This window comes from Bos javanicus, chromosome 4 (genome assembly GCF_032452875.1).
Source record: "Bos javanicus breed banteng chromosome 4, ARS-OSU_banteng_1.0, whole genome shotgun sequence".
NCBI lineage: Eukaryota > Metazoa > Chordata > Mammalia > Artiodactyla > Bovidae > Bos > Bos javanicus.
In genome coordinates this window covers 54,104,538-54,243,000 of record NC_083871.1, presented here as the reverse complement: position 1 = coordinate 54,243,000, position 138,463 = coordinate 54,104,538, and the positions used below count along the sequence as shown (strand labels likewise).

General features: G+C 38.1%; 1 protein-coding gene across 2 annotated transcripts; it reads left to right on the top strand.

Moving 5' to 3' along the window:
• The first annotated feature begins 37,794 nt into the window (after positions 1-37,794).
• Positions 37,795-136,316, top strand: MDFIC (MyoD family inhibitor domain containing). 2 transcript variants are annotated; one of them, XM_061414059.1, is made up of 5 exons: positions 37,795-38,260; positions 38,547-38,735; positions 59,460-59,582; positions 100,349-100,621; positions 133,591-136,316. In XM_061414059.1, exons 2-5 carry the CDS (start codon positions 38,651-38,653, stop codon positions 133,836-133,838), a joined length of 729 nt encoding a protein of 242 aa, XP_061270043.1. In that variant the 5' UTR covers positions 37,795-38,260; positions 38,547-38,650; the 3' UTR covers positions 133,839-136,316. The 2 variants fall into 2 exon arrangements, with proteins under 2 accessions (XP_061270043.1, XP_061270044.1); XM_061414060.1 differs by lacking the exon at positions 37,795-38,260 and adding an exon at positions 38,293-38,401.
• Positions 136,317-138,463: the final 2,147 nt, after the last annotated feature.

Below are 138,463 nucleotides of genomic sequence, written 5' to 3'. Positions count from 1 at the left end.
CAGAATCCATTAAGGTTAACATTAAATTTTAACATTATAACTTGGCATGAAAAAGAGAGTCTAGGAAAAATACTTCACAGATTTGTTGTTTTGGCTCATGGATAAGAAGCAAGAAAACAAAGCAAATAAGTTTGAATTTGAGAAGCAATTAACTTTGCCTAAACTTTGACTGCTTTTCTTTTCATTTCCTATTCCTTGAAAATGAAATTACTGTTTGGGAAGCTAACAGTTTCCATCTACAGTTAACACAGCATATTAGAAAGTACCATCCTGAGCTAGTAGTAGTGTTAAAATCAGCATGACAGATGAACTTTCTCTATGCCTATGCAGAAACTTTACTGGCAGTTTCATTTGTCAATTTCCTTAATTAATATAGCCTAACCTACTGCAATAGAATTTTAAACTCCTGAGGAAGAAACTATGTATTATTTCTTAATATCCTTTCTTCCCTTTTTCTATGGTGATACAATTTGTGATTTTTAACTGAACAGATGCTATCCGGAAACTAAAAATTACATTTTCCCGCTTCTGTTATCTAGGAGTGATCTGGTACATTTAGGTTCTGACAGATGGAATGAAAGGAAAAGTGGTGTGTCAAATTTCTAAGATATTTGCTTGTTGAGAGAAGGCATGCTTTTCTTCCTTTTCTACCTTCTGGCTGGTGGGAATGTGGACATGACGGGCATAGCTGGCATAGTCACCCTAGACATGAGATGATCTGGGTGATGTAGGTCATGGTAAAGCAACCACATAGAAGGAACCTGGGGCTCTGGAAGTAACATACTGAATCTGGGTCACCCATCTCTGAACTTACTTGTATCTGACTCTTATTGATAATGAAGAAGCATAAATTATTGCTTTATGATACCTATTGCAAGCAATACAATTGCTCCTCAGTAGCTTAGCCTATACTAATGAATAATGATTATAAAATTTTTATGGCATATCATATTACAGTCATGTGCATAATACAGTATTAGAAACGTTATTACTTTCTTTTAAAAAACATCTATGATGAGAGGCTGATAGGCAATTTTGCTATCAGAGGTATACTGTATTATAATGTAATTCTTTGCAAGCAAAGTTATAAAATGATAAAACAACTAACACATTTTTGTAAAATATCACGCACCTTATGCCTGTATATGGATAGGCATACACGTCTGGCACACACTGTCCTACGTCATGAATCCTTGGGTGACAATGATGATGACATAAATACATCTCATTTCAGTTTTTGCTGTACCATTTTTACTTTCCTCATGAAGACACTCACACACGTGCACAATAGATAAGTCTATTAACGGTAAGGCATGATGACTATTTATTGTTCATTAAGTAGAAAGGATCATCAAAGTTCCTCCTCATCTTCACATTGACTAGGCTGAGGAAGAAGTAGAAGCGGGACTGGTGTCGCTGTCTCGGGGGTGAGAGAGGTAGAAGTGGAGGCAGGAGAGGTAGGCGCGCTCAGTGTTACTTTATGGAAATGTGTCACAATTTGTCTGACTGTACTGATTTTTAATTTCTCTAAAAATGCTTCTATGTAATACCAATCCTTCCACCCCTAGCTTTAATTTCAGCACCAGTATCATAAAGGGGTCCATGTCATAACAGAAGTCAAAAGCAAGTCTTGTGCAATAGGAGACCTTCTACCAGATTGTCGAGCATTGGTTTGTTTGCTGGCCCTGCTTTTTCCATCTTCCTCATAATGGTTCATCTTTTTTCATCTTCTGCATCTGAACCTCAGCACTGGTTCAGAAGCACTCATTCTAATCCAGTTGTCATGTGTTAATTCCTCTGGTGTGGTGTTTATTTGCACTTTAATTTTTCTAAGATCCACATCTTTTGGGCCATATCCACCATTGCTTTTGTGGTTTCTTTGATTGGTTCTGTTCTAAATCCTTTGAAGTCTGGCACAATGTCTGGAGACAGTTTTCTCCAGCAGGAATTTACTGTTTTGGACTTGATGGTTTTCATGGCTTTTTCTATAACAATGATGACACCTTCAAGGATTACCAATTGTGTAATCCTTCCAGACCTTCATGATTTTCTCTTTATCTGGGCTCTTTTCTGTAGTATTGGCAATACTTTCCATAGTGTATCATGTGTAATGAACCTTAAAGACCCTCATGACCCCCTGATCTAGGGACTAAGTTAGACATGTTGTGTTTGAGGAAGAGTAGACCACTTCAGTATTTCAGTGTTACATAGTTCTAGGTGGCCAGGGACATTGTCTAATACAACAACAACGAATGTTAAAAGGCAGCCCCTTACTGGCAAGGTACTTCCTGACTTTAGGGACAAAGCAGTGGTGGAACCAATCCAGAAAAACGGTTCTCATCCAGAATTTTTTGTCACGCAAGCAAAAGACTGGCAGCTGGTGGTGTGTTGTATTTTTTTTTTCCCCCATCAAGGCTCAGGGCTTAGAGGCTTTATAGGTAAGGGCAGTTCTGATCACAAACCTACTATATTTACCCAAAACTGTCATTTAGCCTATCCCTCCCTGCCTTAAATCCTGGTGTTCACCTCTCTTCCTTACTAATAAATCTATTTTGTAGCATTTTTCCCCAGAATAGGGCACTTCAGGCTACATTAAAAACTTGTTCAGGCAGATATCCTTTCTCTTCAATGACTGTCTTAACAGCATCTGAGAACTCATCTCTGATGTCTTGATTAGTAGAAGCTGCTTCTCCTGTTATATTGACATTTTAAAGCCAAATAAATCTCTTTTTAGAATTATCAAGCCATCCTTTCCTGGCATTAAGTTCTTTAGCTTGAGATTTTTTAAATTTTTGACTTGTTATTGTATACTGACTTTGATTTTTCTTAAATCGTGTTAGAGTCTTATTGGTATGACTTTCTTTTGGCAATCTTGTACCCATATAAAAGCTTCATTTTCAACATGAGAAAAAAAAATATATTTCACCAAAAGTGCAAGGATTTTGCATCTGCTGGTGCAGCTGCAGTGATGGCTTCATGAATTTCCTCTTCTTTTTTTATGATGGTCCTTATCATGAAATAAATGTGGGCAGCTGTAGCTGCAGACCTCAATCTATGGCATATATCAAGCAATCCAAATTTTCTTGTCATGCCATGACTTTTCTCTGTTCCTTAGGAAAACTGGCAGCATTACTAGTGGGACTCTGTATGGTTTTCATGATGCTATTCAAGGTTTACATTTCTCACTATGAAAAACATGTGAGAACCAGGAGAGATCACTTTTTACTGTGACATACAATTTACTGAAGAGAAAACTTGTCACATGGAGATGATTAGCATCACATGGCATTTATAAGCAGACACTTGCAATAACAGAAGGTGGCTGTGAAACTTTTACAGTAAGTACAGTATAACTATAGTTAAATTTATGCAGTTATGACTTAATACTGCACGTTTAAGTTTGTTTACATTTCTCTGAACTGAGGATGGTGCCATGTATGGTTTATAAGAGTGGTGTGCATAAGTTCTAATAAATCTTAAATTATTATAGTGTATTTGTATGTTTCATGGTAGTAAATGATAAAATAGACTAGTATCTATATATATCTTGTGTATTCATGACATACTAACTTTTTCTTAATTTTTTTGATATTTCTGAGATGCACAGTTCGTCAGCTTTTTCAAATTGTCTCAAATTTCCAAAAAATATTTGAATATATTTATGGGAAAAATCCATGTACAAGTGGACGCATGCAGTTCAAAGCTGTGTTGTTCAAGGGCTGCTGCTGCTACTGCTGCTAAGTCGCTTCAGTCGTGTCCGACTGTATGACCCCATAGACGGCGGGCCACCAGGCTCCCCCATCCCTGAGATTCTCCAGGCAAGAACACTGGAGTGGGTTGCCATTTCCTTCTCCAATGCATGAAAGTGAAAAGTGAAAGAGAAGTTGTTCAGTCGTGTCCGACTCTTAGCGACCCCATGGACTGCAGCCTACCAGGCTCCTCCGTCCATGGGATTTTCCAGGCAAGAGTACTGGAGTGGGGTGCCATTGCCTTCTCCATTCAAGGGCTAACTGTGTACATATAATATATATCTTATATATATGAGATATTTATGTGTATATAATACAGGTATCAAATCATATTTTCTTTATCCATTGATGGACTAGTTTTGGCTGTTGTCAGTAGCGCTGTTATCAATATGGGTGGTGGACATTTTTTTGAGTTACGGTTTCTGTTTCCTTCAAATAAATACTCAAAAGTGAAATTTCTGGATCTATGATAGTTCTATTTTTATTTTATGAGGACCCTCCATACTATTTTGCATAGTTCAGTTCAGTCACTCAGTTGTGTCCAGCTCTTTGTGACCCCATGAATCGCAGCACGCGAGGCCTCCCTGTCCATCACCAACTCCCGGAGTCTACCCAAACCCATGTCCATTGAGTCGGTGATGCCATCCAACCATCATCCTCTGTCGTCCCCTTCTCCTCCTGCCTTCAGTCTTTCCCAGCATCATGGTCTTTTCAAGTGAGGCAGTTCTTCACATCAAGTGGCCACAGTATTGGAGTTTCAGCTTCAGTGTCCAGTGAATATTCAGGACTCATTTCCTTTAGGATGGACTGGTTGGATCTCCTTGGAGTCCAAGGGACTCTTGAGAGTCTTCTGTAACACCACAGTTCAAAAGCATAAATTCTTCACTGCTCAGCTTTCTTTGGAATCCAACTCTCACATCCATACATGACTATTGGAACAACCATAGCTTTGACTAGACAGACCTTTGGTGGCAATGTCTCTGCTTTTTGATATGCTGTCTAGGTTGGTCATAGCTTTTCTTCCAAAGGGCAAGCGTCTTAATTTCATGGCTTCAGTCACCATCTACAGTGAATTTGGAGCCCCCCAAAATAAAGCTTCTTTGTTTCCCCATCTATTTGCCATGAAGTAAATGGGACTGGATCCCATGATCTTGGTTTTCTGAAAACTGAATTTTAAGCCAACTTTTTCACTCTTTTCTTTCACTTTCATCAAGAAGCTCTTTAGTTCTTCACTTTCCGCCATAAGGATGGTGTCATCTGCATATCTGAGATTATTGATATTTCACCTGGCAATCTTGATTCCATTTTTTCCTGGTGACTGTGCCAATTTACTTTCCTCCCAACAGTGCATAAGGATTCCCTTTTCTCCACAATATCACAAAAACTTGTTATTTCTTTTGTTTTGATAATAGCCATTTTAACAAGTATGAGGTGATAGTGTATGGTTTTTATTTGCATTTCCCTGATAGGTAATGATTTTGAGTTCCTTTATGTGTACCTGTTGGCCATCTGTATGTCTTCTTTGGAAAAATCTCTTCACATCTTCTGCCTGCTTTTTAGTTAGGTTGTTTGTTTTTCTGCTGTTGAATTATATATGAGTTCTTTGTGTATTTTGGATATTAACCCACTATTTGATATGTTATTTACAAATATTTTCTCCCATTTTGTAGGTTGCCTTTTCATTTTGTTTACAAATTCATTTTTAGATGTTACTTATTCTAGTGCTAGTAGCTAACTACAGTACATGAAATGGGACAATGTTATTTTTTTCTAATTGTTTGGGAATGATTTCAATTTAGCAGATCGTATTTATACGGACTGTTATAAAATGAAAAAATACTTTTTAAAGATATAGATAATTCTTGCATAATATCAAGAAATACTCAGTCATTTCTCCCATGGCCTCTTCAGTATTTAAAATTATTCTCAATAACACTTTCTTAAACATCCTACTCTAAATTTTTGTGAAAGATAATCATGCATTTTCTCAGGTTCATGAATTATGTTCTAAAGGTTCCTATGGTCAATCATTCTAAAACTTCTTTCAGCCACATGTGAAGAAGCAGTTGGAATTCTATCCCTTCCATTTAATTTGTTAAGCTTTTTAGATATATAAATTTGACTAACATCATAATTGAATCTTCAAATAAGCATAGTTTTCAGGGTTTTTCATTAATATATCCCAACCTCTGTAAATATTATTTATTGCAAATTTGTTACACTGTTCTATTTTTGAGTTAGAAATGTACTCTATGTTGTTCAGTCACTAAGTCATTTCTAACTCTTTGCAACCCCATGGACTCAGCACAACAGAATTCCCTGTCCTTCACCACCTCCCAGAGAGTTTGCCCAGACTCATGTCCATTGAGTTGGTGGGGCCATCCAACCATCTCATCCTCTGTAGCCCCCTTCTCCTCTTGCCCTTGATCTTCCCCAGAATCAGTGTCTTTTCCAGTGGTTGGCTGATTGCATTAGGTGGCCAAAGTATTGGAGCTTCAGCTTCAGCATCAGTTCTTGCAATAAATATTCAGGGTTAATTTCCTTTAGGACTGACTGGTTTGATCTCCTTGCAGTCCAAGGGACTCTCAAGAGTCTTCTCCAGCACCATAGTTCGAAAGCATCAGTTCTTCAGCACTCAGCCTTCTTCATGGTCCAACTCTCATATCCATACGTGACTGCTGGAAAAACCATAGCTTTGACTAGATGGACCATTGTTGGCAAAATGATGTCTCAAAGCTTTTTAATATGCTGTCTCGGTTTGGTTCATTCGCTCAGTCGTGTCCGACTCTTTGTGACCCCATGAATCACAGCACGCCAGGCCTCCCTGTCCATCACCAACTCCCAGAATTCACTCAGACTCACGTCCATCGAGTCAGTGATGCCATCCAGCCATCTCACCCTCTGTCGTCCCCTTCTCCTCCTGCCCCCAATCCCTCCCAGCATCAGAGTCTTTTCCAATGAGTCAGCTCTTCGCATGAGGTGGCCAAAGTACTGGAGTTTCAGCTTCAGCATCATTCCCTCCAAAGAGATCCCAGGGCTGATCTTCTTCAGAATGGACTGGTTGGATCTCCTTGCAGTCCAAGGGACTCTCAAGAGTCTTCTCCAGCACCACAGTTCAAAAGCATCAATTCTTTGGCACTCAGCCTTCTTCACAGTCCAGCTCTCACATCCATACATGACCACTGGAAAAACCATAGCCTTGACTAGACGGACCTTTGTTGGCAAAGTAATGTCTCTGCTTTTGAATATGCTGTCTAGGTTTGTCATAACTTTTCTTCCATCTTTTACTTTCATGGACACAGTCACTGTTCACAGTGATTTTTAAGCCCAAGAAAATCTATCACTGTTTCCACCTTTTCACCTTCTATTTGCCATGAAGTGGTGGGATCAGATGCCATGATATTAGTTTTTTTGAATGTTCAGTTTTAAGCCAGTAATCTTGAGAGTCCCTTGGACTGCAGGGAAATCAAATCAGTCAATACTAAAGGAAATCAACCCTGAATATGCATTGGAAGGATTGATGCTGAAGCTGAAACTCCAGGACTTAGGCCACTTGAGAGCCAACTTCTTGGGAAAGACCCTGTTGCTGGGAAAGACTGAGGAAGAGAGGAGAAGAGCATGCAGAGGATGAGGTGGTTAGCTGGCATCACCAACTCAATGGACATGAATTTGAGCAAGCTCCAGGAGATAATGAAGAACAAGGAAGCCTGGTGTGCTGTAGTCCATAGGGTCACAAAGAGACACACAGGACTTACTGACCAAACAAAAATATGTTAAGTATATTATTTATATACATTACCATTTTGAATAATCAAATGACTTAGAATTTAAAAAATGGTAAAAAAAAAAATGATGCACTTAAACTTTTAAAAAGAAAAAATGAAAAGAAAATTGAATTGCAGTGTTAGTATGACTATGTAAGGAAAGATCTGTGCTTGAGTGGAAAAAGACTAGAAGGATATACCAAAATATTAATAGAATAAAAGGTCAGTAAAATAGTATATAGTGAAGAGTTTTAGGCAGTGGTTACCAAATGTGTTCTTTGACTAGAATTACTAAAGATTTTTAAGAGAGAGAATTGCCTGGACTCCATCTCATATCTATTGAATTAAAATCCTTGTGGATAGTGTTTGGTAATCTGTATTTTTAGAAAATTTTCCAATGGACTTTTAGCCCATGGTATTGTGTTTGTGACCTACCAGTCTAAAGAGTAAAGTATCTGTTTCTTTAGAATATTTTTATTTGTAGGATTTCCTTATTAGAGACAAAATGTAACATAGCCTTCACTTTTATTGATAATGGTTTTAAGAAATGGCAACTTACAGAGCATTTCTGAATGTTTTGCAAATTAGTATTAAGGAGAGGATCAGTTGATATATACATTAGGCATCTGTTTCAGTAATAGATAAAAAAATAAGTGTGTAACTCAAGTTTGATATTGGCTAAAAATTACAATTGTTCAAGTCATAACATTCAATGTGAAAAAGTTTTAATATAATGTAAAATAACAAGAAAAACTTCCTCTTTTATCCCTAATTCCCTATTTCTAGTCATTTCCAATGAAATGACCAAAGAAACAGTTAACAGTTTGTGAGTATATCATCCATTATACTTTCTATGCATTTATGTTAGTACAGAATAGATTTATCCAAATTTTTTGTTGTTGTTCAGTCACTCGGTCATGTCTCTTTGCAACTCCATGGACTTTAGCATGCCAGGCTAAATTATTTTGCACTAGATATTTGTTTGATTTAAGCTATTTTCACATTTTGAACACTCATTATGAACAATGTTTTATTTTTTAAGCCATTTTCCATTATTTAATCATATTTTACCTTATTTCAAGGTGCTAAGATGACCTCGTTTTTCTTTTTGAAAATATTTAGCTCTTAAGATGATTGATATAAAATTTTCTTTATCTGTATTTATGTGTAAGGTATATATTCTACCAAGTAACACTATATGTCTTTTTTTTTAATTAAAGTGAATAATGGATTCTGTTATTATTATGAGATAGCAGAGTCCACCTTTCCCACAGGGGCAGTTTTCTTTCTTCTGGTGTAACTTTACCACTGTGTCTTGTGCTGTTTGCAAATTGAATATTTCTAGGCAGGGGTTAAAACATAATGTAGTCATCCAATGATCACTGACATATTTACTGGTAGCAGGAAAGATGCCCAGGAATAATTATTAGAAAGGAAAATTCAGGGGATTATGGTGTCTAGTTCTTTCCTCTCACTTTATTTGGATGAACCAATGTCCAGTCTAACCAGATGTTGTCTTAACAGAAAGTTAAGCATTTAGAATTTAGACAGCGTATGTCTTTAAATATATGCTTTCACTACCCAGGAACCTTCTTTCATAAGTACAGCAAAAAGAACATACATTACATTGCTATAATTTGTGTTCAGATCAGAAGACCTGATCAAAATTTATAATTTCTTAAAGTGTGTAACAAACCTAACAAAGAATGAGAATCATGCTCTCTGGCTCTGAAATAGAGTTTCTAATGCTGAAAGTGCATAATCTGGGTGCTAATTGTCAGAATAAAAATATACCAAACTATAATATTCCAAGAGGCGACTCATCATAGAAACAAAAGGGAAGGGCATGATTAACTCTCATTTGTACAACGCAAGCATAATGTGTCCACTAATCTAGATTTAGATCCAGGCTAGAAAGTATTTTATGTAAAGAAATTATTAAATTTGCACATTAGCCTACTTTTGAGTTATAATAAATTTCTTGAGCAAAAATGTCCTAAGAGTAAGAAAGGGATTCCTGCTTTGCCCCAGAGAGCAATGCTGCGATTAATTCTACCACCTGGAGCAAAAGAACTCGGAGCAGAAGTTCTGCCTTCAATACAGCAATCCCTACTGAGAAAAATAATTCCTTAAATGTTCTCTAATATATTTTTGTTTCTCATAATATGTAAGGCTTCAAATCTCTGTACTGTTGAAGCTTACATTCTGTATGAATTATCTTTTATATTTAGGATACTTTGCAAATCTTAATATTTCAAATGGAGCCATTCATCTCTCTATGTATTTAATTCACAATCATGCTGTCTATTAGAAAGGGTAGTTTATAATGATGTTGTGGGTTCTAAGAATGTACATTTCCCATATATAAGCTTTATGGTAAGCACCTTACTTCTGAAGTAAATATTTCTGACTTTAAAACATATATTTCCTAGTCAGTGAACTGAACACTTTGAGCAAAAGTAAAAATATTTTGTGTGATTCATAGTTTAATGTCTTAATTTTAAATTAGATAGATTATAATACTGGGACTTGAGTATTTGAACAAAAACTATCTAGAAATTCTGTTGAGTGTGAGTGGATGGAGGTGGGGTGGTTGTATGAGGGACCAAGAAAAAGTTTCAAATAATTATGCTAGTTTTAAGTGGTTTTTAATAAATTACTTGAAAACTAGCTTTTGCCCCCAAGTAGTATAATAAAATTGTATTCCCAGAGATGACTGATAAAGATTAACAGTCAAAAGCAGAGACTGTTTTTCTGTCTGCAGTCTCTTGACTTTATTGTAGCATATGTAATGCCTCTGCCAACTGTTTCCTAGATTAACCACAGTATTTGGTCACAAGTGACAAAAAAAAAAAAAGCCTACTCAAACTTGCTTTTGCAAAAAGAGAATATATTGGCTGATGGAAATAGGAAGAAAGGGGCTGTGTCTGTCCTCAGTCACACTGAACCTGTAGACTACTAGAGTTCTTGTCATCCCTCCATCTCCTCTGCCAGCTGCTTTCCATGTGTCACTCTTTCCTGATTTGAAGGGATGCTACCCATTTGGTAGAGAATATGACTACTCGCAGATTGAGTCATATTCTTACATTAGTGAATCATGGGGAAAGAAAACTTCTCTTCTCTAGTAACTGTAAATCTCCAGGAAGGGCTCTCCTTGGCCCAAAGTTCACATCCATCCCCGTGACTGTGCCACAGTGTCTGGCAATTGTAAGCCCCAACAGACCCTTGTAGAGTTGGAAAGGGGGATGTCAGTCTGCAAAGGGTTCAGGGAGGGAAGGTTAAGGGTCTCAGGAAACATTACTTTGCTCCTAATTCCCCTTTGAAATCTGTTTCTTTTTCCTGACTACTGCATTGTCTTCTCATCTTCTTACTCCCTGCCTCTCATTTAGACTTAACATTCTGCTCTTTAAAAAATCTGTTCTCTTCCACAAATAGCTCATCTTAACACAGTTTCAACTAGTATCAATGCAGAAGCACTTTGAGTTTCTATCTGCACATATCATTATATTCACCTACTTGTCACACAAGAGCATGGGTGTGTTGTACAAGTTTACCCATCCTCCAGAAGCTTATAAGCTAAAGAAGAAATAACAAATAGGCAACATCCATGATAAGGTTAATTTTTCACTGATTGCTTAAATTTTAACAGAAAACTTTATGGACCACATTTTACTCTTTCCCAGCACTGCTGAGACTTAAATGTGGAGTTGGCATTCTTATGAACAGTTAAGTAAGAACTGTGACGAATTGGACTGTTTTTCACGTATCAGAAACATTAAATGCATTTACCATTCAAAAAAACATCTGAGGAAACTCATTCTCTGAAGAAGAAACCTTTGCAATATAACCTACACTATGATACTGTTTATAGAGTTTTCTCGTTCCAGCACTCTACTAAATTTAGTGAAGCCTTTTCACTATTATACAGTGGTCATATTCTTAGCTCATTCCTTCATAAAATAGAAGCAGTCAAAACACCCCTTTTAATATATCATGGCAAAACACAACTTTGAGAAACCAACCTAATTGTTCCATTCCAGGTACTGCTCACCCCAGTGTTTGCACAACAGTGGACCTCCATGGGGGAAAGAAGACTACAGTCGTTTGATTTACGGTGGTCAACTTGACATAGCTGTGTATCATCAGTCATAGGACAGCGAGAGGCAAAATATGGCAAATGCCAAAAGAAAGAAAGCACATATTACAGGAGTTGACAGGGAGGAGAGGTTACTATTTGAAGGGGCAGAATAGGTGGAAAAACAGATTAAGAAGATGTATAAGTTTGACATTGAACATTTTCAATTTTAAGTTTGAGAAATATTCATCTGGAAATTGAAAATTAGAGTTTAGGTTTCAGGACAGATTTCTGCTGGAGTTTGAAATATGGGAACCATTTAATTAATAAAATTCTACAACGTATACCCATGTGAACTGAATGAGCAAATAATTTCTCAGCCTCCCAGTTTCCCTATCTTCAAAATGGAGGAAATAACGTAATGATTAAGATTTCTGTGAAGATTATGAATTTATGTAGGAAAGTGTCTTTGCGCCGTTTTTATTAACTAGTACGCCATTGTTGTCAGTATCCCTCTTGCCATTAACAGTGTGCTTGGCTCTGTCATGGGGATGGGAGTGAATAAAATTGTTAAGAAATGAATCTAATAGAAAAGACCACCACATTTGACTCTTCCTGTGACTGTATTCGCTGGGTATTTGTCACTTTGTCCTGACCCTCTTGCTTCATTTCCTAGGACCTTTGTTATTTCTGATTCATTCCTTCACTTTTTTTGCTAATGTATTTTTATCATTTTATTTATTACTTTTTTGTTTTATTTATTTTATTTTATATTGGAGGATAGTGGATGAACAATGTGTTCAAGTGTACAGCAAATGGATTCATTTATACATATGCATGTATCTATTCTTTTTCAAAATATTTTCCCATTTAGGTTATTATAGAATATTGAGCAGAGTTCCCTGTGCTGTATAGTAGGTCCTTGTTGGTTATCTATTTTAAATATAGCAGTTTATACGTCAATCCCAAACCCACAATCCAGCCATTCCCTCTGCCTTCACCAACCATGACCATAAGTTCATTCTCTAAATGTTGAGGCTGCTTCTGTTTCATAAATAAGTGAATTTGTATCATTTTTTTAAGATTCTGCATGTAAGTGATATGATATTTGTCTTTCTCTGGCTGACTTATTTCACTTAGTGTGATAATCTCCGGGTCATCATGCTGCTGCAAATGGCATTATTTCATTCTTTTTAATGGCTAATATTCTATTATATATACATATGTATGTTTGTGTGTGTGTGTGTGTGTGTGTGTGTGTATATATGTACCACATCTTCTTTATCCATTCTTCTGTTGTGGCATTTAAGTTGCTTCTTTGTCTTGGCTATTGTGAACAGTGCTGCAGTGAACATTGGGATGCATATATCTTTAAAACCCTGTTTTTTTCTGGATATATGCCCAGGAGTGGGATTTTTTGGATCATAAGATGGCTCTGTTTTCAGATTTTTAAGGAACCTACATACTGCTCTCCATAGTGGCTATACCAGTTTACAGTCCTACCAACAGTATAGGAGGGTTCCCTTTCCTCCATACCCTCTCCAGCATTTGTTTTCAATTTTTTTCTGTTGATGGTCATTCTCACCCATGTGAGGTGATATCTCATTATAGTTTTGATTTGCTGCTGCTAAGTCACTTCAGTAGTGTTCGACTCTGTGCAACCCCATAGACGGCGGCCCACCAGGCTCCGCCGTCCCTGGGATTCTCCAGGCAAGAACACCGGAGTGGGTTGCCATTTCCCTCTCCAATGCATGAAAGTGAAAAGTGAAAGTGAAGTCGCTCAGTTGTGTCTGACTCCTAGTGACGCCATGGACCATAGCCTACCAGGTTCCTCCATCCATGGGATTTTCCAGGCAAGAGTACTGGAGTGGGTTGCCATTGCCTTCTCCAAGTTTTGATTTGCACTTCTCTAATAATTTGCTAATTACTGAGCATTCTTTCATGTGCCTGTTAGCCATCTGCATGTCGTCTTTGGAGAAATGTCTGTTTGGATCTTTTGCCCATTTTATGATTTTTTTTTTTTTTTTTAACATGGAGCTGCATGTACCATTTGTAAATTTTGGAGACTAATCCCTTGTCAGATGCATCATTTGAAAATATTTTCTCCCATTCTCTGTGTTGTCTTTTTGTTTTATTTATGGTTTCCTTTGCTGTGTAACAGCTTTTGAGTTTCAGTAGGTCCCATTTGTTTATTTTTGGTTTTATTTCTATTACTCTAGGAGATGACTGTAAAAAGATATTACTGTGATTTATGTCAAGAGTGTTCTGCCTATGTTTTCCTCAAAAGTTTCATAGTATCTGATCTTACATTTAGGTCTTTAATCCATTTTGAGTTTATTTTTGTATTTGATGTTCAAGACTTTTCTTTCTTTCTTTTTTTTTTTTTTTTAATGTTCAGTTAAGTTCAGTCGCTCAGTCATTTCCGACTCTTTGCGACCTCATGAATTGCAACACGCCAGGCCTCCCTGTCCATCACCAACTCCCGGAGTTCACTCAGACTCACGTCCATCGAGTCAGTGATGCCATCCAGCCATCTCATCCTCTGCCATCCCCTTCTTCTCCTGCCCCCAATCCCTCCCAGCATCAGAGTCTTTTCCAATGAGTCAACTCTTCACATGAGGTGGCCAAAGTACTGGAGTTTCAGCTTTAGCATCAGTCCTTACAATGAACACCCAGGACTGATCTCCTTCAGAATGGACTGGTTGGATCTCCTTGCAGTCCAAGGGACTCTCAAGAGTCTTCTCCAACAGTCCAGTTTCCCAGTACCATTATTAAACAGACTGTCTTTTAGCTTTTCAGCATGGAGTATTATATTAGCTGTAGATTTGTTATATATGGCATTCATTATGTTCAGGTATGTTCCCTTTGTGCCCACTTTCTGGAGAGCTTTTATCATAAGTGGGTAAATTTTGTTGAAAGCTTTTTCTACATCTATTAAGATGGTCATATAGTTTTTATTTAGATCATATAGTTTTAAATAGAATTTGCCTGTGAATCCATCTGGTCCTGGACTTTTGTTGGGAGACTTTTAATCACAGTTTCAATTTCTGTGCTTGTGATGGGCCTGTTCATATTTTCTATTTCTTCCTGCTTCAGTCTTGGGAGTGTACCTTTCTAAGAATTTGTCCATTTCTTCCAGATTGTCCATCTTATTGGCATATAGTTGCTAGCAGTCGTCTCATGTTTCTTTGTATTTCTGTCGTGTCTATTGTAACTTCTCCTTTTTAATTTCTAATTTTATTGATTTGAGCCCTCTCCCTTTTTTTCTTTGAGTCTGGCTGAAGGCTTATCAATTTAGTTTTGTTCTCAAAGAACCAGCTTTTGGTTTCATTGATCTTTGCTGTTGTTTTCTTTGTCTCTATTTCATGTATTTCTGCTCTGATCTTTATGATTTCTTTCCTTCTGCTAACTTTAGGGTACCAGAAGAAAGAGAATATTTACTTGAGAAAATATTTGAAGAGATTATAGTCAAAAATTTCCCTAATATGGGAAAGGAAATAGTCAACCAAGTCCAGGAAGCACCGAGAGTCCCATAAAGGATAAACCCAAGAAGGAACACACTGAGACACATATTAATCAAACTAACAAAAATTGAATACAAATAAAAAAATGTTTGTTAAAATGTTAAAAAAATGTTAAATGTTTGTTCTTATTTCTTTAGCTGCTCTAGGTGTAAGGTTAAATTGTTTATTTCTGATATTTCTTGTTTCCTGAGGTAAGATTATATTGCTATAAACTTCCCTCTTAGAACTGCTTTTGCTGTATCCCACAGGTTTTGGATTGTCATGTGTCTGTTATCATTTGTCTCTAGATATTTTTAAATTTCTTCTGTGATCCATTGGTTATCTCATAATACATTGTTTAGCCTCCATGTGTTTGTACCTTTTACAGTTTCTTTTCCTATAATTGATTTCTAATCTCATAGTATTGTGGCCAGAAAAGATACTTGATATGATTTCAATTTTCTTATCAAGGCTTGATTTCTTTTGCAAGATGTGATCTACACTGGAGAATGTTCTGTTTGCACTTGAGAAGGAAGTGTATTTGCTGTTTTTGGATGGAATGTCCTAGAAATATCAATTAACTCCATCTGCTGTTAATATATGATTTAAAAAAATTGTCTATACCGCATGGCATATGGCACTCTAATTCTTGATGGTAGGTTTTTGCCTTTTATCACTTTAAATATATCACGCCACTCTCTTCTGGCCTGCATAATTTCTGTGAAAAATCAGCTGATAACCTTATGAGGGATTCCTTTGTATGTTATTTGTTGCTTTTCTCCTGTTCCTTTTAACATTTTTTATTTGTATTTAATTTTTGTTAGTTTGATTAATATGTGTCTCAGTGTGTTCCTTCTTGCGTTTATCCTTTATGGGACTCTCGGTGCTTCCTGGACTTGGTTGATATTTCCTTTCCCATATTAGGGAAATTTTTGACTATAATCTCTTCAAATATTTTCTCAAGCCCTTTCTCTTTTTTCTCTTTCTTCTGGTACCCCTATAATTCGAATTTTGGTGCATTTTATGTTGTTCCAGAATCTCTGAGACTGTCCTCATTTCTTTTCATTCTTTTTTCTTTATTCTGTTCCATGGCAGAGATTTCCTACCATTCTGTCTCCAGGTCACCTACTCATTCTTCTGCCTCAGGTACTCTGCTATTGGTTCCTTCCAGTATATTTTTCATTTCAGTTATTATTCATCTCTGTTTGTTCTTTAGTTCTTGGCTAAACATTTCTTGTATCTTCTTGATCCATGCCTCCAATCTTTTTCTGAGATCTTGGATCATCTTTACTATCGTTACTTAGAATTATTTTTTCAGGTAGATCGTCTATCTCCTCTTCGTTTAGTTATTCTTGCAGGTTTTTGTCTTGCTCCTTCATCTGAAAGCTTTCTTTGTCTTCTCATTTCAGCAGACTTACTGCGTTTGTGGTCCCCTTTGTGCAGGCTGCAGGATTGTAGTTCCTTCTGCTTCTGACGTCTGCCCCCTGGTGGGTGAAGCTGGTCCAGAGGCTTGTGCCCTGGTGTGACCAGAGCCTGCCCTGGATATTGAGCGGAGCCTCCCCTTTGCTTTGTTATTGTCACTGCCCTGTTAGGGGTGGGGTCTACTCCGTAGTGTTGGAGCAGAGGTCCCCAGATCTGTTTTTAGCTATGTTTCTGACTTAGCTTAGTGAGTGTGAGATAGGTGGGATTGGAGGACTCCCGCTGGAGAGAAGCTGCTGTGTATTCCACCTCTAGAGATGCTCATCTCTGAACGTGCTCTGTTGTATCCCCTTTTGCCTCACAGAGTGAGGACTCACAGAGTGCACTGTTGTTGGCACTGCTCTCGATCCCACCTTAACTGTGGTGTGCCGGCAGTTGGACCCGGTGATTCAGAGGCATTGTCTTCACCTGCCACCAGCAGAAGGTATATGAAGGTGAAAATTAACATCAAGTGAGATTTAATCTCAACAACAGCCATGTTGTTGCACATGCCAGGATTTCCTTCTTTCTCATGGCTCAGTAATATTCTTGTGTGTGTGTGTGTGTGTGTGCGCGCGCGCGCGTGTGTGTGTATCTTATTCATATGTTGATCAGCACACTTAGGTGTTTTACATCTTGGCTATTGTGAATAATGCTACAGTGAACATGGGAATGCAGATACCACTTTGATAATCCTCTTTTCATTTCCTTTGGGTATGTACCCAGAAGTGGGATTGTTGGATCACATGGTAGTTCTATTCTTAAAATTTTTTACATATAATTCTATTCTTAATCAAGACCACCTTGAGCCTATTTTATAGATTTTTTCCAAAGATTTATCACTGGATTTATCATTTCTATCTTTTTAAAAAGTATTAGTTTTTATTTAAGTCTATCTAATAGTTTAAAATATAATTTGTTTTCTTTGCTGCTGCTGCTAAGTCATATCAGTCATATCCGACCCTGTGTGACCCCATAGACGGCAGCCCAGCAGGCTCCTCTGTCCCTGGGATTCTCCAGGCAAGAATACTGGAGTGGGTTGCCATTTCCTTCTTCATTGTTTTCTTTAAACTTCCTTAAAATGAATACTGTTCTATTGTGTATCTTTTAATTTTGTTAATAAAGGCATTTGAGGCTCTACATTGCTGAGTACAGTTTTTCCTGTATTTTCTAGGTTTAGATTCAAAATGTTCTTAATTTCTTTGTATTCTCACTTTTTTTATTTAATTATTTTCAGAAGTATGTTTCTTAATTTTAAAGTAGTTTGGAAAACTTTGATTATTATTACATTTTTTTAGTAGGTAAAAATCAATTACTTATCTATATAATACTCATGAATAATGAGAAATTGAAATTTTAAAATTCCATTTAAAATAGCATCAAGATTGTTGGGAGACAATTCTTTATTCGTTTCTCTCATTTCTGCATGTCTCATCAGTGCAGACACTGCCTGTCTTTGTTCTGAGCCATGTTTTCAAGTATGCTTGTGTCATAAAAAACACTGAAAGGCAGAGAGAGTGCCTCCCTACGGAGCAAAGGGTAGGCTTGCTGTTGCTTACTGTAAAATGTTTCAATCTCTAAGATTGTGCAGTTATCATGAGAACTTTTTTGAATCTTCCCATAGGAATTGGGGTTTGGAGAAGTTATACAAATGCTGATACCCTGGCTAGTACTATCACTGTTGAATAATGAACTGTCTTTTGTCTCTGATCCAGAACTCACCTGTCTTCTGCCATGTGACTGTGACAGGCTAACTTGTTAGCTTGCAAGTAGGGTAAACTTTCAGAAACATCATGGTTTTTCACAAAAATACTTAGAAATAAATCTAAGAAAACATGTCTAAAACCTTTATATTCAAACTATAAACATCACTGATATTAAGGAAAAAAGCAAGATGGAGAGAGAGAACATTATTATTGATTGAGAATCTCAATATTATTATGTTGTTATTTTTCCTGTGTTTAGTATATAGATTCAAGGAAATCTTTTCAAAAATTTCTGAAGGCTATTTTCAAGATATGACAGATTATTCTAAAATGTATAGAGTGAATTTAAAATCAAACCAATTTCTGGGGGTCTGGCCCCCAGAGGAGGCGAAGAAGCAGGCGGAGCCAGTTTAAGGGCAGGGGCGGGTGCGGACGGCCAAAAAAATAGAATAAAATAAAATAAAATCAAACCAATTTCTAAAAGCAGTGTTGGAAGACTTGTACCATATAATTTCTAGACTGAAGATAAACTACAGCTCTAGTGTAGTATCCAGGTCACACCAGGAAAACAAGTTGACGGAACAGAATAGAGAGCCCAGAAAGAGACCGAAAGACGTATGGTCATTTGATTTTTAATGAGACTGGCAAATTAGTCAAACATGAAAAGGAGAGTATTTTCAGCAAATTGCACTGGAACAACTGGATACCAGTACAAAAAAAGTGAAACAAGGTCCCTCTCTCACTCCATACACAGAACAGTTTGAGATAAATCATAAACCTAAATTTAAAACTCAGAGCCATAAAACTTCTTAAAATTTAGAAATCCTCCTTTGTAACCTCAAAGTAGGCAAAGATTTCTTGAACAGGTCACAATAAACACAAACCATAAGACTTGAAAAATAAATTGAACATTATTAAGATTTAACATTTTGGCTCTATCAAAAGACTCCATTAAGAATATGAATGGGGCTTCCCTGGTGGCTGAGTGGTAAATAATCTCCATGCCAATGCAGGAGACATGGGTTCAATCCCTGAACCAGGGAGAACCCACATGCTGGGGAGCAACTAAGTCCAAGCACCCCAACTATTGAACCTGTGCTCTAGAGCCTAGGAGCTGCAGCTGCTGAGCCCATGTGCCACAACTCCTGAAGTCCACACACGCTAGAGCTTGTCTACAGAAAGAAAAGTCACCAAAATTAGAATCGCCGGAGCTCTACAAGCAGAGAGTAGCCCCTACTCTCTGCAAGGAGAGAGAGGTTGCACACCAGCAAAGATACAGCACAACCAAAAATAAGTACATAAAATTATTTTTTAAAAAGGAGTATGAATAGACAACTTAGTGTCTGGGGGAAAATAATTACAGCAAATATATCTAACAGGAGATTCATACCCAGAATACAAGTACACAGACATACATACACAATTAACAAAAATTCATGCAACTCAGTATAAAAATGGGCAAGATATATAAATGGTTAATAAATGTTTGAAAAATTTCAACCTCATTAGTGAACAGAGAAATTCAAATTAATATCACAATGCAATAACATTTTTACCTACTTACAGCAGTCAAAATTAAAATACAACATGAGATATTAGCAAGCATGTTGAGCAACTGGAATGCTTCTGTATTGCTTATGGGATTGTTCAATGATATAAGTTCTTTGAAATACTCTTTGGCAGTTTTTCCTAAAGTTAGTTATATGCTTATCCAGAAATCTCACTCCCTTATATTACCCGATAAATATATGTACACATAAACTTGTATTCAAATGTTGATAGTAGATTTATTAATAACAAGCAAAGCTTCAAATAACCCACATGTCCATCAGTGGGTAAGTGGACACATAAGCATACTAGACCTACATAAATGAAATAATGCACAGTAATTATAAGGAAGAAACCATTGACACATGCGACAATGCAGATGGCTATTAAAAGTATAGTATTAAGCTAAGATATCCCAGACAAAACAGAATAGACAGCATTTGAATCCATCATGATGAAATCTAGACTAAGGCAAAACTAATTCATGTCAATAGAAATTAGATAGTTGGTGAGTGGGGTAGCAATCTGTGAAGAGGAATAATAAATAGAAAAAGGTTAGAAGTCTTAGATGATTGAAAATTTTATAGCTTGTTTTGGGTGATAGTTACATATATATATACATGTATCAAACTAAACATGTATAATCTGTGCACTTATTACATAATAATGTGTATTAATCTAAAATATGAAAATATCTGATGCTTTAGGGAGATGGAATAATTCACTTACTTACCCATAGATATGATAGAAAAAATTCAGACATTAACAGATTAGGCACACATTTACCCTTTGGCTGAAGAACAACTCTTGTGTTTATTTGGGCTGAGAAGCAACCAAACAATTATCCTGAAACATCAGTTTAAGTGCTGGGCGCTCAGGCAGTTGCCAAGGCATGAACTCTTTTTTTTTTGCCTACATTATATTTTATTTTATTTATGATTTTTAAATTATATTTATTTATATTTAATTGATGATTGCCTTACAGTATTGGCTTGATTTCTGTTATAAATCAACATGAATTAATCATAGGTGTATGTATGTCCCTTCCCTCTTGAACCTTCCTTCTACCACCCACCCTTTCCCACCCCTGTAGGTTATTACAAGCCCCAATCTGAGTTCCCTGAGTCATACAGCAAATTTCCACTCCTATCTATTTTACATATATTACTGAATATGCTTCCATGCATCTCACTCTCTCCTTCCTCTCCCCTACCCTTGTCTGTAAGTCTGTTCTTTATGTCTGGGACTCCATTGCTGTCCAGCATATATATTCATCAGTACCATCTTTCTAGATTCCATATATATGCATTAATATATAATATTTGTTTTTCTGACTTTGTATAATTGGCTCTAGGTTCATACACCTCATTGCTGCTGCTGCTGCTAAATCGCTTCAGTCGTGTCCGACTCTGTGCGACCCCATAGACAGCAGCCCACCAGGCTCCCCGTCCCTGGAATTCTCCAGGCAAGAACACTGGAGTGGATTGCCATTTCCTTCTCCAATGCATGAAAGTGAAAAGTGAAAGTGAAGTCCCTCAGTCGTGTCCGACTCCTAGCAACCCCATGGACTGAAGCCTACCAGGCTCCTCCGTCCATGGGATTTTCAAGGCAAGAGTACTGGAGTGGGATGCCATTGCCTTCTCCATACACCTCATTAGAACTAACTCAAATGCATTCCTTTTCATGTCTGAGCAGAATTCCATTGTATGTATGTACCCCAGTTTCTTTATCCATTCATCTGTTAAAGGACATATAGATTGCTTCCAGGTCCTATGCATGCTTGCTAAGTCACTTCAGTCATATCCAACTCTTTGTGACCCTATAGACTGTAGCCTGGATAAGGCAATGGCACCCCACTCCAGTACTCTTGCCTGGAAAATCCCATGGACGGAGGAGCCTGGTAGGCTGCGGTCCATGGAGTCGCTAAGAGTTGGACACGACTGAGCGACTTCACTTTCACTTTTCACTTTCATGCATTGGAGAAGGAAATGGCAACCCACTCCAGTGTTCTTGCCTGGAGAATCCCAGGGATGGTGGAGCCTGATGGGCTGCTGTCTATGGGGTTGCATGGAGTCGGACACGACTGAAACGACTTAGCAGCAGCAGCAGCAGCAGATTGTAGCCTGCCAGGCTCCTTTGTCCATGGGATTCTCCAGGCAAGAATACTGGAGAGGATTGCCATGCCCTCCTCCAGGGAATCTTCCGGACCCAGGGAGAAGACCCAGGTCTCATGTTTCCTGCATTGGCAGGTGGGTTCTTTACCACTAGCCCCACCTAAGAAGCCCTAGCTATTGTAAATAGTGCTGCAATGAACACTGAGGTACATGTGTCTTTTTCAGCTTTGGTTTCCTCAGGGTATATGCCTAGATGTGGTATTGCTGGGTCATATGGTAAGCTCTTTCTTTATAGTTCTGAATAGCGTTCTTTTGTACTCTGCAGGTTTAGGGGAAAAAACAAACATGTTAAATGATTGTGTTCTCTACTGCTTCATTACAAATTACCCCAAAACTTATTGGCTTAAAACAACATCCATTTATTATCTCATGGTTTGTGTGGGAAATGAATCTAGGCAAGGCTTAGCTGGGTTCCCTGCTTCAGAGTCTCTCACTGGGTGAAATCACAGTATCAGTTTGGGCTATAGGTGCATCTGAAGGCTTAGCAGGGGGCAGAATACTTGTAAGGTCACTCATCATTTTTTACAGAATTCAGATGTTCAAGGGCTGCTGGCTAGAGACCACTTTCAGTTTCTTGTCATAGTAGGGAGAGAAAAATACTGAGAAAGAAAGAGGGAGAAATTCTAGCAAGATGGAATTTTCAGGCTTTGCAACCTAATCATGGAAGGGATATAGCATCACTTTTACCTTATTCTGCTGATTGCAAGCAAATCACTAGGTCCAGGCCACATTCAAGGAAAGGGACTACATAGGAGGTGAGGATCACTGAAGGTCATCTTAGATTGCTGCCTGCCAAGATATTTACTAATGTATTTAGTAGAGGAGGTACTAAGTGTAAGGTACTATTTTATAGAAAGTTGTATTTTCTATTTTATAGAAAGTTGTATTTTCTATTTTATAGAAAGTTGTATTTTCAGTATGCATGTAATATTATTTAATCATATTGAGAAATTCATGTGATGTTAAACATAAAATAAAACAATCTGTAAATATACTTTCATAATATATAGACTCTTAGTGACCCCATGGACTACAGCCTACCAGGCTCCTCCATCCATGGTATTTTCCAGGCAAGGGTACTGGAGTGGGGTACCATTGCCTTCTCCAATAGTTTTAAAGGCATATATAAACATTGACAAATAATGAAGTAAGCTTTCAAAGTTATAAATTATTAAATTTTTATTATACTTTGTAAACTATTAAATGGAATATGGTTTAAATAATTATTTTGATTTAATTTCCTAGTCAGCTGATCATTTTCAGAAATATGAATTTGGGCCTGGTATAATACTTTTTATAATATGGTAACTATAATGTATTGTTTCAACAATTGATTACTTATTGGCTTGATATTTTAATGATAGAACTCATCTTAAACTATCAAAAATAATTATTAGACTTTAAAGTGGCTTTCTAAAATAATGATGTTTTAAAATGTATTAAGCATACCACTATTATCATTCACTAAAATAGCTAGGGAAACAAAATTATTTGAAAATATTTCTAGTATCAGAAAAAATATCTTTAATTCAGTATTTTGAAATTACCATTGATCTATTACTAAATATACTAAACTAAATGCACAAGATATATAAAAAATTTTATTGATATATTTGAATCAAACATGTATCATACATAATTCTGGCAGCAAGATTCTTATTGAGGTTATCACTTTTAGGAGAAATTTTAACAAACCAAAAGAATGAAGTTAAGCATTCCATCTTCCTTAAAATATGCATTTTTTAATTTATCTGTTGCCCTGGGTCAAAGGCCACTAGGGAAATATTTCAAACTGCTGATTGTTTTACTTTAGTTTTCCTCTTTCTCTTGGATTATGGTTTCAAATTCTCTAATCAAAAGTCTCTTTCCTCCTTGTCCTCTTGTCTATCCTGATTAGGGTGAGGGATGGGGAACAGAGGTGACTTCCTGACTTAAGGACCTTTCAGTCATGGAAAGCATGACTTTAGAAGGGTCAAAGAAGGGAGTGACTTAGTTTCTTTATGCTGAACTAAACATCAGAATTATAATCTGAAGAAATTCTAGAAAAACATCTATTTCTGCTTCATAGAGTACACTAAAAGCCTTTGACTGTGTGGATCACAACAAACTGTGGAAAATTCTTAGAGATGGGAATACCAGACCACCATACCTGTCTCCTGAGAAACCTTTATGCAGGTCAAGAAACAACAGTTAGAAGTGGACATGAAACAATGGGCTGGTTCAAAACTGGGAAAGGAATATGTGAAACTGTATGATGTCACCCTGCTTATTTAACTTATGTGCAAAGTACATCATGCAAAATGCCAGGCTGGATGAATCACAAGCTGTAATAAAGATTGCCAGGAGAAATATCAACAGCCTCAGATATGCAAATGATACCACTCTGCTGGCAGAAAGCAAGGGGAACTAAAGAGCCTCTTGATGAGGGTGAAAGAGGAAAGTGAAAAAGCTGGCTTAAAACTCAACATTCAAAAAACTAAGATCATGGTATTTGGTCCCATCACTTCATGGCAAATAGATGGGGAAAAAGTGGAAACAGTGACAGACTTTATTTTCTTGGGCTCCAAAATCACTGCAGATGGTGATTGCAGCCATGAAATTAAAAAACACTTGCTCCTTGGAAGAAAAGCTATGACAAACCTAGACAGTGTATTAAAAAGTAGAGACATCACTTTGCTGACAAAGGTTCATATAGTCAAAGTTATGGTTTTTCCAGCAGTCATGTATGGATGTGAGAGTTGGACAGTGAAGAAGGCTGAGCACCAAAGAATTGATGCTTTCAAACTGTGTTGCTGAAGAAGACTCTTTGAAAATCCCTTGGGCAGCTAGGAGATCAAACCAGTCAATCCTAAAGGAAATTAATCCTGAATATTCATTGGAAGGATTGATGCTGAATCTGAAGCTCCAGTACTTTGGCTAGGTGATGTGAAAAGCCAAGTCACTGGAAAAGACCCTGATGCTGGGAAAGATTGATGGAAGGAGAAGACGGGGGCAATAGAGAATGAGATAGTTGGATGGCATCACTGACAGCAATGGATGTGAGTTTGAGCAAACTCCAGGAGATAGTGAGGGACAGGGAAGCCTCGTGTGCGCAGTCCATGGGGTCACAAAGAGTTGAACATGACTGAGCAACTGAACAGATCGGAAAAGATCAGTTTTCATTCCAATCCCAAAGAAAGGCAATGCCAAAGAATGCTCAAACTACCACACAATTGCACTCATCTCACACACTAGTAAAGTAATGCTCAAAATTCTCAAAGCCAGACTTCAGCAATACATGAACCATGGACTTCCAGATGTTCAAGCTGGTTTCAGAAAAGGCAGAGGACCAAATTGCCAACATCCGCTGGATCATGGAAAAAGCAAGAGAGTTCCAGAAAAACATCTATTTCTGCTTTATTGACTATGCCAAAGCCTTTGACTGTGTGGATCACGATAAACGGTGGAAAATTCTGAAAGAGATGGGAATACCAGACCACCTGACCTGCCTCTTGAAAAATCTGTATGCAGGTCAGGAAGCAACAGTTAGAACTGGACATGGAACAACAGACTGGTTCCAGATAGGAAAAGGAGTGTGAGGGCTGTATATTGTCACCCTGCTTATTTAACTTATATGCAGGGTACATCATGAGAAACGCTGGGCTGGAAGAAGCACAAGCTGGAATCAAGATTGTTGGGAGAAATATCAATAACCTCAGATATGCAGATGACACCACCCTTATGGCAGAAAGTGAAGAAGAACTAAAGAGCATCTTGATGAAAGTGAAAGAGGAGAGTGAAAAAGTTGGCTTAAAGCTCAACATTCAGAACACTATGATCATGGCATCTAGTTCCATCACCTAATGGAAAATAGATGGGGAAACAGTGTCAGACTTTATTTTTTTGGGCTCCAAAATCACTGCAGATGGTGACTGCAGCCATGAAATTAAAAGACGCTTACTCCTTGGAAGGAAAGTTATGACCAACCTAGATAGCATATTCAAAAGCAGAGACATTACTTTGCCAACAAAGGTCTGTCTAATCTAGGCTATGGTTTTTCCAGTGGTCATGTATGGATGTAAGAGTTGGACTGTGAAGAAAGCTGAGCACCAAAGAATTGATGCTTTTGAACTGTGATGTTGGAGAAGACTCTTGAGAGTCCCTTGGACTGCAAGAAGATCCAACCAGTCCATTCTGAAGGAGATCAGCCCTGGGATTTCTTTGGAAGGAATGATGCTAAAGCTGAAACTCCAGTACTTTGGCCACCTCATGCGAAGAGTTAATTCATTGGAAAAGACCCTGATGCTGCGAGGGATTAGGGGCAGGAGGAGAAGGGGACGACAGAGGATGAGATGGGTGGATGGCATCACTGACTTAACGGACATGAGTTTGAGTGAACTCCGGGAGTTGGTGATGGACAGGGAGGCCTGGCGTGCTGAAATTCATGGGGTCGCAAAGAGTTGGACACGACTGAGCGACTAAACTGAACTGAGAAACTGAACAATTCAAAAAATAAAATAACTCTTATAGCTTAGTTGTTTTTTTTTTTTTTTTTAAGGTAGTTTTGCTTACTTTGGGAATTATGCTTAGTTTTTTTTTGTTGTTTTGTTTAATTTTTTTATTTTTAATGGTTCTTAAATAGTGATGCTGAGAAAATACTAGAGTCTTTTCAAGGATTTATTTATAAGCAAAGGAAAAAATGGTCCTAAGAAGTTGCTTCTTCCTAGTTGAAGATATTCACATCCTTGTATGACAAAAGCTTAGTGTCTATAATGCTAAATGATCACAATGTCCATCAACTAATATCTAAGGAAAGAGCACTCTGGGACTCAACGCAGGCTAAATGAAATATTGTAATGTTATTCCAGCAATTTTAAGTGTCAATATTTCCATTTGTGATGGCTTTTTTCAGTCTCATCTTTCTTTTCTTGGCCTTGATTATGTTTTATATGATTCAGAGATTTCCTTTTATTTTGAAACAATTTTTTAATCATATCTTTTATAAATACCATTTTTTTGTTATTGTTGTTTAAAAAGGTAGCTTAATGGGATTTCCAAGTACCACTTTCTTGATTATGGAGAGACCCAAGAGATAACTCTCCAGAGTCTAAGAAGTAAAGACTCTAAGATAAAAAGAGACAGATGACACCAGCGATCTTCATTCAGTGTCATGTCCCAGTAACATTATGGGGCAATATTTTGCTACTATTGGTGGCATTGGCAGTGCAGTTTTTGGTGTAAATAAAAGTGAGACTTCTAAGCATATTCTTTTGTGTGTGTGGCTGTCAGGTGTATTTTTTTTTTAATTTATTAGGATATAGTTGATTTATATGTTGTGTTTCAGGTATGCAGCAGTGTGAATCAATTATACATATATTGACTCTTTTTTAGATTTTTTTTCTGATGTAGGCTATTATATAGTGTTGAGTGGAGCTCCCTGTGCTGTACATGTTAGGTGAGTTTCTGCCAGCACCACACAGCCAATAGCATGTGGCTTCAATATATTTAAAATGGGTTTTTGTTTGATCACCTAGGAAAATTTAATAAAGTGTCATTGTTAGAGAGGAGAACACTTAGTCTAGAAACCCTCTAACAGAATTCTGAGATGAATTAAAAGTTTCTGGAATGTATAAATGAGATCCTATTTTTTTTTATAGACATACATGTTATAAGAAATACAATAGAACAGATATAAGGGTTTGGAGTTCTCTGAATGTCCACTTCACCTTTTCCTGTATCTCTGCGCTTGCTACTTCCTTTCTCTTTTCTCCCCACTTTTCTATCTGTGGTTAAGTCCTTCTCATCAAGACTGTTCTCCAAACCCACTTCATTTTTCAAACTCTTAGGATTGGGTTTGGTTCTGCCTCATGTGTCCTGTCATAGGGCCCAATTCCCACGTCATAGTATGAATCCAATTATAATTTAATCTTCTCTTTACTTGGTTCTTTCCCTTACTCTGTTTTTAAATTCTTCTAGAGCAGGGGCAAAGGTCTTTAATTCTATGCCCTTCTTACATACTCATAGCATTCTGTTGTTCTTCACTAACCATTATTTGTACTTAGATACTTATATGTGTGTTCGTTTGACTAACGTCTCCCGGTCCCTAGACTAAAACTTGTGAAGACTAGGACACATGTGTTTTACTTTCATTTTATTTCAATGTTTAGTAGAATATTTGACATTTATAGTTGATCCAACAAGAAATGCTGCCAGGACCTAACTGGAGACCTGGGGTTGAGTTTATATTCAATACTTATCTGATGAATAATTACATGTAGATTTCAATTATAGCCTGAGCTCTTCAACTTACTATTGATACTTAATCATTCTTCATTGAACTGCTAACAGTGTTTCCTTATTTTTATAGAGTAGTGATTATAATATAATCAATACATACTATACAGGGTATCCCTAGGATAAAATTGATAGATGGATGGTAAAGAATGTATGAATTTTGAAGGACTTGGTATATGATAGTCATTATAATTAATACTAAGAGATGGGCTATACCTGTAGAGGTATTGAAGTGGACATACGTCAACCTGGAAAAGGTTTTTGATAACAGGGCTGATTCCCTTCGATAGTGAGAGAACGGCAAACATCAGATAATTAGTAGTACACTGGGCCAAAAGAGCTTCAATTTCACTTTTCCTGAAGACAAGTTTACTAGTTTCCTGTGGCTTCTGTAACAAAACATCCCAGATTTGGTGACTTAAAACAATAAACATTTATTCTCATAGTTTCAGAGTCCAGTAATCTGAAACCAAGGTGTTAGCAGGGCTGCACTTCTGGAGGCTCAGGGTGAGCATCTGAGCCATGACTCTTTCAGTATCTGGTAATTTCCAGCTTTCTTAGCTTGTGTCCACCTTCCTCCTATCCCTGCACCCATCTTCGTAGTGCCTTCTCTTACCTGTGCATCTAAGGACACTTGCTGTATTAGATAGAAGTCTCCTAAAAAAAAAAAGCAGAACCAATAGGAGATATATATGACTTATTGCAAAGTACTGGATGGAGGCTGAGCAGTCCCAGGATCTACCATCTGCATGATGGAGAACCAGGAAAGCATGCGGTGTATTTTGAAGGCTTGAGAGCCAGAGAGCCAAGGGCACAGATTCTAGTTTGAGACGGAAATCTTGAGAACTTGGAGTGCTGAGTGTGACAGAAGACTGATGGTCTAACTCAAACAGTTGGGCAGGGTGCAAATCCAACCTGCCTCTGCCTTTTTGTTCTATTTAGGCCCTGAAAGGATCATTTAGGCCCTGAAAGGATCAGATGGTGACTGTCCACACTGGGGAAGCTCATCCACTTTAATCAGTCCACTAATTCAAATGCTCATCTCTTTCAGAAACACTATCACAGACATGTGTGTGCGTCTGTGTCCAACTTCTTTGTGACTTCAGTCGTGTCTGACTCTTTGTGACCCTGTAGACTGTAGCCCACCAGGCTCCTCTGTCCATGGGATTTCCCAGCCAAAAATACTGGAATGTGTTGCCATGCCCTCCTCCAGGGAATCTTCCTGACCCAGGGATCAAACACACATCTCTTAGGTCTCCTGCATTGGCAGGTGGGTTCTTTACCAGTACTGCCACCTGGGTAAGCCCAAGTAATGTAGGCATCCTTTGACTTAGTCAAGTTGACACCTAAAAGTGAGTATCACATTTGCTGTTGACATGAGGGCCAACATTGATGATCCAGGATGATCTCTTAATTGCAGAATACTTAATTGTATCTGCAAAGACCCTTTAACCAAATGATGTATCATGCACAGGCTCTGGGAATTAGAATGTAGACATATCTTTTTAGGGGCCAGTACTAGCAGACTACAACAGTCTGTACGAGAATGAGTAAGAAAACATGGCTTCATATAAATGGGCTGTTATAACCAAAGTGTTCTGGTGTTGCTGACTTTTAACACAGATAAATTAGGTAATTGTCTCTGTAGTGATTTTAGTGATATATCTAAGACACCTCTTTCAATATATACCCTAGAACATGGTTATTTCTTGTTATTTTATTACATTGCCTGATAATGAGACTTGCTTGAGTTTTTATTTAGTATATTATTATTACTGCTATTTATTTATAATTCATTCATTAATTATTGGCAGTAATAGTTGTCATGGGTTTGGACCTCTAGAGCAAGGAGTTGAGTTTGTCAGCACCTTAGCGTATGGCACATTATCATGGCCTGTGCAAGTCCCCTTTCTTGTGTGTGCACTTGTCTGTTTGTATTTATGTGTTCTTTCTGATTCCTAGTCTTCACTCCTTTCCTTCCCCTCGTTACCATTCTAAGATGTTTATGGAAATCTTTATTCTTGGATGTATTGTTATAAACTGTGCTCTATTGTTTTGTGTGTGCATGCTCAGTTGCTAAGTTGTGTCTAGTGTTCCGCAGCCCCATGGACTAGCCCATAAGGCTCCTCTGTCCATGGGATTCTCCAGGCAAGAATACTGGAGTGGGTTGCCATGCCCTCCTCCAGGGAATATTCCCGACCCAGGGATCAAACCCAGATCTCCTGCATTGCAGGCATATTCTTTACCACTGAGCCACTGGGGAAGCCCCTGTTTTGTGTATACATACTTTTAATTATTAATTGGTGCCACACTAAAATTACCTTCTTACTTTTTTTGCTAAATACGATGTCTTAAAGATCCATTTAGTTGCTAACATGTGCGTATATACCTGTTTCTTCTAATAACTCATGTTCTGCATCCACTCTGTAAACTTCCTGTTCTCCTAGGGATGACTGCCCAGGGGGACTCCAACTCTTTGCCACCTAAATAACATGGCCACAAATAACCCAGTTCCCCTTGTGGGCCTGGATACATTTCAGAGGGATTGAAAACATGGAAACAGGCTTGCTGCTCCTAAATTAGGATGACCATGAGTTATTATTATCTTTGTGTTTAAGGCTGGAAACCTGGGGTAACAAGAGAATCCAAGTGCTTGAGGAGGAGGGACTGTTCAAACTGGGAGAGAAAACAATAATCGGAGGTGCAAGAATATTCAGCAAAACTTTTCCTTTTTCCCAAAGTGAATTAAAGGTCTGAGGATTGAATGGAAAATATAATTGATCTGCAATCCTGCATTTTTTATTTAGTGTCTATTTCTTAATAGAAAATTGGAGAAATATAGGCATTGATTTAAATCCCAGAGTCAAAAGTTCCTCTCTTTACCTGAGGCTATAAATGAATTTAGGGGCCGTGGTGACAAAAAGAAATACTCATCTTCTCCATTATTTCACATATCTTTGTCAGAGTCATCATGCTAAAGTTATCCCTAATTGCAGTCCTAGCATATCTGTCATCATTTTCGAGGGCCTCTTGTGTTTACTACTTTTCCACAATATCTGGTATATCCAGGTTCACTGTCTATGTACCTTATTGTCTGCTGCATATGATAAAAAACACATCTTCATTTCTGCTTTCACTCCACTTGTTCTTATCTGACATGTGTTACTGTCTCCCTTAACCTCTCGGTCCAGTCCTTCACAATGCAAGCTGGAAAGTACCCTGACAGCAAGGAAATACCCGAAGGCTAATGCCCCAGGCCAGAGGAGTCAGATAACTGAAAGGGACACTAACTGAGAGCTCAGAGGGAAGGACAAGTCAAGCTAATTCAGCAACAGGAGATTCTGTGCCACATCCTTTGGTCACACATTTACTGCAGAAAACCTTTGGAACTCCTGAATAGAGGATCAGATATGCCCTAGCTTCGCCATCACTTAGAAGTGATGGATTCATTTACACAACTTATCCAGATAATCAATCAGAACAAGAAGCCTGGGTGTTTAGAAGCTGAGTCATTTTTAACTTCTCTGGGGCTTTCACATTTCTGTGCCTTGTGGGCGTTATCTCTTTAGTCTGGAATTCCCTAAGCTGTTTGACAGGCAGACTTTTACTCATCAGCAGTACTCAGCTTGGTATCATGTTTCTGAAAGGACCCCTGGCTCTCCCCACCTACGCCCAAGAAGTTAGGTGCTGCTACCTCGTGTTCCTGCTGCGCAGTGAATTACTGATTTACTGCCTCTCCCACTCTGCTCCCTGCCCCTGTCTCTTCCCTTACACATTCTGAGCTTTGGGTCTTTCCTCTGTCTTTGAAATTCTGATGCCCAGCATATGATTTGACATATAGTAAACTCTCAGTATATGTTTGTTGAACTTAATGAACTTTATGTCTTCTTTTTTTTTTCTTTCTATTCTTTGGCATGCGGGATCTTAGTTCCCTAACCAGGAAATTGAACCTGTGCCTACGTTGAAAACACCATGTGTTAACCACTGGACTACCAGGGAAATCCTGAACTTTATGTCTTTATATTTCTTTATATGTTAAATGAAGGAGTTGGGCCTGTGGGTAGTTTTCAGATGTTCAAATGTTTCAAATGTGGGTAGTTTTAAAGTGGAAGAACCAGTTTTCTCAGTTAAAAATTTAAGGGAAGAACCCATGTGTTCTGGGGGAGTGGCAAGGGGAAAGAAAGTACTCTATTTGAAGTAAGGATGGGATTCCAGAAACCTGTCCACTTGACCTCTCCTCTTCAAACAGCACCAGGAGATGGAGAAATACAGTTACAACAAATTGGCCTAGAATCAGGATTGCTCATTTCCCTGGCAGCTTTAAAAAAATGTAATTCTGTGAAAGTTATTCTTTCAAGTAGCAACATTTTTTTTTTTTTATGTGAAATTTTTTTTTCGGTGGAATTTTTCCTAAAACGTAAAAATACTGACCTGCCTCCTTAAAAAACAGAATGCAGCACTAACGTAACCGAACCTTTCCTTAATGACTCAGGCCCTCATTAGGAGCCGTCCCTGTTTCAGTGAGCTGAATTCACAAAGGCGTTGTTATGACGTATTTATTTCCCTGTATCTTCCCTGTCTGTCAGCTGTCATTTCGTCTGCTGTCACTTTTTCTGACCTAATAGCTCCCTGAGCTAAGCTCTTTTTCTCAAAGCCCCTGTGCTCTAAATTTTCTGTGAGGTAAAACAATAGAAAACAAAGTTTGTTGAAAAGTATGTGTGCACCAAAAAAAAAAAAATTAATAGAATTTGAGAAAGTCAGTGGCCGTTGTGTTGGCACTATGTGAACGACATGGGGTTTACTTGAGGTACTAAGAGACTCGGGATTAATTTCTGGTTTCTCTGTCCTGGGTTTGGGGATTACTGAAGTCATGCTTCCACCTAAATGAGGTAGTTATATATGTTTTCTAGAGAAAATTAACCTTGGTACAATTTGAGTGAATGTACTGTTGAATGTACAAATCATTTTTAAATCAAGTAAAAATGTGGTGCAGTGGTAAAGAATCTGCCTGCCAAGCAGCCAAGCAGGAGACCAGGGTTCAACTCCTGGTTTGGGAAGATGCCCTGGAGTAGGCTATGGCAACCTGCTCCAGTATTCTTACCTGTAACTTCCCACGGACAGAGGAGCCTGGCAGGCAACAGTCCTTGGGGTAACAAAGAGTTGGACACAACTAAACAAGTTGGAGAAGGCAATGGTAACCCACTCCAGTACTCTTGCCTGGAAAATCCCATGGATGGAGGAACCTGGTGGGTTGCAGTCTATGGGGTCGCTAAGAGTTGGACACGACTGAGCAACTTCACTTTCACTTTTCACTTTCATGCATTGGAGAAGGAAATGGCAACCCACTCCAGTGTTCTTGCCTGGAGAATCCCAGGGGCGGGGGAACCTGGTGGGCTGCCGTCCATGGGGTCGCACAGAGTCGGACACGACTGAAGCGACTTAGCAGCAGCAGCAGCAAACAAGTAGGCACACACACAATAAAATACTTTTAAGCATAAACCCCTAATTTGTATTTATTTATAAATTATACATACTTCTGTTCTAATACATATATAAGCTTTAAAACATACTTGAGAATTGAAGTTACAAATGATGACATAAGAGCAAATATGAATTCTCATTCTACTGTTTCCTCCTCATATTCCAGAGAATTGTCTTGTGTACCCCCCGGGAAGCACAATTGCACATCCAGTTGTAGACCTTTGGCTAAGGTAGCTATGCAAAAGCATTGACTTTGCTAGGCAGATAGGCCTCTAGCCAGCTGAAAAGTAATTTAAGTAATAAAGCTTTTCAAGACATTAAGTAACATTTTAAAAAAATCTCCAGAACCTAACTTGTTGCCTGGAATATAATAGTTGCACAAGAAATGTCTGAATGTTGACTGGGCGATGAAGCTCAGGCAGTCCATTAGAATGCTTTATAAACTCTTTTAAGTAGTTCATTTCATTCACTTAGCTCATGTCGGATATCTTTCACAATGTGTTTACATATCATCACATCATCATGAGTGTGTACATCACTAGACAGGAGTGGTTGTAAGGCACCATTGGAATGCACAATGGTTGTAAGGCACTTTGGGATTTCAGTGGCTTTGAGTCAGGGCTAGGGTATTTAATTCCAGTGGAAGGCCAGTCCCCAGGGAACCAGGATGTATCAGGATGACTATAGTGTGTGTGCACGTGTGTGCTAAGTTGCTTCAGCCATGTCTGACACTGTGTGACCTTCTGGACTGTAGCCCACCAGGCTCTTCTGTCCATGGGACTCTCCAGGCAAGAATACTGGAGTGAATTGCCATGCCCTTCTCCAGGGGATCTTCCCAACCCAAGGGTCGAACCCATGTCTCTTAAATCTCCTGCGTTGGCAGGCAGGTTCTTTACCACTAGCACCACCTGGGAAGCCCATGACCATAGTATGAGACATGATAAAATCTGTTTAATAAAGACATTATGTGATACTCCCTGAGGCATTTGGGCTGGTGGAGGGGCACAGGCAGTAATAGTACTAAATAAAGTGATGATTCTCAAAGCTCATCAGGTAACAGTCTTGTGGCATTGGGAAGAGGGTGGAAAATGGGGGAGGGGTTAGTAAGGACCCATGTGGATTGAGTTTCAGGGCTTAGCTGTGGTGTGGGCCTTCTGTTCTTACAGCATGCTTACCTTGGGTGCTTATGACCTTCTTGCTGGTAAAGTACCATCTGTGTGCTTGTATTCCAGACACCTATCCAGCAACCTACTGCATGGTTCCAATTAGCCATTTCACAGGTTTCTCAGACACTACATCATCTACATGACTAATTTAGCAGCTTTTCCTCCAAACATGCTTCTCCTGAATGTTTCCATCTCTGTAGGTAATATTGTCCCCCATCCACCAAGATGCAGAAGACTGCCAAGTTACTCTTGATTCCTTTAGTTTCTGTATCCTTTATCTCAGCCTTTTTGGGTTCCATTCCTACTGCTATCATCATCCCTCATATCTTACTTGGACTTCTGAGCCACAATCTCAGTGCCTCCAAATCATTTTACTTATTCCAGAGTGGCTTTTATAAGTAGGAATTTGGAAAGCATGTCCTCCTTTTTCAAAGTTGATTAAGACCTCTGCTCTTCCTTCAGCTCCATGCCCCATTTCTCTCCCTTGCGTTGGGTTATCCTCTTCCATTGAACTTCTTTCAGGTTTTCAGTGATGCTAGGCTGTCCTCAGACCTCTGCATGTCCATACACACTGCATGGAGCAATCGTTTCTCTTGTTGGTTTCTTCTGGTAGCAGCAGAGACATAGCTTTTCCAGAATCATTTTCCTGATCCTAGACTAGACTGTATTTCCCTGCAAAGAAGTACTATCATGGTATTCCAGAACTTCCTTGTTGTCCCAATCGGCAGCTGTTATTAAGTGGTTGTATATCCATATTTCCTTCTAGACTGTGAGCTTCATTGAAGGCAGTGGCCGCATTGATTATCTTCACCCATGACATGACAGTGCCCCCCTGCCCCCAGTACACATTACTGAATAAAAGAATGAGAGGATACGGGCACTGTAGTGCTCATTAGGAACTAAGCTAAGTATTGAGACAGATGACTGAACAAATAGAGCAAGGGACTGGGTAAACGGACAGTCTGATGAACACTGAGGAGTCCACACTCAATTCCTGGGTGTCAAATACAAGGCTTATGGAGGAATACCTGAGGTTACCTAAAGACACGAGATAGACTTTCAGTTAGACTTGAACTGTAAATCCTAGCAGTGTAAGCCTGGCAAGGTACTGAAAGGGCTGATGTAAGAAGTCTTTGAGATAGTTTGTGTATAGACTGCACATGCATACCAGGCATGGTTACCTGTTATTTTGATGTGGCCCTTGTGACATCATTATGCCAAGTTCAACATTACTCATTAACGTGCTTCTGCTAATAATAATAGCTAATATTTTGAGTATTTTCCTCATATCTGATAATCTCCCGAAAATTATCTTATTTAGTCCTTATGGGACCTATGAAGAGGTACTCTTATCATTCTCATTTATGAGGCAACCAAGACATAGAGAGGTTGACTGACTTACTCAAAGTCTTACTGAGCAAGATACAGTATTTGACTGTTTTGGTGATTCTACCACACAGAGTCTCCTTTGTTCCTAATATTTTTATTTGAATTTCTTTCCCATTAAAGAGTAAGGTGTTTAAATTTAATTCAAGGAGTTTTTATTGAAACACCTACCGTGTGTGTGACATTAAGTATTGTGTGAAATTAAATTAACAAATATTTATCACTGACTATGACTTTCTAGAAGAGTGCTATAATTTCGTAAGTATTCACGGAGTTTAATACCTTAATGAGGATATTTTTTTAAAGGCAGAGAAATATATAAAATAGGGATAGAATAGAATCTAGATACCAAGTTTCCTCAGTGTTTGCTCTCCAATGGTAATGCAGTTGTCCTCAGAATTTATCTGTTTTCATCAAGTAGATTTCAAGCAGTCCAGGCCCCCAGACAAATTTTCAGAGAGTTAAGGCACTTTTACACACACCATTCCTAAAATCTCTAAACTTAAAAATAAAAAAAAGCATTTATTAGTCATAGGTTATTGGACAGAATGTCATCTGCCTTTTGGGGCAGAATATGGTCTCAATAACTGTCATCAGAAATTTCAAAGACAGTTTTTCAGGTTTAATTGAAAGTAAGTTTGGCTATCCAGATTGTTTATAGGCAAGAAAGACGTCTTCTTAATCAATTGGAACTAATTCCAGTTGGTTTCTTGAAGAGATGAAATTCCTGGGATATTATTGCTACCCCTAGAAGGAATATGCATCCAATGTACATCTTCTCCAATTTTGATAACATTAATGTGAATTACTCTTGTCCTGAAGAGTCAGGGAATGAGTTTATTCTAGCTTTCTACAAATTTTGCATTTCACTCTCAATGAATAAAGAGCAAAAGTTATCTGAAGTACACTGTATCTTCAAATTATTTTATAGATGTTATTCTTGGTTCATCAGATTAAACTGCAATCAGAACATCTCCTTTATAAATGGAGAGTTGTCAGCTTTTTACTTCTGACCACAAGGTTATCTCCCCACAGAAGCCATCTGTGGAGATATTTGCCCTGATATAGCTGGGGCTTGAGACCAGGGCCAGAGCATCCTCAAGGGTGTCACCCTTTTCCTGGATGCCTCTTGAGTCTTCAAGCAGCTGCAACAGGTTTTTCCTGTCTGGGATCCTGTTTGACCAACATAAACAAAGAACTGGAAAACAGATAAAGACTTCTTCAGAGCCAGAGATGAAGAGATTAACCGCTCAGCTAGGGGTCAGGGTTTCAAAAATGCTCTTTCTGTATTCTATCGGAAAGTGGTACTTTTTCATTTTGCATTGTCCACCCTGAAGGCTTCTACTTCTTTCGAGGCATTCCCATAATGTCAGTGGGTCTGGGGCAGGAGTGGGAGAGGGATGGGGTGACTCTCTGAGTGGGGGGCACTCTTGGGCAGCCAGGGAATAGCCAGCTCCCTCCTTCCCCTGGGAGGACACTCCCACCCCACCCCGCCCAGCATCAACCCTGTAGGGCTTTGGCCTCCTGACCCAGACAGAGCCAGGCGAGGCACCCGGAGGCCGAGCCGGGTCGCACCGCCCCCAGCCTCGGGGCAGAGAGCCAAGAGTTCGAGGCCTCTCTGATCCGGATATGATGAAAAGGCGCCACAGAGCGAGAAGTGTTTCTGGAGTGCGGGAGTGGTGGAAGGGGGAAAGAGAGGCACAGGGGCAAGAGTCCCCTCGGAGGGGAACCAGCCGGGCTGAGCTGACTGGAAAGAGGGGGCGGAGAGCACGGAGTCAGAGGAGCGGCTGCTGCCATTGCCGCCACTGAGGTGTCTGCTGAGCGGGACGGAGAGGCTGGGAGGGACACCCAGAGGCGGCTGCCTGCCGCCGTCAAGCCACCGCGACCTGCGGCCCCTGCCGGAGCCTCGCTAACTTTCCGAGGCGGAAGAGGAGGAGGAGGAGGAAAGGGCTTTGAGTGTGTTGGGGGGATGCCGAGGTAGGTGGTGGTGCTCTTGGCGGGAGGAGGAGGGGTCTGATCCCCTCCCCGAGCTGCTCCCAAATCCGATCTCCCTTCCAGCGCCTCCCCCTTGAGTGCCCCTCTTCTATCTGCTAGGACTTACTGCTGTCAACTTGCTGGGTAACAGTTTTCCTCCCGGGTTTCAAATCAAAACTTCCCCGGGGTGGGGTTTGGGGAAGGGAAGCAGAGGGGGAGGGAATGTCCCGCAGGGGTGGTGTGCTCTTCTCTCAAAACACTTTTTTTTTTTTTTTCCAATCCTCGCCAGAAGCATTCAGTTCCCTGCACCCAACACCTCCCAGCCCCTGGTGCATCGACCCCGAAGGGCGGCGAGCTAGGCGGAGGCGCGGCGAGGGCTCAGTGGAGCGGCCCATGTCCGGCGCGGGCGAAGCCCTGGCTCCCGGGCCCCAGCGTGGGGCTGAGGCTGGCGGTGGCCGGCTGGGCGCCCCAGCCCAGGGTGAGTGCCGCTTGCAAGTTGCAAGTTCCTTTGTCACTGTTGCATTTTAAAATGTGTTCGCACATTTACTGCTTGGAATCTGTGTATGGGGAATTGGTGCAAGGACTGAGCCTACCTCGTCGTAGTGAACTTTTGCATAGTTAGCATTATTCAATCAAGTTCTCCAGGATCACAGCCTCAGATCAACAACCGGATAAGAGGGCGGGATCCACTGATCTCTCCACTCCCCCTTCCTTTGGCTGCCGAGAAACTGGATGTGTACAGGATCACTTCTTTCTTAAACATATGCATTTCAGGGCCTAAGACCCAACAGTGTGGGCTCCTAAGCGCTTCCCCACCACTTAAGTTCTGTGTCTTCAGCAGATCCAGGACTGCCGCTGCTTTTTGAGAAACCTGCACTCTCCCTTCTTCATCTTTCTATTTCTTGTGGGCTCCTCTGCAGCTTTGATAATTCAGGTTTCTGTGACCAATTGCTTTGGAATGGCTCAGGCATATGCTTTCAATAACTGTTTTTGTTTTGAAATAAACAGGCTTCAAAAGAAATGTTTTCCAAGAATGAATTAGCTCTTTGTGTTCATCCAAGTTGTAAACAAATACAGTCTGTGAAAAAAAAAAAAAAAAAGTACTCCTGTTCCTGGGAAACTTCCATAAGAAGCTTATACACACACAAGTCAGACAGGATCTTCTCTTGAAGGTAACATACTTCAGGTTGGTGACAGAAAGGATCTTAATCTGATGTATCTTCCTCTTAGTGTGACTCTGCTTTAAAGGGTTCTGACTCATTTAAACTAAATAATTTTCCAGGGTTCAGAAACCTATTTTTAAATCTTGATTTCAAGCCTGATATCCTCCCAGCCCCCCAGCCTTAAGAATAATGTCATGAGCTTCTTGGGATTCTTTTTGTTAAAGCAGTAAAAAGGGGAAGAAAAGTTAATGTTGAACCCACAGTAGGTAAAAGCAGAAAACATCCATGGCTAAATTAAAATGTTCTGGCATTCAAAGGCTGTTAAATTGAATTATGTTTATCGTTGTTTTTTTGCTTCTAAACAGTGAGTCATTTTTTCTAAATAGAGAAAATCAGAACTAGAATGATAAACACGTTTTCCCAGAAGCAGTGCATGTTCTGCACATTATATTGCCAAGGCAGTTGTTTTCTTGTCATGAGGCATGTCCTCAGTAGTCATATGGGCTCCTTGATGGGTTGTTCAGGTTCACACTTGAGCTGTTAATCACTAGTGTTAACAAATGCTTATGTCAAAAATCAAGCTCAAACACACTAGAAAAACAGTTGACTTAGAACTAACAATATCTGCAATGTCCAACTTTAAAAATATACGTTTTAAAGTGAGTAGGAGTTGCAGTGATACCTAATCCATCTGTGCAGATGTAATGATTTAAGGTATCGCATGATATGTTTTTAGGAAGCCAACCTCTAGAATGTTCTGAAGAAAACTGTGGACTGCATGTAACACATTATCAGTGTGGAAACTCTTGGGTTATGTTTTACCTGAAAATTGACTCAGTCTCAGCAGCATTTTTGTTTGTTTGGTTTTTTAAATTAGTCTACTTTGACTTGCTGCATCCTTTAAATAGGCATCAATTTAATTGTGAATGTAATATAAAGTTAAGTTTTTTACAAAAGAAAATCTTCAGAATCTTGTTAAAAGTTTGTATCTCAAACAAGCAGATCTCATAAGTTGAAGGAAAAAAGTTTTGAATCAAGTGGGCAGGGAGAAAATTGGATGTAGCTGCCATGGTTAGGGTGGTTTTGTTGGTAAAGATGCTAGTGAAGAAACTTCGCCTGCAGGCCACACTTCTCTAAACTCTTTCTCGAGTTCTTTCATCCTCGTCCTTCTGTCCTTGGATTCTTGATCGTCTTTTCAGAAGAAAAATTGAATAATACTTTGGTAAGATATGGCTGCTTACTTAATAGAAACCTAATTTTAAAGCTTTATATATTAAAATCTGTGAGAAAAATGGAATATTATATGAAAGTTAGTAGAAAATGTCTTTTCACGAAGGAGAAGGATAAAATCAAGTCTTCCCCTGCAAACAAAATTAAATATATATGTGTGTTAATAGCATATATATGTGTGTTAATATGCATATGCATATATATGTGTATGTATGTAAAGACATATAACCTGTTCATGTATTACTGTGTTGTGAGGAGCTATGTGTACTACTAACTCAAGGCATAAAAAGCTAAAGTTGAAAGTAAATTTGGGTGGTCTCTAGTCTGAACTTCCCATCAAATCTAGGATTTCTTTCTGCATTTTTTCGGGTGGTTAAATGCCTACAGTGTAGCACATTCTGCTTATCAGCATTCATATTGATAGTTATGCAAGTTTTTCATGTTGAGAGCAAGGTCTCTTTCTTTGCAACTTCTCCCCTTTGGCTGTGATTCTTCTCCAAGCACAGTTCTGTTGCTCTGAAAGCATTAAAAATCTTATTTGTGCATTTTGAAAATTGTTACGGACAAGGATATAAGCGCATATGCCCCATGCTGGCAGAAGGAACCAGTATGGGTGTGGGAAGATGGGGAGCAGTGGGGACTGAGGGCCCCTGGAGAGCTCTGGGCCCAGGAGGCAGTGCTTCTCAGTCCAGCTCACTGTTGCCACTTGGGTTTAATATCTTCCAGTATTTCAAGAGATACTGGAAATATGGATTTTTATGTATCATCACTCCCTTTTAAAAGTTGGCAGCTAATTAAATCCAATTTTTATCCAGGCCAAATAAAACAACCACACCTGCAGGCTGGAAATGGCTCCAAAGAAGCTGATTTGTGATTTCTGTTATAGAAACTAGAAAGTAAATGTGTGATTTAAAACTATTTCCCTATTTATGGTGAACTTCTGAAAGACTGACTTGATTGACCTTCTCATGCGTGAAGGGTAGTTTGGGCCAAACTTCTTTTTGTTTTAAAAAAGACTGGATCTTGTATGCATGGTTCATCTAATTGTCATTTTTTTCTTTTTTGGGTCAAGCATCTTAAAATTCATTGTGCTATCAACCTTGATAGGCATTTGCTTTTTTGTGCACAGTTATTAGAATCCATATGGTTAAAGGGAAGTCGTTCAGTCGTGTCCGACTCTTTGCGACCCCATGGACTGTAGCCCACCAGGCTCCTCCATTCATGGAATTCTCCAGGCAAGAGTACTGGAGTGGGTTGCCGTTTCCTTCTCCGTGGTTAAAAGAGCCTTTTAATTAAATGCTTCCCTGTTTGCTACTTATAACTAGAAGGATCTTTAGAAATAACTTAGTCCAGTTGACTCACTTTCTAGAAGGGATGTCCAGAGAACTTAAGTGACTTGTCCAGGGTTTCATACATAGTCAGTAGAATCCAGTACAGAAGCACAAATTGTAAAATATATGTCATTGTGATAAATGTGGGTTAAAGTAGACAATCAGTAGAACTGTTTTTCCTACAGATGGGTGAATTGAGAACAATCAGCTTTGGATACTGTGAATCACTTTGCCTGTTCTGGTCCTTGCATCCCCCCTCCCTCCCCCATTGCATTTGCCAAGATTTAGACTATTGGACTGTGTGCTGGAATATTCTTTAATGTGATAATGTGTGATTTAATGCACTCTTCTCTCTTGGGAGAGTCCTCTGAGACTATTAGGCGGACTTTTCATAGCAGGATGCAAAATGCCAGTAAAGTTAATTAAAAATAATTTAAAATAGAAGCTAGGGAGAAAATCTTCAAGTTGAAATTACATAAGAAGAGCTTTGACTTAGAAGCTTAGCTGACTTGTCAGGAATTTATAGTGGCTAATCAGATTTCCTTTATGGGAAGCCTGTTTATTTCAATTTATACCACGTATGCTCGTAATATCCATATTCTTTGACTTTTACCATATCGTTTTATCCTTTAAGAATGGCATTTCTCAAGAGTGTGTCATCTTTGGGCACCTTCTGTCTCTGGTCCTCAATCAGGGATGATGTGCCTTGCAAGAGACATTTGGTAACTTCTGGAAACATGTTTGGTATGGTGGGGTGGGTGCTCCTGGGATGCAGTGGGTAGAGGCCAGGGAGAACACTATACACATCTTACCATGCACATAATACAGTAGCCCCTCAGAACAAAGGATTATCTGGCCTGGAATAACAGTGGTGTTGAGATGCTATTCTACTCTCTCAAGGCTACCGACATCTTTGGCTCCACTCTAGACTTACAGAATCAGAATCTGGAGAGTAAGACTCAAGAATCTGCACTTTTGACAATCTCCAGGTACTCTTTGGGCTTCCCCGGTAGCTCAGACGGTAAAGCGTCTGCCTACAATGTGAGAGACCCAGGTTTGATCCCTGGGTCGGGGAGATCCCCTGGAGAAGAAAATGGCAACCCACTCCAGTACTCTTGCCTGGAAAATTCCATGGGCAGAGGAGCCAGGTAGGCTGCAGTCCATGGGGTCGCAAAGAGTTGGACGTGACTGAGCAACTTCATTTCATACTTCATACTTCACTTAGGTGCTCTTTAATCTCTAGTTGAGAATCATTGTTTCTACAGGCTTTTGATTTTTAAAAAGTCTTTTTTTTTTTTCTAGAAAGCCTTAAAAAAAATCTTGAGAAACGTCTCCTTTTCAAGTTCCAAACTTTAAATCATATCAGTCCATGTGTACTGTCTCTTAGAGCTCGCCAGCATTTTTATCCCATATCCCAGTTAGTGAACTGAACTGAAATGAGGCCTGAGTCTTCATCCTCAAAAAAGTTTCCTGTCAAGATTATGTATACTATTGTACAAATATATATGAATATTAGATAATAAATACATAAATACACATTGAAAAGAATGAGATAAAAATAAGCCAATAAATAGATCTTTTAATACTTTGTTCTACTGCCTCAGTAGATATTTTTGTCCCGTCATCCTGGACTTCTCTCTAGGGATCTCAGCATTTTTATGGAATAATAAGGAAAGAAGTCCCTAATTTTCACATGATCTGTATTCACTTATAAGTTGGATTTTTGAAATCTGGATTATCCTTTCTCATAGAAACAGAATGATAAATTATGTTTAGCTCAATAATCTCAAAAAGATGGTTGAAAATTTTATTAAATGTTATAGAGAACATACTCTTAATGATACTGGCAACCACATACAGGTAATTAAGAAAAAGGTAAGTGAAACATTTTCAATACAGGTGCTTTAGAGAATAGGCTTAACTGGAAAACTATAAGAAACTTTGTCTAGATTTGGAAGAGGACTTGGGGGCATTTCAAGCACTGTAGACCTTATGCTCCAAATCCTTTTTCGCTTAAAGGAACTAATGTTCATTTTGTAAGTTTAGAGAAATGCAAGCCTTATCAGCTTGACATAGTCATGTTCCCTCTGCTTAAAAAAAAAAATCAAATGTATAAGAGAAGGAGTAACTGGGAGAAACCTAAGAAGGGAGGGAGGAAGGAAGTGGTTAAATGATTATGACGATAAATTTAAGAAAATGTTTGGAGAGCTTAAATTATTTGAGCTGAGAACTGCAAATAAAGTTCTAAGGGACACTGCGGTATGAACTGAGCTGGATGGGACTGTGTTAAGGAAGGAGATGACAGCACAAAATCTTGAGATAGGCAGGGAGCACTGTTGACTTTGAAGTAGGCTTTAGTACATATTTGTGGAATAAATGATTGGGTAAATGGAGGGCTTGGTTGCTGTCTAGAACAAGTGTGAGTCATGGCAGCAGATGGCAAAGAATAGAAATAGTTTGGGGGTCAGGATGGAGGATGGGAATAGAGAAAGCATTTATTAACATATGTTTGTGTTTGTAATTCAGGGGAATTTCATAGCAATTTTCATCCGTTCCATACCCTTTTTGTTTGTTCTCACGTTGTTTATTTCTGCCTTACTCAGGTGCTCTGTGAATGTTCTGTTATATATATATATGCATATATATATGCACACACAATATATATAAACAGAGGTGATGCTTTGTGACAGATACAGAGAGGAAAATATTGATGAATGAAATCTGGGGCTTGCAGTATATTTGAGAAATACATTTATACATACTTATAAAGAAGATGGAAAGGTGCTATCAGATCAGATCAGATCAGTCGCTCAGTCATGTCCGACTCTTTGCGACCCCATGAATCGCAGCACTCCAGGCCTCCCTGTCCATCACCAACTCCCGGAGTTCACTCAGACTCACGTCCATCGAGTCAGTGATGCCATCCAGCCATCTCATCCTCTGTCATCCCCTTCTCCTCCTGTCTCCAATCCCTCCCAGCATCAGAATCTTTTCCAATGAGTCAATTCTTCGCATGAGGTATAGAGAGACACAAAGAAAGTGATGGCAAACAACATGGGAGAGAGGTAGCATCTCTATCTGGGGCATTTGGAAGAATCAAAAAAAGCTTATGATTTGAGTTGGACCAAGAATCATGGTCAAACTCCACAAGATTTGTGGAGATAGATGTGAAGAGCAAGGTCTGTTACAGAATATGGAGGACTTCACTAAGAGCATTGTATGAGCTCTATTAAGGAGTTGAAAATAAGGTTACGTTGTAAAGATAAGCTCAAGTAATTTTGAGGAGGTCCTTGATTCTCCTGAGAGGAATCTGTATATCCTTTCTGTAGGCAGTAGTGCGCTATTGAAAGTTCTTGATAAGGGTAAGGATAGGACCAAATTGGTGTTTTTAGAAAATAAATCTGGTGGCAGTTCAGAGGATGATTTTGAAGGGAGAGGCAAGAGTGACGGTCGTGACTTTGCAGAAGGATTTTACAAAAGCCTGACAAAAGATGAGAGGAGTACCAGTGGGAGTGGAATTGAGACTATGGATTTAAAACAATAGCAAAAGCAGGACAGTGCTCTACCTTGCTGTGAGAGAATGTTGAGGGCATTGATTTTTACTTACTCACTTTTGAATCTCCTAAAACTAGGCACAGTGACCAATTTTGTTCAATGGCATTTATGTGGTTCGGCATAATACTTAATATGGGAGATGGTGGAAAGATAGAAATTTAAGGTAATTCATAGGTTTGCTTTGTAACCTGAGTGGAAACATAGGAGGAGTTGAGTCTTCTTTTGATCATGTTGGTTCCATGCTAAGCCAGGATCACCAGTAGGCCACTGAAAAAGAGAATCTGTCACTAGGAGAGTGGTGAGGGTCAGGCTTACAGATTGAGTTTACCACCAAGTAGCTGATGGATGGGCCCAAGAGTGAGAGAGGATACTTGAGGACCAGATTTAGGGGAATGGCTAGCCTTTTGGGAGAAGAAGGAAAAGAATACAGAGAGAGAGTTTATAGGATTGGTCACAGAAATGTTAGATATTTAGGGGCCATGGAAGATGAGAAGAGCTATAGTTTGTTAGAAGCAGGGTATAGAGAGGGCTGCTTTTGGGTGGGGAATTTTGAGCATGTCCATCACACACTAATGGAAAGAAAGCCATGGGACAGAAAGAAAAAAGATGAAAGAGCCTGTGGTGGAACCGCGGTGCAGTGGGAGTTTGTAATTGAAAGAGTAAAATCTTGGGAAGGAAGGGGATGATGATAAGACGAGTCTTTGGAAAGTTGGGAATGTTCCTCTTTGAGATGGGGATTGGAGAAAAGGATGATTGATCATCTAGAGAAAATTTCATATGAGTAAGAGATTATTGAAGGCCTCGATGTTCTCAGAAAAATAGATGTAACATTTGCTGAGAGCAAGTTAGGGTTAGGATGAGTCAAGAAATTTGAGATGTGTGGAAAAGATTGGGAAGGATTCAAGAGGGAGTCCATCTGGGGCAAACAAAAGGATTGCTCGGTAACACTGAGGGCTTAACAAAGAATGAATGGCATGAATTTTTAGTGGACACGGTCAGCACGGTTGATTGCTTTTCTCAGCAAGAAGCATTCAGGACCTTGGGAATAGAAGCAGATAGAATGGATTTTTGGAATTGGCTTAGGGTTGGAGATTGGCAGAATGAAAGCAGTGGGAGTGGGGGCAAGGGAGGAGTATCAGGCATGTGTGGGAAGAGTGTGTTTGTACCAACTGGTCTTGTGTTCCAGGCTATATGGGGAGCTGGAGAGACCAGAAGTACAATTAACAGGCTATGATTTCTGGTCAGCAAGAGTCATGCCTGTTGGCCTTGTTTGGTCAGTTCACATACAAGGATTTAACATATATAATTGAGTGACCTTTACAGGGCTAGTGGGGAAGCTGTGGAATTTTTGGGTGTGTAAGAGCCTTTCCTGTTTCTTTGAACCTTGTTTCCTGGATCATGTTGGGTTGATTTCATGGAAAGGTCTAATAACAGTGTGCAATGACTTTACTAGCATTATATTTTTGTAATAAAAGATTTGGGGGGAAAGGAAACATAAATTGCCACAATCTAAAAGGCCATTTGCAAGTGGAAAATTAGTTAGAACAACAGCAAACAGAAGAGGGAAACAATTCAGCCAAATTGTTTTTCTGAGTTAATGTAAGTATTCCATCCTATAAAGGCATGGGATATGATTTTTATGTTTCTATTCCTAAAAGTTTTTATTCAGTTTTTATTAAGGGGAGATTGATTCTGCCCTGGCTAGAGTCTAGATGTTTGCATAGTTGAATTCTGCTGCAGCCCTTCCTCCTGCCTTGATCAGTCCTGTGTTTTGGATGATTCTCTCTCATAACCTTTTTCTCTCTCATCTTTTCCCCCCTCCTCTCTCTTGCCATTAACACTGAAGTTTCTTAAGCTATTAGTATTTTCTTTTTATGTTAGCCTACACATCCTGAAGGAGCTAAGGTTTCTACTGTAACTTTTGGAAATTGAGTTGTATTTTATAGATTCTAATTGCTTAGAGTTCACTAAGCAGGAACTATGAAAAGAGTTATTTTAACATTAATTTCGTTTGTGGTTTCTGCTTGCAGTCCACTTCTGTTTTCAGATTCACACCCACATGATCTGAAGTAAGATGATTCATATGCATGTGCTTTTATGCCTGATTTTTACGTAGTTTCAGGAATAAAGTCTGAAATACATTTTCTTGCTAGCACAATATATCTTACCAAATATATCAACATATTTAAACTGGGAAACTTATGAACAACTATTTCCTTTGTGCCTACTATGTACAAAATCCTGTGACAATTGAAAATGTGTAACACACGTTCTGCCCAGAGAGAACCTGTAAGCTAAGTGAGAGAGAGGATAAGGTGTGTGTGTGCGCCAAATCCCTTGTCTGAATATCAGGTCAAGATAAGAGCCCTGTGACAGATTAGTTTACGGCCAGTTGCAGGGTGACTGGTTCAGTTCTGGAGCTTCTGGAGGTTAAGAGAATCTCAGGATACCAAGGGGTCAGTCTTGTCTGAGTTAGGCTGTGAGTGATCCGAGCTGAAGAAGACACAGTCTGTAGGTCTTTTTGGTTTGGACTGTGCAGAGTTGAGCTCTAAAAATGAGGCACCTTGTGGTTGGGCAGGTGACACCCCCTGAAGGCAGATGGCAGAGGACAAGGGAACCAGTTTCCTGTCCTCACTTTCTCTACTCATAGAAATAGTTCGCCTGCTTTTTTCATGGTGAATCAGCCTTTAATCTTTTGGGTCTTTATAAATATAGACCTACTTTGTTCTTATTTTTCTCATCACATCACCCAAGCAGCGTGCAGGATTTTAGGATGATTTTCTGAGATTTTACTCTCTATTTCCTACTGAGATACAAGCTGAAATTATTGAACATGGGAAAGGTGTAGGAATTTGCAACATGAATATATGTACAATGTTACAATAACTCTATCAGGTTTTTACCCATATGCAAAATGAATTTAATTCTTACTGAGCCAAAGGTCCGTCTAGTCAAGGCCATGGTTTTTCCAGTGGTCATGTATGGATGTGAGAATTGGACTGTGAAGAAAGCTGAGCGCTGAAGAATTAATGCTTTTGAACTGTGGTGTTGGAGGAAACTCTTGAGAATCCCTTGAACTGAAAGGAGATCCAGCCAGTCCATCCTAAAGATCAGTCCTAGGTGTTCTTTGGTAGGACTGATGCTAAAGCTGAAACTCCAGTACTTTGGCCACCTCATGTGAAGAGTTGACTCATTGGAAAAGACTCTGATGCTAGGAGGGGTTGGGGGCAGGAGGAGAAGGGGATGACAGAGGATGAGATGGCTGGATGGCTACACCGACTCGATGGACATGAGTTTGGGTGAACTCTGGGAGTTGGTGATGGACAGGGAGGCCTGGTGTGCTGCAGTTCATGGGGTCGCAAAGAGTTGGACACAACTGAGTGACTGAAAACTGAAACTGAGCCAAGGAGTAACATATTCAATCTTTATTTTAGAAAAGCATTTCTATTTGTAAGAGAAAGTGAGGATAGGCCCTAGTGGTGGATATAGGCGAGGAAGTATAGATTTAAGAGAAATTGAGAGCTATAACTTACTAGCAGGTTCTAGCAATTGATTGTTGGGAAAGGGACAATAAGGAGAAAATAGAGAACTAACAGTGATTCTGTGAATACCATTGACCAATGTACAAGCTACAGTTGGAGAAACAGGCAGGGACAGAAGAAAAGTGGAAATGTTAAGTTTAAATTGCTAAAGGTATATTGGTGTAGAGCTAAAACTTCAAATCTATAGGTAAAGCTAGGAACTGGGGTGAAGATAATGGATCTATAAGTTATCCTCTTGGAGGTGACTAAAACTGGAAGTTAATGAGATTGCAGAAATTGTAAAGCCAGAATGGGTTGGTGGTCTTAAAGGAGAATTCCAAGTAGGCACTGCCCCAAAGAAATGATCCAGAAGGCCAGAGAATGTATTGATGAATTAAATAAGAGGCTTCTGGTTTTCTCCTTCAGGAGAATTACCAGAGAGGAAGCATCTCCCAACTTCTAATTCATATCCATCATTCTGAAGTCTAAGAAATCAATTTCAGTATACTGCAGAGTCTCTCATTATTGTCGTATTTGTGGCTTCACCACTATTTGTAATGCTCTTCTCCATCGTCTCTCACTTATTTATTTCAAGATCGGACTCAAATCATAGCTTAGAAATGCCTTTACAGATTAAAAAACTTCTTTGGTTAAGTTTTGACTTCCATTGGCCTTCACATTTGTAAATAGTGCTCAATATGGGTTGATACCTTAACCAGAGAGCTTGGGTTAGAATGTTCTTGATAAAATCTGTTGGTATAACTGAGAGGTAACAAAAGTTTTAAAAACTATGGCACTTAGAATAATGATGATGCTAAAGCACTAAAGATGGGTGTATAACCTTATTTTTAAAAAAGGGGAAGAAGGTAAAGTCCTCAATTTCTTTTATAATAGAGTTAATTGCTAAGTAGGGGGACTACTGTAGATGAGGTGTCTCTGGATTTCAGCAGTCATTAAGGTAAATTCTTTCAGGATAACTTTTTTAGATAAGAGTAAAAAGATTAAAAAGTAAAAAGATGGTGACTGCAGCTGTGAAATTAAAAGACACTTAACTCCTTAGAAGAAAAGTTATGACCAACCTAGACAGCATATTAAAAAGCAGGAACATTACTCCGCCAACAAAGGTCTGTCTAGTCAAGGCTATGGTTTTTGCAATAGTCATGTATGGATGTTAGAGTTGGACTATCAAGAAAGCTGAATGCCGAAGAATTGATGCTTTTGAACTGTGGTGTTGGAGAAGACTCTTGAGAGTCCCTTGGACTGCAAGGAGATCCAACCAGTCCATCCTAAAGGAAATAAGTCCTGAATATTCATTGGAAGGACTGATGCTGAAGCTGAAACTCCAATACTTTACCCACCTGATACAAAGAACTGACTCATTTGAAAAGACCTTGATGCTGGGAAAGATTGAGGGTGGGAGGAGAAGGGGATGACAGAGGATGAGATGATTGGATGGCATCACCAACTCAATGGACATGAGTTTGAGTAAACTCCAGGAGTTGGTGATGGACAGGGAGACCTGGTGTGCTGCAGTCATGGGATCACAAAAAGTCGGACACGACTGAGTGACTGAACTGAACTGAAAAAGATTATCATGCTTATAAAAGTAAATTGAACGTGGAGGCTCTGTCACATGGAGGAAGGATTAGACTGATGGCAAAGAACAAAATTCTATAAATCAGTGAAAATTATAAGTCAATTTTAGACGATTTGGAGGAAGTCTTTGAATCCTTAAGAAGTCCTGACTTGAAGTAAGCTATTTTCTGAGGCGGTTTCCCTGTCTCTGGAATTATTCATGCCTGCTCTCCTTGCCTTCGTTCTGGGATGCTGGATGTTGATATTTTGAACTGAATTTATGTTATCAGGTTGGGTTAAGAGATCTTTATGAGCCCGTGTAACTCAAAATTCTATGAGCCTTATGAATGTTTGGCTTTAATATGAGTGAATTTGCTGGCAGGAAGAACATTATTGAACTTGTGTTTGAAGATGCAGGGGTCTGGGGTCAGTTATCCTGAAAATACATTTTTAGGCCGAGGAACTTTAGATTCTGATGTAAAAGGTGCAGGAGAGTAAGATGACTGAGGTCTCGTGTCCTGGTTCCCTGTGTCAGCTTGCGTTTTTCTAACCTCCCCACTACTTTTTTTTTTTTGATGGAAAGTGCCTAATTCTTCTTACCCCTCATTTATTTAGAGCCCTGATTGTTGAGATATTAATTTGCACTATTGCTGCAGTTTGCACCTATCTGTTTGCATATTTGTATTCAATTGTGTATTCATATAATTTTAAAATTGTTCTCTGATTTGCTGTGTATAAAACCTATTGTTCTCTACCCACCCCAACTAAACTAGTTGAGTCAGTGTCATTTTTCTCATTCTTTCAAATCTAAACACATCATAAGCTTCTAACTGCATAAGAAGCCCTTTGAAGGAATGAATTTAGCTTTTTCCCAGAATTCTTACTATTTTTCAAAATAATGGCAATAACAACTAGTTGATTAAATTGATTTAAGCATTTAATTAATTCAACAAACATAGTATGTCTGATTATATGATAAGTTTTGTATATATATATAAAACTAAGAAATTTTGTAATATGCTCATTCATCTGCTAAAAATGCTTTGGTTTTAATCTTAAAATGTTTTGGACAATGAAATTTTAATCTGTTTTAGAACATCAGGCAAAGCAGGCGGGTTTTGCAATGTTTCTTAAAGGTCATTAAGCTTAAGGGATTATTTTTTCTTTTTTCTTTATTTGGATCAGCGAGGAAGTGAAATTCCAGAGCCTCAGGTCTTCCTGAAAGCTGCCTTATCTTTGGTTTTTAAAGGTTACATTTGTAAAATATTTGTAGATTTCCACATTTCTTAGCCTCTGGGAAATAGAGACCCAGATTTAAAAAAATTTTTTTTTACTTTTCCCAAACATTTTAGTTTCAGATTATTTAAGATTTCATAATCCAGAATACACATAGATAATCTGAAATAATGTTGGTATTTGAATGGAAGAGTAAAAATGAAATTGTTTACAGATAAAGGAGATGTGAATATAGGTTTCATGGCAGTAAGAATATACATATTATATAGATTATAAGTGATCTCTCATAGGTTAAAATAAAATATTTAATTGAAGTAGATCAGCATGCAGCAGCCCTAAATTTTATGCATAAAGGAAGCTACTAATACTGCTTGCTTTAAGAAATAAGTAAATTGCATACTGATTAAGTTTTATGCAGTTTTATAAGGATATCTGCCAAGCACCATCATTTATACTAGTCTTCCACAAAATATACATATTAAGTACAGATAAGTAGATTTGATGATTGGTTTGTGCATTTGAACTATGCCTAGTTCAAGAGAATATGTAATGTAACCTGTAAAAGTACTTTAAAATACATATATATATATATCAAATATATAAATATATAAAATACGCATATATATACACACACAGAATAATGGAAACTAGGAGATCCAAGCCTGAGGGAAAATTGAAATGTACTGGTATAACTGCAGGGTCAAACCCAATGATTCAATTTTATCTGCAAATGTGAGGCAAAAAGAAAGCATTTTCTCTAATATAATTTTCATTGTCCATAAGGAAAAATATATATATAGCTTTTCAAAGGAAGAAATAGTTTTCCTTATATTCAGTCTATAAACAGATTTCTAGCTTGGTTTTTATATAGTGATTACTGAGTAGATAGATACTGTCCTCAACACCTCCCTAAGGTTTTAAAAAGGTGCTTATTGTAATGACACTTAATATAATATTAGTAGCAAGTATGAATGAGCCCTTACTATATACCAGACATTCTACTTTCCAGGCATGGTTCCATTTCTTTCCACATCCACCTTCTGATATAGGGACTGGTGTTACTACCGTTTTAAAGATAAAGACTCTGACAAAGATTACGGAAATTGCCCAGGATCCATGTAGTTAGTGGTGGATCCAAGTCCCTTGATTTCAGATTCTGTGCTCTTAAACATTTTTCCAGTAAAATGTACAGTGTAAGGATAGTATTTCTGTCCCTGAGAACCTGAGTCTTTTTATTTATCATTTGTTCTTATTCATTGAGTTGTGCATGCGTGCTTAGTCCAGTCTGACTCTTTGTGGCACCTCAGACTATAGTCCTCCAGGCTCCTCTGTTCATGGGATTTTCCAGGCAAGAGTATTGGATTGGGTTGCCATTTCCTCCTCCAGGGAATCTTCCTGACCCAGGAATCAAACCCATGTCTCCTGCATATCCTGCATTGGCAGGCAGATTCTGTTTATCAAGAAAGATTCAAATGTCTGGAATTTTAGACAATATTGTCTCTTTCTTGGAAAACGATGAGGCATGAACAGTATTGTACATGTTTTAAAAGTTCGTTAGGTAACTTTGGCAAGCTCATTTCATCCTGGAAACAGATTACAACATTATTAGATTCTTTTCTTACTCTTATTTGTTAAAACCATGTATCTGTTCAGATAATAAATATGCTTGACTACAAACTAATGAAAAAAAAAAACCCCTCATGAATACTTTGAATGATTGTCTTATAGACGTGAGTTTATTATTTCTATCTACAATGGGCAGAACTAGAAGTAGCTAAAGATCACTTGATGGCATATTTATACTTAAAATAAAGAACAATTTACTACTGAATCAGACTGACAAAGAGTAGAATATGATCCCTTATGAGGTACCATTCCTTGGAATTTTGGAGAAAGGCTGAGTATTGCAATGGATTTTTTACCCTGGAAGAGATATGAAATTAGCTAATGGGTTCTGAAGATGAAATAAATAAAACATATTAATGTCCTTTGAAAGTTGCTAATACTGTAAGTATAAAATTCATTAATTCTTTCAACAAAAGGAAGCATTTTCTTCTTCTTTACTTAACAACTACATATCAGCTGAATGGTTGTTAATATGGCATATATAATATTTTACATGTATTATTATCCAGTGTACTCTTTTATACATTTAGATTGTTCTCTCTTGTTAATCACTATTAAGTTATTTTATTCCCCAACTGTCTGAGATAAGTAAAACTCTCAAGTTTTAAAAATTAGATAATGCCAACTAGGCAAAATATTATAAAATTTTAAATCAAATGGAAATTCTATTTACCTGAATCTCATATCCTTTAGCAAGAATAATCAAGATTGGAGAGAGATTGCTTCTCACCATTCACGCCTTTCTTTAGAAAAATAATAAAAAATAGAGTATTGATCCTGTCAGATAGTCATTTCTGAGTATGACATATTATATTTAAATTGATCCTTTAGAATTCTTACCTTTTTCCTTTGACTGTTAGGTATAATTTATGCTTGTCATTTTCTTTGAAAATTAATTCAAACCCAGGGCTTTACAGAATTTTTCTATGATTTTTCTCTTCTCCATTCTAAACACCCTACAGTGTGTGTGTGTGTGTATGAAGTTTTGGCTCAATTGTTTAGCCTTTGTGCAGACTCGGATTTACAGAATTTTACAGACAACAAAGCCATCTCTGCAGCCATCCAGCTCAATGCCCTCATTTCTGGATAAAGAGAATGAGGCCGAGCCCCAGACACACAGCTGGTCAGTCTTTGACCCAGAATTAGGACCCAGGGCAGTTTTCATTTCCTTCTGTTTTGTAGTTGCTTGATTATTTTGTGTGTGTGTTTGGTCTCCCCAGCTAGAGGATTCATTATCAGGGAGCAAGCTTTTCCCCCTCATCCACCGATTCTTCTGCGTTTCCCTCCTTGGTGTGGGCAAAGGAGAATGTGTGGGAGCTAGCCTCTTGGCAGCAGATGCCAGTGGTATATGACTGTCCTTTGCTCTAGTGATATTTTTAAAGTGTCTTCAACTTTTGTATTAACATCTAACACATACTTCTTAATGTTCATCTATTAGTAGGACTGTTTAGTGTTATGTGTAGTAATTTAGGTTTTAGTGTTGTCCTAACATAGGGATAGAACTAAATCCCTCTATTTTAATTAGTGATTTGATAAAATTATATTTTCTGATAACTTGGACTACTGTGACAAAGGGATGAGAAGCAAGGCCTATATCTCAGTATTTGATGGGCTTTTCTAAATTTTCTCTAAATTTTACAGTACAGAAGGGCTTCCCTGGTGGCTCAGATGGTAAAGAATCTGCCTGCAATTCAGGAGACCTGTGTTCAATCCTTGAATTGGGAAGCTCCCCTGGAGAAGGATTCCCTCTTCTGGCAACACACTCCAGTATTCTTGCCTGGAGAATTCCATGGACTGAAGAGCCTGGGCAGGCTAAGTTCATGGAGTCAGGAAGAGTTGGACACAGCTGAGCAATTAACGCTTCCTAAGTTTTCTCTAAATTGTATAGTACCAAAGAGCTTACCTAAAACAGTCCTCTTCAAATCTGGCCGTATATGATGGTGACACCCTCCTTTCTCTGTATCACCCAAATTGGGACCCTAAAGTTGGGACTTGTGCATCTTTATGTTAAATGTGGTCTACAGTAGAGAGCCAGTGGCTTGGAAGAACAGCATGATTGACATGATGAAGATCCCCTTTTAAGAGAAATTTACTAAGTTGGGAAAGAGTGCTTGTATATATATAGTTGGGGAGGAAAGGATGAATATACAGAAACCTGTAGAAAGATAGATTGATTTTATGCTTCATTGAAATTATTTGATCGCCTTTGAGATCTTTGTGGTCCTGTCATATCTTTCAGGCCCAAATAGCAGTTGAATTGCACCTACAAACCTTCATAAAGCTAGAAAGAAATCAGTTAAACCAGGACCATGGCTTCTGCTGCTGTAATTCAGAAGTGATAGACAACGTAAACAGATAACAGAAATCCATTATTAGAAACTGCTATTTTCTCCTCTTAATGAGTAGTGGCTGACCCAAACCTATTGAAAGTTGTAATAAGATTGGCTGGACATCATGGTGCCCATTTTGCAGTAATCAGTTAAATCTCATTCTCTCTGAGTGCATTTATTCAATATTAGATATAACTGCACACCATTTATGAGGCTGCCATTTTCATTAAATGTTAAAGATGTGTTAATAAAAATAGATATGTTAAAAAAAACACAAACTAGTCAAGTAGTCACAGAAGTTTATGAGTGAAGAATTGGTGAGTCAGTTTAAATTTGGAGTTTTTTCTGAGCCTTGCTCTGGTTCTGAGTGTTAAGGATCATAGCAAAAGCCTGAGAACAACTCTTAAGGACGTTTAGTTTTCAAAGGAGGCAATGCTGGGTAGATTGACGATTGTGATTTAATAGTAGTTACATAGTTATCATTTCTTGAATGTAATGAGACAGAGAATGATAATTTTTCTTTTCTTTTACAACTTGAGAAGGACTCTAGAGATCATCTAATTCTAGAATTTCCCAGATAAGGAAACTTAAAAAAAAAAAAAGCTAATTGTCTCAGTAAATATTCAGAGCAGGAGGAGCATTGTTTTCTTCTTAGCAGTGGGTCACTACTAAAATTGTGTGTGTACGAGCCACATAACATTTTCATTTAGTCAATGGAGAGTTGAGAGGGTCTGTGTTTAGCACTTGAATATTGGACATGATTCAAATGTGAGTCAAGTGTGTCTAGAGGCTTTATTCATACCTATTTTCTTTTAGTCAGCATTGCTTCATAATGCCCTGGTTTCATGAATTAATTTTAATGGAATTAAACTTGAACAGCTCAAAATTATATAATTAATTTCATTCAGCTTCAATTAGAGTTACTAATTGAATCAAGCCTACTAGCATGACACCTGGCGGCAGTCAGCTACATAACAGTAGCAGCAAGAAAGTAGGACTCTGCTGAGGAGAGAGTCCCTGTGTAGAGCTACTAGAAAAATCTTTTCTATTGATCATCTCAGAAAGGCCTTGGGTTGACTGTGGCAGTGGAAAGATTTCAGAAGTTGTTTAAAAAAGTCAAGATTTTAATTGAAACTAACACATCTCAGGAAGGTTACGTTTTTCCTAGGATAATGCTGAGTAAATGTTACATAAATCTAGAACATGTTGGTTTAGTATGGTTCTAATTTATATTTTACTGCTATCTGAATACGGTTTTCCTTTCTAAAAATACTTAGCATTGAAGACCCAATTTTTTAAAATTCAGAAATCTTAGCCTCTGGACTTATTCCTGAGTGTCCATCTATTTTCATGTGTTGAAATGTATTTTATGGCAGAACTTTTCAATTGTGAAATCCCCATGGTACAGGAGAAATTTCTGCATGTGCAGAACTTTTTTTTTTTTTTCCTTCCACTGGAAATGTTAATACAGTTGACTAACAACTTCTGTTTGAATCTCTTTCCTTTCCTTGCTTCCATGGCTTGACATCATCTAGTTTTTCTTCCTTCTCTGATTCCTTTCTAATTGTATAGAACCCTCCTGATACTCTTCTTTTCATAGACTTACAGTTTTGGTGAGCCTATTCACTTGAATGACTTGGGCAGTCAAGTTTAGGAAGATAACTGTTTCAGCTATAACTTTGTGACTTGCAGATGTTCAAAACTAAACTCATCCACTAGACTTGGTTGGGCTATAGTCCATGAAGGTTGGGATGTGTTTTGTAATTGATTGTATATTCAACTGCATAATACAGTGCCCAAATATCTACTATATACAAATATATATTTTTATTTAAAAAAATATATATTTAAAGTATAGTTGATTTATAATGTGTTAATTTCTGCTGTGCCAACGTGCTCAGTCGTGGCGAACTCTTTGTGATCCCGTGTACTGTAGCCCACCATGTTCCTCTGTCCATGGAATTTTCTAGGCAAGAATACTGGAGTGGGTTACTATTTCCTTTTTCAAATTTCTGCTGTACAGCAGAGTGATTCAGTTATACATAGATACATATACAAATATGTATTTTATAAATTATTTTCCTGATCTCTAGGTTTTCCCAGTCAAATCTATTCTAAGACAACTCAGTCATCTCCAGCTATCATCTTCTTTGATAGACTGTGAATCCTCTATTTTCTCACAGTTACCTCCTTTCCCATCTTCTTATCCAGGTGACAAAACTCTCATCAGTCTCCCTTTTAGTTTCCCTTACTCTGTTCTCCCTGTTAGATGCGTCCATCCTCCAGTGCTTCTTAAGGATTTAAGGACAGTTGAATCACCTGGGTCCCCCACCCCCAAATTAAAGTAGAATTTTAGGTTATGAGGCCCAGGAAACTATTTTTTAAGAAGTCCCCTGAGTGAGTTAAAGTACCCACTCCAGTGTTCTTGCCCAGGGATGGGGGAGCCTGGTGGGCTGCCGTCTGTGGGGTCGCACAGAGTCGGACACGACTGAAGCGACTTAGCAGCAGCAGCAGGATTGAGAACCTCTGGTGTGTATAAGTTTGTTCATTTCCCCTATGTGTGGCTTTGATTAGACAGTTCATAAAGCTACCGTGCCTACTGTCACTTGTTTATCTTACTTTGAAATTAGGTCCAGATTTTTCACCTTGGCATGCAAATATCCATAGCATGTCCCTGTTCAGACTTTTCTTATTTCCTAATATCCCTCTTTAAGTAGTTCACAGTGCAGAAAATTTGAACTCTTGCCCAAGTGTCTGCTTTTGGAGTTTGCCCTGCAATTCTTTCACTTGGAATGGCTTTTCTCTCATCTCTACTTTGAGAATTCCTGCTGATCTTAAAGATTATCCAACATGCACCATTTTCTATCATGCTTTTCTTGAGCTCTGAATTCTGTTGAGTATCTTCGTACTTTGAATCTCTTTAGTGCTCTAGACCTCTCATGACATTCATTTACCCTTGTGTTATAGTCAGCTTTTTGTTTATGTTCCCAATAAGACATTACTTTTCCTTACTTATTGGCTTCCTCCCTGGAGAACCCATAAACTCACAAATAAATCTCTCATCATCTTTGATGCTTTCCCTGCCACCCTTGCCCTCTAATGTGTGGACTCACTTCCATCCTTGGTAGAATTGTTACACATTTTTCTATCATGGCAGATCATTTGCTATGTTTTGATAACCTGTTTACAGTAATCTTAACAGACAGTTTTTACAGTAAGATGTTTCTTCAATGCTAGTCATAAAGTGCATGTGTGTGTGCTAAGATGCTTCAACCCTATGGGCTGTAGACTATCAGGCTTCTCTGTGCAAGGGATTCTCCAAGCAAGAGTGGATTGCTATGCCCTCCTCCAGAGGGTCTTCCTGACCCAGGGACCAAACCTGCGTTTCTTGAGTCTCCTGCATTGGCAGGCATGTTCTCTACCATTAGTGCCGCTTCTGAAGCGCAGTCATAGAGTAGATGCTAGTAAATCTCTATTGAGTCAATAACGTAGGCAATGGTTAGTAGAGGTATTGTGCCTATTTCTTTAAATTATGGCAGATTTATAGAAGCATTTGGGAAAAAGGAAATCTATAAAAATGAAAACAGAAAAATATGTAACATTTAATGATAATACTTTTTTTTTTTTTTTTTTAGAAAAATGTGATAAAGAAAATACTGAGAGAGAGATAACTCAAGCTACCGATAGCTGCTTCACACATGGAGAGATGCAAGACCAGTCCATTTGGGGAAATTGTTCGGATGATGAACTCATCAGAAGTAAGTGTTTTTGGAGAAAATTGGAGTGATTCAGGGACATAACTATAATAATATGCTCTCAGTTAATCATCTCATATAATTCTACTAGAAATCTGTAAATCAGCAACTTACCTGAAAGTGTTTTTCATGAGTCTTTTAAAATATAGAAGTAAAAGCAGTGTATAAATAATACTGTCTGCTGGCTTTCATCCTGTCTTTAAAAAGGAAGTATTGAGCTGAAAATTTTGAACTCCATCCTCAGAGAGATTTAGACAAAACTTAATTCCTTCTTGAGTAACAACTAAGCAGAAGTTGGACAATTCTACGTATAAACAGACAGTGAAACTAAAAAGATAGAGATGAGGTAGAGGACAGTGAGTAGTATTTTGGTAACGCATGTGGTCCCTGTTCTGGCCAAATGATTCCAAAGTGTTTTTTCACAGTTAACACTTTTATCACTACTTAGCTTCTTTTTATTCTCTTCCTCTTCTTAAAATTGCTCTGTAGAATATGTAATAAGCTTTGGTTTAGTTTTGTTTTACTCTGGGAATGTCCAGAAACACCAGTATCTTTTAAGTGCTATTCAGAATCCATGTTGATGGCAGGTTGTGCTTGTTCTGGCCGCTAAATTCCCCCTGGTGGATTCAAGATGGATTTGCCACATAGTTAAAGATTCTGTGTAGTGAATGTACATATAGAAAGAACACCACTGTGCTGTGCCATGCCTGGATGGCCTTAGGAGTACTACATCTGAAATTATCATTTATGGTAACCAAATTATCCATGTCACTTTTCAAATTTTCAGAGAAGACAGAGGAAAATTTTATTCTGGGAATCAAGTGTTACTTTACTTTTTTTTGTTGTTTTTAATTTAATTCTTCAGTTCAGACAACTCTATAATACTGAAACTTTTTTGTGTTACTTATTACATTTACTTTGAATAATTGAAACCAAATAGAAAAAAAGCAGGTAGAAGGAAAAACCAACTTTGTAGAAGAAAAAAAAAACAATAAAAACACTGTAGAAGGAGACGTAAAGTTTTCAAGCAAAAGCTCTAAAAGTGACTGTTTTAGTTTAATTTTAGAACTATTTGGTTTTTTACACTTTTCTACTGGGGAAGGGAATAGAAAGGAAGTGAAACTCAGAAATTAGGAGCAAGATTTATTCAGCTTTTCCAAAGAATCAAAAAAAATTATTTCAAGTAAATATTTATCTCCAAAACATATATTGGTCATCTTCTTTCTAAATGTTGACACTGCTATTGTGAAACTTAAGGGTTTGTGAGATACTAGCATATTTTATCTGTAATTTTTTCAGCAACAAGAGAGCGTGAGACAGGGTCTTACAGACAATTTTAACTTTACCTTTTGGGAGGCATGATTGTTTGCTTGTTTTTTTCCCCCCTGTATTCATAGAATTTTAAGTATGTGTGTTTCATTAATTGATTTATTTCACCAGTTTCCCTTCCCAAGGCCCACACTTGGAAAAACATGAATAAGAACTCATAGGATAAAAACTAAAATATAACCACCGTTGCATAAGGATATGGAGAGTCATGTTGTGTTAAAAAAAAGTCGTGTTTTAGTGCTATTTGATGAAACTCATTTTAGCCGCAGTACTCACATCATTAAAGTGAATGGATTTAAAAGAGACTCCTCTCTCTTGTCTGTATTGATTATGGACAGTGATAAATACTGTAAAGTGCATGATATAGTTTTTTTAATTGAGATAATGATGCAGCCTGTGTCATGGGGTACTGGAGTATTTGGGAACAACTGTCTAGGTACACATACTAACATACACTGAAAGAACCCAGAGAGAGAGATTTATTACCTCCTTTGAGAGAGTGGCTGGGAAAATTGACAGATGAATGGATATCAGAAGATAATGGCCAAAGACAGTAATGCTGCTCTTACTCAAAACATAAGTTGCCGAGAATTTCCACATATTTGTGGGTGACTTTGGATTATGAATTCTGATGACAGATTTCAGAAACTACATGTTTGTTATTTTCCCAGTCACACTTCTCTAGACAAAGGCTACTCTGTTGGGTCTACAGAAAAATTTGATATGTGGATTTTCCAAAATGGAACACTTTATGTCATCTTTAAAACCAACTCAAGCCTGGATAGCATCTGCAAGTTTGATAATCTGATAGCTTTTGCTGTTCCAACTCCCAGACACTAACGTCTGCTAAGCTAGCCTGACTTTCCATCTTTGGCTTTCCCCATTGAGTCCTTGGCCATCTCTGCGTCATTTAGCGTCTGTCTCTCTTAACCCTGCAGTTAGAGAGATGTGTGTTTTCCTCTTAATTCAGCATCTAGAGCATTTTTGGGGCCTAGTGCATCTTTTGTAATAACAATAGCCCTGGAAAGAAGGCTGTGGCTCAGAGCTGCATGGGGAGGAGGGGAACATCTGCGTGAGTCAGGCCTGGGCTGGCTCCTGTGCCAGGAGTCCTGTGCGGCTCCCTGAGCACCGTGGAAGAGGCGGACAGCTGGCTCTCATGGAATTGATTTTAGTTTCCCACTGTAGTGCGAGGTTAGCTGGATGGAGGGATCATCAGAAAAATAAGGCCGGCTGGGGTGTGGGAACATTTTCAAATGTGCAACCCACTCTTTTTCCAAGCTTCCATGGGACAGTTCAGCTGCATAAGCAAGAAGCAAAGGGGAGTGACTCTGCTGTTGAATACAACTTCTCTCTCTCTCTTCTTGAGAGTGGTGAGTGAGGGCTGGCAGCTAACATCTCTGTTGTCCCGGATGCCTGCTGCCTTTTTTGTTGGACATTTAAGGCATAATTTATAGGGGACTGTTAGCTGTCAGTGTGACGAGGCTGTTTTTACTTTTCTGAGAATAACTGGGCTCTGGAAAGTCAAGGGAGTGGCTGCTTTGGAAATTGTATTCTAATTAAAGGGTGTATTCTCAGGCCTCATAAACGAGATCCAAGCTGAGAATAATTTCCAAATTATTCTGTGAACTTTAACCCTGACCTCAGTGGACCACCCACTTGTGGCTCCCACTGGGTACAAGTTCTACACAGATTTCCAGCTATGTGTGCCTCCCCTGGTCCTTCTAGAAAACATCACAGGTGGCAGACCTGAGGGACTGTGCTCTCAAGGCCTGGATTTCAAGTCAGTTGTCCTTGAGTTGCTAACTTATTAGAATCCTTTCTTGAAGTTATAAATAAAGAGCAGAAATCCATATGGAATCAAACATTTCGAATAAATAGGCCACACACAATCTGGTCAGGGAATGTGCATTGTAGCTCTGTTTCTTATGAAATTTAAATTAAAAAGATATTTCCAACCACTGAAGTTTGTTATAAAAAAAATCTAAATCAAATAAGTAAAGAATTAAAAACATAAGAAGGTTTTGTGAGGAAGTTTGGGAGAGTTTTGTTTTTTAATAATTTTTTTATTCTTTTTACAATTTAAAAGCCATTTGTATTCTGAGAAAAATATTCTGGTATTTAATTTCTGGGATGGGGCTTCCATTTTAGAATTTGTAAGAGTCTCTTTCTATGGCTAACACTGGCTTTTCCCCTCAGAGTAGCATATGTGGGACAGTATGTAATTTGGAGCTATGCCTTATTTTAATAATCACTGGTCCTCTAATTTGGTGGAATAAATGTTGCAGTGAAGTGACATCCTCAATTAATACTAATTTTTCTATTTAATCCATAATATGCATAAACTGATAACAGGCAATAGGCAACATTTCATGTTTTAATTAGACTAGAAAAGGAATAGAAGTAACATTTTGATCTCGGTCTTTGGGGGGATTTCTAAGGTAGGAAGGAGTATATCTGTGAGTGTGTGTGCGTGTGTGTGTGTGTTACTGTACCTATACTCATAGGCATGAGTAAATTTTCCTTTAATTTAGGTCAAATTCTACTATTCTAATTATTTCCTATGGAGAGCTTACATTTTTCTTCTTTCTAAAGTGCCTCAGGTGTCTCAGATTTTTCTGGGTCTTTCTGAAAATTCTTATTACTTAACTTTATCGTTGGACATCACTTTTTACATAAATGTCTCCTAATTCTAAATGTCATTACTTCACTCCAGAAATTTTCCTTAGCTTCCCTTCCGAAATAAATTTCCCATTAAATGAAACTATTTTGCTCAGCTAATTCTCTCCTTTGTGATCTTATAGAATTCCCATGATCTGAAGCAAAGTTAGAATGCTCTACTTAAATGGTAATCCCCATTCTATTTAACCCATTTATTCATTTTGAAGAGGTTTTAGTTCTCATAATAGTAAGCACTTAATTGGTCGTAAAACACAAGCCTCTCTCTCTAATTCACAATCGCCTCCTCTTTACTGAGCTTGTACGTCCTTCTACTTGAAATCCTCCTCTTGGCATCCGCTGAGTTTCCTCACAACATCCAGAGGCTCTGCTGTTAGGGACTCTCATTTCTTTTACCAGCCTTTGCTAACTTATTGCTGATCACCCATTAATGAATACCATTTCATTACACTAGAGAATGCTTCCTCTATGTAAAATACTGAAAAGAAGAGACTATTCAGGTGTACTGTTTATACTTAGAGCATTTTTAACTTTAAATGTAAGGAAAGAAAACTGAGAGGTTTGGATTTAAATCTTCTCAGTGGCACTCATGTTTGAACGCACATCACAGTATTATTTGGTTTTCTTTAGAATTCATTTTATACAGAAGAGGCATAGACAAGCTCTCCTCCCACCTCGCATAAGTACCACCCAATAGGACTGGGAAATATGGCTCTCCTGTTACGTTTCATAGTTAATTGGAGATTCTTGCCTTAATACTTCATGTTTCTTCACGTGGGAGTCCATATTTGGGAGCACGTCATGGTGACTTCCACCGTGCTCAGCGTTTACTCCTATTTGTTGCTCAGAAAAATTATCCTTTTTAATATGTTGACCAAATGGTTATGTAGCTACAGTTCAGATGCTTTAATTGTTGCTATAGAGAGGAATCTATAACCATCAGTTATTCCAAAACCAATTCATGGTTTGGTTTCAGGGTTGGGTGGATAACCATAAGCCATTTCTGATGGCTCCCCATATTGGTCGATGACAGCCATTTTAGACTGTTCTAGAATGGAGCTCAAGTTCCCTGACACACTTTTTCCTAGAGGTGCATTACTCCATGCTCATCTGGGTTCTGCCCTAAAAGCTAGGGAGAACCATTGTCCATGTTTTGTTTTAAGTACCTTAGGTTCAGGGTCCTAGAGAGCAATAGAAGCTGAATGCCAGAATCCAGACCCTGGATGCATCATTAATAATGGCATAGAGAAAGTTCCCTAAACTCTCTGAGATTGTATTTCTCATTTTTAGAATGTAGGTACTGATTCTATATACCTCATTGTACTATTTTAAAGGTTATATAAGAAAATGCATATTACATGTTGATTAGCACAGAGCTAAGTGGGTAAGCACTCAAGTGAATTTATCAGTTTTTATTATGATTGTTCTTGGGCCCAAGTATCAGTTATAAGGCTTTTTTCTCCACTCTCTGTGATGGGTTATGTGTCCAGACATACTGGGTACAGAGACCAGGTTTTTCTGAGACCATTAATACTTATGGCCATGACTGAGGCCAGCACAGTTGCTGCTACATGGTTTATGCTTAATAAATGTTTGATTACTTAAGTGTATTGAATTAATGAGAGGAGGGAAGAGATTCTTTACCCATCTTGCTTCTATTATTTCAGGTTTAAGGTCCTATGATGAACATTGTAAATCATTGCCTTTTTCCTTTTAATCCTTCTAACCCCCTTCTTAGGTAAGCTTCCCAGGTGGCTCAGTGGTAAAGAATCTGCCTGCCGTTGCTAGAGACGCAGGAGACAAGGGTTCTATCCCTGGGTATGGAAGCTCCCCTGGAGAAAGAAATGGCAACCCACTCCAGTATTCTTGCCTGGAGAATTCCACGGACAGAGGAGCATAGCGGGCTGCAGTCTATGGAGTGGCAGAGTCGGGAATGACTGAGCACACACACACAGCCTTCTAACTCCCAAGCTACACCTGGTTCATTTAATTAACTTTCAAGTTCCACAGATGCTCTAATGATGTAAAGCTGTCAAGTCCTAAGTTTGACTGCTATTCATTGATAAGGCTCTTTTGAAGCATTCTAAGTGAACTGTGGCAGCGTTCTGGATAATGTGTATTGTCTGTGGAGGTGGTTAGGGATGACACTTTGGTTAGAGCCTTTCCCCCTATTCCTTATTTTTCTTGCCTATTTATAAGAAAAAGTCTGAGACTGCTTCAGTTCCCTTCCTTCCTTCGTTTTTCCTTTGCTTGCTTTCTCGTTAACTCTCCACCTCCTCCTGTCTCTCCTTTCTTGTTTCTTCTCATATTTCTCTCTGCCCTTCTCAGTTAGTTTTTGTTTTGTATCTATAAAATATATTTTTAAATTATTCTTAGATTCCTATTTATGTTATTTAATGTATTACTTCACTTTTCACTTTTCACCTTTATCAAATACCATGATTCATTCAGTTTCCATTTTACATCCTACTGCTCTTTTGTTAACGGAGAAGGCAATGGCATGGCACCCCACTCCAGTACTCTTGCCTGGAAAATCCCATGGACGGAGGAGCCTGGAGGGCTGCAGTCCATGGGGTCGCTATGAGTCGAGCACGACTGAGCGACTTCACTTTCACTTTTCACTTTCATGCACTGGAGAAGGACATGGCAACCCATCCCAGTGTTCTTGCCTGGAGAATCCCAGGGATGGGGGAGCCTGGTGGGCTGCCGTCTATGGGGTCGCACAGAGTCGGACACGACTTAAGCGACTTAGCAGCAGCAGCAGCTGTCTTGTTAAAGATTAAGATTTTCAGATATTCCTAAAATCTTTGATCTTTTTGAGGTGAGATGAGATGGTATTGAAGTACAAGTGGTAGACGAGGGCTCAGTGAGGAAACCAGACTTACTCTTTTTCCACTTGGGAGTTCATTGAACTAGAGGGAGGAGCTGAGGCTTGGGAACTAGTTTAGAGACCACCATGAAAATGCTAACCACTGAAGAAATAAATAACCTTCAGTGATCAAGACCATAAACACTGTGGTCTAGATAATTTTAGTTCTCAAACCTCAAACTTCCTGGGTCTGAACACTCTGTGAATTTATGCGGAGATTAATACTTGTACAATGTGTTACTATAATGAATTTTCAGGATTAGGAATCAAACTGTAACTTTGAAAACTGAATAAAAAATTGGTTACATTACGACGGGGTGCTAATAGTTTGCCGGAACTGTTGTGTTGGGTACAGTGATGAATGATACGGGAGTGGTCTCCGCATTCAGAATTTAGTCTGGTGGGAGAGACATACAGTTCATCTTGAAATGATAGTGTGTGTTTTGAATGCTATGATAAGTAACTGCAGGTGGCTTTGTGTTCACATTTGTGAAACATGCTCAGGTAGAGGAGGGTCCGAGGGGGCTTTCCAGAGGAAGTGATGTCTGAGATGACACCTGAAGGAGTTGGCCAACTCAGGCAGAGCAGGGGCAGGAGTGGAGCCAGAGTGTTCGAAGCCTAAAGAATAGTGCACCTACAGGTCTAGAGATAAGAAAGAACGTGGCCAGTTTGAGGAGAGCTGGAGAAGTTTTGTGTAAGCTGGGATGTAAATTGTTAATGAGGAGTGACGAGATGGAGGGAAAGAATCTGTTAACAAAGGTTAAGGGAAGATGGAGGGTATGGAAGGTAGAAATGGCTTAAATTTATATTTTAGTTTATATTTTAGGATGATTGCTTTTCAGTAGATTAAAATGGTAAGGGCTGAAGGCATTAAGAGAACAACTGAGACTATTGTTATGAATCCACCTGAGAAAAGAAGGTGGCTTGGACTGGGGTAGAGTGGCAGGTGGGGTTGCAGGAAGTAGGTGGATTCAGCTTCAGTCAGTAAGACATCTTGGGTAAGGGACTGGCAGGAGCTGGAAGGGAGACCAAGGTTTTAGTTTGGGCAAATGATAGTGGTGATGAAACGACAGTGGGGCAAAGGGTTTAAGGACATTGTCCAACGAGGGCTTCAGGTGATGGGTCGTGAATATCAAATGGGTAGGGAAAGAAGTAAAGACTGGAAGGATCTTCCAAATAAAAAAGAAAAACCAATGAGACTAATGAATCCCTGAAGATTTCTTTTTTTTTTTTTAAGAAACAAAAGTAAGTATAGATGCAGTAAGTGAATGGGATAGGTGGAAACAGAAGACGGATAATGAGAATGGGAAATAGGAACTTAAAGATTTCTGCAGTGAAACAATCCCAGGTGAGGACAAAGGACTGAGTGTGAACCTGAGGATGGGTGGTGGAAATAGCTTTTCCTAAATCTAAGACTTCAATTGGGAAGAGGATTTGGAAGCTTCATAAAAATTGCCATATTTAGCAAGTGAGAAAACAGAAATCCATGTTTCTACCAATCAACATGGCAGAGTTAGGGCTTTATCTGTGTTTTTCTTGCTTCTTAATCTCTTGAATTTCTCACAATAGCCTAGTGGCTTGGGATAAGGCAGTCACTTGGTTATCTCTGGCTCTTTGTTCCTTTGTGCTACCATCAGTCACCTGTTCTGAATGAATGCAGCTGAGGACTCTGAAATGAGTGAAAAATAATAAACATGATTTGAAGTTGCTGGTTATCTTTATTGGTAGATTCTAAAGAATCTTCTCCATCTAGTGAAAAGTGGTGGCTCAGATGGTAAAGAATCTACCTGCAATGCAGGAAACCAGGTTCGATCCCTGGGTCAGAAGCTCCCCTGGAGAAGGGAATGGCTACTCAATTCATCATTATTGCCTTAAAAATCACATGGACAGAGGAGCTTGGTGATCTACAGTTCATGGGATTGCCAAGAATCAGACATGACTGAGCGACTAACACTTTCACTTCACTTCAAAGGATTTCTCTATCTAGTAGACATACAGAATTATAATTTAAAAAAAAGATAAAATTGATCAGTGTGTGTGTCAAATTAATATATGTGTGTATTTATTTATTTTATTAATGGAAGATGTGTCCTCACAATAGTTATCTCTGGTAATGTGAAATTGAGTGAGGATATACTGGTGAAGAAGACTCTATTTAATATTGTGTATACTTTCTTCTGCATTGCATTTTTTCCCCATGAGGTGAATTATTTAATTGTATTAAAAGCAATAATATTTTAAAAAGAAAATTCTCCTGTGTAGCAAAAATGATGAGGTTAAGGGGCTGATTTCCCAAAGCTACATTAGATCCCAGTTACCTGTAGGAAATGCTCAGGTCACAGGTAAGCCAGGAGATTCAGCTTTCTTTAGGGTCTGAAGAAGACAGGACCAGCTATGTCATTTTGAAGGTGGAGAACCGTGTAAGATGAGACTGCAGGGCCCCTTGTGGAAGACTTGTTATGAATTTCGCAATGGCAACCGCAGAGCATTAAACCAAGTGCACCGGTGCTTTTAAACTTGTTGCTCAATGCTCTTGCATGGGCCACATGCCCATGAAGCTAGGCCAATGAAGCATTGAGAGAGCAAGGACTTAGTTCTGGTATGCAAAAAATATTACCTTGTACCCATTTTGTAATTTTTTAGTAAGTTTCTGAAATTCAAGAATGAAGGAGTTTTTTAGGACTCGTCACCTCCATTGATAAGTTGTTAGTCCCCTGCATGAGTAGCTCATATAGCTATAAAAACAGCTGCCAGAAAGAAGGGAGGCAGTGGTTCCCAGCTCTTATCCAGCTCTTGGTAAAGCTGACTTCAGCTTTACCAAGGCTCAGTGCTGAGAATGAGGGGCTGTAGCAGATTGATGGAATTCCCCTCCACTCCTTTCAGGAGCCCCATTGCTCTTCACCATAGCACAGCTGGGAGTCAACACTGTGACTTGTCCCGTGATTCTTTAAAGAGTCCTTTAGGACTCAGTAGTAAATCTGAACTCCACGGTTCTCTACTGGAAACTGGATTCCTCCTAAGTCCCTGGGTTCTGTAGCAGGAGACACAGAAGTCAGGGAAATCTCTGTTTAAAACGCCCAGATGCTGGCATTAGAGGGTGAAATTGTATTAAGTGAACCAGAGAAGAGAATGGGTGGAGAAATTTGTTCTGCTTTGGCATGTTATTTAATTAAATACATTTTCCATGGTTCTTGAGAAAGTTCTCAAGATTGGGAGATTTAAGGAAAAAGATTCCCACAGTCTCAAATGTCACAAATAATTGATTCATGCTGATGTGATGATAATAAGACCGTATGTCTCATCTTTGGATGCTGCCCATACATTGCTTGTCTCTATGAGAAGGATTCATTCATGTGTCATATATTTAGAGGCCTTCTTTGCAGATTATCGTCTCTGTATTCTTTCAACATTACCAAGGTGCTGTTATAATCACAAAGTGGAATGATAATGTAGGTTGCGTCAGTGACAACAGCATGCCTAACGATAGTGTGATCTGGGTGTAATTAACATTGTCCTACGCGTCCTCTGAGTTAGACTTTTCTCATTGCACTTCCCCCATACGCAGTAAATTGTTAGTAGTCTTACCCAATTTGCTCTGAATAAGAAAACTTAGTACTGGGAATGTAAAATTAAACCCATATTCTTACATATTTAAGTCTTCAATATTTTTTACTTGAGCCAATTCAAAGGGGTTGACTTGAGGTCTGGCTTTTTGAAAAAGATCAAAAGCCATTCGGTGTTTATTTAGATATGCACAACTTGCCTTTTAATTTTTTAAACAAAAGATTCCTTTAAATTTATCAAATTTCAAAGACTATATATATATGTATAATATAAGTATGGATATGAGTCTTTTTTTTTTAAATAGAGGATTGAATAATACTTTTGTCATGAAATTGAAATTTGTTTGGACTCAGACAAACTAATTCAAGGAAGGGTGAACAGCTAATTTCAGGCTACAGAATCTTCATCATTTCAACTTTAAATTTGAGTCTAGTTGCCATCTGATGCCTGGAAAGGTGGTTGAGGGGTGTTGGTGGTACATTGGTCCTTGTGTAAACGTGTGTTGGGTATAATATTGTTGTGACTATTCATGCCTTCAGCTCTAGCTTCTAGCATAATCTATGCTTAGTTCAGTTCAGCTCAGTCATGTCCAACTCTTTGTGACCCCGTGGACTGCAGCACATATGGCTTCCTTGTCCATCACCAACTCCTGGAGCTTGCTTAACTGTTATCTTATTTGTCCTCTAAGTCAGGCTTCCCTAAGTTGACTGATGTAGAGCTTCTTTTAATTTCTTTGAAATCACATCATTTCTTGCCCATTTGAACTGTTTCACTCTAGCTATCTTACAAATATGGACACACCTTGGACCTTGCCACCAATGAGATCTACTCTATTCTAAGATTTTGAAATCAGAAATTAACTTTCTCATTTCTTCCTACATTTTACCTCAATTATGCCTAACCTGCTAACTATTTACTTTTCCCCCATAGTCTCTCATCTCCTCCTTCACTTCACCTGCCATTTTTTCATGGCCATCTTGGAGTTGCAAATGATCTTTTACTATCCCCTAAATTCTATAAACTTATACTGTATCTGCCAAACTTACACTGAAACTTAGATAGCTGACCATACCATCCGTCTTCTCACTTCATGTTCCAAGGGCTATGGATCATAGACCAGAAATGTTGTGTAGCAGGAAGAGGAGCTCTGTCTAAATGAAAGAAAGTGAAAGTGTTAGCTGCTCAGTCGTGTCCGACTCTTTGTGCTCCTATGGACTATAGACACCAGACTCCTCTGTCCATGGAATTATCCAGGGCAGGAATACTGGAGTGGATTGCTATTCTCTTCTCCAAGAAATCTTCCCGACCCAGGGATCGAACCTGTGGTCACCTGCATTGCAGGCAGATTCGTTACCGTCTGAACCACCAGGGAAGCCCGTGGTATAAATATGTGGCTTCTATTGTCAACTGATACACCTCTGCTACTACTAGATACACAGTTGCTGGTTGACTTCCGCTTGTGGTCTGTCCTTGCCTTTTTATGACACTGTTTTATAAGGAATCCGATTATATCCTAATTCCTTCATCACTGAGACGTTGTAGGTTCTATTTAAGTATCAGCTCCTGGTGCTCAAAACCAATTCTATATAGCTAATACCTTAGCCTACCTTAATCTGTCATGGAACAGTCAAAGACAGCTAAATTAGTCTTCTTATAGGTCACTTTTCTTAGTCCAGTGGTCTATTCTCAGTCCTTTTTTTTTTTTCTGTAAAATTTGACAGGACATGTTTCTAGTTTGAAATTCCTCTTCCTCCTGTCACTCTCTCCCTGCCTCTGTATTTATGACTGGCTTTCTTTTAGTCCCTAAAATGCTCTGAGTATCTTTGTTTATAGGCTTTTGCATTCCAGGTCTCCCTCCAGACTTCACTGTCACTTCCAAAAGGAGGCTTTCCCAGACCACTCAAACTGAAACGGGTTTCCCTATTTCTCTTAGTACTTTTTCCTTCCTGATGCTTGTCACAATTCGTAATTGATTTTTGCTATTACATATCTAATGTTTGCTGGCTTTACATTGAATTCCCAGCAATTAGCATTACTCTAGGATAACAATAAGTTTTCAGTAAATTATTTTGGATGAACTGTAGTAATAAAATAAATTTTACTTTGTCCTCCACTTCCTTTCATGAACTTTCCTCCTAGCCAAAATATGCCTCTCGCTCTTCCTTCTACCTGTTGAGGATTTCCTTCTCCCAAGCTTCATGTGAGTTACCTATATTTCCATATCTCCAGCCAGACATCTGTGATTTCTCCCTTGTTTGGATTTGCAGAGTGTTTATCTTCTTCTCTCCTAAAGGACTCATTAATTTCAAAGTTGTAGCGCCTGTGTGGATGGCCCTCTTCCCTGTCACTGAGCTGAAGGCTCCTTAAAGGCAGAATTGGCATCTCACTCAGTTTTGTAGCCCTCACCATGTCTAGCCCAGGGCCATGCATGAGAGTCGGTTCCCAGGACGTACATGTTAATTGTTGAATAAATGAAAATCGGTACCTTTTGACTATACTTAGCTTCTCTGTAGGAGACTGACAGCTTTGAATTGGTTAAGCTCTAGTAATTTGTCTTAAAATGTGGACTGACTATCTCTGCTTCTCTTAAGGAGCTAATTTCTCAGTCTACAGTTCATGCATATCAAAGAATGCTTTTTATTAGTTATATTAACAATGTTATTACTTAGAGCTTTTCACAGTTAATGAAATTTTTTTCATATTCATGATCTAACTTGGCCTATCAGCAACTTTATCAGGCAGGTGGAGTAAATATTATTACCTGTAGATGACATTGAGCTCAGAAAAGTCAAGCAGTGTGCCTAGGGCTGCAGAACTGATCTTCAGAGTACCTAGCAGTGATTCTCACGTGGGGGTGGAGCAGAGGGAAGGCTAAGGACTATGCTGTTTGTGGTTCTCTAGAGAATGCATTAAAATCACAGGGGGATATGGCAGTTTTCCCAGATTATAAACTTACTCCAAACTGAAAATTCTAATTCATTTCCTAGTTGATATTTATTGCCATTCTACCACTATAAATGATATGACTGCATCCTGCCTTTGTCTTAGGTCAGGAAAAAAGTTGGGAAAATTGCAACCTACTGTACTCCTTTGGAATGTCATCTTTGTTAAATGCAAGACAATTGCTAGGCTTAATATATACTTGACGTGTTAGGAAAATGGCTTCTTTAATTTTCAGAACTATTTACTCATTGCCTCCATGAAAACTTGTTCTCATTCCAAGAGATAGGCAGAGAGTCTTGGCATCTGCCATTCATTTTGTGGTATGAATATAGGCGTTTTCCTATTGCAGGAAAAAAAAAGATCTTAATAATGGAAGCTGAACATCTGGGGGATGTGGCTGGGCGGGAATATGATTCTACAGTCATACTCCTGTGTGCAAAGCAGTGGTTCTCATCTCCACATTAGTTTAAAAACAGGCCCCACTCCAGACCAATGACCTCAGAATCATTTGGGAGTAGGGTCTGGGCAATCACAACTATTAAAAGCTCCCCAATTAGTTCTGAGGCACAGCTCAGACTTAGAACTTTTAAAGTTTTCGATCAGATGTGTTGCCCTACAACAAATAAGCTTGTACAGTAAGCTGAAAATTAGTTTTTACATTTAAAGACTTTTTTTTTTTTTTTTTAAGTTGTGACTCTAAGACCCAGAGGATCTGATGGATATGGCTGCCTACTGGGGAGAGCCCAGGTGCTGGCCGCTTGGCTTAGCCTTTGAGGAAGTTGTTTTCTCAAGAGATGTTCACATCGTTCAGAATGTGTTTCTTCTAATTTTGCTATGTAACACTTTAAGTTTTATAACGCTGGTAAGAATGATTATAATTTATACATGTAGCCTTGTTAACTGGCACAATGAAAAGACTTTAAAATTTGTGACAGTAAGGCATTATGGTGTATCTTAGTAATCTTGACATTTATTAAATCAAAATCAAGGTTTATATTATGTGGATCAGGTATTTCAAGTTTGAAAACCCTTTTGCCTGTTTTTTTCTGAAGAATTACAAATACTTGTGTCTTTCATCTTCTTTAGACACTCAGTCCTGAATTAGAATAAGCTGTCATTTTTAGTTAAAAATTTCTGAAATAAGCAGCCTTCCAAACGCTGTATCAAAATGTTTGTAAATATACTGGAAAGAATATTTCCATGATAATTATAGCTAGAATTTGTTCTTTGAGTAGAGCAAAGTCTCTTGTAATGGAGATACAGTTTACCTAAGAGTCATATTAATAAGTAAAAAAAAAAATCAGCTTTTTGAATAATATATGAATTCATATGGTATCAGTGGTATCTTTGCATTTGGGACAATACATAATTAGTTTTAATTCTCTTTGAGAGGGAGATGTGAATGTTAAAATAAATTGCTGATGAAGCTATACTTTGGAGAAGACTGTATTTCAAAACTTTGTGCAATATCAGCTATTTCTTTCAATGATATGGAAGTGTAGCCTCAGACTGAGAAGATTTATTGGGGGCAGTTTCAAACCATTCTTAGTATATAAAAGTTCACACTTTGCTACTTAGAACTGGGCACCATAAAGAAGAAGAATAGCAAATATTTATAGCCCTGCTTGGAAAACATTAGTTCTATACAACTTCTGGCACCATTGTTTGTAGCCAATAAACCAAATAATAATCATTTGCTTGTATAAAAATAATCAGTATCACAATATTTAAGCATTCAAAAGGGTTTGGTTATATAGTTATTATGAGTTAACTCTTTACAAAGTACTGCATAATAGACCTACTGCAGAAAAATAAGCACTTACAGAGTAAGAAAACTTAGATTTGTACAATAAATATATTCTGAGGGAGGAAAGAAGGAATAGAGTTTGGAATAAATTGACTTTATTGAGTAAAAATGAAGAAACTGCCTCTGTGGAATGAACTATCTTACTATCAGGAATAAATATTCCATACTTACACAGTAGAAAACCTAATCATTCTAACCTTGACGGACTTTGTTCAAAGGTTTCAATTTATCTTGGACTTTAATCAAGTTATAGTATACCTAATATATATAGTAGAAGATCCTATGCAAGCGGTTTACCATCAACTCAATTTTTTGAGACACATAAATAAAATATTTCACTTTCATCATCATTATTTTAAATATGTTCAAGAGTTTTCTTCCTGAGAAATGGATTCCATTACGTAGCCAAAGATTCATCACTCTGCTCCTCATTGTTTTTCTCAGGTTTGCTTATTTTGATAAACACTGAGTTCATGATCAGCTCCTTGTCCCCATTAAGCCTACAGAAAATGACGGGTTTGTTACAATACTCACTGGGAAGAACTCTTCAATTTAGTTTGTTTTTCTGGTGACATCTACAGTGTTAAAGTAAACATATTTATGTGGAACCATTCAGAGTGCATATTTAATGTGCTAAAAGCACAAACATGTGGGAGTATTCATTTTCTGCATTTTTTTTTTAACTAAAAACAAACAAAAGCCCAACCACTACTTCTTGGACCTAAAAAACAAACTAGGATAACTTAGCTCACAGAGTCAGAATCTACAGTTCTGACAGGCTGAGTAGCTGCGATTATAGTTTGGCCAGTAATAATGACAGATTTTAGTGTCCATTTTAGTGTATGAAACAGTAAATTACAATGAGTTGAAAAATGGATAGTTTAGAGTCCTGGAATAACATTTCTTGAGGGGGTAAGGATGATGTTGTTAAATCATTTCAGGATAGTTTTATTCTTTTCCCTTTTAGTTGTAGGTGTAGTGTTGTTTTTACTTCTTTGCATATTAATACAAATGTGAAAATAGTGTGGATGTTCTGTTGGAAAAGAGGCTTATTACTATGTACATCTTCACCCTCAGTGTATATCTATGATTTTTTTTTTGGCACACGATATTAAAACTTGGTCCTTTGGCTGGGGTCTGGGGGTGGGATGTGGGGGTGGAAACTTAGTTCCTTGCAGAATGTTATAAAGAAGTTTCTTTATTTAGATGACTTAATTTGTATAAGTCTTCATAAGGGCTGCTTCAATTTTGAGAGTTTCCAGTTAGTCGGGCTTGATGGAATCCACTCTAGTATGCCTTGCAAACTAACCCTGAAATCTCACATACTATTAATGATTATGTATGAAGACTTTGGAAGAACTAGAGGTATAACTGATGATGGATATAAACATGGCATAGTGGTTTTTTTTAAAGTCAAGGAAAGTATATATTTGGCAAGCCAGTTAGCTTGGCTCCCAAATTCTCAATAGACAAAGCATTTGGAGGAAAGTGAAAATGCAGTAATAGTCAAAATCTTGACTGATTTGTCTCCCAGTTCCATCTTGACAGGAGTGCGCCTTCTGGTAGTAAAGCAGCAGCATGTAACAGTGGTGCTCAGAGAAAAGCTGTGTATGTGTGTAGAACAGTAAGGGGTGGAGTCCTGTGATTTGGATTCTAATCTTGCCCAAAACCCATTAGCTGTGTGGCACTGGGGAAGTCACTCACCATCCAGCTTCAGCTTCTGCATCTCGAGAATATAGGTGGAAGGAGTACCTTCCCTCACTACCACATGAGGTTGGTGAAGGGTCAAACATGGAAATCGAAATAGAAATATGAAGTCTAAGTTTATAAGTGAGTATTATATAATAATGATGAGAGTAACTAGTCCCTGGGTTAAAGGTCAAAACACAGGACCCCTTTGAGTTATGCCTTGAAAAGCTTGGAATCTCTTCTGTAATTGCATTTTTAGGCTAATCCAGAAATATATTAAGTTAGAGGACCAGGAAAAAAAAAAAATGGTGTGTGATTCTCTGGATTCTCTCACTGGTTATCCTGGAGCAGGGGGAAGAGACAAGTTACTCAACACCTTGGCCTCTTTCATATGACCCTAAAAATAACTACCCAAAACAAATCATCAGAAAATGTGCACTGCACAGATCTTTCTTATCTTTAAAACTGAATATTAATTTTAAAATAAATGAAGCCTCTCAATCAGATAAGAAATATACACAAGAGAATGCTGTGCTATGTCTAGGCGCTCAGTCATGTCCGACTCTTTGCAACCACATGGACTGTAGCCTGCCAGGCTCCTCTGTCCCTGGGGATTCTCCAGGTTGGAATATTGGAATGGGTTGCCTTGCCCTCCTCCAGGGGATATTCCTAACCCAGGGATTGAACCCAGGTCTCCTGCATTGCAGGCAGATTCTTTACCAACAGACTTACCAGGGAAGCCCCATACAAGAGAATATTCTTCTACAAAAAGAATAGTCTTTTTGTCTTTAGTTCCTGGTACTACCTCTTGTATTAGTGTTTTCAGTATAAAATGGTGCTTCTACCTATGTTACTAATCAATTGGAATTCACTTCTGTGTGGATTTATGTGCTTAATAAATGGAATTCTGACTTATCTTAATGCTAAATTAACTACTTTAAAAATGGGAACCAATATGCAAATACAAAGATACCAACCATGTTCAGCTTTAACAAGTGTTAACATTTTGCCAAATTTCCCTGAGTCTTTTTCAGTTCATTTTAAAAAATAAAACATGTTTTGTTCAACATGGCACATTGAACATATATCCCTTTCTCTTAGGAAATATCCCTTAAATGATAGTAAATTAATAATAATATTTAAAAAGACATGAATTTGAGGAGATAGAGAACAGACAAGGATACAACAGTGGATCAGGAATGTTAATTTTCTGGAACATGGAAAGGAGATGGAAAAATAATATCTGACTTAGTAGCACTGAAAGCCCCAACCAAGTGTCACTTACTCTTATGATGCAGTACAACATTTATTACCCACTAAAAGCTTAAGATTTTGGAGATACCAGGGCTCTTGGAGTCTGGGGTTAAATTTGGACTGGGGAAGAAGAGAGCAAGTGGAAAGTGTGCATACACAAAGCTTAGACCGTCAGATCCCTCCCCGCTCTGAATCTGAGCAGCTGTGTTACCCCCACTCCCACCCTCACAAACAACGAAAGAGTCATGCACTGGAGAATTTAAACCAGGGAGGCCCCAGACCCTGGGCACCCGGCATAGCAGAGCACAAGGGCAAGTGACTTACTGGCCACAGGGTGCTTGTTGACAGTCAGCTCCCTGCATGACAAGACGGACACAGTCCCAGCCTCCTTTCCCCTTAATCATTGATGGTCATGAACCAAATATTACAGACCAGAGAAAAGTACTTATTTCCATATTTTCTTCTGTTCATTAGTTTTCCAATTTTGGGGGGAAAAAAACCAGATTTCACCTTACCTCCTGTGAGCTACCTACCACAGTCACTAGTGCGTCCCTCAGCTGTGGACCTTGTTAGATTAGTCATTGTTGGCTGTGCATGGAAGAGTGCTCTACTACCACCCCTTCAGGTTAATCTTGCTCCCAATGAATGTCTATATTTATGGTGTCATACCTTCTCCCTGCCTCATCTTCTTTCTCTAGAAAAAGAAGAACATTTTAATAACCATGTTAATAGATATTATCTAGGTGGCTTAGATTTTAAATGACAAGGTAATAATGAGGTAGATACTTAAACTGATGCCTTTTCGAGATTGTTTTCTATCCACCATGTCGTATATACATTGTTTTTCTACATGTTGATAGTGAATCATGGATTTATAGTCTTATTAAAGTTAGGGAAGATACCTTGGAGTTCAGTGCATTCATTCTACCTCTGTTTTCTCAGTAAGCAGAAAGAAGTAAACGTTTTTTTCCAGAGGTAATCAACTAGTTAGTGTCAGAAGCTGGGGTATAATTTTTGAAAATTATCTTTGATTATCAATGAAAATATCTGGTTACCCCTTGCAATTTGTAAACTGCAGTGTGGGATTTGAAAGTCCATATTAATAGAAAATAATTACTAGACATTAAGAGAAATTTTAAGGGCCCCTGGTAGATAAACTTATTCAACGCACTGTCCAATTGCCCATTTTGGTCTTCCTTAAGAGTTTGCCTTCATGATAAAAATTACTTTTGGTCAGCATTCTACCCATCTGTGGTTCTGTTAGGGGAAACACACTGATTGAAACCACCCACCTTGGCCAGGCACCATAGTACCCATTTGCACAGTTGTTTTATGACAGGAGATCCTGATAAGGAATACAGAACTAATAAGCCACCACCAATGGAAGAGTTCGGGAAAAGTCAAAAGGAGACACCGTGTGTCCGTCCACTTCCCAGAACCCCTCTCACTAGCGTCCATCTTGGCTGAGTGATGCGTGCACCACCAAGAAAGACTCTGAATTAGAATGATTGTCCAGAGACCACCCAGAAACTAAACCCATCACCACAAAACCTGAGACTGTGAGCCACGCACAGAGCTGTGCTCCTGGGTTCCCTTACCCTACTGCTCTCCACCCGGGTGCCCTTTCCCAATAAAATCTCTTGCTTTGTCAGCACATGTGTCTCCTCGGAAAACTCATTACTGAGTGTTAGACAAGAGCCCAGTTTCGGACCCTGGAAGGGGTCCGCCTTCCTGCAACAGTTCCAGTATTAAATTTCAGATTCTCCAGTGGAGTATGCAAGGCAAAAGACAGGAGAATCCCTGGAGGAAGAGTGTGCTTTCTGAAACCTCACCAAGATGTTACTAAAGCATGTATATTGTTCAAATAAACCCTGTAGAGTTAGAAAAAGGTTGAGACATACCGCTTGAGAATTGTGTTTTAATTGAGTAATGGAATCTGATTTAGGAAATTGGAATAAAATATGAAGATAAGTACAAATCAGAGTGATAGAATTATTTCTAAAATCTGAGCAGATATATAAGGATAGTAGCAAGATTCCCTCACAACCATTCATTTTACTGTTAAAGAACTTCAAATAATTCATGCTATTCTCTCTAGCCTCAGAACAATTTTCACCCAATTTCAAGATAAATAGATTTACACATTTCAGGGAAATGGATTTATGTGTTTCTTTCTTGGCAGGTAATTACAGGATAAGATTTCTATAAATGTTTCCTAATATTCCAAATTGTTGTTTTATTTTACATTTATATACAGTTGATGGCTCCTTTATGTAACTTTCTAAGAACCCTTTTATTGAGAGTGTCTTGATTCATAGTTTTAAGCCAACTTCTGGTCAGTTACACTGAGAGTGGTCTTATCAGTGAATAATTTATCATAATAATGGCTTATATAGTAAAGAAGCATAATATCTAGAAAACTATTGCCAGGAATTTTTCATGGAAGCACAGTTTATGATTTTTCTAATATATTTGTTTATAAATTGAGTTACACAATAAATACGTGGTCCAAAAGGCTGTGCAAATATTCTCCAGCCACTCTGCTTCCCGTCAGTTCAGCAGTGTGCTGAGCCCTCTTCTACTTCAGGGTTTGTCACAAATTGTTAGCCTGGCCTGGAACCCCATTAATCTTTGCAAGGCCCTGTCCCCTTCAGATCTCTGTGGAAATGCCATTCCTGGGTATCCAGACCAAAATATTTTCCCTTTTTGTTCTCTCCGATAATAGTAGTTTTCTTTTATAGCACTTACCATCATTTCAACTTGCATAGTCTATGTCTTATTTGTCATTTAATGTTTAGTCTCTTTTTTCACCTCTGTTTAGTCCCAGCACTTTAACCCACTGTTTTATCTTCAAGTGCTAAGATAACAATCTTAGTTTTGGGTGTTTTTTTTTTTTTTTTTTTTTTTTACTAGTTCCTGTTATTATCTGCATATTTTTGTCTACTGTTGGAAACAGAACATCATTCTTTTGATTAAAATAATACAAGGTCAGTGGTGATGAACAAACTTGACATTCTCATTTTTCCAGTTCTTGTAAATTATAGACACTAAATGGCTGTATAAAAAAATGTGTGTGGGATAGCTGTGGAGCTTTGGAGGATAAACACAGTTGCTACAGGTTCTAAAAATCATCGGGATTAAGTAGACGAAGCCTTATCAGAGGGGTCTGGGAGAAGGCAGTTGTGCTTGTTGTTGTTCAGTCATTAAGTCGTGTCTGACTTTTTGTGACCCCCATGAACTGAAGCATGCCAGGCTTCCCTGTCCTTCAGTGTCTCCTGGAGTTTGCTCAAACCTGTGTCCATAGAGTCAATGATGCCATCCAACCATCTCATCCTCTGTCGCCCCTGTCTCCTTTTGCCCTCAATCTTTCCCAGCATCAGAGTCTTTTCCAGTGAGTTGGCTCTTCAAATCAGGTAGCCAGAGTATTGGAGCGTCAGCTTCAGCGTCAGTCCTTGCAATAAATATTCAGGGTTGATTTCCGTTAGGATTCACTGGTTTGATATTCTTGCTGTCCAAGGGACTCTCAAGAATCTTCTGCAGCACACAGTTCAAAAGCATCAGTTCTTTGGCACTCAGCCTTCTTTATGGTCCAACTCTCACATCCATAACATGACTACTGCAAAAACCATAGCTTTGGCAAAGTGATGTCTCTGCTTTTCAATATGCTCTAGGTTTGTTATAGTTTTTCTTCCAAGGATCAAGTGTCTTTTAATTTTGTGGCTGCAGTCATTGCCCACAGTGATTTTGGAGCCCAAGCAAACAGTATCTGTCACTGTTTCCCTTTTTTCCCTGTTTGCCATGAAGCTGTGGGACTGGATGCCATGATCTTAGTTTTTTGAATGTTGAGTTTTAATCCAGCTTTTTCACTCTCCTCTTTCACCCTAGTTTTTTGAATGTTGAGTTTTAATCCAGCTTTTTCACTCTCTTTCACCCTTGTCAAGAGGCTGTTTAGTTCCTCTTCCCTTTCTGCCATTAAAGTGGTATCATCTGCATATATGAGGGTGTTGATATATCTCCTGCCAGTCTTGCTTCCAGCTTGTGAGTCATCCAGCCCAGCATTTCACATGATGTACTCTGAATAGAAGTTAAATATTAAGCAGGGTGACAATATACAGCCTTGATGTACTTCTTTCCCAATTTTGAACCTGTCTGTTGTTCGATGTCTGGTTCTAACTGCTGTTTCTTAACCTGCATACAGTATTCTCAGGAAGCAGGTAAGGTAGTCTGGTATTCCCATTTCTTTGATAATTTTCCACGGTTTGTTGTGATCCACACAGTCAAAGGCTTTAGCATAGTCAATGAAGCAGAAGTAGTTTTTTTTTTTTTTTTTCCCTTTCTTTCTCTGTGATCCAACAGATTTGCTCTCTGGTTCCTCTGCCTTTATAAATCCAGCTTGTGCATCTGGAAGTTCTCAGTTCATGTACTGCTGAAGCCTAGCTTGAAGTATTTTGAGCATAATCTTGCTGGCATGTGAAATGAGTGCAACTGTGCAGTAGTTTAAACATTCTTCGGCATTGCTTCTCTTTGGGATTGGAATGAAAACTGACCTCTTCCAGTCCTATGGCCTCTGCCATAGGGTTTTCCAAATTCTCTGGCATATTGAATGCAGCAATTTAACAGCATCATCTTTTAGGATTTGAAATAGTTCAGCTGGAATTCCATCACCTCCACTAGCTTTGTTCCTAGTGATGCTTCCTGAGGCCCACTTGACTTCACATTCCTGGATGTCTTTCTCTAGGTGAGTGACCACAGTAACATGGTTACCCAGGTCATTAGACTTTTTTGTTTAGTTCTGTGTATTCTTGCCACCTCTTCTCAATATCCTCTGCTTCCATTAGGTCCTTGCCATTTCTGTTTTTTATTGTGCCCATCTTTGCATGAAATATTCTCTTGGTATATCTAATTTTCTTGAAGAGATCTTTAGTCTTTCCCATTCTATTGTTTTCTTCTATTTCTTTGCATTGTTCACTTAAGAAGTCTTTCTTATCTCTCCTTACTATTTTCTGGAACTCTGCATTCAGTTGGGTGTGTGTGTATGTGTTAAGTTGCTTCAGTCCTGTCTGATCTTTGTGACCCCATGGACTGTAGCCTGCCAGGTTCTTCTGTCCATGGGATCCTGAAGGCAAGAATACTGGAGTGGATTGCCATGCCTTCCTTCAGAGGATCTTCCCAACCTGGGGATCGAACCTCTCTTTCTTATGTCTCCTGCATTGGCAGGTGGGTTCTTTACCACTAATGCTACCTTCTTTCCCTTTCTCCTTTGCCTTTCGCCTCTCTTCTCAGCTATTAGTAAGGCCTCCTCAGACTTATTTATGTTTCTAGGTATGGCAAATGTACTTAAGATTTTATTTAAATGATTGAAATTGAGAGGTATAAAATGAACATTATTGTTTTCTTATTCCATTCCTTCATTCATTTTTTTCTAAATGACCACTTTCTAAGTGCTGGAGCAGATATTAGGAAGTGTTGGGCACTTAATAAATGCTCATTGAGTGACTATACAAGTGGATGAATGACATGCTTCTTCCTACAGAGGAGCCTCCTGTCTGGTGAAGAGAGCAGACCTTTAACAAATTTTGCTCTGGAAGCAGACAGGAGGGCAGTTTGGGGTCAGCATGGGACATTGCTGACCAATGAAACTGGAAGATGTCTCCTGGAGGACTTCTGGGAATGGCATTTTTGTATTCTTAAAAGAGACAGTTGGAATGAGCTCCCTCTTTTTTTTAAGGACTGTCATCATCTCTCAATGTGGTGTCTGGAGTTGTGTCAAGGAGTCTTGTAACTATGTGGGGAAAAGTCAGACGGGAAAGTAGACATGCCAAGGATGGCAGTGAAAATATAGAACCTGCGGAATTAATAATACTAGAGCTGTCCTATCTTTGGGTTTCTTGTTATGCTAGATAATACCTATCTGAAAGGCAAGGTCTTTGGAATTTTTGTTCACTGTAAATCCCTTATCCCTAGCACAATTGCTGGCACAAGAGTATGTACTCAACAAATATTTTTCAATAATGTATTTAATTTAGTATGCAGCCAAAGGTACCTTGATGAATTTTTTGTGTTTTAATGGCAAAATCAGAGGAAGAAATGTTTGCATAAACGGTCTCAATCACACTCATCTTCAGATGTGGTTAATGAGCTTGTTCCTTTGTGTTTAAGTCATTTCCTGATGCTTATGTTTGGGTAACATTTTATTGTCACAGAAGTTAAAATTATCTTGATATGTTGGTGAAGGCAAGAATCTAAAATTCACATTCTACCAATCAGGCTCCAAAAATTTAAAGCAGCCTTGTAAGAAGGTAGGGGGAGAGATTTCATCTTAGAAGACAAGATAATGAGAAAATATTGTTATTTTCACTTACACATTTTTATATTGAAATCTTTTCATTATGTTTAAGTTTATAATCCATTGTTCACATATGAGAATTTTAAATGTATATTTGTGAATCTACCTACACAGGCTTGGAAAATTGTATTACACCATTTTTCTGAAATTGTTGTTCATTTCTAGGATAAGCAGCTTTTTTATTCTTTATGGAGGAAATATAGAATCTCCTATTGGGTCTGGACATGACAATTAGGACGATCCTAGTCTTAGAGTCAATTCTGAAAACTTTGGTTGGAAACCTGTTTTTCAGATTATGTCAGAGACAGCATCATCTATAATGAGAGCTGTTATTTGAAGTAAAGTACAAAGGTTTCCTCGTCTTGGGTCGTATCTTAAAGAAATTTATTGAAGAGTGAAAAGCCATCCTAATAACAAACACTCACCAATGAAGTTTAACTATTATGTGTTCTTTTAAAGCTCTGGGGAATTCATAATAACAGAATTTAAGCTTTTCTTCTGATTTACCTTGTATAAACTATTGAAAATAAGTTGACTTTTTAAATGTTCAGTTAGCAGTACATAGTTTTCTCTGATTCCATATCTCCTAACTGAAACTCAATTTGCATTGCCACTCCTGAAATCTCAAGGAGAAAGCAATTTTACTTGTACATTAAGTTGGATTTACTTTTATTATAGGGAGGAGGAAAAACTTTAAGCTCTATAATTTGGTATACTGACTTTTCCTAGGCTGTTTTCAAAAAGGTCACTTGACTAGTATTTTTGATGTATTTCCCTATGCATAGTTGATATCTGTAACTGAATCTTTAATTCCCTTGTAAGAGTGGGTTTCTTGAATTTTTCCTATAGCGTCACCATCCTCATATTATGCTTTTACAGCAATTCCCTAGACTCGTGAAGGTGAAGGAAGAAGTTTATAAGGTACTGAATACCAAACTGTTGCCTGATTTATTCAGGAAGGTTGTTATACACTGGGATCAAGTGACAGCTTAAAAGCTAGTATAATTTATCATCATCAGTTAATTTTCACTGGGTGTCCACTGGGTGCCGAACATTGTACAAGGCTTTTTGTCAGCTGGTATGCCCCTGATAAGGTTGATGGAACTCTGAGAAGACAGAATCTTGTCCTTAAGGCACTTGCTATGTAATCAAAGGCAAGTCAGCAAATGCCTAAAGTTGTCCAGCTCTGCGTGCAAAACCTATGTAACTGCAAGTACTAATTTTAGAAGGGCTCTTGTCAGCAAATGGAGGTTCTGTTCTCATTATTACCTACACAACCACCAGAATAAAGGGGATGATGTTGGGTGGACCAAGAATAGGTATCTACAATGGTCCAGTCCCTGGCTGACTGGCACCCATTTCTCTGTATGTCTACACAGATACATTTTGTTCCCTACATATCATTTCAAAATATTCCTACCTAATGAGATCCAGTTTTCTTTTGAACAAACTGTGTACTCTGCCTGTCCCTAATGAGAGACAAGTCACATTCCTATGATACATCTAGAGCTAGTGTCATACGGTCATTATTCCACAGACTTCTGGGTGATCTTTATTCCTCCCAGGAAAGATTCCTCCTCACGAAATCTGATCTCAATCAAATCTGGGTGTAGTGGCTCACGTTCTTGGAAATTATGGCCTAAAACATATCTGACTGTATAATGGTGAAGGAAGTATAGGATAGCTGCTCTGTAAACTTAAGTACAGGATTGGTCTAGGGAGTGTCCCTATCACCCTGGTGCAGGATAGTCCAGAAGATGCTGTGGCCAGGGACTATCATGTGCGTTCTAAGTTGCTTCAGTTGTGTCCGACTCTGCGACCCCATGGACTGTAGCCCACAGGCTTCTCTGTCTATGGAATTCTCCAGGCAAGAATACTGGAATGGGTCGCCATTTTCCTTCTCCAGGGGATGTTCCTGACTCAGGGATCGAACCCAGGTCTCTTAGGTCTCCTTCACTGGCAGGTGGGTTCTTTACCACTAGCACCATCTGGAAAGCCCAGAACTATCATAAGCATCTTTGTTAAGTTTCTTCCCTAACCTTGGCCTGGCTTCTGTGGCCAGTGGCTGTGTTTACCTGAGGATTCTCTGCTCAGAAATTTCCCCTTATTGAGTGTCCTTCATGGCCATCTCTGAGAAGGGCTTTGGGGAGGATTCCCTTGCAGGGGCCTTAGCAGTTCTTTTCTTAATGGTAGCATCAGGGATTGTCTTAAGGTGGAACAGTCACAATTCTTTATTTGCTGGACTAGGAATTTTTTTTTTTTTCCCCCTAGCTACATAACTTCTTTAAGATCTTTGTTGGTTGCTTATGAATATACCCCCACCCCCACCCCCCCCTTTTTTCCTTTAGGTTGTGGCATGCTTTATTTTCTGGTAACTGGTACAAAAGTTATGTGTCAAATAGTTTGACTCTGGTCCCTTGACTTGCCACTTTTGTTTCAGGATTCAGGGATCCCTCTGTTTCCTTTGGTCTTGATTTAATGGCTTCCTGTCACTTGCTCTTCTTCTGTGGGTGGTGAAGCTTGACCCAGGTCATATGCTTCCTCAGGTTCCTTCCCCAGCTTGTATCCCTTGGGAGTGAGTCATGGGAACTGCTGAGTATGAGGGAGAGGCACTTGAGAGAGCCTGGAGGTTCAGGCTCCTGCCACTCCTGCACCCCTAATATCCCCTCATTTCATTTTCCAGCACATCACATTTACCTGATCAGCACCCTGCATTCATACTGGCACAAATAATATGGCTGCTGAAGTTCAGATAAGAGATCTGAACTTCAGCAGTCTAACCATTACTGGCTACCAGACTGTTTCTTACGGTTTTACATTTGTGAGTTGCACAAAGGCAAATGAGGGCTGAAATCTAGCTCTTGCTCTACTCACCAAGGCTTGCTCTCAGGCAAGGAAGGCTTTTTGAAATTTGTCTCTATTGAAGGGAGTGTCTGTTTCGATTTATAGGATACCTGATTTATTTGTGTGTTCCTGGGTTTGGCTGTATTGCTTGCAGGTAAAAAAGCTTTCTTTAATAAAACTGTCTGCTTTTTCTAGTTGACTTTCATGTTGGCCAGTTAGATGGAGTTTGTTGTTTTCTTGCAGCAGCTACCAAAAGCCAGGAGAACTCCAAAATACCAATATATGGGTAGATTTCTGCAAGTCCCCTAAAGCTCCAGCCTTCCTTTGCAGGTACTCTGAGCCCCAAGGACTGCAGACTGCTTATTTTAACTAGCCATTTTGCTACTGTTTTGTATTGACTACTGACATTCCAGCTAGGATGGTTGTTCAGTTGTTCAGTGTGTCCGACTCTTTGTGACCCCATGGACTGCAGCATGCCAGGCTTCCCTGTCCTTCACCATCTCCCTGAGTTTGCTCAAACTCATTTCCATTGAGTCAGTGATGCCATCCAACCTCATCCTCTGTCGGTCCCTTCTCCTCCTGCCTTCAGTCTTTACCAGCATCAGGGTCTTTTCCAGTGAGTCAGCTCTTCCCATCATGTAGCCAAAGTATTGGAGTTTCAGCTTCAGCATCAGTGTTTCCAATGAATATTCAGGACTGATTTTTATTAGGATTGACTGGTTTGATCTTGCAGGCCAAGGGACTCTCAAGAGTCTTTTCCAGCACTACAGTTCAAAGGTATCAATTCTTCAGAGCTCAGCTTTCTTTATGGTCCAACTCTTATATCCTTACATGAAACCTGGAAAAACCATATATTTGACCATACAGATCTTTGTCAGCAAAGCAATGTCTCTGCTTTGTAATACACTGTCTAGGTTTGTCATAGTTTTTCTTCCAAGAAACAAGTGTGTTTTAATTTCATGGCTGCAGTCACCATCTGTAATGATTTTGGAGCCCAAGAAAATAAAGTCTGTCACTGTTTCCATTGTTTCCCCAATTATTTGCTATGAAGTGATGAGACCAAATGTCATGATCTTCATTTTTTTGAATGTTGAGTTTTAAACCAGCTTTTTTACTCTCTTCTTTCAACCTCATCAAGAGGCTATTTAGTTCCTCTTCCCTTTCTGCCATTAAAGTGGTACCATCTGCATATATGAGGTTATTGATATTTCTCCTGCCAGTCTTATTACAGCTGTGCTTCATGCAGACTGGCATTTCACATGATATAAGCTGAATAAAAAGTTAAATAAGCAGGGTGACAATATACAGCTTTGATGTACCCCTTTCCCAATTTTGAACCAGGCCATCATTCCATGTCTGCTTCTAACTGTTTCTTCTTGACCTGTATACAGGATTCTCAGGAGGCAGGTAAAGTGGCCTGGTATTCCATTCTCTTTAAGAATTTTCCAACGTGTTGCTATGATCCACACAGTCAAAGGCTTTAGAGTAGTCAATAAAACAGAAGTAGATATTTCTATGGAATTCTCTTACTTTTCTAATGATCCAACAGATGTTGGGAATTTGATCTCTGGATCCTCTGCCTTTATAAATCCAGCTTGTACATCTGGAGGTTCATGGTTCACGTACTGTTGAAGCCTACCTTGGGGTATTTTGATCATGGTCTTGCTAGCATATGAAATGAGTGCAGTTGTGTGGTAGTTTGAACATTCTTTGGCATTGCCTTTCTTTGGGATTGGAATGAGAACTGACCTCTTCCAGTCCTGTGGCCACTTCTGAGTTTTCCAAATTTGCTGGCATATTGAGTGCAGCAGTTTAACAGCACCATCTTTTAGGATTTGAAATAGCTCGGCTGCAATTCCATCCCTTCTACTAGCTTTGTTCCAGTGATGCTTTCTATGGCCCACTTGACATCACACTTCAGGGTGTCTGGCTCTAAGTGATTGATCACACCATCATGTTTATCCAGGTCATTAAGATCTTTTTTGTATAATTCTTCTATGTATTCTTGCCACCTCTTCTTAATATCTTCTGCTTCTGTTAGATCCATACCATTTCTGTCCTTTATTATGCCCATCTTTGCATGAAGTGTTCCTTTGGTGTATTTAATTTTCTTGAAGAGATCTCTAGTTTTTCCCATTCTATTGTTTTCCTCTATTCCTTTAAATTGATCATTAAGGCAGGCTTTCTTATCTCTCCTTGCTAATCTTTGGAACTCTGCATTCAGATGGGTGTATCTTTTCTTTTCTCCTTTGCCTTTCACTTTTTTTCTCAGCTATTTATAAGGCCTCCTCAGACAACCATTTTGCCTTTTTGCAATTTTTTCCCCTCTTTGGGATGGTTTTGATCACTCACTGCCTCCTATACAGTGTTACAAACCTCCTTACAGAGTTCTTCAGGAACTCTGTCTTTCAGATCTAATCCCTTCAATTTATTTGTCACTTACACTGCATATAATCATAAGGGATTTGATTTAGATCATGGTGACATCAGATCCTCATGACTAACAAAGAAGTTTTTGTTGAGTCTTAAGCCAACTTTTTCACTCTCCTCTTTCACTTTCATCAAGAGGCTCTTTAGTTGTTCTTTGCTTTCTGCCATGTGGGTGGTATCATCTGTATATGAGGTTATTAATATTTCTCCCAGCAATTCTGATTTCAGCTTGTGCTTCATCCAGCACATTTCATCTGACATTTTGCATGATATACTCTGCATATAAGTTAAATAAACAGGGTGACAATATATAGCCTTGACATACCCCTTTCCCAATTTTGAACCAGGCCTTTGTTCCATGTCTGGTTCTACGTGTTGCTTCTTGACCTGCAATCAGGTTTCTCAGGAGGCAGGTAAGGTCTTCTGGTATTCCCATCTCTTTATGAATTTTCCAGTTTGTTGTGATCCACACAGTCAAAGGCTTTAGAGTAGTCAATAAAGCAGAAGTAGATGTTTTTCTGAAACTCTAGTTCTTGCTTTTTCTATTATCCAACAGATGTTGGCAATTTGATCTCCGGTTCCTCTGCCTTTTCTAAACCAACCTTGAACATCTGGAAGTTCGTGGTTCACATACTGTTGAAGCCTGGCTTGGAGAATTTTGAGCATTATTTTACTAGCGTGTGAGATGAGTGCAATTGTATGGTAGTTTGAGCATTCTTTCACATTGCCTTACTTTGGGATTGGAATGAAAACTGACCTTTTCCGGTCCTTGGCCACTGCTGAGTTTTCCAAATTTACTGGCCTACTGAGTGGGCTTCCCATTGTAGCTCAGTTGGTAAACAATCTGCCTGCTAGACAGGAGACCTGGGTTCAATCCCTTGGCCGGTAAGATTCCCTGGAGAAGGAAATGACATCCCACTCCATTATTCTTGCCTGGAAAATCCAATGGACAGAGGAGCCTGGCAGGCTACAGTCCATGGGGTCACAAGAGTCCAACACGACTTAGTGACTGAACCAACAACCAACCAATATCGAGTGTAACACTTTCACAGCATCATCTTTTAGGATTTGAAAAAGCTCAACTGGAATTCCATCACCTCCACTAGCATCATTCGTAGTGATGCTTCCTAAAGCCCACTTGCTTTCGCATTCTGGGATGTCTGGCTCAAGGTGAGTGATCACACCATCATAGTTATCTGGGTAATGTAGATATTTTTTGTACAGTTCTTCTGTGTATTCTTGCCACCTCTTCTTAATATCTTCTGCTTCTGTTAGGTCCGTACCATTTCTGTCCTTTATTGTGCCCATCTGTGCATGAAATGTTCCCTTGGTATCTCTAATTTTCTTGAAGAGATCTCTAGTCTTTCCCATTCTATTGTTTTCCTCTATTTCTTTTCATTGATCCCTAAAGAAGGCTTTCTTATCTCTCCTTGCTATTCTTTGGAACTCTGCAATCAGATGGGTATGTATTTTCAGAGTACCTCACTCCACCCTAAACTCCTTCAGGGGTTGTTGAAGTTCAATGGCAATAGCAGCACAGGCTTCAGTCTCCATAGAGGCAGATGGCAAATGCCATTGTTGTTGAATCCTTGGCAATGCTCTTGGTAATTGCCAATTAGTAATTGATGCTACTCCTGATGCAGGTTTTTATATTAGATCAGAGTCCTCCATCTTAGGATTTTTGACTTGTATTGTGCCTTACCAGAGAGCCTTATCATATTTGTTGTTCAGTTACTAAGTTGTGTCCTCATGAACTGTAGCATGCCGGGTACATCTGTCCTTGACAGTCTCCTAGTGTTTGCTCAGATTCATATCCACTGAGTCAGTGATGCTATCTAACCATTGTATCCTCTCCCTTATCACATGGAGGAGGACTAAACGCACCCAGTAGCAGACTGGGTCTAGGACCTATGCCAGAAAGCACTTCTACACCTATCTAGATATCTCAATGTGTATGTTAAGTTGAAACCTAAGAGTATTGCATGCTTCGTAATGGGATGTCTTCTGATATGCTTTGTGGTCCTTCAAAGCTGCAATCAGTATGTAAAAACTGGATGAATCTGAAAATTTCAGATATTTGGAATTTTCAGTATATGCTTTTTTAGGTGCCATCCACCCTAATTTTACTTTTGTATATGCTGCCTAATGTTTGTAAATGCTAACTTGGCTAAGTGTTTTTGATATGTTATTTGAAAAGATAATATTTGATATGTTCTATCCCTTTGTGATAGAAAATCAGGTGATTTTAAAGTGATTACTTCTAAAAACAAATAATAGTTTTAAAAATCTTTCCCTATAAGCCTCATGGTGAAATACTAGCAAGGTCAATAAAATGTTTAATTAATGGTATGACTTTTGAAGTGAGGTGTAACTACCTGATACTTCCTAACTTACTACTGTTTTGAGAATTTTGAGAAAAAAACTTCTATTTGTTGAAACATAACATGATAACAGTAGGACTTTTCAAACTTCTGCTTGCCCACTAATTGATCTTAAAATAAAACACACAAAAGGAAATCCCTTTGTACCTAAACGTATTCCATGTATATGTATATATGTGTGTGTGTGTGAGTCGCTCAGTCACGTCCGACTCTTTGCGACCCCGTGACTGTAGCCTACCAGGCTCCTTTGTCCGTGGCATTCTCCAGGCAAGGATACTGGAGTGGGTTGCCATGGCCTTAGGTAAAACAGATTTTTGGATTGTGCTATCTTTTTATTAATGTGTTTTCAGGCATACAGAAAGCACTGTTTAGGCTATTTATTCTCTGTAAAATATTAACATATTTATGTAGATGTTTACTATACAATTATAACTGGAGAAAGAAATGGCAACCCACTGCAGTATTCTTGCTTGGAGAATCCCTATGGACAGAGGAGCCTAGGAAGCTACAGTCCATGGGGTTGCAAGAGTCGGATACAACTGAGCGATTAGCACACACACACATAGAATTATAAATACTTATAAGCAGAGGTCACTTTATCGGTTAAATCAAATGATGGAAAATACCTATTGAGTCAGAGAACAAAGGAGACCACAGCAACCAGAGGCCCCGTCTTCACTATGGGATTATATAGGTGGACAATATGTTCTTTTAATAAATGAAGCTTGCAGACAGCAATCCATAATGAAACCTGCTAACTTAAACTGAAAATAGTCTATTCTCAAATGTATGGGTGATGGGCTCCTCTTATCCAGGTAAGTTAAGTAAAAACTATGATATTCAAAGGCTGGCATGAAGTGAAGCCAAATTTGTCATCCATTTGAGGATAAAAACATGATGCAACAAAAGCTCCACTTGGAGGGGATGTAATAAAGATTTGTATTATTCTTTGGTGTACTCCCTGGGGACTTTTCTGTAATACATGAAGATATTAAAAAGAAAATGTAGATCACTTTTGCTAATGGTCTTTATTTTTTAAATTTATTTCTCTGTATATTTATTTGAAATCTGCTTATTTACAAGAAGGTTTGGGGTTGACTTATAAGGGAGGAAAGTATCTGGTAACACAGAATAAAAAATAAAAGCCAACTAATAAATCAGAATCAAATGGGGTGTGGGTTAAGTAGGGGAGAGTGAGGAGGGAGAGATCAGTAGGGTGGAACTGGGAAGACAAACCCTTCCAGGTCCATGAGATCTATCATCTCCTCTCATTTTGGCAATGAACATCCTACTGCCCAGGGGGATGCAGTAATTTTCTCAAGCTCAGAGAACCAGGAAATACTGGCTCCAAAATTCAAACCTTAGTGGGTCTTGTTTGTCAAAGCATACACACTTCCCACTATTGTTGTTGCTAGTATCTTGTTGAAGAAAATACTTGTGTACAAATTGCTCCTGACATTAAGGTGACTGACTGGTCCCAGTTTGCCTGGGACTGTCCTAGTTCTAAAACCATTAGTTCTGCCTTCCAGCACCTCCTTCAGTCCTGAGCAAGCTGGGATGGTTGGTCACCCTGCTGGATTTCCTTCTAGCCATGGTAAAGGTAGAATTTGACAGAGTTGTATCACTGTGCTAGAGTGGTGGAGTAAGGCTGGGATACTTTGCCTACAGAATCACAACATGCATGATTATCCCTCAGTGATAACTGGCTCCCACCTTATAAAGTTGAGCAGTTGCTTTCTAAGATCCAGCAGAGTCTATGTATTCAGCAGTGGTCTTTCCACTACTATTAGATTGTTTTGCTTCTTTTTCGCTAGTGAAGTATGATGTCTTTTGGATCTTTGGGGCTAGGGACAGTTTATGTATATTATATGTAGATGTACTTTACGTAGTTGTTCATAGGCATTGGTAGAAGCTATGTTTTATCATGAGTCGCAGCATTAATCCCATGGCTAAATTCAAGTTTATTTCTTATGTAACAGCATGAGATGAGCATTCCAGGTCAGTAGGAGGCTCTCCTCTGCTGCCATGCAGATTCTTGCTGTTTGGGTTCTCCAATATCCCTTAAGGTATTTCCCTCAGCCGTGGTCAAAGCTGGGTTGCTGCCAAGTGCAAGGAAAAAGAAGCATAAGGAGGACGCACCCAAGTCGTAAGGTCTAGGCCTAGAAGTGACAGAAATAAATTCTTCTCTTCAGCCCTTCAGAGCAAACACGGTCACGTGGCTGAAACAAACTGCAAGGAATGCTGGGAAATGGGTTAGCGCCATAGCAGGGAACGATGGGGAGGATGAATTTGGGAAACAGCTAGCAATCACCCTCTTCCAGACTATACTTAAAGATATTCAAGTACTTCCTAAATGTTCTTTGTGCAATGGAGAAAAGTGCTCAATTCTCCAGACTTCTAAAAGTTGTATTCTTTTGTTTGGGGAAGAAGTACCTCCAACCCCTGACATTTGATGGTTTATTTTGCAATAATTAAAAAGGAATCACTGTTAAAATTGCTAATCTATATGAGAGCATCAAAGAACAATCCCCTCTATCCTGTGAGATCCCAGTCACGTAAGCACAGGATTTAATTGGGACTCTTAAATGGTCAAGATTCTAAAAAAAATTATAATTCCAAAATATATCTCAATATATTAGTATACACATTAAGTAAAATGAAGATGGAAAAGATGTGATGGAAAAGTTTAGAAGCTTGAGAGAGAAATAAATTTCAGAAGGCCTTTGGAGGGGAACTAAGGGAACAGAAATTGCCAGGAGCTTCCAGACTGTGTGTTAGAATGCTGGGTCTGTACACTGAGAAAAGTTTGTTTCATGCTGATTCAAGTTGTCTAATAGCACATTTATTTTAGTTGATTTTAGCCTAAATTTACATTATAACAATAAGTATCAATAATATAGTTTAGTCATATTAGTGCATATTGAAATGAATAACTTTTAAATCTATTATTGTATGTAGATGTATATTTTATGTATATTTAACAAAATGCTATTTTGTTATAAGTATATATAAAGTCTACATGTGTATGTGTGTGTGTTGGGGGGTGGGTGGGTGGGTGTCTCTTTGTCTGTCTCATAGTTACCAAGGAGTAGCATAGTACTGGGGACCCAACAAAAGCTTTGTAACTATCCCTAGGAAGAGTAAATTCGGTTTATACCAAGTCAGTTGTCAGTTTCCCCCTTCCACATTCTATTCTCCGTTTTCTATTTTGATCATTTTGTTACTGACAATTTTAAATCCTAAGCGTTTAATTCAGGTGGTTTTTTTTTTTTTTTTTTGGATATGTGCAACAGCCATTTAAACTGACTAAATGGCATGAGAATTCTTTTGTAATTTTATTAAATCTGACTTGTGTAAAGAGACCAGCAACTGAAGATGACTTGCACATGCTAATAGATTATATGTTATAGCAGAATGTTGCTTTATATTGCTCCTCCAGCAGCTGCAGTCTCAAGTATAGTTATTACTAGCTCCAGTATCACCCAGTTTTTTTTTAAATTATCAAAAGAAGTTCATGCTATTGACTCATTACTCCCATACTTATTATTCTTATTGAAAATCACTAGATCTAATTCTATCGGTTTCCTTCTTGATTGAAAATATTTGAACCTAGAAAGCATAGTATTTCTTAAGACATTTGTAACTATTCATCATGGATGTTAAAATTACAATCATGCTGCATTGTGTGAGAAATGATTTTTTAAAAAATCTTTACACATATGGTAAGCAGGTGACCAATGCTATCCAGGTTTGGAGATGCTGAATGTTCACATAACTGGTATTTGAAATTTTGATGTGTATTGCATTCGTTACTGAATCTCAAGAATACATTTTTTTTTTTTTGCTCATATAGAGTAAGTTTAAAATGGGGTCTTTTGTGGAAGCACCCATCCTGTTTAGAATGATATAACAGATGCTGAATGTTCACATATCAAACAAAATGCCAGCTTTCTGTAGAAAAGAGGTGTCAAAAAGTTTCTTTGTACCTTTAACGCATGTGATTATGTAGTACAAAATGCAGAGTTTGTAAAATTTCTTGAATATACAGGCAAAAAAATGAATAATTCAAAACAACTCATAAGTTCTACATTCTATTGTCCCTTTATAACGCAGGCAGAAGATAGCAGTGCACTCCCAATAGAGCTGAATTTGCACAAGTTCCACCTCTGAAAATGCCAGATGGTCTATGGTCTACTTTTGAGAGCTGTCACATATGTAAAGATTTGAAAAAAGAAAGACAGCTGAATGAGAGCAGTGGATCATTAAAGGGAGAGCGAGGGTCCCTAGGCATCACTTGTGTTTTAAGAAGCATTGTGTCGTTCCCATATTAGTGTGCTTTTTTTTTTTTTTTAAAGCCATACACAACTTTTACACAGTAAGGGAAAAAAATCTATTTAAAGCTAAGTAGTTACGGTTTAATCAGTCAGTCAGACGTTTTTGTTCTTTATTCAAGAATGCAATCATGTTTCTGATTTGGTTTTAGTTGTACATTTACTGTAAGATTTAAGTCACATCTCTGAAAAAGCATCAGTGAAGTTGAATGTCTGTTAATATAACTCATATATCTAGGTTTTATCCAATTTTGATTTGCTTATATTTGCTTGCATCTGACAAAATCACAATGTTAAGAAATTGGAGTGAAAAGGGAATACTTGGTTATTGACCATAATACAAACTATACTAAAAATTAGGTGGCAGTGAAACAAAAATGAATGTACCATCATTTACCTGCCAACAGAAATAGATATAATTTTGAGGACTGAAATGTAGATAAATCATTAAGAATATGTTTGAATGTCACTCTGACCATATACAGTAATTTGCAAACAGTCAATTTTGATGGTAGGAATAGGTCAGATCTGTCGGTTTTAGAATTTGGTGGCAAGACCTGATTATCTTTTACCACCTTTATTTTTATTTATAGGGAATGCTTGTTACATAATAATTATAAATTGATTTTGGATTATGGAATATGACAGGGCATTTTTTTATTGATAAGTCTCCACAGCATTGGTCAATAACATTTCAACTTAACCCAGCTCTCAATTGCTTGAATTATTCTTTTCAGAGAAGAAGTGGTCCAAAACATTCCATTTATTTGGTGAGATTACTGGAAAGAGCTTTGAAAAGAACACCAAATTAGGTTTAACTATCTTCTTTGGCATCCCGTTAAATACATATGCATAACTGGTTCTATGTTCAATAGCAGTCATTAGGATGTCATTCTAGTTGATACAAGAAGTTACAGGAGCAGCAAATTAATCTCTAGATCAAATGATTGCACACCCATAAGAAATAGATCTCCTTTTGCACAAGCCTTGATTGTCAATTTTAGCCTTGAGAAGGACATATATAGTTGCTAAGCAGAGAAGTAACCATTTTCTTCTTTTTTTCTTTGCATCAGAAATTAGGAGGAAAACAAAACATTTTGATAAATTTTACAGCCATTACTCTGTGCTATTCCCAAATATTAAATGTTTAGATAATTATTCTCCTTTGTCACTAAAAAACTGATTAAAAGTTCATATATTAGTTTTATAAATTGGGTATTAACATTAATAAACTTGGTATGAAAGGATGCTTTTGTTAAGTAAAAGAATAATAATAAACTTTTTTCTTACAATGTGTACATTCATGAGGAATAAAGTAGTCTGTTATGCTAAGATATTTTTCCTCAAGAGACATAGCATATGTGAACAAGAATGGAAGTAAACAATGTGTGCTAAAGACCTGTCTAATTTGTCAAAACTATTTATGAAGTCTTAGGTAGTCTCAAGATAACAGATAATTAGTCCATTTTCGCCATCATCAGTTCTGTGTGTACCTGTTACAGTGTTGTGTGCTATACTTATTTCTAAGTCGAAGACCTCCTAGTATTCAGATTTAATTAACATTTCATAACTGTTCATAATCTTAAACAGAAAAGACTAATTAAAACAGCTGCTTTGTATTTTGAAATTCCAGGAAATGATAAAATAGTACAATTTGACACCAAATGGTTTTTGCTGTTGCTGTTTTTTTGCTGAAATTCTATGATTGATAACTCTGCGTAGGACCTATACCAGCAAGATAAATGTTGATTTTAAGAATTCATTACTTAACCAATGTAAATAGATAACATTTGGTGGGGAGATCAGGACTCTGAGCTTCAAAAAGCAGAATCCATTTTAGCTAATTTAAATAGAAAATATTTATCAGTTGCGTATAGACTCTCCCAGGAATTTTACAGCCAAGGATCATGCCCACCAAATTGGTGCTTTCCTAATGAAAAAACTTACTACTACTGCATGCTTTGCCCACTGATCTGACACCCACTGCGGAGATCTACACATGCCTTCTTTACTGTCTCTGCTGAGAGGCTCTACCACCCGGGTGTGGCTGCCATCTTGCATCCATACTTCTGCATGTGAGTTGCGCTTCTGCTTGGTAGAATGTAAGTTACATACGTGCCCTCTAACTCGAGGACTATAGGGATGAGTCAGAGGAAGTTATCAAAATCCATGAGGGTCTTTAGAAATGCTGGGCAGCATAGATGATCACTCGTCACTATGCTTGTTTTGTGATTTGTTGTCCAAAGAAATTAGTTCTCCATTTTTAGTGTCATGCCAATAAAATATTTTTATATTTTTCTTTTAAATTCTTCATTTATAAACATTGAAAACATCTGAAATGTCTTCGTATCAGAGACAGATGCATTTGCGTACACAAGTATTTTGATGACTTGCTCTCCTCTTCCATTGGTTTATGTCTGTGTCTGGACCAATGCCATTCTGTCTCAGTCCGTGTGTGCGTGTGTATTCAGTCGTATCTGACTCTGCGACCCCAAGGACTGTAGCCCACCAGGATCCTCTGTCCATGGGATTCGCCAGGCCAGAATACTGGAGTGGGTTGCCATTTCCTCCTCCAGTGGATCTTCCTGACCCAGGGATTGAACTCACCGTTCCTGCATTGGCAGGCCCTCTTCTGAGCCACTGGGAAAGCCCCGTCACTGGTGGTCCAGTGGTTAAGACTCCAAGACTTTCACAGCGGGTGTGCGTTCAATCCCTGATTGGGGAACCAAGAATCCCACATGCTGTGTGGCCGAAAAAGAAAAAAAAAGATTTGAGTGATATATATGAACCATTTATATGATTTGGGCTTCCCTGGTGGCTCAGATGGCCTGCAATGCGGGAGACGCGGGTTCGATCCCTGGGTAGGGAAGATCCCCTGGGGAAGAAAATGGCAACCCACTCTAGTACTCTTGCCTGGAAAATTCCATGGACGGAGGAGCCTGGTAGGCTACAGTCCATGGGGTCGCAAAGAGTCGGACGTGACTGAGCAACTTCACTTTCACTTTTTACTTTAGTTACTGTAGTTTCAAGGTAAGACTTTATCTAAGTCAAATCCCACAATCCTGTTTTTCTTCCTTAAAATTTCCTTAGTGATTCTTGACTGCTCTTACTTATAAAATTTTTGATCTGTTTGTCAGGTTCCACAAATAAGCCTTTTAGAATTTTTATGGGAATTGCATTACATAAATTGGGGATAATTACCATATTACCAGAATTAACATACTTATAATCTTTTCATTTGTTAGTTTTTTTTTTTTTTTTAATGTCAGTTATGTTTGGTCAGTTTTGCCATAGAGTCTCTCCCCGCTTTTTCCTAGCTTAATTCCTAGATACTTATAGGCTTTTTTTGTTTGTTTGTTTGTTTGTTGTTGGCTTGTTTTCTTTTGTTGTTTCTGTAAAGAGTTCACTTCTTGCATCTTTGCTAGTTGCTTGCTGTTGCCTTATAGAACTTCACTGAATTTAATATAGTTTATCATGTATACATCTTACTAAATTCTTAGTTTTTCAGACTGTATAGTCTCTTAGATTTCCCCTGGAATATTCAATTATGTATCCATCTCAAAAATGTTTCTTCCTTTCCAGGACTCAGACATGTTTTTTCTTTTCGGTGTTAATTGCTTTTGCCAGCGTAGTGTTGCGTAAGATGGTAAAGGTAGGCATTCTTTCCTTGGTCCTGACCAAATGGGAGCACTTCTGCAGCACTGACTGTAAATTTTGATAAATGTGTTCTATCAGATTAAGGAAGTTCTCTTCTATTCCTAAGTTTCCATAAATGGTTTATTTTAAAATTAAAAATATATATATGGAAAAGATTTTCTTCAGAATTTAAAGTGGAATTAAAAAGAAAACAATACAACACACTGTCTTATTCAGCTTTGATGCTTGAATTCATTGTTCCTTTCCTTTCATCTCAAAAGGCAGTTGAGTAGTTTATCATAATCAGGGATACTCAGATAATACTGCAGTGTCTGTAGCACCCAAAATAGGACCTGGGACTTAGGTGTTGAATGAGTTTTGAATTACCTTTTGCAGATTTCCAACTTAAATTTACTTAAAGAAAAAAGAAGCACCGTTTTTTTCCTCTTCTTTTTGTGTCCCTTATGTAAAGCTACTCTTGATGAACCCTTTCCATTTCTCTTTTCCTAATTATGCTTTCTCTGTATTCATTTTCGTGTCCCTCTCCCACCCCCCGTTAGGATCATGGATGAAACCCAAGAAAGTCTGTTACTGATTGGATTTTGATTATTTTCAAATACTCGTTTTTTTAACTGGATAAATATTTCCTGTTTTTCTTTTTTTCACTTAGCCCAACCTCAGCGCTTGCCTCAGCTTCAAACTGCAGCACAGGAAAGTGAGGAGGAAATAAGCAAGATAAAGAATGGCCACCCAAGTCTGAGCAATGGCAATGGAATCCACCACGGGGCCAAACACGTATCTGCAGAGAATCGAAGACTTTCAGCACCCGTTTCTCAAAAAATGCATAGAAAAATTCACTCCAGCTTGTCTGTAAACAGTGACATCAGTAAGAAGAGTAAAGTAAATGCTGTCTTTTCCCAAAAGACAGGCTCTTCACCGGAAGGTAAGTGTGATGCATATGCATGTTTTACTTGACCAGATGTAAACTCATATTCACTAAGAATTATTTGATCAAGCAAATGTATGAAGAATGTTACTTTGACTCCAAACAGGAATTTTGGTAAAATGCAACTTCCCCAAAGGAAAGCCCAGGCTATAACGGAAGCATTGGCAGCTGACATCCTGCTTTAATCTGGAGTGAACAGTCATAACTTTAAATATAGCTGCTATACTTCTTTTTAAACCACATTTAAAAATATGAATACCATGTTTTGGTGGAATATGATTGTATGTATTTTTTCAGTCCCTGATTCAGTATGTAAATCTCTGATTCTGAGATACCTGCTTGTATTTTTCAGTTTTTAAATAGGCAAAACTAAAGCAAAAATTTGGTAATTTTCATGCTCTTGACAGAGAAAGGGCTAGGTGAACTCTTGCTTGACTGGCTAGCATCTTCCAGTTACCAGTGCTGTCAAAGGCAGCGCCCCTCGCCCAGCTCTGCCTTGTTCCAAGCTCATGGTGGTCTGGCTTCTAGATCCTCCCTTAGAGGCACTGGGCAGTGTTCTCTGACCTCTCAAGAATTAGCAATTACCTCATTAATGAAATACTATGAAGCAGGAAAAGTTTTCCTTTATTATAACACAAGCCCATCTGATGGCATTGGGTTTATAACCTACAAACTCCTTTTATAAAAATGACTTGTGAATTTATGTTAAAAAGTCACTTTCCCTCAAGTTCAAGGTCCCAAATTTCTCTCAGCATATATGCATGTTCCTCTGCTCTTTCTCTTCTCCTTTTAGCAGTTCATTGGTATCAAAAACTCAAATCTTATACACACACACACACACACACGTGTGTGTGTGTATATATATATTTTACATATATATAATACAAATATTTTCCTTATTTACTTTTCTATTTAAATTATCATGAAATTTTAAATAAAGGAAATTCTGGGGATGCTTCTGTGAAGTTGGCCATGCTTATTCATCGAGATAAATTGAGTTGTAAATAGGAAATTGTATCGAGAGTTACTAGTCATGAGTGGGAGAAAGGATATTACATTTTGGCTACAGGTGTCTCAAACTCAACTGAGGTAAAGTGTTAGGTTGATCAAATGATATGATAATAAATGGTCTGCATAGTTCCAGGTCAGTGACACTACTTTCCAAACTAATTAGATTGAAAAGGACATGATTGACACTTTAAAATGAGTTTGACATGTAAGCTGCATGGTCATCTCTGAAGCATAGGTAGGCTGTTAACTAAACTGGCTCTCTAAGGAGTTGGGAAGGCAATGCAATTTTCTTTAGAGGATCTTTGCTTCTAGGTGATTGGGTGAAATAATTGAATGCAATTGAAATCTACTTGTTTTATACATTTGACTTTTCCTATTGTGCTCCTAACCTCTAATTTTCCTTCTGATATTTACTGATTTTAAAGAATGGTAATATTTGCATGGCAGTCCAACTTGAAATAGCTTATGGAGTTTTACATATTTTTGCCTATTTTTTAATACCATCTCTGAATTTATTTCTAATGGAAGAATGCAGCTTTGTAACTAACATATGAAGGAAGAGGAAAACCAATAGTACATAGTGAAGTGAAGTGAAGTCGCTCAGTCATGTCCAGCTCTTTGTGACCCCATGGACTGCAGCCTCCCAGGCTCCTCCATCCATGGGGTTTTCCAGGCAAGAGTGGGTTGCCATTTCCTTCTCCAGGGAATAGTACATAAATGAAGTAAAATTCTGCCCTCCCTCCCTCTCTCTTCCTGCTTTTCCCCTCTCATGTTCCTCTTCCCCCCTCACCCACCCATCCTTATGGCTGCTGTGGATAAGGGTGGATAAAGGTGTGGATAAGGGAAGTTCCTTGTAATCCTTCTCTTATCACAAAATCTGTTCCATATTGGATTAGGGGAATGAGGAACAGCAAACACCAATGGAATTGTCTAAGTATATTTTACTATGTCCTGCCCACTTATTTCACTGCTTTGCTATACAATTTAACCTGATAGTACCTTTCTTTGTGATTGCTTGAATTAAGATGAAAATTCCATTGTCCTATTTCATATTTTCTCAAAGATAGACATTGTCCTGCTTTTTGCTGCTATTTAAGGTTATACCTTCAAATTTTGTTGTTTCTTCTGGCCTTCAGTTTTAAAGGTAAGTTTGTTCTCTGGGACTTTTCTTTTTTTTTTTTTAAAGAAAATGCTTTGGTTAGAAACTGAAAAAGAAGTTAGTTTCAGTTCCAAGATTCTGTGGTGCTTGCTTTATAGCAGAGCTGCTTTGTTCTCAGAGCAGGTCTTTTGGTGTATAAAATATGTGAATCATGGTAAGCAGAAATCTAATGTCTGTGGAATAAAACAATGGCAGAAATTTTTTTTAATTTAAAAAATTTAGTTCAGTATATTGACATATAATTGATTTACAGGGTTGTGTTAGTTTCAGGTGTATAGCAAAGAGATTCATTTAAACATATACATATTCTTTTTTACATTTTTATCTATTATAGGATATTGTAAGATATTGAGTATAGTTCTGTGTGCTATTTACCTGTTTTTATATAGTGTGCATATGTTAATCCCGATTTCCTAATTTATCCTTCCCCCACCTCCTTTCCACGTTCATAAGTTTGTTTTCAAAGTCTGTGAGTCTATTTCTATTCTGTAAATAAAGTTAATTTCTATCATTTTCTGAGCTTCCACATAATAAACAGTATCATGATATTTGTCTTTCTGACTGACTTCACATAGTATGAGAATCTCTAGGTCCATTTATGTTTCTGTGAATACCATAATTTCATTCTTTTTATAGCATTATTTATTTTTTATTGTTGAGTAATAGTCCTTTGTATATATGTACAGCATCATCTTTATCCATTCATCTGTCAATAGACACTGAGGTTGCTTCCAAGTCTGGGCTACTGTAAAGAGTTTCTTTAAACAGTGACAGCATTTGGATTTCTGGAGGCCTATATGTGAGAACAGTAGGTCTTGAAGAGGCCTGATTTGTGATACTATTAAAAATGGATAGAAATTTAAAAAAAAATTTTAAGTTTACATTGTTAGTGCCTATTCTTACAGCAAAATGAGCAAACAAGTAGCAAAATGGTATTTGCTGAAAACCACAAAAATACTTAACCTTGCCTGGTCTGGCAATCTGTTTTTTTTCTGGATAAACAGTGTTTGTGGTTATGATTTTTGTATTGCACATAAACAACAGTGATAACCAGAGAGGCATTTTTCTGGTTCAGATGATGAAATTAAATGTATAGCTATTTCATAGTGTTTCATTAAGGGCTGCTTTGACGACAGTTTGGGAAACACTGCTATGATGTGAGCCCATTGCTTATACAGAGGTAAGGATTGACTCAGCCTCACAATTGCATCAGTGAGTTGGTGACATCTTTTCATATGTCTTTAATGTGGATTATTTAAGGCTTCAGGACAAATAGACATGGGTTCCATCAGAGTTCTCTTTTTAAGCTATGTTGATTCAGTTACGAAGATTTGTACCATAGATTATTCTAATCTACGTAACTTTTCTACCTGCTTCATGCACATGAAGTCATTTAATCCTCCCAACAGCACTGTAATTCTATGAACTGTATGTAATTATCTAGTTATAAATGAGGACACTAAGTGAATGCACCAAACTCAATTAGTGCATGAGAGAAATGAGATTCACACCTAGATCATTCTGGCTCCATGGTCTAGCCTCGACACCACTGTGTTAGGTTGCCTTAAAGTTCTCTGAAGAAAGGTAATTTACTGGCCTTTCCAGCATCACATGGGATGTTGATATCATCCCAGCTGTGGGTCAGGCAAGGATCTTGTGATTAGTATACATTTGCCTTCTTTAAACTCTTCCAACTAAAATTTTAAAAGCAATTTTCATACCTATGTTCTGTGTCCATTTTCCTTCCCTGCTAGACTGTAAGTTCCTGAAGAAGCTTGACTGGGTCTGAGTCGAAATGTTTTTCTTAAATTTACAGTCATGCCCAGTACAATAGCTTCATTGTTAATAAGTGATGCAATGTTTTATTCCAAACCACCTCCATGAAATTAGCACTGGAAAGTAAAATATGTGCTCATACTCATTTAAAATATGTTCTTTTAAAAAGTTCCTTTTATGCAATAGAGGAAAAAAAAATACCCATGTGGGGAAATACTGTATATTTTATTTGAATATTATTAAATTAGTAGATTCCTACTTGTTTGTATAATTAAATATTCATACATACATTACTTCAATTTCTTGATTGCATCACCCAGGTAGAGATTTTTTAAGACATGTTTAAGATTCTTGACCTTTGAAATAATTATAGTATAATTTAGTATCATATAATATCCAAATTGCTAAGAGCTTTCATTAGACTCTAATATGATTTTTTCCTTATAGGAATAGTAAATCCTAACACATGTGTGCCAATGATGCTCTTATGATTTTGTAAAAACTAAGTTTCAACAAAGATACTTTGAGGAGATTTTATACTTTTTAGTGATATTTGCTATTTAACATATTTCATAGTGGGCTTCTCTTGTGGCTCAAATGGTTAAAAAAAAAGAGAGAGAAATCTGCCTTCAGTGTAGGAAACCCAGGTTCAATCCCTGGTTTGGGAAGATTCCCCTGGAGAAGGACATGGCAACCCACTCCAGTACGTTGCCTGGAAAATACCACAGACAAAGGAGCCTGGCAGGCTACTGTCCATAGGGTTACAAAGAGTTGGATGTGACGAACACTTTTCACTTTCATCCTGAAACATAGATTAAGTACTTACAGAGAAATTGCATATCTAGTCCCAGCAGTTCATTGAGTATAACTGTTGAACAAGAGTCAGGAGCATCATATGCATGGCAGTACTGAGGATCAGTCTTGTTTTAAATCAGAGAGGCCACATAGCCTAGTGGTCAGAGCACAAACTCTAGAGCCAGTCTGCTCAGTTCAAACATTGGCTTTACTAGTGGCCCATGATGTGTCCTTGAGTAGGTCACTTAACCTCTTTGTACCTCAGTGGCTTACTATAAAATAGGGATATAATTAGTCACCTATATCATAGGATGGTTGGAAGAGTGTTTGAGTTGATATTGCATTCAGTTTGAGTTATAACAGAGCCTGGCCTGGATGAAGTACTTGGATGCTGTTATCATCATTGTCATGAAGGAGCACACAGGGAAGGAAGGGTCAGCAGTGTCAGCTTTCTAGACAAGGTAATGCCTGGATGGAGACCTGAAGGTTAACAGAAGGAAAGGGAGTTGAAAGAGGCATTCAAAAAGACTGAAGGGGGCCTGTGAAATAAGGTGTTTTGTTCAGAGAACCATCAAGTACTTTGCTGCTGAGGAGTCAAATTAGGAGAGGTGAGACTGGAAGGGATCAGTCCATAGGCAGCCTGGGAAGCCCTGTTGTGCTAATGTAGCCAGATACTTATGATTTCTCTAAAGGGTATCATTTTATGCCCATTGCATATTTTTTTGAAACATTATATTTCTTTTCTCTCCATGATACAGAAATTCCATAGTTGCAATTATGTAAACCCAGAATACTGCTATATAGTAAGCATCTGTACTCTGATCATCTTTATGATCTTTTTGTATTTTAGTAATGAACTATTACCATAGATAAAATGAGGAATTAGTTATAGACTTGGTGAATTGGGGATGCTAAGAAGTTCTTCAGGAAAGCTTTGGACATACATGGATGGACTTCAGCCCAGTCCTCTCCCATTTTACTGGTACCCTCTGCTTGTCTTTAAACTAGCCTCTTGACTTCTTACCTTTATGACTTTTCTCTGTCTTGTGTTTAGATTTTTCTTTCTCCCCTTTGCAGTGTATCTCCCCCTGCATCAGATCATGAGTAGGAGGAGGACAGCCATGACTCTGGGAGGCAGTCTGGGTGGGGCACACAGGCTTCAAAGGAGATGTACACAATTGAGCAGGTCAGTTTGAAAAGCCCACTAGGTGATTCAAATAGGTTCCACCCCCTCCTTCCTTGAGAATCACTGGTAAAAATATCTTTCCTTGACCTCACCACTTCCTCTTCTCTCCTTGCACTTGAAATTGTGCCTTCAACTGCAAGCACACACATTTAACGACATAGCTGACTGACTTTGCCACTTTTCCTTATATTTCTTATAACTTACTTCGCCTTCATGACCTCTCCATATTTTTTTCAGAACTCAAGCATCATCTCCTGATGCCCCAATTTTGGGCTGATTACTCTTCTTTTGGGTCCCCACAGTGTCTTCCAAATACAAAATGAGACTGGAGTTTAACTCTTTCTGCACTAAAATGTAATCTTACTGAAGGCAAAGACTTGGTTTTATCCATCTTTTAGCTTCAAGCACAGAGCCTGGTATGTGACTTATCATAACTATTTAGTAAATGATGAAGCAAGTAAGGGACATAAATTGGAGAACGCAGGCACTTACTCTTCAACGTTTCACGGACGTCATAGTTGATATCTCAGAAATCGCTGCAATCCTCAAGGGAGATGAAATGGGGCGATTGAAGGGAGTGCAAATATTTGAGCTAAAAGAGGCCAAAAAAAAAAAAAAAAACTTCGAGAAGTACTAGTACTTTAGTGGAAGGATAATAATAGGACTTCATGATCTGACTATAACATTATAATCTGAGCCTCCAGAAACAAATTTTCTGTGACTTTGGCAAGATATATTGCTGTGTTCCTCAAAATACTTAATGTGCTAGGATGATGTTTTGTTTTGTTTTCTCAGGCACAGTGCCTTCCATTCCATGTCAGAATAATTGTGTGGGAGAAAGGTTTAGAATTCTGCTTTCCGATGCAATATTTGCCAGTCCATTGGAAAATAGGATTTTAATAATTTTCTTTTCTCACCCAGCAAGCTAATTGAAACGGTAATACAAAGAAGAGTGTGTGAATGTGTGTGTGGAGAACAGGTATGATCAGCGTTGACTATGTCAAAGTATAAATTATTCTGTACATATAAATCATTGCTTATTTACTTGAAATATTAAGTCAACTGTTCTTTAAAAAATCATCTATCAAATTATAAGTGGTGTTACTTTAGGGCTGAAGGTAAATATTTAAATACACTTCCTTTTGAGTTTAGGAAAAGCACTTTGTAATCTATGATCTGTAGTAAGTTATATCCATCCATTTAATGAAAGGCAAAGATTTTACAAGGTTCTAAAGTATATAATTTGAGATTTGAAACAGAAACACCTCAAAACTTCTTTTATACTAGTTGACACCTGAAAGAAGAGATAGACAGCTATCTACTGTGTGTGGACTCCACCTATGGTTGGTTTTGTACACAAGCTTAGACCACTGCTCTAAGAATTTGAATTAGCTTAGCAATGGCACCCCACTCCAGTACTCCTGCCTGGAAAATCCCATGGATGGGGGAGCCTGGTAGGCTGCAGTCCATGGGGTCGCTAGGAGTCAGACTCGACTTCACTTTCACTTTTCACTTTCCTGCATTGGAGAAGGAAATGGCAACCCACTCCAGTGTTCTTGCCTGGAGAATCCCAGAGCCGGGTGGGCTGCCGTCTCTGGGGTCGCACAGAGTCGGACACGACTGAAGCGCCTGAGCAGCAGCAGCAGTACTCACACAGGAGGTGGGTGAGGAGGAAATAAAACAATGGAGATACAGATAGAGTGGCCGGGAAGCACTGGGGTGTGGGGTAGCTGAGTGAAGAGGCTATTTAGAAACCCAGCTTAGTGGAAAGAATAATAGGCTAAGTGGACAGAAGAACTGAATAACCTAATAACCCTATTAATGTATCAGGGTTTTAATTTTTTCTTTGATGGTAAGTTTAGATGATGTTTTCATTAGGTGAAACAGTAACAGCTAAGTGCAGCAGCCAGGCTTATCCTGGATTTCAGTCCATTTTCAACCTCAAGAGTCATGCCGTGTGTGGGCAGTGAAGGTTTTCTTTAGGGTTTCAGGATTGTATCGAGGAGTCCTGGCCCAGAACTAGAGTAGCAGTCAGATTAATGCATTTTAATCAGGATTGTCATTCATTGTCTAGTTCAGTTAGTTCAGAAAGGGAACTGAAATTTAGGAAATCATGAAGAATAGCTGAATATAGTTTGAGGCTGACCATGAGATGAATTGTAGACCTGTTCAGTTTCAAATAATGACATACAATCCAAGAACATTTGGAAATATATAACTGGAACTTCAGAGAAGGAGTTAAAAGCAAGCACACTAATTTCTATTAGTTCTCTTAGAGGAGATATTTGAAACCATGCATCTGGATGGGATTTCTTAAGTAGAGATTTAAGAGCAAAGGTCAGATGACTGAAAACTGAGTGACTCAGGGATCACTGGAGGCCAGCCAGCTTGGTGGAATGGGAGAGTGGGTTTAGCTTGAGCACTGGGGAGACAATGCCATAGAAAGTTCAGACTTTTCTCTAAAAGTGATGTCAGAGTGTGGCTATGGCACTGATAAGATAGCCTAGGGGAGAGGTCAGAAAGCAAAAAGAAGAGGAAGATGATCTGGCCAAGAGGAGTCCACAGGAAACTGGAGAGGGTGGTGTCCTGGATACCAGGGAATAAATGCTTTGAGTCAAGGGAGAAGCTTGCACCAGCTATTGTGACACCTCAGTCGGATGAGAATTGAGATGATTCTATTGAATTTAACCGTGTGGATGTCATTTGGTGACCTAATTAAGAGCCATTTTTGTTTTTCTTTTTTTTTTTTTTTGCCATTTTTGTAGAGAAGTCAGAATGATACGGGTTGTGGAATGTGATAAAACACACTAATAACAATAGCTCTAGAAAGGCCAATGTCCAAAGAGGTTTTAAGATGGAAAAGATTTCTGTTTATATTTGGATGGAAAGGATCCAGGAGAGAGGGAAAGTTTGAAGATTTAAGAAGGTAATAATGATAACTTTATTGACAAGCCAGCATATCATTTAAATAAATGATATTTAGTGTTTAGATCTAGAGTTTGCATTATAGATCTAGAGTTCGGATTATGTAAATACACATCCATTATCAATGCATGAGAACTGAGCAACCAGAGAAGCATTTACTGAATTGTTAATGTAGGTGACTCCACTCTTTATGGGAGTATCATTGATAATTGCTTTCTAATCATGTCTTCATACCAATTTGGGCTTTCCTGGTGGCTCAGATGGTAAAGCATATGCCCACAATGTGGGAGACCCAGGTTCAATCCCTGGATTGGGAAGATCCCCTGGAAAAGGAAATGGCAACCCACTCCAGTATTCTTGCCTGGAAAATCCCATGGACAGAGGACCCTGGTTAGATGGCTACAGAGGCTACAGTCCATGGGGTTGCAAAGAGTCAGACACGACTGAGCGACTTCACTTTCTTTCACTTTCATACCAAGTTATCCCCTAAAAGTTACTCAAAAAGCATCTAACTCAAGTCCCCACTCCTCCTTCATTCCAAAAGTATTAATTGCATTTGAATGGAAGACACTGACCCAGCAGACATTTATGAATCTGAGTTCCAAATTCAATAGCTTCTTATAATTTAGATTGATAAGGCCCTTAATTGAATTTAATTGTAACTTTTACACATAGTATAGGACAGGAAATAAGACAGAACATAAACAAGTGAGTGAAAGTCGCCCAGTCATATCTGACTTGTTTGCAACCCCGTGGTCTATACAGTCCGTGGAATTCTCTAGGCCAGAATACTGGAGTGGGTAGCCTTTCCCTTCTCCAGGGGATCTTCCCAACCCAGGGATCGAACCCAGGTCTCCTGCAATGCAGGTAGATTCTTTCCCAACTGAGCTATCAGGGGAGCCCAAACAAGTAAACACACAGCTAAAGAGAAGAAAAGTGTGGGAAAGATGAGTAAAGAAATTACTGCAGAATCCAGTAGCTTAACTTTAAAATGTATTTAAAGTAAATTTGTGTTTTAATGTGGTCTGGTGGTGGTGATTTAGTTGCTATAAGTCACGTCAGGCTCTTTGTGACCCCAAGGACTGTACCCCGCCCCCCTCCCCCAGGCTCCTCTGTCCATGGGATTTCCCAGGCAAGAATACTGGAGTGGGTTGCCATTTCCTTCTCCAGGGGATCCTCCCAAAGAGGGATTGAACCTGGGTCTTCTGTATTGCAGGCAGATTCTTTACTGATTGACCCACCAGGGCGGACCTTAATGTGGTCTACTCTTCACTGAATTCCTATCACAAGCAAAAGCTCTAAAAGTTAAAATCAAAATTCCAACTTCTATAAATTAATTGTGATTGTCTCTTACACAGTGATCACTTTGGTTTGTGGGCTTTTTTCAGAATCTAACAACAGTTAGGATTTGCAGGTTTCTAAGGTGGTAACAAACACCTGTTAGGTCTCTTATTATTCCAGAAGGTAACAAAAGACCCCAGATACCTTCAGATGTCTTATTCTAAAATGAAATATCTTTAAGAACTAAACAGTAAAGCAGGGCATAGATTATGGAGGGACCTAATGAACCATTTTAAGGATTTTGATTTTGGTTTGAGTGAGGTAGGAAGCCAGTGACAGGGTTTGAGCAGATGATGGACATGATCTGACTCACCATTTTTAAGCATCACCTGTCTGTCGTGCTGAGTGTAGACTGTAGGTACACAGTGGCCAAAGGAGGGCCTGGGGGCCTGCTGTGGGACTCTTGCAGTAACTCAGCTGAGAGATGACAGGGTTGGATCAGAGTGGTAATAGTGAGATAGTGTTGTATATGGATGTATTTTGAAGGCAGAGTAAGATTTATTGAAGGGTGATATTTCAGTGTGAGAGAAAGACGAGGGTTAAGGATGACTCTAGGTTATTTGGTCCGAGCAGTTGAATGTATGGAGTTACCATTAATAGAGGTGGGAAGAACAGGGTTTGGTTTTGAACAATTTGAGATGCCCATTTTCTTTCCAAGTGGGACAGTGAAATAAGCAGTTGGGTAGAGGAGTTTGAAGGTGAGAGGAAAGATCTACACTCTGAGATGTTTTGTGAGTCATCAAAGTACAGAATGTTCAGTGGATGGGATCTCCTGGGATTGTGGTTCTCAATCCCAGCACCTGGGTATCTGAAGTAAGACCTTCTGGACAAAGGGAGTACAATGTGAAATATCTCTCTGGGCACAGACCCCAGAGAACCTAACTCAAGTGGAGTGGGACCAAGGCCTCAGCATCCTTTAGAACAGGGGTCCCCAACCTCCAGGATCTAATGCCTAATAATCTGAGGTGGAAATGATGTAATAATAACAGAAATAAAGCACACAATAAATGTATCGTGCTGGAATCATCCTAAAACCACCTCCCCACACACAGACCAGTCCATGGAAAAACTGTCCTCCACGAAACTGGTCTCTGGTGCCAAAAAGATTAGTGACCACTGCTATAGTTCTCCACAAGACTCTAACGTGCATCAGGGTTAAGAACTACTGCCCAGGAAGCAAAGTCGATTAGCGATGCAAGAACTGAGCTCTAGACCTGTTCAATAAGTCAGAAAATGAACAGACACTATGAAAAAAAATGGGATGAGTAGTCAATGATGGAGGAGGAAACAATAAAGACTGTGTTTCAAGTTGGAGGGAGTGGTCATGTGTCAAATAGCAACTGAGAAGGCCAGTGAGATGAATAAGTGACCATTGACATCGTCCTGTGATTATTGGTGACCTTCATACTTTTGGTGTGGGATGGGAACAAAAGTCTCACTGAAGTGGTAGAGAAAATTAAATATGGCACAGCTAGGCTACTCTCTTCAAGGGGTGTTCATAAAAGAGAATAGTAAAAAGGCTGTGAGCTAAAAAAATATTTTTAGAGATGGGGTACATTGAATTTTCTTGGTAATGAGCTGGTAGAGAAGTAGCTGGTGGATGTTGCAGGACAAGGATGTCCTTGAGTAGCTGAAGCAGAAGAGATCTATTAGAAGGCAGCCCATCTGTAGTTATTGATATCTGTATCTATATCTCATCATCCTGCTCAGATTTTAGATCATTACCAGAAAGTGGCCAGCCATATTTTGAGATTATCTTTCACACTGCCTTCTTTGGTAGGTTCATACACTAAGCACTTGCTATTTATTTAACTGGTGATCTTTCAAATGACCAGTAGGATTTGACATGGTAGATTTACAGTTTTTCAAACCTTCCATCTAAAACTGTTTCATCATTTGTAATGATGTAAAATATGCTAGAAGTTTCCATTCATTTTAGAAGAACTTTGAAAAAATTATCTCATAGTTACAATAATAGCACTAGACACTGCATAATACTACAGTTCTCAAAGGAAGAAATTTTTGGAAAGAGATACAGAATGTGCAGGATGTTTGGAATCTTCTGACGAAAACTGGTTGATGACTCATGAGTCTTGTAGTTTGTGAAGTATATACACAAGAAAAATATGATATTAATTTGCCTTCAAATATTTCAGGTGACTACAGTATAAAACTTTTATCTTAGATGCTCATGATAAATCAAAACATTGTTCTTATTTTTGTGTTTCACATTAGCCTAAGTTTTACCACCTTAACAAAAAGTATTTTTCACCTTTTAAAAAATTAGTTCCATTTTTTGAGGATAGAATATAATTATTTACCTCCTCTGACGAACTGAAGAAAATACTGGTGGATAATTTGTATCTCAATTCATGCCATGTAGTCCACCTATTGACAATCTAGAAGAGAAAATTCAAAAATTTAAGGCTAAATAGATTGTTCACATTCCTTTGTCTTTAAAACTATTTTGATAATAGTATATTTTATAGTATTATCTACAGATACTGTAGCTTATTGTTCTCTTTGGTGCTGTTATAATTTTTTTTTTCCTAGTGTTTTGTTACTAGGTTTTTTTCTTCAATTGCTTCCTTTGGGTGTGTGCCCCACCATACTCCCTCTACACTTGGAAGATCTAGTGTTTTATTAGCTAAATAGACACTCAAATGTTTATGAATCGAGAATTGTAATATTGGAGGGAAATTAATTTTGAACAAAGAATTTTTGAAAAAGGAGTCTTAAGGAACAGGAGCATGTCTAGAAGTATGTCTGTTTTGTGCACTCATCAGAGATGCTTCATCTTTAAAGATCTGGTTTGCAAGTCCAGAATTTTGATTGTCTCATTTTGGTTATTTCTCCAAAGCATATGTTCTATACCTCTGTCCACCTGTCTGTTGATCTTTCAACACCCTGCTGTCTTATTTCTTTTTCTTTCTTTCCCTCCTGACTCATTTTATTCCCTTTGCATGATTTCATTCAACAATTTATTGCAGTTTAGAGGAACTCAAATGGCAGTGATTCATGACATTTTGAATAATAATACTTTAATACTCTTTTCAGATAGTTTTATTCTTCTGTGAAGTCACTCAGTTGTATCCAACTCTTTGCGACCCCATGGACCGTAGCCTACCAGGCTTCTCCGTCCATGGGATTCTCCAGGCAACAATACTGGAGTGGGTTACCATTTCCTTCTCTAGGGGATCTTCCCGACCCAGGGATCAAACCCGGATCTCCCGCAGTGGAGGCAGACGCTTTAACCTCTAAGCCACCAGGGAAGCCTCTTAGTTTGTATGTTTGCAAGATATGACTCTAAAATTCTCTTAAAACCCAAGGCTTAACAACAGTTTTTTTTCTAGGTTGAATTAGATTCGTTCAGTTGATTTCTTTCAGAGTATATAGTTACAGTGCTATTTGATTTTTTAAATTGCATTCTTAAATGACACTGCCTGAATCTTAAAACTAATTGAGGTAACACTGAAATACTAGTTTCTCTTAGAAGTTTTCTCAGTAATTTTTAATACTTACATATACTGTTTAACTATCATAGTTTTGAGGACCTTTTATATTTAATTTGTATAAACCTCAACTAGTATAGTATGAAATAGGATAGAGAGGAGCTCATGGTATAAAGTTCCCATATTTCTGAAAAAAACTTGTAAGATGAAAATTTTTTTTTTATAGAAAGTTTCAGTTGAATACACAAGGAAGCTATTTGAAAACTGTGTTTATGATCCTCCAGTTCATAAGTTTTTAGCTTTGGGAAGAACCCATGGTGTTGATGGGGGGCCGGTGGGGTGGGTAACCTTAATGTCAGTAACCTTTAAACTTTGAAGGAAATTCTAAATGTTACTTAATTATAGATGAAAGCAATAAACAAGTTTATGGTTATTACAGAAATCATGAAGTATTAGTTATGTTAATCATTACTTTAAAATCCTAGTACTTATCAGATCATCTCTAGGTCTTGTTTTTAATATGTTAAAAAAGAAGTACTTATAATATTAAAAGCTGAATTATAATAACTGTTTCAACATAACTGGTTTCCATTGAAATCATCGTATTTCATTTTACACATTTAAAAATATTATTTTGTGTCCATGACATTGCAAATAAATAAGAATCCCTGCCCTAGTGCCCTTTGCATCCTAAGCATTCTTTGTAGTATAAATTTCCTTTTTATACTACAAGTAACATACTTGTTTTGTATACTTACATTTCTGTGTGCATGTTGTGTAAGACAGAGAACACATTTTTGTAAATAACTTTTTAATTTTTACTCATATTAAGATATATCCAAATTTCTACTTTAAAAATCATATTAAATACTAAATTCTTAAGTAACTGTTGTTTGTAGTTGTCTTTGTATTTTAGTGATATTCTTTTACCAAGGCATTGTCAGCAATACCAGGGCATGGAGAAAATTAACTCTGTGGTTTTTTTCTGCCACCGTTTTAGTGATCTTAATGTAATGCTCCATAAATAGGTATGGGAGAAAACAGATGAAAGAATCAAAGTCAACAATCTGGTGGACAATGTGTTTCAGATTAATCTTCGGAAAGGATTTTAATTGATAGGTAGCATAGTGTGGCCTCAGGCCCCCCCTCCCAGCACAGGTTCTTGATAACATGTAAGGTCTTCCCTACTACTTGTACACTTGACTGAAGGGAAAATGGAAGGTGGTAGACATCTATCAAATGGATATAGGAACCAATTAGAAGAAAATAAAAGAATAATTAATAAACAGTTTGCTCAGGGAAACTAATCAAAGTTCCTATTTTGAAGGGGAAAATTCATACAAATAAATAGTAGTTGTCTCCTAAAGACTGAGAAATCCAAGAGTTTGGGGGAGATGTGCAGATAATTGAAAGAAAAGAGCAAAATGGACTTATATCCTATGACATATTAAACCTGCTTAAATTTCTACTCTGACTTCTCTTGGGAAATCAAATTGGAGAAACCAGACTCTCTTGGGGAATAACATCCCTATACATCACATATTTAAATTTGACACTAGAAGTTAAGTTTATTTTTTCTTAATAATTATGTTCGGTGAGGAATGCAGAAATTGCATTTGGAATGACAGAAGAGTAGTTACTGTAGAAAGAACTTTTCAACATCTGTAGTAACTATCTACCATAGGAGGTGGCTTACTCTATGCATTCTATAGAGTAGAGTGAAAGGAGAAGGAAAACCAAAAGGAAGCTTTGTCTCAGGGCGTGCAAATGAGCTTCAAGTCAACAGGTCTGTCATGTTCCCAGGCTTGTGGACTGAATTCTGTACAGCCGTCCTATTTTACCCTTTAACCTAGTGCCTTTGATTACTGTTGTTACTTTGTAATATAGTTAGAAATAAATATGAACATACTTGTTCTTGAACCCCAGTTGACCATTTTATAATTATATATATGAGTATATATGCAATGATATTTAATATATATACTAGTATTTTATATAAAATATAATTATATATATTAAATACAGACGTATATTTAATGTAATACTATATTATACAATGTAAATATAAAATATTTAAATATATTCTATTTATATATACTTGGAATATGTATATTTATTTATATTTGGATCTCTTGACAAATCTCCTAACTTCAGACTCTGTTATTCTCTCATACTTGCCTTTCAGAACCCCAAGTCTAGATTGTCTGTCATTTTACCTTCTCTCTGTACCAAGGAGCTGAGTAGTACTCACAAAGCCTTGATATCCATAAAGCTGCTGTAAATACCCGGTGTGTCTTGGATCTCACCTTGATTCGCACATTGCCTCAGGTATCTGAATACAGCAGCAAACTGCAGAGCCAGCCTCTCCCACCTTCCACAGCAACTGTCTCATTTTGTTGCTACTCTTTCAACAAAGTTCTCTGAAACTTTCCCTCACTCTGCATGGGAAGAAGAGTCCGGCTGTGTTTCTACTCTCTTGTCAGTCTCCTCTGCTACTCACCTTACTCAGTCCTTTCCTTAAACGCTCTCGTTCCCTCACATCTCTACATCTCTTCTCTTTTCATTCTGGACGTTCTCCCTGGGCAACTTGATTTTATTCACTCTTAAGAATCACAGCCTCCAGCTCTTACCATCTCCCAAGCTCTAGATCAGTGTTTCAAGCCACCTCTTGGGCATCTCCCTTTGAGTGTTCTCAGAAGCAAACTACCTCTGTTTTTTCCTCAGTAAATGGCTCCAGAGCCAGGAAGTCACACTTGACTTTTCTTCTTGTCTAGGGTCTTATCAACGCCTTCTAATCTCACCTTCTTATTCTTCACAGTCATCCTGCTTGACCCCACTGACACCATATTACTACCACTGATGCTGTCCCTGCCTCTCCATTTCTGAAATGGAAAATTTAAGCTTTCTACCTGGTTTTCCTGCTCCAACAATAGACAGCGACTCTTATCTCTGAAACTATCATATTCTTGCCTCTGTTTCTTTACATAGCCTCCCCACTACCTGGATCCACCTTTGCTTTCTCTTCACCTAACATGCCCTCTGACCATCTGCCCCTGGGACTTAGCCCAACTTAGACTCAACTTGTATTCAGCATCAGTTAACTTTCTGCTCTGCTTTGACTGCTTAACTTTGAATGCTCTGCTTAACACTGCTTTGTGTTAAGCCTAGCAGTGCCTTTGCTCCAGGCCAAGAAAAGACCCTGAGCTAGACTTTGGAATCTATTGTCTATAGATAATTGTACATTATATAATCATAGAAACTTAGTGCTTGAAAAGAATTTGGAGATCACTCCCGCCTCACTGTTTGTTTGCATATGGACACTGAGTGAAATACTTGTTCAAGGTCAGGTAACAGAACCTAATAGTGACAGTTAAGTCTGTCTTGCTAAGTCGCTTCAGTCGTGTCCGACTCTCTGTGACCCCGTTGACAGCAGCCCACCAGGCTACCCTGTCCCTGGGATTCTCCAGGCAAGAACACTGGAGTGGGTTGCCATTTCCTTCTCCAATGCATGAAAGTGAAAAGTCAAAGTGAAGTTGCTCAGTTGTGTCCGACTCTTAGCAACTCCATGGACTGCAGCCTATGGGATTTTCCAGGCAAGAGTACTGGAGTGGGGTGCCATTGCCTTCTCTGAAGTCTGTCTTAACTGACTGGAAAACAGGCTTTAATTTTCCAAATCCTAATAAACAGGATGATGCTTAGCTGTGCTACTCTTGAAGATAGCAAAGTAATTATAAAATGAAACATCTTTGCTTTTATGCCCCCAAGAAGGTCATTTCCTGTAGCTAGAAGCCTACTCAAAACCAAACATTCAAACAGCAACAACCACCACAGGCACTTAGAGCATTTCTTTTGGTAGTTCTGGCATTTACTGCCTGAACTGTCATAGTAGGAATGCGCTGTGGTGCAGGAAAACCTCAACTGGGGAGTGGCCTTGATGAGGTGCAGAGGATTAGGAAGCAACCAAGTACTGAAAAGAGAATTTTTATATTCTTTTGCACAATTTAAAGTATTACAAAAAGGCTACAGATTTTTTTTTTTAATTAGAAAACCAGGCTTATCTACTCTTGTCGATTAAAGAGTATTGCAAACAATGTGATCATAGATTTTTCTTGGCTCTGGAGTTGTTTGTATACTAAATTAAGGTAGAAGTATTTATACCTTATAATTTCAGTGTTCTGCTGCCCTGTTCATCTTTGACTTGTGTTGGTGTCTTAAAAAAAGAGAAAATCGGATGATATTGAGAGAGAACATGGGTGGAGAGAGCACACGATGTGGGAAGAGGAACAATGCCATCATTGATTCACAAATTAATTCCATAAATAACAGGATTTACCTCCTGTGCACAGCTTTGACATGTGCTTTGGTGTCTCATTTTGCCCTAACGTTTTGCTCGGCTTGTTCCCCTTCATCTTGCCTGCAGTGTCTGTTAGACTGCTGAGCCTCTTTGGTTGGGGCCTGGCTTCTCTGCCAGGGCCTGGGAGCACACCCTGGGCCTTCTCAAGTGAGGCTCATCCTGCCTGTGTGAGGCCTGTGTGTCCTGCTGGGATGCTGCCCTGCCTCCATGGGGGCTGCAGGAACTGCTGGGGCCCCCCAGCCCCTCGGACTCCTGCTAAGGAACGCTCGGGTGGCTGAAGTGGTGTTGTGTCTGGTCCCAGTCCTGCGGATATTGGCAGCTTCCTCTTAGTGTGTTTGTTTACTCCCATGCTGCCACAAAAACCTCACATCACATGGCCAACCCTGGGGACTCTCGAATAGCCACTGATATTAGCCTACAAAATTCCAAATGGGGAGTACTGATTCCAGATGGTGACATAGACTATCCTAAACTCACCTCCTCCCAAACACATACCAAATATATAACTCAAGAAGATTAAAGTTCCTCTGTAAAAAGGACCTTGGAGACTTGAGGTTTGGAAGCTGAACAACTCCTAAACATTAGGCAAATGAGAAAAAAAACCTACATCAAAGCAATTAAGTGGAGCTGAGACAAAATCTTGGTATAGTGACCCACAGTCAGAGGAAACTCAAAACCTGGAGCTTCTCCCTGAGGGTAGGGGGTTTAAACCTCATATCAGAGACTTTTAAGACCTGCAGAGAGATAAGTTCCCAAAACATATAAGGTTTGAAAAACCAATGATACTCTCCTTGCATGAGATCCACACGGTTACAGTGACTGAAAAATAGCTCTTAAAAGGGCTTGCTTGCTTTGACTCACCTGTCACCGGTGCAAAGACAACCAATTGAGAGGTGCCAGACAATATGTGAACGAGACCTATTTGCTTAACTTTAAATGTCAACCTGAGGGACAAGCATGTAATACACACACATCTAGGGCCTATTGAAGTTCTCTCTGGGGACAGAGGCTGGCGGGCACCATCTCTGTGTTCCCCTCCATCCAGTTCACTGGTATCTCCCATTAAGGGAACTTGTACCCTTCTCTGGGGCTTTTCCTGGTGGCTCAGATGGTAAAGAATCCGCCTGCAATGTTGGAAAACCAGGTTCAAACCCTGATATGGGAAGATCCCCTGGAGAAGGGAATGACTACCCACTCCAATATTCTCGCCTGGAGAATTCCATGGACAGAGGAGCCTGGTGGAGTATAGTCTGTGGGGTTACAAAGAGTTGGACATGACTGAATACCTTGATTCTTATGCATGCTCCCCAGAGTTATCTGTATATCACCTGCCTCTGATAGCCACTGGGACTCCTACAGCGTACTACCTCACGCCAGTCAGAATGACCCTCCTTAAAAAGTCTACAAATGCTGGAGAGTGTGGAGAGAAAAAGGAACCCACCCGCCTATACTGTTGGTGGGAATGTAAATTGGTGCAGCCACTATGGAAAACAATATGGAGGTCCTCAAAGAAACTAAAAGTTGAGTTGCCATATGATCCAACAATCCCACTCCTGGGCATATACCCAGACAAGACTAATTTGAAAAGATTACTTGCATTCCTGTGTTCATGGCAGCATTATTTACAGTAGCCAAGACATGGAAACAACCTAAATGTCCATCAGCAGAAGATATGGTACATATATTCAATGGAATACTACTCAGCCATAAAAAAGAATGAAGTAATGCCATTTGCAGCAACATGGATGGCCCTAGAGATCATCATACTAAATGAAGCCAGAGAGACAAATACTATATCACTTACATGTAGAATTCAGAATTCTGTACAAATAAACACATCTATGAAACAAAAACAGACTCACAGACATAGAGAACAGACTTGTGGTTTTCAGGGGGTGAGGTGAGGTAGGAAAGAAAAGGAATGGGAGTTTGAGGTTAGCAGAGGCAATCTTACATATAAGATGAACAATGAGGTCCTATTGTATAGCACAGGAAACTATATCCAAAATCCTGTGACAAACCATAATGGAAAAGAATATGAAAAATTATATATATAACATATATATGTATAGTTGTATAACTGAATCTCTTTGCTGTACACAAATTAATGCATTGTAAATCAACTATCTATATATATATATATAAAAACTGGAATATTCATAAATGTGCAATGATTAGACAACATGCTATTGAATAACCAGTGAGTCAAAGAAGAAATCAAAAGAGAAATAAACTACCTTGAGACAAATGAATGGAAATACAACATATCAAAATTTATGGGACAAAGCAAAAGCAGTTCTATGTGGAAAGTATATACTAATAAATGCCTACCTCAAGAAACAAGAAAAATCTCAAACAGCTTAATTTATACTGCAAGGAACTAGAAAAATAAGAAAAAAGTCTAAAGTTAGTAGAAGGAAGAAAACTTAATTTATACTGCAAGGAACTAGAAAAATAAGAACAAAGTCTAAAGTTAGTAGAAGGAAGAAAACTACAAAAATCAGAGTGGAAATAAGTGAAATAGATAGACTCACCAAGAGAGATGACTCAGAATCAGAAAAGTAAACATAAATGATACCATATAAAGGAACATAGGATCCTATGAACAATTATATTCCAAAAAATAGACAACTTAGATAAATTTCTAGAAATATGCAGCTTATTGAGTCAAGAAGAAGAAGAAAATCCAAAAAGACCTATTTTGGGGAAGGAGATAGAATCAGTAATGAAAATTAAAAAAAAAAAAAAAATCCTTCCAATAAACAAAAGTTAGAACCAGATGGCTTTATTGGTGAATTCTTCCAAAATTTTAAGGAAGAATGAATACCAGTCCTTCTCAAACTCTTCCAGAAAATAGAAGAGGAGGGAATACTTGCACATTTTTATGAGACCAGCATTACTCTGATACCAAAAATAAACAAAGACACCAAAAAAAAAAAAAAATTACAGGACACTATCCTTGATGAAGATGCAAATATCCTCAACCAAACAATAGCTAACTGAATTCAATACATCAAAAGGATCTTACACCACGATCAACTGGGGTTTATTCCAGGGATACAAGTATGTGATTCAGCATCCACAAATCAATCAGTGTGATACACCACATTAACAAAATGGAGGATAAAAATCATGATCATCTCAATAGATGTAGAAAAAACATTGGACAAAATTCAACATCCTTTGTGATGAAAATTCTCAAAAAAGTAGGCATAGAGGGAGCATACCTAAATATAATACAGGCCATATATGATATGCCCACCACTAACATATTCAACAGTAAAAGCTGAAAGGGTTTCTTCTGGGACTGGGAACAAAACAAGGATGCCTATTCTCACCACTTTTATTCAGCATAGTACTGGAAGCCCTAGACAGAGAAATTAGGCAAGAAAAAGTAGACATTCAATTTAAAAAGAAGTATAAATGCCTCTGTTTGCAGATGACATGATCTTATGGATATATGGAAAACCATGTATAGACACTTCCAAAAACTATTAGATCTAATCATTGAAGTCAATGAAGTTGTTGTATCCAGTATTAATATTAAAAAGTTTGTCCCATTTCTGTACACTAATAATAATCTATCAAACTTAAAATAATCCCATTTATAACTACATCAAAATGAATACCCAGGAATAAATTTAACCAAAGAAATGAAAGACCTCTATACTGAACACTATAAGACATTGATGAAAGGAATTGAAGAAAAATAAATGGGAAGATACTTGTGCTTATGGATTAGAAAAATTAATAATATTAAAATGTCCATACTATCCAAAGCAATATACAGATTTGGTGCAATCCCTGTCAAAATACCAATGGCATTTTCCACAGAAATAGAACAAGCAATTTTGAAATTTGTATGGAACTACAAAAGATCCAGAATAGTCAAAGCAATCTTAAGAAAGGAACAAAACCAAGAAATCATGTGGTCTGATTTTGACTATGATACAAAATTATAATAAAAAGCAGTATGGTATTGGCATAAAAACAGGCACATTAACTGATGAAACAGAAGAGCGAGCTCAGAAATAAGCCCACAGATATATGGTCCGTTAATATGACAGAGGAGGTAAGAATATACAACAGGGGAAGGACAGACACTAATAAATGATGCTGTGAAAACTGGATAGCCACATTCAAAAGAACGACACTGGTTATATCAAAAGACATAACCACTATCTTATACTATAGACAAAAATTATTATAAGACTGAAGACTTGAATTTAATGCCTGAAACTATAAAACTCCTAGAATAAAGCATAGGTAGTCAGATCCTTGACACAGGTCTTGGTGATGACTTTTTAGATTTGATCCAAAAATCAAAGGTGTTGCATTTAAAGCAAAAATAAACAAGTAAGGGTACTTCAGACTAAAAAGTTTATTCAAGACGAAACCAGCGACAAAATGAAAAGGCAGTCTACTAAATGGGAGAAAGTATATGCAAATTTGGATTAATATCCAAAATATATAAATAATTCCTATAGCTCAATAGCAAAGAAACAATATGATTTAAAAACTACAATGAGATATCACTTCACACCCATTAGAATGGCTGTTTTCTAAAAGACAAGAAATAAGAGTTGGTAAGATTGTGGAGAAAAGGGAAGCTTGTGCACTATAGAAGAGAATGTAAATTAGTAGTCACTACAGAAAATAGTATGGAGTTTTCTCAACATAGAGTGACCATGCGATCCAGCAATTCCACTTCCAGATATTCATCTAAAGAAAATAAAAACACGAATTCGAAAACATACCCCAGTGTTCATTGCAGCATTATCTACAATAGCCAAGATATGGAAATAGCCTTAAGTGTCCACTGATTGATCAATTGTTAAAGAAAATACGGTGTATATTATACCATGGAATATTATTTAGCCATTAAAAAGAAGGAAATCTTGCCATTTGCAACAACATGGATGGGCCTTCAGAGCATTATGCTAAATGAAATAAATCAGACAAAGACGAAATATCATTATGGTCTTATATGTGGCATCTTAACAACAGCTATATTTGAAAAGACCAGGTTGCTGGTGGCCAGAGCCTGGAGGTAGGGAGGGGGGCGGTGGACAAAATGGTTACAGGGTGTCGAAAGCTATAAATTTCGCACTATAAAATAAAGAAGTTGTGTGGATTGACTATAATCAATAATACTGTATTACATATTTGAAAGTTTCCATGAAAGAAAAAATATGTGTAATTATATACGATGATGGATTTTACTGAGACACACTATGGTGATCATTTTGCAGCATATACAAATATGGAATCATTACACTGTATACCTGGAACTAATATACTATATGTAAATTATACATCAATAAAAATGAATAAATAGAATCCCATATGGCAAAAGTGTTATTTTACTGTTTACTGTTTATAGTATTATCACCATTATCACCTTTTATAAGATAACCCAAGTAGGATACCCACATGGCTTAAAAAAAATGCTGATTCTTTTTCATTATATACCTTGGCACAATATTTAAACAAGCACAAATCAGAAAATGTGAGGCTGAAAGGTAAATTGTAAAATAAACACAGTGGCAAAAATAAAAATGAGAAAATATTAAGCTTTTGGGAGAGATTTCTTACATCATTTTTATACAAATACATATTTTCTTATACTTATTTTTTGTCCTAAACATAGATAATATTGTGACCAACTTTAGCAGACTGTTTATGTAGTGATTCTTTCTAGGAAAATGCTTTTAAGATCTAAAGTAGATTTTGTTATCCAAAAGTTAAAGTCAACCTTCCTATTAATTAAACTTTTTGGATTAGAGATATTTCAGCTGGCCAACTAATAAAGTCAGCACTGAGTAGGTTCAAGTATGGTTTTACTGTCTTTGCTTTCTAGCTTCCTGAGAAAATAAATGGATAATAGTTTAAATATGGGAAAAGATTATTATTTTTAAATCTCCTGCTGTAGCCAAACACACAAGATTGACTAAATCTTTCCAGGCAGATTTCTGCTTCACTCTTCTGCAAATTCTCTTAGAATTGCCTTCTTGAGTCTCTTTTTTAAGTATTTGAACTAAGAACAGAGCCTTTAATAAACCTCCTTAGGTTAAAATAGAATGGCTCTATTTTGGTGTGGTAATCAGAGTGAACAATACATTGAAAGATGGAGAGTTGTAGCCTCTCTAGAATAAATATTGTACCATCGTCATCATTGTTATCACAGTAATAATATTTATTAAGTACTTACATGATAAATTCTTTACTGAGTACTTTGTATATGTTGTCTCTTTTAATCCTTATCTTAACCCTTTGAGAATAGTAACATTACCAGCTATCAAATATATGATTTTAAATATGTAGAGATTCAATAAACTAAAATAAATAATACTTGCACCATTGATATTTTTTCACTTTTCTTTTGCTGCCTCACTGCCCACATACTTTTCTTTTAATATGTTTTAAATTAAACACTTCTACTAATTCAGCATTTTGCTCCCTGGCAGATTTCTGTCTAAAGCTCCCAGGAAACTTTTTTTGTTGCACTTTTTGTTTCCTTCTTAGACTTTATAAAAGGTGACTCTAGAAAGGACTACGTGAATCAGGGTTACAGTTAAGTCATGACCAACAATCAGTGGATCAAATTTCTCCCGAGAATTTGGAATGTTTTAATCAATCAGCAGCAAATCAAGCAGCAGGATCAACAAAGAAGAGAATAAAAAAAAAAACTGCTCTCCACTTACTGTAATTTAAAATATGAATGCACTTCCCATAGGAGGAGAAGGGACTCCAGGACTTGGACACGTGTTAGGAAAATGATCAAGGAGTCTGTCTGTGGGGTGGGGGAGAATGGTGCTGTTTTTCCTCCAGGTCTTTTGAGTTCATTGAGGAAAGATAATAGTAAAGGTTATTGTTGTTTCTCTAAGTGTGGTCTTGGTGCTGCAGTGGAAAACGTAACTTGCTCTCTTTCTTTTACCTCCTGACCTATCTCACTTTCTTCCCTACTAGGAAAATCTTGACTGTGTTTTGGCTAAGATGCATGGCCTCGCTGGGACAGCAGTGTGCCAGAGGGCTCTGTGTGGGAGGCGTACTTCAGGCCAATTTATGCAAGCAGCAGGTCATTCTAGGGCCGTAGGCCAGAATGCCGTGCGTCCTCTGGCTTGAAGACACACAGCTCCTTGGAGCTGAGCTACCGTGCCGTCTTAGTAAATATTTCCTGCCCCCACAATCACTTGAAGAGCGGAACTCCCTGGAGATGTCTGCATCTCATCCCTCACAGCTGACTTTCACAGAGGCCAGATACTAACTTAGCCATCCTGGCTGCGATTCAGGATGACCAAAACCCACTTTCATCCTGCTTTTGGATTTTATTGAGAAACAGTTGCAGCAAAGCAGTATCTGGGTAGAGGAATGCCTCTTACCCTGCATGGTGAGTCGCTCTTTGTCCTCCCAGGGTGGATGTGAGCCTCAGCAGCTAAAGACATGGAGTCACCTATGGGTTCTCTGACTCTGTAAAGCTAGAGTCAGGTTTGATCACAACACAGTTTCCTGAATTAGTAATTACACATAACTGACTGCTCATGTTTCAATCTGTATTTGCTCCTTGGCATATTGTTGGCCTGTTGGAAAAAAAATAATGAACCCATTTCTTTGTATATAGTTTACATGATGGAGACCTGATTAAGAAAGTATTTTCAAGCATTTTCAGTCATAGGAAATGTTATTAGAGATTACTCAAGATAAGACACATACAAACCTGCCTTTGCTCAAAAATGGGTTGTGGGTTATTCTCAGAATTCACTGTTCTTTGCCCTTCCCTGTACTCTGCTGTTTGGTGTCTTTGTTCCAAGAAATTCAAAGCACCTGTCATACCACATCTTAAAAGAAGGAAACTAAAAAAATAGACTTATTTAGAATACAGCTGAGTTTACTGTGCAGAGTTTTCTGATGGCTCTTTGGGTTCCTTTCACTATAACAAATTGCTTTTCTCATATTTGCCTAGTATTTGGGGCCACCAATGATTTGGGCAAATCAATTTGGGATAATTTTATTATTAAACTCATGTATCCTTACAAAAATAAATCTCAATCTCATTTTAAAGAGAACAAAGAGCCTAAATCAGTCACAGATACTTCTACCAGTCATCTAAAATGCTGTTTAAGTAAGGTTCAGTTGTTACCTTCATGGCATTGGGAAGCTATAACAGACCCTTGCCAGATATGCCAGCTGCATGGATTTAACATTGATGACCTTCCAAAGGACTCAAAGATTTTGTTTGGGTTTGTGTCTGCAAGTATTCCGTAATAGTTTTTTTTTTTTTTTTTAATCAAACACTGTGCCAAATATTTCCTTTTATGCTTTCTTTTTAGCTCCTTGGCTGCTGATTTTTTTCTTTGTTTTCCTAAATTTACAGTAGCTGTCAGTCTTGTGCTGAATTCTCCTCTCAGTAATACACTGAATTGTGCAATTCTTTTGGGCCCAGTTTGGAAAAGGCATCCTTCCCAGAACCTAGTTGGCTTCTCAAAGGTTAAACGCTTTTGGCAAAAAACTACAAATATGACCGAATAAAACCATAAAAACGAAAAACCACAAGAACAGGGGGAAAAACAATTATTTCTGACGGTGAACTACATGGATGCAGAGGACTCATCTTTTTTAGTTTGTTTCTCCATTTAAGTCTTCTTAGTTTGTTAATTCTTATAATCCTCTCTTTGCTTCAAATAAAACCAACAACTTAATGCCTTTTATGATTTTCCATCCCCCTGGGGATGAGAGGGGTGGTAAACTATAACTGCTATTTCTTCTTAGATTATTTTAACCTTTTCGTTACCTCCAGTTGCAATCAAACTACTGTTTCCAGAACACAACTGGAAAGAAAAATCCTTTTGGCAAGGAATACAAATCAGGATATTACACTGATTTGATAGGATTTAGGAATTCATTTTTTGGCTTGTTCCTTTTTTGTTGTCATATCTGAGTAGTTTTCTACTTATAAAGTAGAAAATGGATGTGGTTTTGGTAGATTTCTCCATGAATGCACCTTGCTTAATACCACTTTAATCTCTGAAATGAATTTTGAATTGTGGCTTCTTCAGATTTGATTTTTCAGAGCAGCCCAAAGTGCTTTTCCAGTAAATTAGGCAGGATACGGTAACTATTTTTGTAAGTTTTAATATTTGCAAAAAAAGCTTTTTAAAAATCTGTCATAACCGTATACCAGTAGAGTTCCTATTTACTCTGTACATTGCTCCTGTTCATACATTAACTTTTAAGTTTTAAATTTAGATTACTTTTGATTGAGACACCATCTCTGTCTTGGCTGCCTACCCTTTTTTGTCTATTTCACCAATGTGACTGGAAATTTATGAGTTCTCCAACTCATCAACTTTGCTCTTTCTTGAGGATAACATTTACTATCAGATCTTCATTAAAACTAAAATTCATCTTTAGAAAGAAAACATGAATTGAGGCTGAAAACAAGATCAGCAAAACAAATCAGCAGAAATTAGTTATTTATAACTGACCTCCTCCAGGAAGATGTACGAAGTGTTAAAAGTAGTCATTCCCATCCCAGCAGCATAGGCTGCTGGATTAGACCATGGATGATAGAGGGGGATCATGTGGGCTCCAATCCTGGCTCTGCTACTTCCTGCCTCTGTGACTTTGAGCAGATCTCCTCAGTTTTCTTGGAGAAGGCAATGGCACCCCACTCCAGTACTCTTGCCTTGAAAATCCCATGGATGGAGGAGCCTGGTAGGCTGCAGTCCATGGGGTCATGAAGAGTCGGACACAACTGAGCGACTTCACTTTCACTTTTCACTTTCATGCATTGGAGAAGGAAATGGCAACCCACTCCAGTGTTCTTGCCTGGAGAATCCCAGGGATGGCGGAGCCTGGTGGGCTGCCATCTATGGGGTCTCACAGAGTCGGACTCAACTGAAGTGACTTAGCAGCAGCGGCCTAAATTTTCTATAAAATCTATCTGTGGTAAAATGGGAATAATACCATTACTGCTTCTTAGAGATGTTATTTGAATCAAATGAATTAATGTTTTTAAAGAGCTTAAAATAGAATTTATTACCAAGTTTCATAAATAAAGTACAAGAGTGGTAAAAATGTCTCTTCTAAGATAACACATTAATTAATAAATGCTTTTCCTTCATTAATGCTAGGCTTATTATTCTACATAAAACCACCATTGGTATCCGTTATAGAAGTTACACTATGTTGTTGAACACAGTCTAGGAGTGTTTGATCTGTTTAGCACTAAGAATTTATTTTTTCATGTTGTTTACTAAAAATACAAAGTTTAACAGAATTAAATTCTTTGTAGATCTTGTTAGCTAACTAGAAGAAGTTTGGAGAGAATCTGTTCTTGGCTTAGGGCTTCTGATTTTTGTATAACAACTGTCACTATTGTCTAAGATCTGGAACAGATTTTAATTCTCAAATGAATATGTTCTCTGAGCGGCTATGAATGGTTTAGCTGTGACTGTCACCCTCGTTCCTCTTCATCTTGAGAGCAGCTGATTTCATATCATTCACATTCAGTCACTCCTTCCTGACTACTTATTGGTTTCCCCTCCTGTTCTGTATATCAGAATGGCTGGACTCCCTTGTTCTGAATAAGACACTAAAACTTTTCTATTTCATTCTACCACCAAATTTGTTAACACCTCCTCTTTTCACCTACTCATTAGCCAAACTCGTCAGTCTTCCATTTTACTTCCTTCAGTTCAGTTCAGTTCAGTCGCTCAGTCGTGTCCGACTCTTTGGGACCCCATGCATTGCAGCACACCAGGCCTCCTTGTCCATCACCAACTCCCGGAGTTCACCCAAACCCACATCCATCGAGTTGGTGATGCCATCCAGCCATCTCATCCTCTGTTGTCCCCTTTTCCTCGTGCCCCCAGTCCCTCCCAGCATCAGAGTCTTTTCCAATGAGTCAACTCTTTGCGTGAAGTGGCCAAAGTACTGGCCACTTCAGTGGCTAAATAGCTAAAGTTTCAGCTTTAGCATCATTCCTTCCAAAAGAACACCCAGAACTGATCTCCTTTAGAATGGACTGGTTGGATCTCCTTGCAGTCCATGGGACTCTCAAGAGTCTTCTCAAATACCTTAGTCTATCTGATATCTCCATCTGGTATTTCCAGCTAAAGAAAAGATTTGATTGAATTTCTCTTCATCACTTCAAACTCTCAGTCTAAACATTAGCTCATGTGCATCTTATCTCTTAACTTCAAAAAGTCAGTACTAAGAGAGGACAATCATATTTGACAAAGGACTGATAGATGGATGTCTTCACTACATGAAGAACTTCTACAAGTCGATAATAAAAACAGGCAATTCAATAGAAAAGTGAGGGAAATACATGAACATCTGTTTCAAAGAAGAGGAAACATGAATGGCCAAAAGCATGAAAAGATGTTCAAATTTATTAGTAAACAAGTAAATGCAAAGAAGACCACCATGAGATGCCATTCACATGCAACAAATTGGTATATATGAAAGTTTCAAAGTTTCAAAAATATGACATTTTCAAAGATTGGTGAGGATGTGGAGCAGTGAGCATTCTCATACTTGGTTGTGGGAATACATTTTGGAGCAGTCACTTTAGAAACAAATGCAGTATTACCTAACTTGATTAAATATATGTGCATCTTAGAACCCAGCAATTCTACTGTCAGTTATTTAGCAAGTTGGCTCTAGGAGACTTGCACAAACCTGTTTCAAACATTAATGTTTGGAATAGCAAAGCACTGGAAATGACCAGAATACTCCTAAATAGGATGGATAAATATAATGTAAAACAAGTGAACTTTTAGCTACAAGAATTAAGAAAGGTAAATCTGAAATACATAATATTGAGAAAAGTGTTACAGGAATTTATGTGGTATCATTTCCTTTCTGATAGGTTATGTAGGGATATTTACACATTCATTGTAGTACAAAGTACAACAAAAAGCAAGGGAAGAGGAAGATGTCCTTAGGAAGGGACCAAAGAGAGCTTCAAAGGTATTGTAACCCTCTATTTCTAAGGCTGGTGGGAAGGCCATTCTAAGGCCATTCTTTCCCCTTCAAGATAAGTTCACTACATATACTTTGATTTCATGATTAGTCCATAAATAATCTAATGTTCAATAACTGTGCTTAAGGTTTTCAGTATCAAGTAAGTTCTTATGGATTCCCCTCTTAGTTTTGAAATACAGGCCATCCCATAGCAGAATACAAAGTTAAGGTTGGACGTGTCCTTAGAATCAGTTAATACGGGTATTTGTTTGAAGACATATTGAATAAAACTGGCTTGCTTGCCAGTTAAACACTAATTTCTTAATAGGAATAATAATAAAGTCAGCTCTATAATGTTTCAGATATTTTACAAATCATGATGATAATGTAATCCTAGATAAACTCTACTGAACTGAGACACATAAGATATCAGGCTAAAAGTTTATAGAAGGAATGTAGAAACAGGGAAAGTAGAGGCTCTCTAGAAACCCAGGACTTCCCAAGACTATGGACTTGGATCCATGGAGTTGATTTTGCTGTTCCCTTGTTGTGATTGGATACTGTAGCCCCCCCTTATGTGTGGTTTTGTTTTCTGTGGTTTCATTTACTCACAGTACCAAAGTATTCAATAGAAGACTCTAGAAATAAAATTCATAAGTTTTAAATTGCACGCTGCTCCAAGTAGCATGACGAAATCTCATGCCACCCCCTCCATCCCACCCAAAACACGAATCATCCCTTTGTGCAGTGTGTTCCACCTGTTTGTATGTAGCAGCCCTCTTGGTTTCAGACCAACTGTCTTAATATCACCATGCTTGTGTTCAAGTAACTTTGATTTTACACAATGACAGCTCCAAAGCACAAGAGTACTGATCCGGGCAACTCATATATGCCACAAAGAAACTGTAAAGTACTTTGAGTAAATAGGTGAAAGTTTTCAATTTAATAAGGAAAGACACACACACACACACAAATTATACACTGAGGTTGCTAAAGTCTACAGTAAGAATGAATCTTCTATCCGTGAAATTGTGAAGAAGGGAAAAGAAATTCATAATTTTGTTATTTCACCTCAAACTGTAAAAGGTATGGCCACAGTGTATAATAAGTGTATAGTTAAGATGGAAAAGGCATTAAATTTCTATAAAATATTTCAAGGGAGACTACATTCACATAACTTTTATTATAGAAAATTGTTATAACTATTCTATTTTACTAGTAGTTACTGCTCATCTCTTTGTCCAGTTTATAAATTAGACTTCATCGTAAGTATGTATGCATGGGGGAAAAAGAGTATGTATAGAGTTCAGTACTATCCATGATTTCAGGCATCCACTGGGGGTCTTGGAATGTGGAGGACTACTGTACTACTAAAAACATTAGAGGAAGACAGAAACTCACAGTTTTAGAACTCTGTGATCATTTTCCGGTTGCTCCATAGACCATTTTATATGAGAGTGGGCTTGGCCCTGAGAAGGATGGGAGGAAACACCAATGTATTTTTTTAGCCTTTTTTTTTTTTCTTCTGGCTGAACCAGGCAGCTTGCATGATCTCAGCTCCCTGACCAGGGATTGAACCTGGACCATGGCAGTTAGAGCCAAGAATCCTAACCACTAGGTTAGCAGGGAACTCCTAGCCTTTAAGTCTACAAACAACTCTGGAGTTTCCTTTTTGAGTTTTTCCTGACCCTCCTCCTTTTTGCCATCTGGGATGTAAAGTATGTATTTCCCACATTTCCCTCTTTTACAAATTTATAGATGCTACTAAGTTAGAGACTACAGAGAAACGGAATATTCAGAGGTGGGGGGGTGGTTATGATGGAATGAATACACAATTTGATGAAACTCCATCAAAGGCACTCAATCTTAAAGCCAAATACAGAAACACACACGTCATGTCACAGTGGGATATAGATAGGCGATCGTTCTGTACTGTCTGTTGCTGTTCTTGGAAGCAGAATCCCCTCATTAAAGCATGTATCATATGAAATTTTTAAAGAAGGAAAGGAACACACACACACACCTATATAAATAGTCCTGCTAAAAATTCATAAATATTTCTGAAATAAGACAAATGTCTTATAACATTGGTCTTAAATTATTTTATTGCATGTGTTAAAGTCTTCTGGAAATAGACATTTTCTTCAGTTGCTCCTTTTACTTGACCCAAAATTCTGAGGAAAGAAGCTTAGAATATGGTGTACTAAATTTATTAGATTGTAATCTGTTAAATTCTCACTTCTTTCTATCAGTTCATGACATTAGTTGTTCAAAAAGGCATCATTAGAGATGTCTCAGTAAAGTACTTCATGCACAGGAAGTGGGAAAGCAGTGTTACTGTGTCATTATTCACATTTGCTAAGGTATGTATCCTTTGTTAGAGATAGGCAGAACTATCCCGGAAACAATGGTTGGGGCCAGGGTCTGTTTTTAATTCTTGTGAAACCAAAAAAATCAGGGACCATAAAATTGAGCCAGTTTTATTGGGAAATAAAATATGCTGATCCCAGTTTAATGGATTCCAATTTAGCTGTTGAATTAATTATTCAATAACATACTGAATGTATCATTTAAAATTTTTTTTCCTTGCAGTTTTAGAGCAGGTGGGGACATTGCAGTAACTTGTTTTCTGAAGGACTTTCCTGTCATTTAGCAGAGAGCAGTAGGATATAGGGAAGAGGGATGAGAGGCATAGAGGGGTAGAACCTAGAACCACGGACCAGTGCACCCTGAGTAATACTCTAACCCATAGGCACACACACATGTATATACAGTCTTTCCCTCCCCACCAAATGCAATATCTGCTTCTAAATATTGTTCATCTAAAATTTAACCTGTTTCGTTTCATCCTTCCAACCCACAGAAGACTTCTAGGACCGCAGGTCATTAGGTTCTGGATTACTTCCTTTTATCAAGTATCATTCCGTTTACTGATGATTTATATATTTTGTGTTCCTTCTTTCTCTGACTGTGGTCTCCTCCCACCTGAAAATGAAGACTGCTGTGTCCACTGTATCCTGGCCTGCCTGTTCTGTGAATTCCTGACGCTCTGCAACATTGTCCTGGGACAAGCCTCGTGTGGCATCTGCACCTCGGAAGCCTGCTGCTGCTGCTGTGGAGATGAAGTGGGGGATGACTGTAACTGCCCCTGTGACATGGACTGCGGCATCATGGACGCCTGCTGTGAATCGTCAGACTGCCTGGAGATCTGCATGGAGTGCTGCGGGATTTGTTTTCCTTCCTAAGTATTTATCTTCTGTTTGCCTTAAAACTGGAGAGTATTTGAAGTTTTTTCTTTTGAGGTAAAAGAAAAGCACGTGGTAAAATTCTCATCAAACAACCCAGTACTTGCACTGTTAACTCATTATTTTAGGTAATCTCTGAAAGCCTTTTTTTCTCCCTCTAACCAAGTCCACATGGTTTAATATGTGAAATTTTAACTACTTTTAAACTTGTTAATAGGTTGCAGTGACTGAGGGACATTTTGGCCACAAACAGAAAAAAAGAAAAAAAAAATACAAAATGTCTCCTCCTTTTTATACTTATTTCTCTATGTTTCTTTTAACCTGTCTTAGGAGCCCCTTGCTCCAAATGTATTCTTTTCTGGTGGTTATTTAAATCAGACAATTCATTTTGTATGTTTTTACAGTGGTTAAAAGTAAGCATTCCTTAGGGTAAACTTTGAGAAACACACCCACACAAGCATTGGGCACCTAGAGTTTGTGTCTATGCTCTGCTTGTTCAACAGACACTGAGTGCCTGCTGTGTGTGAGCTGCTGCAGCGCCGAGATGGATGGCATTCAGCTGCCATCCAGAGAAGCAGAGGAAAGTTTAGGCAAAGAGACTTGTAAAGAATAAGCCAGCCCACAGGCATATGGAAGTCATGATTATGAGAGAGAGAAACTCAAAAGGCTGTAGGGATACACAGAAAGGAAGAGCTAATGTCTATGGGAATATTCAGAAGGCTTCGAGGAGAATGTGGCATTTGAAGGAGGCCTCTTGGGATGAGTGATTCATCTGCTGCTTGAATGAATTAGCTTTAGGACCAAGTTTTAGGTGACCAACCTGAGCTGACTGTGCCCTTGAGCAGTTACAAGAAAAATGCCTCATGTATGTATTTTCTTTAGTTGTGGCAATACATCTTTCTTTAAAAAAACTATAAAATTTAAGTTAACTAAAAATAAGCTTTTTTTTACATAATTTAGAGGTTATGATAAAGTTTTGATTAAAAACAATGCTTTATTAAAATAGCTATATCTTATAAACAATGTGGAGTACTTTTGAAAAGTTGCACTTAAATTAGGAAAAATTTTATATTAAAATCTCAGCATTTTGATTTTGATTTATTCAAACACTTTTCTTTTGAGAGCTTTAAGTATTTTGCAAGGGGAAGGGTTATTTGGTTAAGAAGCAAACCCCCCAATATTTATAAGCACAGTTAACCTTAAATACCAATTATTCCTTCCAGTGCAGTGGGAATCTTGACAGCCATTACTATGACCAAATTTCAGTATTGCAATTTTACATTAAACCCAAATGGTGGGTTATAAAGATCCTTAAGTGTAAAGAAATAAGACTTATTAAGTTACTTATTAAGACTTAGTAAGTTACTAAGACATAGAGACTGTGTGGTACAGATGAAAAGGAGAGGGCGTTTTCCTACTACATGCTCTTCTGCTAAGCTTGATATCCCCAACTTGCAGTTTGGTTTGATTTAATGTAATACCTTTGTAGAAATTTGGAAGTATATCTTTGGATGAATAGTTATTTTTTATTATTCCAATTGAATATCAAATTGATAGTAAAAACAAATGCATATTTTTAGGAAGCCTTTTAGCAAATCTAGGCTTTTAAGATTTTAAAACCTAAAGCATGGGTATGTCACCAACAATTTTTCCTTTGAGATGAAATCTAGTTTCCACTTATATCATTACTTAAAAGGCTTAAAAAAAAATTAGCAAACTCTTGAATCCCCTTTTAGTGCTCTTTAAACACACATACACACACACACACACACACACACACACACACACACTTAAATTGTCAGGCTTAAATAGAATTCTAGTCAACAGCTGTCTATCTTCCTGGCCTAAAGAGCATTTTTGATGTAACAAATGAAATATGAGAACATCTTTCTACTATTCCTTAGTAACCAGAATCTGAATATTTACATATATCCAAAGTTAACATGTATATATATTAGGATGTAAGAGTATCAACTTTATATTGATATATAAAACCTTCTAATGACCTGGAATCATTAAAATAGTATATCTGTTATACTGCAAAAATTTTCTGCCAAACTGTTTGTCTAATATTTGTGTATCCTGCTATTTACAATGATGATATTAGCACTTTTATAATAATGTTTCTCTGTAACAGAGAGCATTAATTGATAGAATTTTAATCTCATATTTATATTCACAGTACTTTTCCTTTGTTGTCTATTCTGCAGTCATACCACAAAGTACCTTGTATGATTTTTTTAAATAAATGAAAAAAACAAAAGTAGCAAATGTGAAAATATTTTCCATATGTATTTTAGAATTTCTGTATGTAAAATATTTTGTTGAATTATATGGCCATCATAAGTGCTCTAGTTTACAGTTACAGATTTGGTCTCTTTTTAAATGTGGAAACGTAATCTTAAATATTTTTAAACTGGACCTGTATTAGCCTGAATATACTATTTTGAAATAAAAAAAATGATTTCTGTAATCTAATTGATGGATCAATATTTAAATGAATTCAACTATAATTTAAAAGCTTAGGCTTTTCTTTTCTTGTTACATCCTTCTCTGAAAGATTTCTTAGTCTCATATGTAAATCACATGACTCATGCCCATAAATGAACTATGAAAGATTCAGATCAGTTAATACTGCAAATCATAGTTGACAAATGATTTCAAAACATGGTAAAACATGGTTTTCTGTTAAAACTTCACAGTAGAGCAAAATTCACAATTTTTACATTTGTTTTTTAATAAGTTGCTTTTACTTATTTGCTTTAGAATTATCTCCCAACTTATTAAAAAAATGTGGTAGTTTATATGTGTATATATATATACACACACACACATACACACATATATATATATTTATATGCTGAAATTAAACACTAAAGATCTATGGAATTGGGTATTAATTTCAATGAATTTCACCCAAAAGTAAGTCATCAGAAGTACTTTCAACTAGGGTTTTTAGTGGCACAATTTTTAAGTAGTAGGAAGTGTTTTATTATTAGTATTTAACCCCTTGAATCACTTTATTTAGGAGAAGACATTTTACTTAGGAGTATAATAATTTTATTTTTGTGTTCTTATAGTGTATTGACTATATCCATTTCCCTCACCTGAAATAGCCAGTGTTTCTCTGAACAGTTCACGGAGTAACCAAGGCAACCTTATGTAATAACTTTTCATTCTTCATCTATACAAACTCTTATCAGTGCCCTAGATTCTAATGTTATAAACGTCAAAGTCACTGCCTAACATAAATAAGATTCGAGTCCAGAGTCTATGGCTTGCCTTCTTGAATTCCAGTTTCAATGCCTAGATTTACCCAACCATCTAATGAATAAGTTTATTTATTGATAAGATTATTTTTCATACTATTCAAGACCTTTATGCCCTTTCCAATTACCTGTGATTTGTAGGCCTGTAGGTTTATTACATCTAATCTGACAGCCAAGATAAAATTTCATCATCCATTTTTCTCTTATTTTAATACTAATATAGAAAAGCATACCATTTGTGTTTTAAATGACAGTTAATATAGGGATAGAGTTTATTTTACACTTACTATTTATATTTTAAAATTGAGGCTTGGGTACTACAAGGCATTCTTTTTAACCCTTCATCTCTGTGTCCCATATAATCAATAAATTTATAGTGACTGTTTTCTTTAAGCCCCTCAAGGGAGTCAAAAAACCCTCAGGATGTTTCAACCTTTGGGAGAAGTTTGCCACTTCCCATGAGAAAACTGTTATTGAGGCTACTAATATTTACTTGTCCATTTCAGATTACTTTCAGAGGTTATGGTTAAAATGGAAGGGGCTGATGCAGACCTAACGTGGAGGGGTGGTTTTCGCAAAAATCATCACTGGTGACTAAATCTGCCATGTATTTTCACATTGCAAAATTCCCAATGAACACTGGCTGTCCTCTCTAAAGGCCTGTGAATCAGTATCATCCAAATGACCAAATTTTAATTAAGTTCAACAGGCAAACCTGGAGGTGAACAGGATTCTAAGCACAGCTACATCAAAGCCTCAACTAGAAAGAAGGATTTCTATCTAGGCAAGGAGAAATCTGCACCATCTCACTGTCATCACACTGGGACAACCGACTGACAGTCTCCGCCTGCCAAAAGCGTCGGACACAACCGAACAACTACACCACCACCACCACCACAAGCTGCCAGATGTCAGAGCGAGTCGGTCCTTGCCTTCCTACAAAACTGCGGCCACTAGTTGTATTTCTGTTTGTTCATTCTTTATGCCCTTGATCCCTCCTCACCTTAACCCTTGCTGAAAGAGAATCTTGAGCTTATTTGTGAGGTGACTGTGAAGAAATCAATTTAGCTAAACATGCCTCAACATATTACTAACAGAGGTATAGATATATCTGTTGAAGATGAAGTATAGCTCTGCAATTAAGTGTTCACTTTCAGGCGGGTCTTTGAGGTTCAGTGGAGAATGTAATTATTAGGAAAACAGTGAAAAGCAAATGAACACAAATTCTCAGTTTAGCTTGAAAAACTGAAAAGGTTCTTAAGTTCTGTCTGATGCATAAAGCGGTAGAAGCAAAGGAATTACATTCCAAAGCCAAGAAAGAGGGTGTACAAAAGCAGCTGATCCACTTGACATAGT

Bases quoted from the DNA above. Each gene is read 5' to 3' on its own strand.
- MDFIC (XM_061414059.1), top strand. From the start codon at position 38,651: ATGTCCGGCGCGGGCGAAGCCCTGGCTCCCGGGCCCCAGCGTGGGGCT. The intron at 59,583-100,348 runs GTAAGTGTTTTT...TTTTTCACTTAG, and splicing joins GGATGATGAACTCATCAGAA to CCCAACCTCAGCGCTTGCCT. The intron at 100,622-133,590 runs GTAAGTGTGATG...CTGAAAATGAAG, and splicing joins GACAGGCTCTTCACCGGAAG to ACTGCTGTGTCCACTGTATC.